Genomic DNA, 144,179 nt, shown 5'->3' on the forward strand with positions numbered 1-144,179 from the left:
GCCATCGTTCCTTTGAGGCAAAGAGGGATACAAGGTGTGAGGTGATTTCTATGGAACAAGACAAGAGCCAAAAGATTGTCTGGTACTTCAGAGAATGAAGCTATACTAAGTAAAACATTTAACTAGACCCTTAAGTCTTTCGAACTGCTTAATAGGAAATCATTCAAGACTAGATCATAAAACTGTAATGCTCCCACCACTGTAAATATTGCACCCCCCTTATTTATTATGAGACCAGGTGCATCAAGAATGTTTATTTGCTTATGTATTTAGTGATGGTTCTGTTAGTCAAACTACAACTCCAGAGTCATGATCACGTCGCCTTCCCATTACAGAAGTGTCAAATTAGCTTTAAGACAATTTACTTTCTTTAAATTTACAGCATTAAAAAAATACTCCAAATGAGTTCTGCTACAAATTTCTAACACTTGTGCACGTAACTTAATCCTTTGTTACAAAATACCCAGAAAATGTAAGAGCCACACACATTATTTCCTCCCAGAAATAGCTTGGATTCATAAATATATCATTACCGGTGGACATACAAGGCCACTAGGCAACTCAATTTGGTACAAAAGGAAAAAACATGAACTTTCATCTTGTGTAGACAAAATGAGGTATTAAAAATGTTTCCCCGGAAAATTCCAAAGCACTGTTAATTCATGAACACATTACAGTGAGCTATGAGCCCTGGATTGCAGGATCACATAACATTAACAGCCTTGAATACCAACCTTCCCCAGCAGATTCGATTCAATTTCAATGACCTGTTTCTCTAACGTCTCTCCAGAAGGGCGGATTTGCACCCCTTTACTTCGGGGATCTTACGGACTCTTCACTCGTCCATCTTCTGACTGTCCCACTTCTGCTTAACCAGAAGCTATGAAGTCGTACCTGAACGTGCTTAGCACGGAGCTCCACAGACACGAGATTCTCCGAAAACGCGCGGCCAACCTGCGACCACACGTCCATCTGAACTTAAAAGTGTGCCACATTTTTAACACGCTTTCTTTCAAGTGTAGTAATAATTTATATTCAAAGCAAAAGTGAATCTGCGACGGGCATCAGTACATGAACTGGCTTTTCACACTATTCTACGTAAGAAAGCACAAAGGAGTTGTCTTGACACGTTCTACTCCCACAGGAACACAAGGTATGGAAGAGCTCCAAACACTGCCCCGGACACACCGGCCAGCAGTAGCGGAGGTGCCCGCTGAGAGCAATGCCTGCGCTGGTGAAGTCCCTCAGGGCTGTCTGCCAGAGCCCGAAGCCGCTGGGCTAACGATGTTGTGCTGAAAACTGAAAATATATTTGAAGGGTAGCTGCCACCAAGTGAACCAGCTAAGATAATTCATTCTTTCTATTCCATTTCAGATTTTAATAAAGTAATGCAAATAGCTTAAAGAAAAACTCTTTAATTTTAAATTCTGATCTATGCATAAAATTCATTTCTTTTTATCACGGTTAAATTTAGTACAAACTATAAAAATGTTAACACTGAAGTTTCGACAGAAATCTGTTAAGATCCCTTAGAAAAATTACGTAAAGAAACAACAGCAAGTCATTTACTGGTATGAGATTAACACACAAAGAAAAAAAGTTCACACATTTAACTGAATTTACCAGTAAATAATTTTAGGCACAATATTTATCATAAAATTAAAAGTTTGAAAGTTGTGTGTGGCTCCGTTATCAATTACAATTTGCAGTGAAAATACTGAGCCAAATCTTTTTTCATCTACCAGGACAATCCTAATTTTAAAAAACTATTGGCTGAAATTTGCAAACCTTAAAAGGATACTGATTGTGAAGGAATAGATATATAACTTAGTTTAAATTAAAGTAGAAGATGGTAAAAACTAGACAGTTTAATTAATGTTCCAACTGCACAAGGAAAATATTAGGGGAAAAAAGAAAACATTCAAAGCCATAGTTACTACTCTAAAAAAATATTAGCTTATTCTTGTATTAAAAACATTAAATGAATCAAAGCCAGACAGTACTGAATTTTTACACAAACTTCTTTTGTATTTCAATGTTGTTTATTGAGGAGTGAATGAGAGACTACTGCCAGACATGCCAACGACACTTCACATTCAAGGGCTGGAAGCTGAAAAGCTTTCCAAATTGAGTCACTGCATAAGCCTTTTGGGAAAAAACTGAAAGTGACATCAAATATGACATCTTCATGCTTGTTTTTGTCTTCAGCTTTTTTTTTTTTTTCAATTTTTAGATCTACTAGTTTGTTGGGTAGAAGGCTTCTTTCTACCCTACAAAGAGACTCACACTCCAATTAATAAAATTAACACTAGGTGTATAGCAAATTGTTTTTAACAGACATCTACGCTGAGTGATCTTAACGCTGTTTTTTCTTAAATTTCCTTTGTCTAATGAGAGAACTTAATTTCACTTCCCTTTCACGTTCACACAGGTGGCTTACAGCAGTAGAAAAATACTCTTCAGTGCTACTGTAGGGCTTACGGGGAACCTCTTCTGTGGTACGAGAACCTGTTCAAACACCACTCTGAAACCCAGTGCTTCTCTTCCCGCTGGTGTGGCCTTGCAGAAGAAAACGGCCTACACAACACAACTCTACCGCTCTCTTTGCTCAAAAACAAAACAAAGAAACCTAAACAAAAGGGTAAACGTTTATTTGGAGTTAGTTTTCTGGTGGTGATATTAAGGCCCTTCAAGCAGAGTTCAGGAGCTCCTGTATGGCTGCCTGCTGCTCGGGACTGAGCTGTGCTATGCACTCGGTCCACAATCCTCCAGAAGTCTAGGAAAAAACAGTTTCAGAAATTTAGATTCAGTGAAACGGTCATTTAGAAGTATTGTACTAACCATCATTAGGTAGACTGTAATAATGCCAAATACTTTCTTTCAAGGTACAGTAGTTTCATGAGTATCCTTATAAAAGTAAGAAATCTGTTCATATCTTTAAAGTTCATTTACACTAAGTTTTCTTCATTTAGTCTGATCTGATAAACCTATACTTGGTAGAGGACATAGTCAAGTAAACAACAGGTAAGAGTTCGGGGAGCATAAATCATTTAAAAGACTTTGGTAGATGACATCTTACTTACTATTCAAATCTCATCTTTTTTTTCCTTCAGACAATGCAAAAAAAACCCTATATGAGTATGTGCTAAGAACCAACTGTAAGATTCAAAATGTCTCAAGTTTAGGACAAATGTTTTAGTGCTAATAAAAAAAGTGAGAACACACAGACCATATATTAAGTAATCTGAGCCTTGGAGATAAGAGAATATAAAAATGAAATGGGCGGGGCGCCTGGGTGGCTCAGTGGGTTAAAGCCTCTGCCTTTGGCTCAGGTCATGGTCTCAGGGTCCCGGAATCGAGGCCCACATTGGGCTCTCTGGTCATCGGGGAGCCTGCTTCACCCCTCTCTCTCTGCCTGCCTCTCTGCCTACTTGTGATCTCTGTCTGTCAAATAAATAAATAAAATCTTAAAAAAATGTTTAAAAAAATTAAAAAAAAAAAAAGAAAAAAAGAAAAATTGGGTACCTATTTCTTTCTAATATAGAAAAAAGGAAAACAAAACAAACCCCCAAACCAAAACCAAAACACCTCTCAAAAACTATTTTATTGCCCCTTCCACAATTTCAGCACAACAGCTTACCTGTACTTGACGAACTACATTAGCCAGACGTTTGGCACAAGGATCTTCATGTTTAATTGCCTCATGCATTTCTCCTTCTGCAATTATACTGAATATTTTGGGCAGATTGGTATTGTTTGGGCCAAGAACGATGGGGTGATTACTGACCAAAGAGAAGAAAGCCATTATAAATGAAAATTATAAGGAGAAATCACTCAAGCACTCATACTTTCCTACATCCTTCCTCCAACATAGAATTTTGTTACACAATTTTGTTCTAAGATGATTATACATTCACTAAAGTCATATTCAGTGGGAGGAAAACCAGCTGATTTTATTTATTAGCTCTCCAACGTCTTGCCATGTAAATCAGGAAAAATACTTGGCTCATTTCTTAGATTTGTTTTAAGGGGCAAGGAATAGAATGTTCAAAGTGCTTTATAAATAATTTGTGACTTAGTTAAGGGAAAAAAAGATCTATTACTAAGAATAACAGTTTCTTAGCACTATTTTTATTTATATATGGCAAAATGGTTTCCAAATAAATTTGAAGTTTAAAAGGATTTAGAGGCATTTCAAGAGTATGTTGGGAAATAAACTTTACACGAGTTTAATGGAAAGAAACATGATAGTGAATTTAACTAGAATTCTAGCCTTTCATTAAGAGACTTTCAGAATAGTCATTTCCAAGGGAGATGATCCAAGAGCATAACGAAGAACTGGTGGCTTCAGAGGCAGGAGCAGATAAGGAGTGTACAGTCTCCAGGATGCCTATCATATCCCCGGAATGCCAGTTCTCCATGGGAACACTCAAACACAGCATTTCTGTGAACAAGGACTTAAAAAGGCCTGAGGGAATATGCCCACTGGCCGATTTCTACAACTTCTAGGAAAGGAGAGGTTGTAGTCCTTAAAAGTTATTCATGAATAAAAGCAGTAATTAACAGTGACAGAGCCTATATCTGATTAATACTTGGAAGACAGGGGCGCCTGGGTGGCTCAGTGGGCTAAAGCCTCTGCCTTCGGTTCGGTCATGATCCCAGGGTCCTGGGATCGAGCCCCACATCGGGTTCTCGGCTCAGCAGGGAGCCTGCTTCTCCCTCTCTCTCTCCCTGCCTCTCTGCCTACTTGTGATCTCTCCGTCGAATAAATAAATAAAATCTTAAAAAAAAAAAAAAGAAAATTTGGAAGACCGACACCAAAGAACACACCTGGGATGAGATAGCTTCCATGGCCTCCAGGTTGTTGCAATTCTTAGATATACTCATGAACACAAAATAGCATCAATAATGCCAGAGCCTGGGGCCAGATCTTGATTACTGGTTCGGAATACTTTCCTTACACCACTGATTCTTGAATTCCCTCCCCCACCAAACACCAGAATTTTAGAGGGTCAAATAATGGCACTATCAACATTCTTCAATCTCATTCTACCAGTATGTGATATATGTCAATTACACCTTAGTAAAGCTGAAATTTAAAAAAAATCTAAAGCAGGGTGCCCAAGTGGCATCTGCCTCTGGCTCAGGTCACAATCCCAGGGTCCTGGGATTGAGTTCCGCATTGGGCTCCTTGCTCAGCAGGGAGCCCACTTCTCCCCCTGCTTGTGCTCTCTCTGTCAAATAAATATCTTAAAAAATAAAAACCTAAAGCCAAATAAACAAAAAACCCCAGATAAATGGGGAGGGTGACAATATTAAAAGGGAACCTTCTTATAACATTATATTCTACAATGCCTCAACTGCTGAATTTAATTCCATAAAGAGTAAGTCAAAATTAGATCTAACTGTAAGGCAGCATTAACTGTGATATGGCTTAACATGATTTATAAAGACAACATTATTAGAAACCTATACATCTGAGGGCTATGCACAGGAAACACTGTTTTATAAAAAGAGGAAGAAAATAAGGTCTAATTTGTCCTTTTTCTTACCTTTCAATCAAATCACACAAATAATTAAAAGTCTGAACAGCTTCTTCTTTATCTTCATGTAGTGGAAGCCAGGACAACCAGTGCGGCAGCACTTCTTCAACACTCACACAGTCAGGCTTGAACTTCATAATTTTCCCTACTGCTGAGATGCAGTTCTCTGTAGCATTGACATTTTCTTTGGTCTTAGAATCAGCAGACTGAATAACTCTTACCAGCAGTGGAAGTGCTTCTAAAATAGGCAATTGCAAGAAGGTCAGTTAAAACCTCACAGTTCATGCCAATATTTTTTTTTATCTATGGCCCCGTTATCGATTACAGTGAAGAATTAGTAAGGTGTAAGGCATGTTGTGTCATTTTGGCGGCAGAACCGGACCCAGTGAGGAAAGGCAGGCTGCCCCCAACCAGGAGCACAGCACTCACTCTACTGAAGGAGACCCTATGAGGTCAAGGTCAGGAGCCTCCAGATTTACAATCCCTACCACTTACTTCAGCTTTTAAAAGCCTCCAGCTATATTCCTGTGCTATCCCTACAGGGATCCCAATATGTCTGGAAAGTCCTGTGCTCGGGACGCCTGGGTGGCTCAGTGAGTTAAGAGTCTGACTTTGGTGGAGATCATAATTTCAGGGTCTTGGGATCAAGCCCCCTCATCGGGCTCTGTGCTAAGTGCAGAGTCTGCTTCTCCTTCTCCCTCTGCCCTCCGCCCCAACCCTGGCTCATGTGTGCTCTCAATCTCTCAAACTGATCTTAAAAAAAAAAAATTAAAAATAAAAAAGTCCTCTCCTACAGCTGGGGTGTAAACCCCAAACCCGAAATGAACTGTGCTCCGGAGGACGCGGTGGAGAGGCTCAGATTCCACTCAGACTTCATTTCCGTTTCTAGAACGAAGAGGTCAATTCGTATGCACCAAAGGTGACAAGTTTGAGAACGGGAAGGAAAACACAGCAAAAATAGTGATATAATGTTTGGGGGCGTGGAAGAGAACAAGGAAGTGATTAAGAGAGTGCCTGGAACCAAACAAATGTACCTGTACAAAAAGGACGGTAGTTATCTCCACCATACTGTGCCATGACTCCCAAGCCATATGCAGCTGCTTGCCTGACTTCCGGGCTGTTGTCACATACATATTGGAGCATCGGCCTTAAGAAATATTCTGCATATTTAAATGAGGCTGGACTACAGTGTTCTATGACATCATCAAAGATGCACAATCCCCATTGTCTGTCTGGCCATGGTCTATGCGGACACTATAAAAGAGAGAATCTTTTAAGCTTTGAATACCAGAGTACATAAAGGATGTAAAACAAAAACAAAAACAAAAACAAACCAAGACACTATTGACTATCAGCTTACATGGATATTCCTGATACAGGCAATGAAATACAACACAGTAATAATCACTTCTTGTGAATAACAATCTTCAACTTACAACAGAGATTTAATGAACTACAAGTTTAAAAGACTCTGTGAGATTTTTCTATTGAATCTCACAATCTCACATTAGCACATACCAGGAAGAACCAGCAGCAGCAGCAACTTATGTATATTTGCTTCATAAAAAAGATAATGATAATGCTGTCTTTGAGAAACAACAAGAGAGGGACGCCTGGGTGGCTCAAGTGGGTTAAGCATCTGCCTTCGGCTCAGGTCATGATCCCAGCGTCCTGGGATCGGGTCCCACATTGGGCTCTCTGCTCAGCGGGGAGCCGGCTTCCCCCTCTCCCTGCTGCTCCCCCTGCTTGTGCTCACTCACTCTCTCACTCTTGCCCTCTCTCTGACAAATGATAAATAAAATCTTTAAAACAAAAACAAAAAAACAACAACAAGAAAAGCTGTGAACAGGTTTTAACTTTATGTATCCACTCAACAGGCTAAGTCACATGTGCCTAAACTTTTTAAAAAATGTGCTGCATTTTTTATATACAAAGCAAAAGTAAAAGCCAAAGCAAGACAAACTTCTACGGATTGCTTTTCATGCATATTTAAAAAACTGAATACATAAGGCCATCATCCACAATGTATGATTGCTGGTTGTACGTAACAAGGATTTTAACTGAATCCTCTAGGGCCACCAAAATAAGTAATAATTTTGTTAATTTAGCAGGGCACACATAACCTCAAATAATGAAAAGTCATTTGTAGGTCCCTGGAATGCACTTTAATTTAACTGAACTATGGAGAACCTAATTAGCAAACCTTAGGCATGTATTAAATGAGAAAATATCAAGGGCAATGCAATAAACTTGACAAAATTAAAGATGTACTCTGGAAGCTCTCTATGATTTCTAAGATTCATTTTAACCTAAAAGTTTGTTTTCAAAAGCTGCTCTGAAAACATCCCAGGCAACTATCTAAAATAACTATCAGAGAGAGGCAACACTTACAATTAGGTTGACAATTAACGGAAGCAGCTGTTCAAACCACGGTAACACCTTTTCCTTGTAGCTACTGAATATTGAGTGCAAAATGTCTGACACTTTGGTCAGAATATAAACATCATTATCATCCTAAAAACAAAAACACATACAACATCCACATGCATTAAAAAGTTATCTCCACTATGATAGTTACATTTATTTTTCAAAATTTAAGATGTGTAGAAAACTCAATTTGTCATCATTTTCTTAAGGGCAGAGCAAGAGTCCGGAGCCTGCGCTTACACTGATGACTGGGGGTAGCGTCTCCTACTCGCCCAGAAGGAGAAGGTGTGGCCAAGTACTGTGCTTATTCTCAAGAGTTTTCTTGAAGTAAGTTTCGAAGTTCTGAGATAGAGTGTTTTTACTTCAGTACTCTTTTTCGTTTTCTGCAAGAATGTTTCTAACCTGGGAGCAGACTGGCAGAGACGTGGGTTCAGTTACTCACAAGCTGCGGCTGTCAGCATGTGAGCCCCTGCACAGCAAGGGGCTGACTGGTCTACCGGGATGGCTACGGGCCGCACTCTGGGCCCTGAACACACAGCGCAAATAGATTTCACAGCATCAAGTGATTGGATGAGGAGAGAACTGAGCAACAAGCTAAAGACAACTGACTTACGTCAACCACTGTGTTATCTGTGATAAAATCTGTATTCTGTGGTCCGAGAGAAAAACAACTGACGTCACAAAAAGATGAGCCTTTCCTAGATTGAGCCCCAGACCGTCAACGGCGTGTGGCTTAGATAGTCATTCAACACCCGATCTGAGCTCACTCTAATCTTTAAAGTGCCAAAAGCACCAAATAAGAAGCTGTTGAGGAGTACGTGGAGAAATACCCGGGGGCTTCCGAGCGTGGCCGTGCGTGAGGTACCGCCGCAAGAACTCCCCGCAGCGTCCCAAGCACAAGCAGCTAACTTCAATTACTCCTTCTCTAAATTCGCAAGTGCAACACGTGTCAGATTCTTCTGCTGAAGATTGCTGGTAACTACCGTCAGAACGACAAGTCAGATGAATCAGAAACTTAAGCATTTAAAATCGTCCAGATGCGAACGATCATATAAATCAGGCCCCGAAGGGAGGGATTTACCTCATCTTGCAGTGACTCCTCCACCTGCTCATCGTAGTCTTCATCTTGTCTTTTAACTAAAACACACCCAAATAAACGTCTTTGTAAATGTTGCCAAAATGGTCAAGGATCACATTCAGAAATAAAAGCGTGGAAAACTTACCTTGCCGCAGTTCTTGATTTTTAAAATGCTCTTCGAGTTTAGCTTTCAATATTCCTCCCAATTCTTCAAAATGTTCATTATTAAGGCATCCATCTCCCATGACTTCAATGCACTACAATGGAATTGGGTCAAGAAAGCAGGCCATGGGATTCAAGGGTTTTAGAGTCACTAGTTAAATTCCACTAAGAATCACACATGGAAAGGGGCGCCTGGGTGGCTCAGTTGTTAGGCATCTGCCTTCGGCTCAGGTCATGATCCCAGGGTGCTGGGATTGAAGCCCACATTGGGCCCCCTGCTCGGCGGGAAGCCTGCTTCTTCCTCTCCCACTCCTCCTGCTGTGTTCCCTCTCTCACTGTCTGTCAAATAAATAAAATCTTAAAAAAAAAAAAAAAAAGAAAAGAAAAAGAATCACAGGGGAGCATGAGAAAAATTCACTAAGCCAGTACCCTGGAAGACTAATGACTGACTGAGTAGATAATGCTTGGGGTGTGGGGGTGTGTGTGTGTTACAGTGACAGTACTTCAAAAAAAAGAACTTAAACAATGTTTTTACACGAAGCAGATCCTGAGCAGGTCTTAAACGCCAGGCATTACTGCTAGGTGCTGACGTCTCAAAGACGGAGTAGAGCACCCAGCCGCTAGGGAGCTCAATCAGCACTCACAGACTCTGCACAGACCCAGCTCGAGTAAAAGGGCAGGCGTGTGCTGGGAGGGCAGGCACTACAGCTTGGGCGGGGAGGGTATATGCAAAGGCCCAGCAGCGTGCATTCTTTGGAAAAAGAGAAGTAAATTCAAACTGCAGGAGGGTAAATGGGGACAAATAAAGACGACGAACAACTTTCAAAACGAAGTGTGAAGCAGGCCATGGAGCTGACCAAGAAATACAAGAAGGGAAGTGACAAGTAACGAGCAAGTTCATGTTTGAGAAAAGCAGAATGAACTGAGAGGGAGAGAAAGGACAGAGACTTCTGGAACAGACCCAGTAAGGCTATCTCCGCACAAAGACACAGGCAGTATGAACAGGAGAAGGACAGAGCAGAGAACAGGACCAAGTAGGTGTGGGCTGGAAGTGAGCCAAGATTCTGCAGCTGGATTATTAGGTAAATGAGGGGGGAAACTAACCAAGACTAGCCTGTAAGAGCGGCTACTCTGAAGAAAAACAAAAAACAAACACAAAACAAAAAGCGTTAAACTAAAAGAGGATGAAACATTTTCAGTAAATAAAATAATCTGTTATAGCACAAAAAGATTCAATTTTATTTATTTAGCTAGACTAATAAATGAACACACACCTTATATGTGTTTTTAAAAGAAAAATACTTACCTTTGCAAAAGAATGCATTATTTCTGAGAGGACATCTGAATCTGGTTCTGTGCCAATGGCCTTGATTAGAGCATCACACATAAAATGCCACATCTGTGTGAGATACTCAGGACCACGAACTCTCGCACATTCCAGGAGAAGAGGCATGGATTCTGCTGCTGCCACTCGAACACGTTTTGTTGTTAAGGAAACATAATCACTATTCTTAGATACACTTAGTGTAATCGCTATCCTCAAAAGATGGTTCTATCCCTTTGCTTATGTAAAGATTAAAGTGCTCACTAAGCACCAGGTAACCTGTTTATCCCAGACTGCTACCCAGGAGCTTGTGGTAAGCAGAACATGTGTACAAACCAGACATCTCCCTACCCGTATGACTTATCTCCCATCTTTTTCGTCACTACAATACAGTAGCAATGAGTCTCAAATGTGGAAGGATCTGGGATCCTTAGGGCCTATCTCGAGATGTTCCTATCCCAAAACTTTAGGCAATACAGGTTTCTAATAAATGCAACCAAAGCTATGATTCTCCCGGGAAAACTAATGAGGATCTCTTCCTCACCAATGTACAACCACACAAAATTCTCAGAGTCTCTAACCTATTAAGAAAGGTCTTAAGTTTCTTAACATCACCCAAAGATATTTGAGAAAAGTAACAATTATATATATAACCACAAACATTTGCTTATAAAATATCAATCCTTAAAACCTGTCAGAGGTTCATAGAAAAAGCTGTCAACTAGAAGTTAGAGCTAACATTTTCTTTTTCATGTTTTTGGCCCAAGCAAAAACCGAAGTTTATCTACAGTTAGTGCAAACAGTAACAGTGATGTAGGCTGCAGTTAACACAAAGTCTAATACTTGAACAAGCTACAACTGAATTAATACTAGAAATGTTTTGCGTTCAAAAATTGTAGGATATCATCGTGGAAATAAAACTTCAGTAGAGGGACCATCAGTTTGACAACCTGTTCAGTATATTCCACAAAGCCTTCCTTTAACTCTTTAGCGTAGCAAACCTGAAAACAAAATATCGGAAAAGAAATCAAGATCCATGTTAGTTTTTAGGTGTTAATACTTAATAAATAGCAGAATCCTAAGGACCACAGAATGCTGTATCCAGACTAGAAATGTATTCAGAGCTGCATGCAGCGGGTGCCTGGGTGGCTCAGTTCGTTAAGCATCCCACGCCCCATTTCAGCTCAGGTCAAGATCTCAGGGCCCTGAAATCAGGCCCGGTGTCAGGCTGTGTGTTCAGTGTGGAGTCCCACCGAGAGGCCCTCTTCCCCTCCCCCTGCTCACTCTCTCTCTCTCTCAAATAGATAAATGAACAATATCTTAAGAAAAAAAAAGCGGCATGCAGGACTGTGAAGGGTATTTGGAAAACACAAATATAAATGTAAAGAAGAACTGTAAAGTGGGAAAGGGCCATGGCGTGACTGCAGCATACACTGTCCTTCAAAAGTTCAAATACCACTCGTTTTAATTCTCGTGCATGGGAGAATTTTGCAAAAGTTTCACCACTATGAGAAACTTCAAACAAAATGTATCAATTAAGGAAAAATAACTTAAAAAAGATAAGGGGCGCCTGGGAGGCTCAGCTGGTTAAGCCCCAGCTTTCAGCTCAGGTCAAGATCTCAGGGTCCTGGGTCTGAGCCCCACATTGGGCTCCCTGCTCGGGAGGGAGTCTGCTTCTCCCTCTTCCGCTGCCCCTCCCCGTCTGTGAGGGGGTGAGTGCTCTCTCTTGATTAAAAAAATCCTGGGGGGGGGGGGAAGATATAGGGGTGACTGGGTGGCTCAGTCGGCTCAGAGTCTGACTCTTGATCTCAGGGTCCTGAGATAGAACCCTGTGTCGGCCTACGAGCTAAGTGTTGAGCTCGTTTAAGGTTCTCTCTCCCTCTCCCTTTGCCCCTCCTCCACGCTCATCCTCTCACTCTAAAATGTAATTGTGGCATATCATTTATTTGTATATCTGCCAACTGGCTTACGTTACTTTGTATTTCTTAAAATAATTATTTCAGGGCGCCTGGGCGGCTCATTCAGTTGAGCTTCCAGCTCCTGGTTTCAGCTCAGGTCACCCCCACTTCGGGAATCTGTGCTCAGCGGGGCGTCTGCTTGAGTAGTTTCTCTCTCAAATAATCAATCTTAAAAAAGAAATAATTTCGGCACTGAAACAGAAAAACAATGCTGTCTGCTTACTTATTTATTCAGAGACAGAGCACCTGTTATCGGGGATTGTGGGATGGAGGAGTGGGGTGGGGGAGAGAGAGAGAGAGAGAATCCCACGCAGGCTCCATGCCCAGAGCAGAGTCTGGTGCAGCTCCCTCTCACCACCCTCAGACCCTGTGCTGAGCTGAAACCAAGAGCTGGATGCCCAAATGACTAAGCCCCCCAGGTGCCCCAAACAGTGCTGTTTTAAAAATAGTTTCTTTACTTTCTTCCACAACATTAAAAGATTTGATAATTTTGTGTAGAGATGTGACATTTATAATTGCTCTCTGCTTGAGAGATACCACAAAAATCCAAGATGTTCATAAATTATGGACATAAATGTTTATAAAATATATTAAGTACTGATGAGCTAAGTTTAGGAAATACAAGTTTAATGAATTAGAAAACACAATAGTCCTTTATTAGTACAAGATAAAGTGTAAACAATTAGCTTTTATTTAGGCTTATTTAATTGCTTAATTTATTATCTAAAACCATAATTTTAAAATTCTTTTAAAAAATATATTGTTGGGGCACCTGGGTGGCTCAGTGGGTTGAAGCCTCTGCCTTCAACTTGGGTCATGATCCCAGGGTCCTGGAATCGAGCCCCGCATCAGGCTCTCTGCTCAGCGGGGAGCCTGCTTCCTCCTCTCTCTCTCTGCCTGCCTCTCTGCCTACTTGTGATCTCTGTCAAATAAATAAATAAAATCTTTAAAAAAAATTTATTGTCCCTATATTTTATAAATTTATAAAAATGTATTGTCCTATAACACAAGCTCATGAAGGGGAAAAAAACAACTCAAAGAGAACTTACACACAAGACCCCATAACTACCATAAGAGATAATCACTGCAAACTTTTTGATGTCCCTAGAATGTTTATGTATTTTTTTTTTTTAAACAAGTGAAACCATACAATTTTCAGTATCACGAGCACATTTCTGTTCATTCATTCAAAAAAATGTTCTTTGGCCATCTTATCTACTATACACTAAGCACAAAACAGACAAAAGTCCTTGACCCCACGTAGCTTTATCAGCTGTGTAATATTCTAGGGTACGTTATTATTATCTTGCTAGTAACAAGCATTCGAGCTGCTTGTGTTTTGCTGCTGTTGTTAGAAGCAGCACCGATAATGAAGTTTACCTACATGATTTCTTTTTTTAAAGATTTATTTATTTTAGAAAGAGAGAGAGGATGAGCAAGAGGAGGGGCAGAGGGAGAGAATACTCTGCCGGCTGAGCATAGAGCCCTATGTGGGGCTTGACCCCAGGGCCTTGAGATCATGACCTGAGCCCAAAGCAGGAGTAGGTGGCTTAGCGGACTGAGCCCCCCCAGGCACCGCACCTACAGGATTTCTTTATCCAAAAGTAAATGGGTCATAAGGTTTCTACATTTTAAAGAATATGTTCCTGCTCTTTAAAATAATTTCTTTAGCACCTATGAAAAGAACTCTGAAATGTGTACACAGGTGTTATGGGAGATTGTCAACTGAAGTTTGCTAAACAGTGGACGCCCTCACCAGCATCTGACAAGCAGTAGACTTTTCTTCCAATCCTGCAGTTTTAATACCAAAACTTTGCTGATCCCCAAGGTTCACAAACTCCCAACCATCATCATCACTCATATTCTCCATGTCTTGTGCTATTAACAGAAAGAAAACAAATTTACATTAAAAATAATCACAGAGAAGAATTTTACAACTCCTATGTCTTTGTGAAGACACGTACTGTCTAAAAGGGCTACTTCAGGCTTAATTGAAGCGGTCTTCATTAAAGGCCCCATAACCACTGGAAGGTACTGCTGAAATTCTTTTCCAAGAATTTTGCACATTCTGGCCCATGCTGAGATCATGTAAGAGATCTGGGGGGAAAAAATTAAAACTGATTTTAAAACAATGGGTAAAAAGCCATCACAAAGAAAGCCATTTCCCTATTTCATAGAAACAATGTTTTATTTTACACTCAGCCCTCTTTAAGAGGTAAGTCCATGTTCTAAGGTCATATACTTAAAACATTCAGAAACAACAAAATCATTGTGAACCTTTACCCTCGGATACAGACAGCATGTGAGGCAAGAAAGACCAGGACTGTGTCTTATTTTTTGTTACTTTCAAGAAGCAATATTTAGTTTTTCTCTAATAGCATCTGGACTACATAAATAAAACCCACTTAACTATACCAGGCTAAGGTACCTGGTATGGCACTGAGTTTTTGAAGGCAGGAACCTTTTTCTGACTGTATCTCTACTGCCTAGCATTCCATTTGTTAAACATTTATTTACACCCAAGAAACAAAGCATTCCTTTCTCACAGCTGTTTTAATTTTCTAAGTGGCTGGGCACATTGAAGACACCTCTTCTGCTGCTGTACTTACATAGTCTTAGTCACCTGCAAATTACCTACAGAGATTCCAGTTTTTAATTCATCATCCTGGTAACCCAGGGTGATTTTTTTACTCCCCAATACATCTACCCCATGTATGTTCACACAAATACTCCCCACTCCTATTCTAAAACAAAAGAAGACAAATTTTAAGTTTATGGAAACAATTATAGTGTGGCTGTATAGAGTCAAAATGTAATTCAGCAATTATTTATGTAGTCCCTGATAGGTACTGTGAATACTACCAGGATTACGACACACACTTGTGATTTACAGCATGTTGTCATAAGAACCCACTATCACGACTTATACCAGATGTGAAATATGAGCAGGGATTAGGCTGAGTGGGGGTGGGGGGTGAGTCCTAAGTGAAATGAATGTTTGTTCACAGGCAGAAAGAAAAAAGCAGAGCAGGTGCTAAGTTTGTTAGGTTTCTGTATTTCTTTTTTGACTGGGGAAGGAAGTCAGGTGGCACTGAGAGGACTGGGAGACAACCAAACAGAGATGTCTTATAAGTTGTTGGATAAATGAACCCTGAATTCAGAGAAAGACCTGGAAGTCACAGCATACAGAGGAAAACTGAAGCCACGGTGTAGAGGACACTGCTCAGGAGACAAAGGGCCTGGGACAGAACCCGAAGAGCACCAAAAATCAACTGAGAGTCAGAAGAGAGGGGGGCAGCTACGGCAGACTGAGCAAAAGGTGGCAGGAAAAGTAAAGGAAAGCCAGTGAAGAATGTCTCTGAAACCAGGGGTTATCTCAAGGACCGCATTACTCCCTTTTTTTTTTTACTCATTATTTTTTGAGTTCATTAACCCTGCACTAGCCACAACTCCTAAATGGATCAAGGCCAATGTGCGCAAGCTGCGTTACCTGAGGGTCATCATCTTCCATGTCACTGAAGTCTGTCTGGGTCTTCAGTAAGAGCTGCATCACATCTGATGCATCTTGCATGAACTAGTAGGAAACAGGAAAATCAACACCAGTGTTACTTGTGGCTCCCAGATCAGAGAGGTGCTTATTGCTACCCAGTTTTGTTTCTTGTGTAACAACAAAACTTTCCAAAAGAAAATCTATTACATTTCGCACATGGGTCACAACCCCTCAGACTAAAGTTACACGGAAAAATTCTCATCTATATATTGCAGACTTAGTGCTCTCTCTAGAATAATATGTTCTCCAGGGAAGGTCAGTGTGAACTGCAGTACAGAGGTATCTCCAATGACATCAAGTTTTGGTCAATAGTTTATGTATTTCCAGCAGTAAAAAGATAATCCAAATCCAGAAAGAAAATTTTGGATTGCTCCCTAGAACCATATGATTTTCATCTAACTCTGTGTAGTTCTGGCAATCTCCACTGTGTAAACAGGCAGTGTTTCAAAGACAGTTTTGAAAACCAGACAGAGTATGGAACATAAATTTTTGGTTAGGTTCTCAGTATCCCACAGAAAACAGTTTATAAGGTAAGTTAAAGCTGATGCTGGTTTTGAAAGACCCACCAGAGAGGTTCGAATGTTGATAGTTCTGAGAATTGGAACCTGAGGGGTCAGACTTCCTTTGGATCAGCTCTGACAACTCTGAGATGCCGGGCAGGGGGCGGGGGGGAAGGGGGGAGAAAAATAGACTGGGGCATGGTCCTTGGTAATTATTTTCTGAAGAGCTATATGCATATAGGGTTTCTCTCTTAGGACACCTGATGCTTTTGGATTAGTAAGAAAGCAAGTGGAATGTTTCCAAGTACATGCTGAAATTGGTGAAGCTACACATATGGATCTTGAACCCCACATGCCTCCTAGGAAACAGACTGTACATGGGCTAAGAAAAGGAGGAGGTTTCAAGAGCGTAACTGAATTAAGATTAAACCTTAATATTAACACTGATAAAATGAATTTATATACAAAGTAGCAGTGATAGGAGAGTAAGAAGATGGAAAAAAATCAAGCAATCAGAAAACTGTTTATCAGAAGGAAAAGCCCTTTAGAACCCTCAATGCCTCCACAGCCAAATTACATACAGTAAATTCAACCTTTGAAAAATTACTTACTTTTTCCTTCCCGACGGCCAGACCAATGAGGCTGATGCACTCAATAGTTTTTCCTCTGAGAAGTCTGAGTTCCTTCTGAACTGCGTTCTCGACAATATGCTTTAGTGACGGCATAAATAAATCATAGTAGGGGACAAATTTTTCCTCTGCGGTATCGGCAACTGATGCGATAGATGTCACAACTTGTTCCAACACTAACTTGGTTCCTTTCTGAATCAACTAGAAGGAAAACACACAAAACAAGTCATGGAAATGAGAAACTGGTGGAAACACCCGCTGCGAGCTCTCAAAAGCTTCTCTGCCAGCATGCTGAGACCACCGTCCAGCAGCCAGAGTGAAGACTGTAGGTTCCAGAGCAAACGGAAGGATCCCCATGGAACTACGGAGAGTAGCAGCTAGCAACATTCAACAAAGCGCTCGCTTCTCATGTCTGCTTTATCTCAGAGCAGCTCATGCTCTACCACAAATCTGATTCCTCTTCCAATTTTTGTATCCCCTGCTTAATGCCTATCTTTCTCTGTCCTTTTTCCTCATTTACTCCCACTACTAACTGTGTACTTGGTGCTGTCCTACCAGGTGTGGAGAGAATTCCCTTTTTCTTCCAATCTGACTCTCCCTAGAAGGTCCCTCTTAACAGTACCACGGGTGCCAGGGCTCCCTCACAAACAGTTTCGCCGTGTGGTGAGACTGGTGAGCGCACCCTCCTTCTGCATTGAAGACCTGTGGTGTTCTCGGACCTGGCCAGTAACGAGCAGTGGGTACTTGCAGCTGGGCTCATGCTGTGACCAGTAATACTATTTTATAATCCCTGTGGATTCATATGAATACCTGACCCAGTGAGTACTCCAGACTTTTTCCTTCCCCTTAGCAACTTTAGCCACTCTCCGCAGAGGTCTTCAACTCGGGGTACCACTTCCACTGCCCCATAAGAGGGTAACCTACTCCCTTCTGCATCTGCTCCACATTTCAGGTCCTGACCCTACCTCTGATCTCAAAGCAATGCCATTCTTTCTTGGCTACCCTCTCTTCGTACAACTTTTGCCCACATACCTTATCCTCTTCCCATCCCATTTTAGCAATTCCTTCTTTCAGTCTTTAAAAATCTGACATGTTGCCCATCTGGGGGAAGGGGATGCAACAGAAACTCTCTTTACTCTTCAACCCTCTACCCAAACCTACTTGTAAAGTCACGTTTGGTCCATCTACGCCTGACTAACCAACTCATCTGCTTTCAATTTGGGTCTGCTTCTTTGTCTTCAGATTAACTCATGTTCCTTTACCATGTTCTCAGTCTGTTGTCCTCTGACTCTGAATACCCATCCTGTCTCGAACCCCTTTTCTTTGCCTTCTGAGACACTGAATCTTGTCTTCCACCTTGTTCTCCTTGAGAACAGGGTTAGGCAAATTGCCACTGGTTCACAATGAATTAATGTACAAGAATTAAGATTCCAGGGGCATCTGGATGGCTCAACTGATTGAGCAACTGACTCCTGATTCCGGCTCAGACCGCGATCTCAGAGTACTGGGATCAAGTCCAGCGTTGGGCTCTGTGCTCAGCAGGGAGTCTGCTTGGGATTTTTCTCTCCTGCCCCTCCCCAATCTCAAATAAATAAATAAATCTTAAAAAACAAAAACAAAACAAAACAAAAAACCCCAAAGAACTGAGTTTCTAATGTTAGGCTACTTTTACAGCAACTTGACAGTAACTTTATGACTATTAAATATAATACCTAAAAAAAAGGCTTTTATTTGTCCTTTTTATTCCTGTCAGTTTTACAGCAATTTATTTTCATGGTATTTGACAACAAACCGAGCCTAAACCTTTGCCTTTCTCTTCTGCATCCTCTTTCTCACACAGCGCTATATTAAACAGCGTTCAATCGTTTTTAGGTTGCACCGCTTATTTAAGCTGTTAACTATAAACCTTCTATTTGGACAGCCGGGCCTTGTTTGACATCCAACATATTTAAAGCAAAAAGGAAAATTTTTCTAATCTCTCTACTTCTGTCATCCAGGTGAGAAGAATGGTCAACATTTTTCACTACTTCTTCATCTTTTTAAATTCAAACCAGCAGAAACTGTTACTGTTTCCTGAGAAACGACTTTTAGAGTCATCTTCCCCCAATTTCCTCCTGAGCTCTCGGAGCAATAATCTTCTGACAGTCTTGAGGTAAATCTTCTCCCTTTTTGTTTATGCCTCACAATGCCACCGTGCTAATTTCCGACAATCACTTTATCATGATTTCTTGCAGCAGTTAAGAACAAAATGGTTCTTCCAAATTTACATAAATCAGAATTCAAAATAACTGCCTTGTTTTCAAGGTAATTCAAATACTGATTTTACCTAACCCTTAGGCTCTATCTTCTTCCCCAATTCCAATATTGGCCTATTCTCTTGTCAAGACTGAATTATTCTACTTCAAATAGCTGAACTTCACTTTCTATTCTATATGGCCATGCTGAAAAGTTTCTCTTTCTCTAGGTCTTACCCATCAAATTCACCTATGTTAATCTCTAGATAAGGAGCTGAAAGATCTAGAAATTTACCTCTTGAAGTTTAAGTACCATGATGGAATGCAGATGTTTCACTAGATTGTCTAAATATGGGATAAGTAGTGACTTGGGACAGTCCTCAGTGAAGTTAATAAGCGCGGCAGCGGCATGGGCCTGTACTCGCTGGTTGCCTTGGTCTTCCATGGTCTGCAGCAGAGCTGCGATCACCTGCGAAATGCAAGTAGGTAAGCACCCATTTTGAAATGCCACATTTCAAAGCATACACAGAAAATGCCAACCCTCTTCTTAAAGTCTTGATTTGAGTGTTTGGGGCATTGTTACTTACCTTCTCATGAAACTTCTTCTGGAAACCAGGTGCAAAATCTGTAGCCATCTGTCCCACAGCATTACAGGCTGCGTACCTTACTCTTGGATGCTGGAATGGGTAACTTTGTGTAAGTAAAGGCAATGGGCTCCCATGAGAAACTACAGTATTAAGTATGAGTCAGATATTTACTGGTACTTACAGGATCCTGGAGAAAAAGCAAAACAAAATTTACTATCTCGTTTAAAATTCCTTCCATTTGCTGGTGGCATCCTTCACCAATGGCAGATAAGGCCATTAATCCTGCATGCCGGTATTTCCAGTCAGCTACAAAAAATAATCACACATGAAAGAAGAGCAATTAACCAGTACAAACATGTCACTCTGGTAGTTAGAAGTCTAACACCAAGTTCTCCTTATTTGGAAAAGACTATCAAAATATTTTTATAAATTAGAAAAATGAACACAGAAAAGTGCCTGACTGGGACTATTTCACTGGGGTGACAGTTCCGTCACACAAGCACTTCTATTCCAGAAGTAGTTAAAAGGCAATATGGAAGCAAAGAGCTTGTTAGTGTTTTCAGCAACTGCTGAAAATGAGGCTTTACCCCTAAGTTTTACCGTAAGCAACAAGTACCTGGATTGTGTGTCACATACGCTATTTACTGAATAAAGAGTCACTTTATCTCCATCCCCGGTCACATTTCCTTTTTTTTTTTTTTTCTTTAAAGTTTATCATTTTATTTATTTAAGCAATCTCCACACCCAACATGGGGCTTGAACTTAGGACCCCAAGATCAAAAGTCCCGTGCTCTACTGAACCGAGCGAGCCAGGTGCCTCAGTCACATTTCTTTAAAAAGAAAAAAAAGCCATCGAGGGAAGATGCTGCTTTTAAAGAATGTTTATTTAACAATATGATACATGAACATACATGAACTTCATTTGTATTCTATTGCTAATAGCTATGTGATTTTAGAATAACAGAAATTAGCTAGACAATATTTATTTTACTAAACCTTCCTATTACATTGTAATATATAATTTCCCTGACTCTCAATTCTAAATACTTGTATTTATATTATTGTTCCCTCTGAGGTGTTTCACATAACTTGTGGCAAAAAGCAAGAGATACATAAATACAGAAAGCTAGTATCTGTAAAGCAATGGTTTTCAAAGTGGGGCCCAAGAACCCTGGGATTCTCTGAATCAAAACTATTCTCCTGATAATACTCTCTCACTCTCATTCTGAGGGTCCAGTGGAGTACTCCAAGGATTACAAAATATGTAAGATCCCATGAGACCAAAGGAAGAAGCAGAAATAGGAACTATTTCTAAATATCCTAAGATATTTAGAAAATATTTACAAAAATGCATAAAACATTCTTCTCACTAACATGTTTTTGTTTTGAAAGAGTCATTCTTCATGAAAAATGTTATTTGTTAATGTGCAATGGGTTTAATACTGTTATCTTTAAGTACGCATTTTAAATGTTTGTTTTCATTTCTAATGGTATAAACATCGATATACCACATAAACAAAAGCACTCTGGGACCTTCAGTAATTTTTAAAAGCATAAAGGGGTCCTGAAGACAGAAGGTTTGAAAACTGCTGGCTTAAGGGTTAACTTAAGTTGTAGTAAAGTCTGGTATTTTATCAGACTTAACTGTTCACTTTGGGGAGCCCAAAACTCACATAAAGATGAACTCTGTTGTGACTGTTATGTACCCTCCCCCTTTTCTTTAATTCTGGATTTTTAGCTCACAACTGCATACATTTGAAAGATGGTTTGAGTTGGTCAAGAAAAAAGTTGTCAACTTTTCTACTAGAAAAAATTTCTGAGAAATTCCTAATCTTGCTGTTACATATTAAAACCTATTATTTATAACTTTATTAAATATTTATTTTTAGTGAGTTTCAATTACTCAACAGATCAGTAAGCCAAAATTTTTCAATTGAGGAGTAATCATCCTAGGAAACCAGTAAATAAGATGCTAATCTTTGCACAATGAATTTACTAATTTAAAGAAGAGAGGCAATAATCACTGAAGGTATCCACATTTGGTTCAGAGAAGAGAGAGATATGCCTACACATCTCCAACAGGCAGAGTCCCTGAAAGTATGTTCAGCAGAATGTGATGCTATGGTATAGGTATTTGGAAATGGCTTTTCTCCTTTAAATTTTCCTTTTTATTATTTAAAGCAAAGCCAGTAGAACAATCTTTAAAAATAAGTGGGGCACATGTGAAGTTACTAGGACATACATACTGTTTGCTGTTGCTGAAGCCCTCTTTGCACACGTGAAATACATCTCTGCATCATTTTTCCTCGTTTACAGATGAGGAAATTAAGGGGCAGAAGATTTGCTCAAAGCCATACAGTTAACAGTAACAAATCTTATTAAGAGTTCACTGCCATATATATAAAGCCTCTGGCATCCAGCTAGTAAGCTGTAGCAGAAATTTAAAAGCCAAATTCTTGAACTACAAGTCACAGTCACATCCACACTGATTTGAATAGTGTGAACCAACGATGAGACAGTGGCAGCTGGGGTGACCCTGTGCATCTGGGCTCCTTTCTTCATTTTAAAAATGGAAAAGCTAGATACTTCCTAACAGCTCTTATAACTTTAGCAATCTTTGATGCGGTCTCCATCCCTTTGAAGGGGCAAAGAAACTGTCAATAAATTTAGGAGGGAAAAAAAGGGGAAGATAATTATCCAAGACCCAGATACACAATCACATCGTTAAAAAGGAATAACGGTTTTGGGCCATGCCTTTTCAGGAGAAGAGTCTTATATAGGATAAGAAAGAATTAGGTAAAGTGCATAAGGCCTCCAGTTCTCAACGATTCACTTTGATTTGAAGGTAGTCTTTTGTTACAACTCCGTTTTACTACTTTAAGATGCTAAATCAATGGTCGGACCATCAAGTGTTTATCCTGTATGTAATGCACCCTATAGATATAAAGACACATACAAGTAAACCAGGATTTCTGTAGACGAGTGTATGCATTAGCATTATTTGTAATCAACAAAAACTATTAACATTTAGTGGAGTATTGTAGAAGGCTATGTGCTGTTAAGAAAATGAGGGGGAGCTGTTTACGTGGTGATACAATATACCCTGGGGTAAAAGCTTAAACTGAGTATGGTGTCCTTAAGGTATGTTCAAACTTTTTAAAAACTGCATGTATGCACAAAGTCAGACAAAGTGTCAGAGACCGATTAACAGTGGCCATCTCTAAATCTAAGCCGCATTTCTGTATTTGAATTTTTTTAAAAAGTTAAGCACCTTAACTCCGTAATTAAAAAGACAAAAAAAAGGGAGGGAGGGCACTTGGCTGGCTTGGTGGAGCACACTGGGTGCAGAGATTACCTAAAAATAACATCTTAAAAAAAAAAAAGACAAAAGTAGAACACCTATACAACAATTTTTGATACTGCTATAAATTACAGGTACAGAGGCTGACAAATGACCAAATATTTGCTATGAAAACAATAGCAGAAATACAGAAGTGGCTTCTCTTCCGATTATACGTTTTTAAAAACAAAAGGGAGTGGATAAAGGAAGATGATATGAATCAAATATGCTAATATTTCATACACAATAAATAACGATGTCTCATTTAAAAATTAAAACCTAGATTATTTCTGCCTAGGGAGCAAATCTATAGTTTTTCCTTGGAATTACGATTTCCTCCTATGCACTGAAGCCAATTCTAGGGAGGGAACTGAATGAACATTTGCCGTAGTGAGAAAAAGCATTCTTCCACAGAAGACTGAGTGGTTCCAAAGAGGACTAAGTAGGATTTTATCAGGACCATACGAAAGTTGGGCTGAGCGCAGGATAAAAAAGGCAAAGAAAGAAAGTCTCAGTGCCTGTCCAAATTTAGGATTTAGAAAGCCACACTGCACCCCTCGAGCATTTGAGGGAGACCCGGCTTACGATTCTGGAGCATCTGCATGATGTGTTCCTTGATCATCGGGAGCACCAGCTTCCCACCGAGTCCACACGCCATTCGGTCCAGGGCGCTTTCCCCAGCAACTGCATTGCTGCACACAGACCAGAGAAGGGATTCACCTCGCTCAACAGACACAAGAACTGTGCACTGTATACACGTACATCTAAACACATCATCACATTCAACTAAGGCTGAGAAAGACCAACTCAAGCCGTCTTCCAAATGTATGAAGTTGTGAGCTAAAAATCCAGAACTAAAGAAAAGGGGGAGGGCACATAACATCTTCGTGATTCATTCACCGTGGCGTAACAAGTCCTGTGTCTCAATTCTAACTTTCAAGACTCTGCTCTCTCTCCCCGTCTTCTGCACACACCCCTCACTGGCTAACACTCAAGCTTTGATGCTTTTGAGACTCAGAGGTATGAGCAGAGTGTTTAGAAGAGCCTTGTTATCTCCTCTCCTGGACATATTCCCTTCAAACTCCTCAACGGACAGAACCCGGGAAACTGAAAGCCATGCTGAGACTCTGGAGACTGTCTTCCTTGCTGTGAGCACATTTGCTTTCAAAGGGGTGCAAACTGCACTGCCACAAATTATGCACAGGGGAAACTCAATTCCAGTGTTTTCACTGAAAACTAAAGAAACCTGGCCGTAAGAGCTTTCTGCACTGCTCTGAAGGAGTGAGTCTGTCATGTGCATCGTCTCAAACTGTCAGGAGGAGCAGACAATAAAGAGGGAGCTGTAAATGTCTTGAGAATTACTCAAATTCATCTTGGAAATATATTTAAGACCTGTTTACTCACAGATAAGAAAATCTTATTCATCTAGACCAGAAAAAATCGCTTCATTAAGTCACATAAATTAAGTGCCATGTACAGGGAAAATGAAAGGCTAGGGAGCAGCACATTACAGTAACTGAACCAGAGAAAGGAAACCCAATCTGAGCCTGGTCTTCCCTTCAGTCCCATGAAATAATTTCCAGTGAAGGATTACTTTCATATATTTCAAAATGGCATTTAAACCAGAGTAGGCACTTCTAATCATGGGGCTAGCTGCAAAACACACTGTATATTCTGTAAGGCAAATGTCTTTAATTTCACCTAATACCTGTTACAGTAGCTTATACCAACTACCAGCCTTTCAGGGGAATATTTTCGACTTTTTTTTTTTTTTTTTTTTAAAGATTATTCATTTATTTATTTGAGAGAGAGAGAGATCACAAGTAGGCAGAGAGGCAGGCAGAGCGAGAGGGGGAAGCAGGTTCCTGGCTGAGCAGAGAGCCCGATGTGGGGCTCGATCCCAGGACCCTGAGATCATGACCTGAGCCGAAGGCAGAGGCTTGACCCACTGAGCCACCCAGGTGCCCCTCGGTTCTCTTTAAGAGAGGGAGGTAGTATGACGCACTGGAAAGAGTAAGAGAAATGGTATGAAACCCCAGTCTACAGACTGGCTAAACAAAACCCGGAGAGATCACTCAACCTCACCCCTCCATTTCTGAATCTACCTGAGATTGTACCTTTAGGGCCACTGAAAGAATCCATGAAGGTAACAGAGCTCTGAAGTGCTGCCGTCTCATTCGCATTTAAGAGGAGACCATCAACACCACTGGGCAGTGAATTAGATTCTGGCGGTCTCTGACATAGGAATCTTTATCCATGACGGCCTCTTAAATCTGAGTAAGTTAAAAAGTAGCTCCAGTGTCACTGTACCTTGGGGTACAACTCTTGCCACCATTGTCTCCTCTCTAGCCCAAGGTTAACTTGTGCGAAATTGGGAAATCAGGGCATTTTGCCAGGAACTGTGTGGAAACAACTATTTTAAGTGAGGTCTACGCATATAAAAGCATTTTTCACAATAAAGCTTCTTTACACATAGTTTAAGGTACTCTTACACTAAAAAAAATCTTGAAAATTTAGAGTAAGATGGGGTGGAAAAGATATCCACTTTATTAAAAATATTTACAGAATGTGACACAAAGCCGAAGTGTCAGATGCCTGGGTGGCTCAATCAGTTAAGCGTCATGATCCTTTGGCTCAGGTCGTGACTCTGGAATCCCAGAAGAGAGTCTTACATTGGGCTCCCCATTCAGTGGGGAGTCTGCTTCTTCCTCTGACCCTCCCCCATCTCATGCTTTCTCTCAAATAAAATCTCAATTAAAACAAAAACAAAAACAAACCCAAGAATCCCAGTTTCCAAACTTAAGTTTAACTTTACAGAATGCAGCAGAAAGAGACGGGCCCTAGAACCTCAAACTCTTGCTGCAACCTGTACTCACTCCAAGAGTGCCTCCAACAAAGTGTCCGTCATGCGCAATTTACCTGTCAAAGTCATCATCTTCCAGCTCATCTGCATTTGCCCAATCCTCATCCTCTTCGAGGTCAACCATCATCGCTAACATCTGAGGAACTAAAGCAAATCATCACTTCATACCCAAATACTGTGACTTTTTAATTTTATTAATATCACTGCTTACAAAAAATAATTTTAAATAAAAACCAAAGGATTTACTTTGTCTCTAAGACAGAAAAATTATTTGCCTGTGCCCTCAACATCTGGTTTGTTCATTTTTAACCTTTTTGCCACATTTGCTTTAGATCTTGTTCTGTTTAAGAAGTAACATTAAAAATAAAAGTCAAACTTCCCAGATACTATTATATTCTTTCCTTTAGTCACCAGAGGGTAGCACTGCCTACAATCTATGCCTCTCATTCCCAAGTGTTTTTACACTTGAACTACAGGTTTCTCTGTATACAAAATATAGGACTAGCTCAAGCTTTTAATTTTTACACAATAAATAATACCATATTACATGTATCCTTGGGCAATCTGCTTTCTTCTCAATACACATGGATTTCAACTTAATTCCTTCACAGTGTTCTATTACATAAACACACTATTCTACTGATTGGCATTTTAGTTGTTTCTAATTTTCTCCCTATTACAAAATTTGCTTTGATGAGATTACTATTCACACATCCTTGACAGGTTTGAGTTCAGGGCATGAAAATTGTTACAGGTATCTTCAATATTAATAAGAAAGACTAGCTGTTCAGGATAGTGGTTGCATAAACGTGCACTGCTCCAGAAGTCTGAAAGAAGACCTGTCTTATTTCATTACCATGTGTGAGATGCTCTGGAGCTGTAAGAATCCTCTGCTCCACACCTTTCATCAACAGTTGATAACTGTTGAACTTTGTGGCAACTTGGGACTCCACAACTGCACTGGTGTTTACTGATGCTGAGCAGCCCTCATTAGCTTGTTCCAATTCCTCCCTTATGAATTTCTGGTTCCTACCTGTTGCGTTGCCTGTTTGCTACAGACCTGAACTTGCTGAAGTGTGTGCAACTTATCCTTTGTTTTCACTTACGGTATATTCGGTCAAAAACTGTTTTAGTATTCGCAAATTTAGCAATGTTTGCATCTATGGTTTGTGAGTCACTCTTAAAAAACAAAACAACTTTCTCTACTCTCAAGCTTTACTTTTAAAAAGTATTTATCATTTAGGTATTTAATCAACCCCAAATTGGTTTTTATAGGGTATTTGAGGTTGGGATAGATTTTTGCCACAGAATGACCTTTGGTCAACTGTCTATCTTTTAAAGTCCGCCGTATTTCCAGGTGAATGGATCCACTCATAGATCCATCTGCTTCCTATGATCCATTTGTCTCCCTTTATCACCAACAATTTCTAAATATTCACAGGTGAGAAGGCAAGATCTCTACTTTGCTCCTCTAAATTGTCTTGGCTACTTCAGGACCTATATTATTTTACATGAATTTTAGGATCAACCTTATGACCAACTTCATTGGATTTTGACCAAAACTGTAATAGGTTCTACATTAGTTTGAGGAGAACTAATATTTAGTTCTCCTATCAGTCTTTCAACATGTTACCCAATTTCTCCCATAAAAGTCTTCCACATCTTTTGATTTATTTCCAGGTATCACAAGTCATGCCTACAACACTGGGATTTCAGAATATCTGCGGCACAGCCACCGTGCTGGGTCCATGCACATAGATACGTACAAAAAGACATTTCTCCACATTCATCTGATAGTAAAAGAACATTCATTATATTCTCAGCAAATCTGTGAGTTTACACAAGTCTCAGCAAGTTCATCCAACAATTTTTCTACTTTTAACACAAATTATTTAAAGACCTTTGACTTACTGGTCTGTGCAACAATGTTGGTATGTTTTCTTAACATAGCAGCTGCAGTCTCAGATAGGGTCACGATTACCTCAAGGGCAAGCTGGCGTTGCATATTATTGAGGCTGGTGTCTCCACACAACTACAGAGAAGATGTATTAGTAGGTGTTTAATAGTTTAGATTACTCACTAAGAAGAATAAACAGATCATTTACCGAAATACCAAATTTACCTTAAGACTTAGCTGTAAAGTAGCTTCTAAATGAGGACGCAAATACTTTGGAACAGTATCTGCGATCTCAACAAGGGATTTGAGGACTGAATCGTCATTCTGGTAGCACGAGTCATTCACCGCCTGGAAAAAATGAAAAGAGAAAAGGTCTATGTCCAAGAGTCGCTTTACAGATGTGATGCCTCACTGTCAAAACATTGGTTAAGACGCAGACAACAGAGTAATATTACTGAAGAGCATTTTCACTAAATAACAACTTAGTAATCTATAGAAGCAAATTCACAGCCACATGTATACCTTCCTTTTGACTAAAATTAACTAGAAACATACAAATATTTAAATCTAAGTCAGAATTATAGTAACTAGCACAATAAACTTAAGGCTGTCAAGGAATTCTTTTCATGACCAGAAGGAATCCCTTTCATCTGTCCCTCCAATATCCATATCCTCGTCTTTTTCAGACATGGAGTAAATACTAGACCTTATGTATGATACATTTAAAGTGTCCAGGGACACCTGAGTGGCTCAGTTGGTTAAGCGTCTCCCTTCAGTTCGGGTCATGATCCCAGAGTCCTGGGATCGAGTACCACATCCCAGTCCTTACTCAGCAGGAAGCTTGCTTGTCCCTCTCCCTCTCCCTGCTGTTCCCCCTGCCTGTGCTCTATCTCTGACAAATTAATAAAATTGGAAAAAAAAAAAAAGTGTCCAATATTACTCAGTTTATTTCTCTTTGACATCAAGCTAGCTCACTGTGGTATTTAAGAGTATATTTGTATGTACCATTGCCTATTTCAGAGTGACAACTCCTAGAAGTTTTGGCTAACATTTTAACTTACTCTAAATTCGGGAGAAGAAAAATCTGAGATTAGACTTAAGCAGTGAGTAACTCCCAAATTTTTTAGGTAGTAAACCACTAAAAAGACAGAATGGAAAAGTTCATGTTTGTCATTGACCCAAATTATCTTTTCAGTTTGACAGCACAGGGAGAAAAGTTTCTACTGGACCCAGCAAAATTACTCTGAAATACGCAGAATACACACAGGTCTTTTCAGTTTTAACTCCTCCAAATCCTCTCTAACCCAGTGGTTCTCAAGGGGGACACTATTTCTCCCAGTTTTCTTGGTTGTCACAATGACTGAGGAAGGGCAAAGTCTAGGGTTTCTAGATAGCCCACATCTGTGACACAAATGCTCCCGAAGAACTCACAAGACAATAAAAGTCAGATACTTCTAAAAATGAAAAACTCGTTTATAATGATCTGAACCTAAAACCTAACTCACAAATTATTTTTTGACTGCTTTTAATGTACCATGATTTCTCCCACCCAGAAGTGCAAATACTATATAAATCAAGAATGGATACATACTTTGTTCTGTCCAGATTTTTACCGTTTCTGGAAATCAAATCATCAATACTAACAGCATTCATGGTGTTTGCCTTGTCAACGATATCTGTCAGTCCACATGTTTAGCCACCATGTTTGTATATGTCAATTAAAAATCACCGAGTGTATGTCTTTTGTTGTAGCCATGCCCTACCATTTATAGATTGAAAAGCATGCCATTTTACAGTTTATTCCTTTCTTTTTATTTCTTCTTTGTGTTAACTTAGGGCAATATATTTGTATTTTTAAAACTTGTATGTGTACATAAGCATGTTACCTATGCATTTCAAAATAGAATATGCAGTTATTACAAAATACAGGTCTAACAAGCTGCTCTAACTTATACAATCTTCTTTTACTTTCTGATTAAGGCAGAAAAGTATCCCTAAAGTAATAACACCTTTGGGATCCAATACTGACAACCATAATCTGTTCACTTTATAGTACAAACCATTTCAAGTCCTGGGCTTAAGAGTAAGGACTACTGTCCAGTTTGGGTTTGGATCACGTTTCTGTCACTTTCCAACACTGTGATTTTGGGCAAGTTTCTTAACCTCTCCTCTTTAGCTTCTCCTTATGTCAAATGGGCATTATGTTTCATGGGTTATTTGGCTGATCCTATGGTAATAACTTATGTGGTTATATATTCAATAGCCATAAATTGCTTTTATCATTTACATTCTAGAAAAATTTGAAATCCTAAATATTTTAAAAGACCAAGAGTCTATGAAAGGCAAGAGATCAGAGTTCAGTGGGGACAGAGGCTTGCATGTTTTGTTCACTGCTGAATCCCCAGAGTCCAGTGCCAGCACACAGTAGGCAACAAAGATACTGAATAAATGAATACAACAGAGAACTCTGATGGGACCTTAAACTACAGAAAACCAGTAGGATACAACTATCACTTGTTTTATACTGTTTTCTTACCTGTAAGAATCCAGGTAACAAGTCTGCAAAATGTTTGAACAGGGCAACGTTATGCTCATTTGCGAGTATAAATGCAGCTGTCGCTCTAGCAGATAATGTCCTGATCTAAAATGAAGACAGTAAAATATGTCAAACGTGTGAAATTGCTGATGGATGCAGGTTCAAGATTTCTTACTCAAGATGAAATTTTTCTTCATCAGTAAAACTAGTATTTATATTTTGAAGTATTAAAACTAAAGATAATCACCAAATACATACATTTCCTCCGCAAGTTAAATGTTCTATTAAATTAGGTGTTAATATTAATGGAATTGAAATTATTTACCGATGCATGTTCCTGATCTTGCATACACTGAACTAACATCCGTTTGATAACATCTAAATAGTGTTGCTGTTGGTTCCCAAAAATTCCAGGAAAATTCCTAAAAAAGATCCAAATGACATTATATTTTAGTGAAGCATCAGCTAGAGCATCTAATGCTCTAATCTAACCTTAAACATCAGCCTGACCCAAGGGTGCATTAACTTAGAAGGCTGAACATCATCTGCCCATCCTCCAAGCAATCCTCTTTTGGGGTTGGGCAAACGGCAACAAACAGAGTGGAGAGGATTAGACTGACAGCAGGGGCAATCCAGGCGCGCTCACATGCTACTCGGCAGCCAATCCCAGCCCCATGCTTTATCCTTATCACTCTGCCTCCGTAGGAAGGTGACCTGGAGTACAGGACGGGACAAAAGCAAGTACAAGGTTTCAGATGGTAGCTGCAGTAACCATGCTGCCTGACAATCTGCTCCTAGACTCGGTCAGTAATCCAGGTAGTCCAAGTTCTGCTCTACTGCAACTGTGGTTAGCAATTACACTGAATACTTTCAATTAACTCTATACCCTGGATTACCAATATAGGTGAGATACATCTGAAAACTGAGGTAGAAAATAGTGGAGTATCTACCCTTATCCTTCTCTGATGTTCAAGGCAGATATCATTTTTAAAAATATACAATCTTGGAAAGTTATAAATCCAATTATATTTTTATCACAGAACTGTATAACATGGACATATTTTTCTTAGTGCAGATAATCAATTCTCAACTTCAACCATTTGTTTATAAGTATACAGAAGTTTATTAAAATACTGTATTAAGTTTGGTTATAGAAGATCCAGAAAACAATGGGGATTCACCAGCCTTTTCTTTCAAGATTTCATCATTCAAGTGGCTTTTTAAAAGATATATTTATCCTAGTATACTGTGTCAATCTCCAAATAAAGAAGAAAATATCTTTCATGGAATCATAGAAGACAAAGGATTTAAAAAAAAATGCAGAGAACCCTTGTGTACAAAAAAGGATTATAAAATGAAATTAACAGCTTTTTTTAAAATCAATTTTACTTCCAACATAAATACAAAGTTCACCTAAAGGCATTATTTAAGTCTAAAAAGTCAGACTAAAACAATCAATTAAAATGCATTTTGCATATTCATGACATTCAATTTTTCAGGACATTAAGATAAATGTATGTACCAGAAAATGTGAAGGGCAGCTTCCCGCAGTCCCATATTTTGAGAGCTCACTGAATCAAAAAGGAACTTCAAACCTTCAGGCCACTGATTATTGCCATCTTCATCTAAAAGTAAAGAAATCCAGGCACAAAGTGTGTAAGTCAAAACTTCCATTTTTGGAAGGGTCAAAATGAAGGGTCATTCTTTTCATTTTATAAGCCTCAAAGTATGTAGCAGTAGAAAATGTCACATGCTCTACATTTAAAAGAAAAAAATCCTAATACAATTAGGTTCTTTAACCATAAACAGGGCATTCTAATCTTGTAAAAAAAGCAACCGTGTTTTTGGGTTACATAAGAAGAGATATCAACAGTGGTTATTTCCAAGGAGTAGCATTTGGACATGACTATTTGATTGGTTAATTCTTATTTACACTGTTGCTATTAAAGAGTTTATTTTTTAAAAGAATTTATTTTTACAAGAGAGAGAGACAGGGTAAGTGTGTGAGTGGGGGTAGGTAGAAGGGAGAAGCAGATTCCCTCAGCAGGGAGCCCGATGTGGGACTCCATCCCAGAACCCTGGAATCATGACCTGAGCCGAAGGCAGATGCTTAACCAACTAAGTCACCCAGGTGCCCTTGTGGTTTTCTTTTAAGTTTTTATTTATTTATATACACTATTGCTATTAAAGAGTTTAAAAAGAAGGCAAAGTTAATATTTGGTATCAAGGTCTTGAAGCCAAAACACTGTAAATATTACCTTCAAACTGGAGAAGATCCCAGAGTGGAAATCCCAGGACCCAGAGCAGTACTCATGCTAACAAGGTGCTTATTTTTAAATCAGATTTTAAAATAAAGAATTTTTGTGGCACTTTGTAATAAAAATGAGTGACCACAAAAATCTGTACTAGTTAAAAGACTCATAAATTATACTGTCACAAAGAATTTTAAAAGTTGTAGAAATTACAGATGAGTTATGTATGCACTTTTCCTTTTTAAAAAATTTCCCTTTCCATATTTTCTGATTTTTTTTGAAATGACAAATGTGCTACTCAGCTGACATAAAAAAAAAAACAACAAAAAAACAGAACACCCTTAATCACTCCGTTTAACATAAAGATCATGCTTGGGGTCTGGGGGAATGAAATCACTATTTAAAAAAAAAAAAATCTATGGAGAGCATACTTCGAAACATTCTGGAAACCTTTCCATTATTAAGTGATTTTGAATTAGAAATGATATGTACACCTAACACAATTCTTATCTGCACACTTAAACTTGAAAACAGATTTTCTAGGCTACTTTAAAAATTCAAATTTAAAGGTTTCAGGGGGTTTTGAACTTATTTAAAATAATTTAACACATTTCCTATTTTTAAGAATTGGCTGATATCAGTCAGCTGACTTGAAAAACTGACTTGGCATTATTGGTAGTGGAGATTAAGAAATTAGCGTCATACCCTAATACCCAGCAACTGCACTACTATTTATCCAAAGGATACAAAAAAGTGGATTCAAAGTGGGCATGTGCACCTCAATGTTTGTAACAGCACTAGCAACAATCGCCAAATTATGGGAAGAGCCCAAATGTCATCTAATTTAAGAAACAAAACAGATGAACACAGGACAAAGAAAAGAAAAATAAAATCATAGAGGGAGGCAAATCACAGAGACTCTTAACCATAGACAATAAATAAACCAAGGGTTGCTGGAGGGGAGGTGGGCTGGGTATAGGCTAGATGGGTGATGGGTATTAAGGAGGGCACGTGTTGTGATGAGCACTGGGTGTTGTAATTAAGTGATGAATCACTGAATTCTACTCCTGAAATCAATACTACACTGTATGTTAGCTAAGTATTAAATTAAAAAAATATTAGTCATAATTTACTAATAAGCACAACCAACAATATTCTCCCTAGCCCTTATCTTCATGAGGCATCCTTTTCAACCTTTAAAAAGACTGCCTAAATGAATTGAGTTTAACATCCTATCTATGAATGGGGTGCTAGGCTGGTGCAGCTGGTTAAGCATCTCTTGGTTTCAGTTCAGGTCATGATCTCAAGGTCATGAAATCAAGCCCTGTTTTGGGCTCTGTGCTCAGCACAGAGTCTGCTTAAGATTCTCTCTCCCCTCTCCCTTTGCCCTTCCTCCCCCCACTCTGTGTCTCTAAAATAAATAAATCTTTTTAAAAAAATCCTATCTCTGAATCAGTCAGAAAAAAAAAAAAGCATATTCAATTACATTAATATTTTTAGTGTGACCAAAAAGGGTTTTGATTATTGGTAAAATGCATTTTTAGAGATTTTCCTTTTATTTCACTGTTTAAAAACATTTTGGGGGTATTTCATAAAGTACACAGTATAGTGGTATAATAGCCTATGTGCATAATTTACTAAAATACAAATATAATAGCAAAAACTCCTAGAGTCAACACATTTTTGCTTCTGTTGGCAAGTTTAATCTACAAAGTAGGTTGTAAGTTACACTGTGCTTTCAAAACTTTACAGATTAAGGAGGAAATAAAACTGACAATTTTTAAGCGAACTACAAAATTATTTCTCCACACAGATATTCTGAAGACCAACAGATATGTACTATGACTATACTTCATAAACATCTGTAATTTTTGGCTCTCAATGCAGAATCCATCATCACTCTCATTTCGAAGAGAATAAATGGTACTCAGGTACTTAAGAATCTTCCTTTAAGAAGATTCAACTGGAAAAAAAAAAAAAGGAAGCTATACTCATTTTCTTCTAGAACATAATAATGAATGTATCTGCATACACACCTATTAAATTCCTGGCCAGCTCAGCAGCAATATCACAAATTTTTTTCCTCATGCTGGACTGGGGTTCCATTTGAATAATCATCAGTAGTTCACTCTTGATGGCGGTCTGAACATCAGAAGGAAGAGCTGGATAGACTTCATCAAATGCAGAGGACAAAAGACGTCTTAGGAGAACAGCAGCCATTTGTCTAGCCTATAAATGGATAATGTGGTTAATAACTTGGGTGTCTTAGGAGAGAAAAAAATTTCCAACAAACTACATTCACTCTACCATTGATGTATTTTACTATTCTATTTTTACAATTCATTTCAAAAGCACTTAGATTTAAAAAAAAAATAGGTAAAATACACAAAACTCTAGTCATATTAGCCTACTGCGTTGAAAATGCTACCCACAATCTGATTTTTGTTCATAGCTAAGGAAAAATCCCTGAACACAGATTACAAATAGGAAAATTCTTAGCAATGATAAACGTGTCTTTAATTTCTACTTTTAATACATTCTTTTAGGAAAAAGAAATTAATATACCCTTAGGATGCTCCTTTCCTACTTCTCCATCTGGCTCTCATTCTAGTGTACCTAATCTGACTCCTAACCTGGCCTATCTCGCTGTATCACAGCCCTTTCATTAGCCTCTTAGAGAACATGCTATCAAATCCACTTATCTTTATGCTTCAGTCCAGCAAACAAACATTACAAGTTTCTAATGCCTAAAAGCGCTAATCAATCTCAATGTGTATATTCTTATCCCATTTAAAAATCTGTAAAATAGGGGTGCCTGGGTGGCTCAGTGGGTTAAAGCCTCTGCCTTTGGCTCAGGTCATGATCTCAGGGTCCTGGGATCGAGCCCCGCATTGGGCTCTCTGCTCGGCAGGAAGCCTGCTTCCCTTCCTCTCTCCGCCTGCCTCTCTACTTGTAATCTCTGTCTGTCAAATAAATAAATAAATAAATAAATAAATCTTTAAAAAAAAGAAAATCTGTAAAATATATTTAAGTTTGGCATTTTCTGTATAATATTCCTTTACACTATTCTAAGATAATTACCGTTTTAAAATTTTATCATATTAAATCAACAAGCCATTGAAACTATAAAACCCAATTTTTCATGTTTTGTTTCATTTCTGGATGGCAACTACTCATTATCACTATAATCAGTTTGGGACGGTGACCAACAAAAAGGAGTTAAGCTACACAAATAAAATGTGCCAATTTTTTTCTCAAGTCACTTTTCACTGAATCTTTTTATCTTATTACTTTTGGCAAAAAGCAAACTTTTAAAGAAATCTTTAATGCTCTAGAAAGGATTCAAAGTGGTTAAAATCCTTGTAAAAGCAGTTCAAGTTTATGCAGTTCTCACACTTACATTGACAACTATGAAGCCACAATCAAGATCCTGAGGCTAGTTCACAATCATCTAATTCCTAAATCAAATCAAGATTTAAAAAGGGTTCAATATATGTTTTTAAAAATAAAATTCGATAGTTTTTAGTAGTATTTATTCTTGGCTTTAAAATTTGTTTCATAGCGGGCGCCTGGGTGGCTCAGTTGGTTACATGCCTGCCTTCAGCTGATGTCAGATCTCAGGGTCCTGGGACCCAGCCCCACATTGGGCTCAGTGGGGAGTCCGCTTCACCCTCTCTCCCTCCCCCTCTTCCCTATCCACGCCCTCTCTCTGAGCGCGCTCTCTCTCAAATAAAATCCTAAAAAAAAAAAATCTGTTTCACAACTAACTTGATTCAATCTTTAACAATTAAAGTAGCCAACTGTTTTTAAAGATGTTACTTTACATTTGTTCTTTATATTTGAATTAAAGAATCTATTATAAAGGTGAAGAAGTGCCTTCTGTCAGCTATTTTTAGAAACTAGAGCACTTTATACTGTTTTCTAAGCATCACCAAAGAACATCAAACTGCCAGTTTAAACTAAGTGACCATAAGAAGTCAGGTGTAATACTATGGGGAAGTTTAGTATGACTTCCATTTCCCTCATGCTTTAATATTAGTAAATAAGCCTCACTATACAAATTAACTTTAAAAAAAAAAAATCATCTCTGTGCCCAATGTGGGGCTCTAACTCATGATCCCTAAGATCAAGAGTTATATGCTCCATGAACTGAGCCGGCCAGGCTTTCCTCACTTTACAAATTCTCAATTCCATGTTTCATAGGTGGGATTGGTTTTCTAGACTTGGTGGGGTATTTTGATACCTTTTCCAAAATAAAGAAAATATTCATTTAACATTGAATATATATAAGGGTATTACTTCTGGAAAGGAAAAAAAAAATCCACTGCTAAATGCATAGAAAAGCAGTAAGAAACAATAAATCTGAATTTGGTAGAGTAACAAGGTCATCTACTAAAAACCATGATTTAAAAAGGATTCAACAAAGTGTCTCTGCTCCTAAACATCTTTAGCACATATTCTTTACTACCTAGAGATGACTAGAAGCATATAAATTTTGAAGACAGACAATACATATTCTCTTAGAAACATCTGGCAACACATTAAAACACCAAATGAATTAATTTCCTCCTTTAGAATGAATTGTTTCATGGAAGAAAAATTTTTTTTCTACAGCTACAGAAATCACTTAAATTTAATATATTTTTATGTAATCATTTGAAAACCATTAACTTAAAGTATCCTGGACACATCAATTGACACAGAAAAAAGAAATTTCATTCTTAATATAGGGTACTCAAAGAAAACTCTTAACTGGAAAATAGGTTCTAGCAAATACTAAGTTCAAAGTTCTGGTAACACCTATGCAGTCAACAACAGTTCCCATTACCCACAGACCACCATCTAATACCCAACTAGTTTGTTAGAATGTCATACTCTCAAATACTAAGGTATACCTCCTCAGCAGCTGTTGTATTTCTGATGGCTTGTAAGAGGAATGTGATCTTTGACTGGCCTGGGATATTCTCATAGGTTTCCTACAGGGAAAAAAAAGTTTAAGGTTAGAGTATGTTAAAAAATGTCATAAGCACATGAGTGAAAAGAAGTGCAATGAAGAATGGGCAAGGTCCATGCACAAGAAACCATGTCATCTAGGTCTGTTGGTAAAATTCCCCCGTGAGACACAAAATACAATTCAGAGGAAAGAAAGGATGTCTAGAGAGTGACTTTCAAGCTCCCTTCTACCTTCAGCTCTTAAATTTTTCTAATGTATGTGCACACCTTCCAAACTTTTGCTTCTCTGATGAACAAAACTTAAGGCAAAAGAGGGCCAAAAAATTCTTCAATGTGACCTGAGCTACCATGTTATTAATTAAGGGCTCACTTAATATCCCTTTACATCATGGAAAACTACTTATCTTGTCATCATTTTCTAGATCAGATGATATAGAATGGTTCAAGTTACCACTACTTAACAACCATCAGAGATACATCTCAGATGAAGGAAGTCCAAGAAAGGGAAAGAAAGCTTTCAAATTCTTTACACTAATTTTTCTTTCAAGCAAAGATTATACTAAAACTTATATACATAAATAAATGAACATGGCCAGGAGACTTTATTATAATTTCTTTAATATTGTTTTAATAATTATCTAGAAGTCTAGGTTTTGTGAATTAAGGCACTTTGTTCCTCCTCCATGAATAATGTAAAATGAGAGCACACTGGTTAACAATAAAAAGTTGACACCAATCAAAAGATGATCATCAAACTGGATCAAAATATAAGATATGCATTTTCTATAAAAGTTGAAGAGAAGTATAGATTTATGTGCACGTATAAGAATTCTAACAATAGCAATCTTTTAGGGTGGAAAACACATCATTCTCTGAAGTATACTTGGAATCGTTTGCCCCAAGAAGACGCTTACCTTGCCTGCTCTCTGAGAACCACCACCCCATAACCCACCTGGTTTCTCTGGACAGAAGTGACAAGGAGAAGGGAGGGAACAAAGGATCTCCCTGAATCCACATCTACCTTATTATAACTTTTATTAAGTACTCTTTGGCATCTCTGAGATAGTGACAGATAAGGAAATAAAGGCTCAGAAGTGAAATGACCTGCCAAAGGTCACATACAATAAGCAGTAGAAAGAACTCTGGTTTTCTGAGGCCAGCTGTACTAATGCTCGCTCTTTCTGGGTTTCACTCCTGGGGGTCCATCTGACTCCACCAACCAACCAGTTCTATTTATGCAGTGTGCTACACAGTTTTCAAACTTCTCAAACATATCTCAATCCGAAGAATACATGCAGGGGAAAGATTTCAGTACCTTCTGATAACCTCAAGTTCTTTTCAAGTACATAGGCACATAAGAACGCAACATCGCTAAGAACTGTGACAACCATTTACAGCTAAAGAGATGGTCTGAATTTATGTATACACAAATGAGGTAATTTAAGTAGAGATATTCATAAGATGATTGCAAAAATGGCTATGCACCTTGAGGTTTCTCACCTAATCTTTACAAATTTAACTGAAAGACCAGTTATAGCCTTTCCATTTAAACACAGTCTCTCACAGTACAATAAAAATGCCTTTTTAGTCTTTGTACCTAGCCTAGCCCCCATGCACTACAGATGCTATAAATGTTTAACACTTTAATTTCCAGTGGTCTAAATCAAGTTTCAGGAAAAATGCTTTACTAGGATATCACTCTCAGAAAATCTTGCCCATCTGGGACGATTGATTCGACAGTTGTACTATGCTAATTTTAATAGACACTTATAAAAGATAAGTCAAATACTAAACTCTATTCCATAAAGAATTAGAAGTCAAAGGTGAAAGAGTTGAGTATGAGTGACATCTGACTCACTGAGTCAGGGTTCTCCCTTAGAGGGTTCTCCCCATTTGTTCCATTCCACTGTGGCAATCCAGATATAGTATTACATTTACACCATAACACTGGTCAAGGATAATAGTTTGGCAAAAAGAACACAGCCTTAAAATCAAGTTATAGCCAAAATAGGCTGAGTTTCACCAAAACAAGGATGGTATCTCTTTCTCCTTGTATTCCTAGCACCTATCACACTGGAGTGCAGCAAATACAAAGAACATATATAAAAAGACTATATAAAAATACAACTATTCTTTCTAAGAATATTCCTAGGCCAGGCAGGTTCAGTTAATGTTGCCAATGTCATGCCAAACAAAATTTCAATTCCATCTGATTTCACCATGCGCAATCAGACCACGTAAAGCAGATTTCACCTCCCCCTTTCCTGCCCACAAAGAAGAAATGTTAGTAAGTACTGATCTCACTCATTCCATAAATATTTATCGTGAGCCTGCATATTAAGAGGGGACAAGTTTCACCTAGTACAACAACTTTTACCTATAAACACCCTGGTTCCTCAATAATCAAGTACATTTTTCAATATGTTGTCTTCCTTCAATTAAAACCTCATTAATGAAGTTCTATATTAGAATCAATCAAAAACAAAGTCAATGGAGAAAATAAGAATGTAAAATCTATGCATATGATTAATAAAAAATACTTAAGCTTATGTCACATAAAAATGTCTCATCATGAATGCCATGGCCATTCAACTTTGTATTATCTGTCAACTACTTATTTAATTGTTTATTCATGTTATTGTGTTTTGAGACTTAGGGGCATTGAAATTTTCTTCAAGCATCAGAAACTTTTGTAAAGTTAAAGAAAAAAAAAAATCCTTGAAGATTTAACAGAAAATATAAAGCCCACCGAATGGTTTATACAATGGAAGTTTTAAAAACTTTTAAAAGTTTTGAAGAGAGGGGCGCCTGGGTGGCTCAGTGGGTTAAAGCCTCTGCCTTTGGCTCAGGTCGTGATCCCAGGGTCCTGGGATCAAGCCCCGCATTGGGCTCTCCGCTCAGCAAAGAGCCTGTTTCTCTTCCTCTCTCTCGGCCTGCCTCTCTGCCTACTTGTGATCTCTGTCTGTCAAATAAATAAAAAAATTAAATTAAAAAACAAAAAAAAGTTTTGAAGACCTTTAATGTTTTTAATATATTACAATAAAAGTCTTCTACTGTACTTGATTTCACATTTGAATATAAAACAAGTCACCTTACTCAACAGTTTGGTATTTGTGTCAACTAAGTATTTTTATTTTGACTGAGTAAATTACAAAGATATCTACTGACTGTTTGCCAATTCTTTAGTTAAAAACATTTCCTATATTTGCTATATCAGACTGTAATACTCAATTTAGTTTGATTACTTATAAACAGCTCATTTCATAAGGCAAAAAAAGGGGTATGAAAATATTATATGCAGATTTATTTTTCAAATGTTTTCCTTTCTTAAGAAGCTCTACTTACAATCCAGCTTTGTGTTATGTGAGACCAGGAAACTACCCCTTTAACATTTACCTTTTTTTGGGTGTCAAATAAATAATATTTTACTTTTTAATACCTAATTTACATATTGATATGTTTCCAGGATACACAAAGTAAAATAGAGTCTCAAGAAAGTAAAAATAGAGACTAATAGTATAGTTGACCCTTGAACAACATGGGTTTGAACTGCATGGTTCCACTTATACATGGACTTTTTTTTTTTTTTTTTTTTTTTTTTAAGATTTTATTTATTTATTTGCCAGAGACAGAGGGAGAGAGAGTGAGCAAGCACAGGCAGACAGAGAGGCAGGCAGAGGCAGAGGGAGAAGCAGGCTCCCCGCCAAGCAAGGAGCCCGATGTGGGACTCGATCCCAGGACGCTGGGATCATGACCTGAGCCGAAGGCAGCCGCTTAACCAACTGAGCCACCCAGGCGTCCCTACATGGACTTTTTTAAATGAATACAGTATAGTACTGAAATGTATCTTCTCTTATGATTTTCCTCATAATTGTCTTTTCTCTAGCTTAGCTTCTTATAAAAATGTAGTACATAGTTGTATAACATTCAAAATATGTGTTAATTGGCTGTTTATGTTACTGGTAAGGCTTCTAGTCAACAGCAGGCTATTGGTTAAGTTTCTGGGGAGTCGGGGGTATGTGAGCCAGTGTCCCTAACCTCTGAGTTGTTCAAGGGTCAACTGTACGTTTCAACTGTTCTTTATAAGAAAATGTGCTGAACGCTGCTAATATCCCCAAAGTGATGGAAGTGATAAAAGATTTACAACCGGCACCAACTGGAATTCAAGCTGAACCAGACACTGGTATTAAGTTCAACAGAAGAGAGATTCCCCACTAGGTTTGACAATAGAGACTTAAGCAACTGGAGGGAAGAGGGAGAATTAAACTCGCTTACTAATTACAATGCTGTTCTGCTTTGTAACACATGGCAATTTCCATTATGGGTTAGGATTAAGAACTTATTTTGGTGAAAAATTACCTCCAGAGTTAGCAGAATGCATTAAAATGGTTTTATAGGATCATCACATCCCTCTGATAGGAGTGCAAATTGATGCAACTAATCAATGCACATTACTTCCAAGGACAAACGCTACTTTTAAGTATTCCACAAGTAAACCAGCAAAGCCTGAAAAGATAGGTATGCATGTATTCCTATTTTTAAGATGACACTGGAAATCTAAAGTCCATTCATAGGAGGGTTGGCTGAATAATTCACCCACATGATGGAAAACTACGTAGCTGCTTTAACAGAATCTTGTATGTGGCAATGTGAAATATGTTGAGTGAAAAATCCAAGTTGCACAACAGTATGTGTATGATAGGCCCATTCATGTAAAAATGAATGCATACATTTGCACTACTGAGGATATTTTCAAGGACTACTCACAAGTCACTTAAAAGTAGTTATCTCTGGGGAATGGGATAAAAAACGATTCACACTGTTTAAATTTTTACCCTGAACACACATCACATGTATAATACATGAATCAAAAATCATTAGACTAACGTTAATAACTGTTTAAAGTGTTTTTCATACAGAACTGACCTTCCTGTGTATTTACTTCACATATTATAAAACCACTAAGCTTAGCCAGCATATCCTAATCAAAGTAAATATTAGCAATACTGTGATTCTAAAAAGACATCCATAAAATTCATGAGGACAAGAGGACTTGTCCCCCAATTTCATTAGCTACATGTAAAATTAATTTCTGCTCTGTAAAAATATCTAGCTGAACATCCTTCACTAAATCTTATAAAAATCTTTAATCTCCTGGAGGTAGAGAATTCTACATAAAATAAAATTTGAAGACAGGTTCTTATGATGCACTTAAAAGAATCTAGAAAGTTTCTGCCCTTCCCTTTTAGTGTCTCACGTATACATCGAGTTCTGGGCATTGACAGCCTCAGTTCAGTTCTTACACTGAACTAAGTGTGTCTTGCTGCTACTTGGTAAAGGAACTTGCAGATACATCTGAAAATACTGTCTCTTGAAATACTGTCTCTTGTATCCACAGCTCCCCAATTTGGAGGCCAGGAGCCAGAGGTAGTTTTAAAGAAAAAGAGAGAAAGAGAGAGATTCAGGTTAGATTAAATGAAATTAAAGACTTAAACATATGGTGGCACTGGCCCACTTAAAACAACGGAAGTCCCAGGACATCGCAGTTATGTTATGAGACCACAAATCTAGAGATCAAAGAAAATTTGTCTAAAGGAAGAATAAAGGTGGAAGGTGCTTAGAAAGAAACCCTAAAGGAAACTTTACAAAATTGGGGGGTGGGAGTGGGAAGGAGGGTAATCCAGCTTCCGATGCTGAGAACTAGACAAGAGAAAGAGGACTACATGGAAATAAGTGGAAAGGCAAGAGAAGACACACATTTCAAAAGGAGGGGATGGGGGAGGGAAAGACGGTACCGAAGAATGAGAAGACGGGAGAGAAATAGGGGTGATGGGTCAGGGAGCAGCCGGGGTTTGGGGCACCAGGAGGGCTAGGTTAGGCGGAGACCGAGGACCGAAGGACGGCGGAGCCTCCCACCGGGAGAAAGCGGGAAAGGGGCAAGGGGAAGCCTGGGGGCCCGCCCCACACCCCACGTCCCTCCCCGCCGCCCGGCTTCCCCATCTGGGCGGGGGCAGAGTGTCAGGAGTAGCCGCACGTGTGCGAGGGGTGACGGGGTGCTAACTGGCGCCCGGCGCCGCGGCGACAAGGGCCGGAAGGGCCCGGGGGCACGGCCGGGAGCCGCGGGCTGCCTCACACGTGGGCTGCGCGGCCGCCGCCCGGCCCGGCCTGCGCCGCCACGGCTGAGCGGCCGAGGCCCGGCGGGGCGGCGGCGGGGAAAGGGCGGCGCGCCGGGCCCGGCGCGGAGTCGGGGACCGCGAGCTCGGTTACCTCTGCCTGTTTCCGGACCACATTGTCGGGGCTGAGCAGGTTTCCCAGGAGCAGGTAGAACTGTTGCTGCTCCGCCGCGGCCGCCGCCATTGCGCTAGGCGTGTGAGAGAGAAGGAGGGAGGGGAGACAGGAGCCGTGAGGCGCGCTGGCGGGCCTGCGGGAGGGGTGGGGGCGGGCCCAGCGCGGGGACCTGCACCAGCGGCAGCGCGGGGCTGGGGGGGGCCGGGCGGGAAAGGGCCGGGCAAAGGGGAAAGGGGAGGATGGGGCGGGGCCTCGCGACCCCTCACCCCGCCGCGGCCCCCAGAGCCGGCCTCTCATTGGCTCTGGGCGCGGGAGGCGGGGCCGAGGCCGCCTCCTCCGGGGCCGCGCCGATTGGCCACGCACCCTGCAGTGCCGTCACTGGCGACTCGCGGCGGGCAGCCGGGCTCGTTGCGGACGAGGTGGGGCGGGGACTTTGCCGGCCAGCTGAGGCCTAGGGTGACGTCGGGAGGGTGGCGGGAGGGGCGGGCTGGCTGGCTGGGAGCGCCGCGCCGAGGGGCGTGAGGTCCGGCTGGGGAGGTGGGGCTAGCTCCAGAGCGCGGGAGATTTCGGCGCCGCGGGCTGCCCGGCCTCCTCCTCTGCCGCCCGCTAGACCCTCCCGGCGGCCCGAGGAGTGCCCCCCAGCTCCAGCCCCCTAGGTCCCTTGGACCCGAAACCCCCACCCCCCAGGGAGTGGGCCCCTTAGAAACCCACTTCCCACTTATATTCCACCCCCGGGATCCCAGACTCCTCCATCTGTCAGACCCTCCGACCTCCCCCAGGACTGTGACTCAGGCCGCCCCTCTCTCCCGCCGCGCTCACCAGTGACTCACACCTTCGGCTTGTCCGGGAGAGGAGTTACTCAGCCCTTAGGCTCTCCCGCCAGGCCTCTCCTCCCCTCCCCAGCCTAGGGTCGCCCTGAGTTGTCCACGTAGCACACATGCTTCCACCCCCTCCCCACCCAGGATCCGAGACTGTTCCCTGTAATCCCTTGTTTCGGGGTTCCGCTCTTTCAATGATTGGGAGAAGTGGAGAGAGAGAGAACCCCTTCCTAAAGCAACACTGGCTTGCAGGGTTGATCTAAATGTTTATTGGTTCCTACCGGTGCCGAGGGGCCCCGAGACCTGATTTCAATGGCATAGACAATACACCCAATCTTCCTTTACAGCTGGAGCTGCCCAAATCGGAGAAAGCAGTGTTCAAATCAAAGGGTACTTCTCTTGAGCCCCTACCGAGTCCAGTGTTTTGAGCTAAGGGTGGTAGTGGAGAAAATAATAATTTATCTTTGCCTCAAAAGGACACTGTTAGGGACGAGGTTCCACACTGGGTGAGATGGAGAGTACTAAACTTCTGGCAGACCATAGGGAATTTAATTTCCTGTAGACTGTCCTGAAGTTCTGCTCTCTGGAAGTCTACTTTAAAAATTTGCTTTTAAGTGAATGATTTTAAGCCTTAGCTGTATATTGGAATCTAGGCCAGTGGGTCCAGAATCTCTGGGCGGAGGCCCAGGATCGCTATTCAATTGGGATTGCCAGCCAAGATCTCTTAAAGGATTCTAACCCATTGGTGGAGAAAACTCCCTCAGAAAGTTTTAGCTGTGTCAGTGATGAGTTCTCTACAAGAGGTCTGCAGACCTATCTTTGTAGAATTGATGTTTCTTAGATGTGACCATTTGTTCTTATGACACATTATTTCTTTAAAGATAGACCATTATGTAAATTAATTTGTGTGTAGTTTTATTGTTGTTGTTATTGTTGTTGTTGTTTTGCTTGATATTTATTTATTTAGGTCAGCGGTGGTCATGTCTGGATTGTGAGGAGGTTTTTTCCTCACCCAAGATTATTAAGATTTTGGAAATTACTTGCCAAAACCATTTTGTGACTAGGTTACCAGTGAAGGAAGATGAGGCTTGCTTAGGGTATGGCCTGACCTCCAGTTACTTTTTAACATCCGTGGTATGTGTTTTTATTGGCAATGACCCTGTAGATTACATATATTTGTTTAATAATTATTAAATAATAGAAATTCCAATGTAAATCTACAGATACGTCAAGCTAGGAAGCTTGTTTATTGGTAAGGCAAAGCATAATCTTATTATTTCAGTTTACAAATAAAACAAATTAACAATTGCTACAATATGAAATGTCAGCCTAGCCTTATTTTAATATTGTAAGTATCCAATCAAAAGGGAAGGAGATTTTTTAGGGTAATGAATAAAGAGATCCCCAAGTGGGAGAAATTCCTGTAAACTGGAGGTGGAAATCAGCCATCCTGATAACTGAGACTAGTTCTGGTGTCTAGGAAGCCTCCAAAGTAGGAAATGCATTTTCAACATCAGGCCGGCCAGTTTGGAGAGCTCCTAATGCTCAGCCTTCTGGGAATTTATTGCACTTAGAAACCCATTTCCCATGGAGAGAGTCCTGTTTGTTTTATGAGCATTATCTCCCCATAAGAGAATAGCTCAGATACTGTATAATCGCAGCCCGCAGGAATATAGGTTTATTTCCTAAGGAGATTGGATGGTGGAAGGTAAAGAATCTTGAACTTGAGTAGAGTGAATTTGGGTATTTGGTCTCTTACTACTTATCGGAACTTGAGTGAGCACTTAATGTCTCTAGATCTCAATTTCTCATCTATAAAATGGAATAATAATGGCTGTTAAGATATGATATTAATCACAACAGTTCTGACATTAAATTATAATTGGAAATTAAATGGAGGAGTGGAAAACCTTAAGTTTTGCTCACTCTGATTAGCTGTCATTGCTTTGAGCCAGTTAGTTCTGAACAGCCAGCCCCTGACGACTTTCACTTCAGCTTATTAGACCTGACCTACCTCTATTAAATTCTGGAGGCATCTTTGCTCAGCACATTTATAACTGCTTATGAAAAAGGGTAAGGTTGGGAAAATGGAAGACTTGAAGTTTCTCTCAACTGTGACATGAAATCCAGATAATTTAGTTTAGTGTTTTTTAAGGTTTATTTATTTTAGAGATTGGGGAGGGGAAGTAGGGCAGAGGGAGAGAATTTTCAAGCAGACTCCCCGCTAAGTGCAGAGCCCCACAGGGGGCTTGGGGCTCGATCTCAGAAACCTGAGGTCATGACCTGAGCCAAAATCAAGAGTCTGTGCTTAACTGATTGAGACACCCACTGCTCTGGTAATTATGCATTTTTGATGTTCCTCAGAAGGTACTGCACAATCTGGTCATGACCTAGTTATCATAATGCAGGAGGCAAGACTCCTTAACGAGACAGCACTAGTATCTTTGTATCAGTATCAGTATCTTCGTCAGGTACTGTTCTTGGTTTTATGGGTTTTTGTATTGATGGGAATGACTGGAGAAGTTAGGCTTTTAAAAACCCTGTGAAAGCTTCTCTCAGCTGGAGTAGAATCTGGTCTTGTCTGTCATTTCTGGTTTATTGGATGCTGAGTGTAAATAAAATTAAGACTCTCCCAAATGAGCAATCTGTAAATTTTTAAAAGTTGCCCCAGGACCCCAAAAGAACCTCACCTACTTGTCCTGGTAGTTGTAAGCACGTGTGCTCTCCCTGTCATAACTTATTATGAGAGTCATTTTAAATAATATAATCGAGAATATTATAATCTATAACTGTATACACATGTGAGATGATGGTATTCTTTACAGGTGTTTGTATTAATAGTTAACATTTTACAATGAAAAAAAAGTTGGCTTTTTTTCTCATTTGTAAAAGGGGAATGACACTTCTTCATAGGGGTATTGTAAAAGTTAGGATAATATTTGTAAATGCTCATGGCATGGTGTCTGCATAGTACTCAGTAATTATCAGCTATTCTTAATTAGATGGATTTTAGGGTTAAATACGAAATAGACCTTAGACAAGTAATTACTGTTAAAGCGGCATGTGATATAGATGTATGCATCACACTTGTGTATGTAGAAAGTGTATTTGTATATTTTTTATTAGTCTCCTCCCAATTATGCAGAATAAAATTGTACGTTGATGGATTAAGGATAGTTAATAGGCATTGGGCTGATAAATAAGATTTCTAACTCTTTCTAATATTGATGCTCTTTGTTGCTTAGATAAGAGCCAGCAAAAGAGATGAGAACTGTTGAGAAAAGTTGTTTACTGAAAATAAAATGCTGAACTGTTTACATTTCTTCAGCTTCTTTTTATCAAGACTTTCAAGCCCCCAGTCTACTGCAGTCAGAGCATGCCAATCAGGGGCAAGTGAAACCTTCATATTCCTGAAGGGCACTGCACACAATAGTCAGCAAATTGTTGAATTGAACACAGGCAGGGGAAATTTGGATTCTTTTAGTTTCTTTTGCTCTCTCTCTGTTTCTCTCTCTCATAGCTTTATATATGAAATTCACTCAATGTCTGTAGGTGTTTGGATACGTTTTAGGGAGGTGTAGAGTTTGGAGGCTAGGATCACAGGTTCTAAGAGCCAGCCAAAATGAGACTTCAGATAATGACTTTACAACGTGCATGCTATAATCTTGCCCAAGTTAATTAAACTTTCTCAACCCCAGTTCCCTCTTTCATGAAATGGAGATAACGGAAGTACCTTCCACCATGGGTTAAAATACTTGGCATAGTGCCTAGTACAGAGTAGATGCTTAATAAATGTTAGCTGTCATTACTGATGCAGTTTGAAACCTCCAAGATTTGTAAATTTAATTCTGATTGCACATCCACTTGTTAGGTTATTATGTTTTTATACTCATATAAGCAGTCATGTTATAGCAATGCATAATAAACTGTGGTTAAGAAAAAAAAAATTAAGTTTGATGTGATCATCATAGAGGATTTTAAGGCCATTTTCAGTTTAAAATTCTATAGTTCTTTGTCCAAAGTGATAGCCAATAGCCATTGTGTTTATTGATCACTTGAGATGTAGCTAGTTTGAAATTAGGTGTGCTTTAAATATAAGGTATAGACTAAATTTAAGAGACTTAGTAGAAAATTAAGAATAACAATTTTGGTGCTCCTGGCTGGGTCAGTCGGTTTAGCGTCTGTCTCTTGATTTCAGCTCAGGTCACAATCTCAGGGTTGTGAGGTTGAACCTGAAGTCTGGCTCCATACTCCGAGGGGAGTTTGCTTAAGATTCTCTCTCTCTCTCACCCACTGCCATTCCTGCTCCTGCTCTCAGAGAGAGAGAACCCACCTGCACATGAATGGGTGGAGGGGCAGAGGGAAAGGGAGAAGCAGACTCCCCTCTGAGCAGGGAGCCCAAACTGGGGCTCAATCCCAGGACCCTGAGATCATGACCTGAGCCGAAGGCAGATGCTTCACCGACAGAGCTACCCAGGTGCCCTAAATAAATAAATCTTGAAAAAAAGAATAACAATAAAAGATCACATGCAGAAATGATAACATATTGGGTTAAATAACATGTTAATTATACTTATTAATAAGTGATTATTATTACCTACATTAACAATTTTTCCTGTTTTTACTTGTTAAAATAGGACTCTTAGAAACTTTAAAATTACATATGTGACTTGCATTTTTGGTTCACATGATATTTCTATTCAACAGTACTTTGCTAGAGAGTAAAATTACCAACTAGCTCTGCACAAGTGTCCTACATACTTTGTTAATTTAGATTTAGGAAGTGACTTGTCAACAAAGTGAAAATCAGTTACCTTATAGGGCGTTCTGTTGCTTCCAGTTTTCTGACTTGATTCTCAGGGATTTGGAGACATGGCACAGTACTTCCTGAGCAGTGTTCCTTGCTTAGGAATTTCCTTTCCCTGCTGTTGGACATTAAAGAGCTTTGTGAACCTCTAGAAAGTAAGACTTCAGATTTGATCTTCTAGAATAAACCCTTGTATAAGTCAAGTCAAGAACTAGTTAAGAACTGGGGGGGAGAAGAATACCTTTTTTTTTTTTAATGTTGATTATTTTCACTTAAATGTGGCGAATGGTTTAAAAACCATCATTCACTGTATTTTAACACCTGAAATAAAAATATACATAGCAGAAGAATTTAGTTGTAAGCTGTTTTCTGTAGAACGCACATAAGTTGAAAGTAAAAGGGTGGAAAAAGACATGCCAGGCAAACAGAATTCAAAAGAGAGCCAAAGTGGCTATCCTATACTGGACAAAATAGATTTTAAGATAAAATTAGCCGAGAAAAAGTAGGGTATATTATTATGAACAGAGTCAATCAGTCAGGAAGACATAACAGTTATAAACACATGTACCTACCAACAAAGCCCTAAATACATAAAGCAAAACTTGACAGAATTGAAGGAAGAAGTTCAACAAAATAGTTGGGAGACTACAATCCACTCTTAATAATGGATAGGACCCTCTAGGTAGAAGATGAACAAACAGAAGACATGAAAAACACTGTACACCATCTAGACCTAACAGACATCTGTAGGACACTCTATCCAACAGCAATGGGATATGTATTCTTCTCAAGTCCATATGGAATATTCTCCAGAAGAGATCACATATTGGGCCATAAAACAAGTCTTGGTAGCTTTAATAAAACCCAAATCATAGCAATGTTCTCAATCCTCAGTAAAATGAAATTAGAAACCAAGCACAAAAGGAAATCTGAGGAATTCACAAATAAGTGGGAATTAACCAGCATCCTTCTAAATAACAAATTGGCTGAAGAAGAAATAACAAGAGAAATTAGGAAATACTTTAAGACGAATGAAAACAAAACCCCAGGAGACCAAAACTTACACGGGATGCAGTGGACGCAGTGCTTTTGAGAAAACTCATAGTTGCAAACATCTTCAGTAAAAAAGAAAAGAGACTTCCTCATATCAGGGATGCAACATGGGGGGTTAAGGGGGTAGGAGAAGAATAAATGAAACAAGATGGGATTGGGAGGGAGACAAACCAGAAGTGACTCTTAATCTCACAAAACAAACTGAGGGTTGCTGGGGGGAGGGGGGTTGGGAGAGGGAGTTGGGGTTATGGACACTGGGGAGGGTATGTGCTATGGTGAGTGCTGTGAAGTGTGTAAACCTGGCGATTCACAGACCTGTACCCCTGGGGATAAAATTTATGTTTATAAAAAATAAAAGAATTGAAAAAAAAAAAAAGAAAGAAAAGAGAGCTCAAATCATTAATGTCGCTTAGTATCTATGAATCTGGAGGAAGGGCAAACTAAACGCAAGCAAGCAGAAGAGATAATAGAACCAAGAAAGGAAAAAAGTGAAATGAGAATTAAAAACCAAGAGGAAAAAAGTTGTTCCTTGGAAAAGATCAACCAAATTGACAAACCTCTAACTAGACCAAGAAAAAGAGACTCAAATTACTAAAATTAAAAATAAAAGGGGCTATTAATACCAAACTTTCAGGGATAAAAAAAAATTACAATGAAATGCTATGAACAATTGTATGCTAACAAATTAGACGACATGGATGAAATAGAAATCCGTAAAAAGTCACAACTACCAAAATGAATTTGAGAAGAAATAGAAGATCTGAATAGTGGTGTGCCTGGGTGGCTCAGATGGCTAGTGTCTAGCTCTCGATTTTGGCTCAGGTCATGATCTTAGGGTCCTGAGATGGAGTCTCCCATCAGGCTCTCCATTCAGCATGGAGTCTATTGGCCCTCTCCTTCCTCTCCTTCCCCTGCTTGCTATCTTAAAAAAGAATAAGGAAAATCTGAATAGACTCATAACAAGTAGAGAGATTGAATTAGTAATAAAATTTCCCATGAAATTCCAGGGCTAGATGGCCTTATTGGGGAATTCTACCAAATATTTAAAGAAGTATTAACACCAATCTTTCTAAGCTCTTCCAAAAACTAGAAGCAGAGTGAATATTTATTCTATGAGGCCAGTTTTAAATTGATACCAAAATCAAAGACATCACAAGGAAACTGCATACTAACATAAATATTGATGCAAAAATTTGCAACAAAATCCTAGCAAACTGAATTCAGCAATATATAAAAAGAACCATATATCATGACTAAGTGGTATTTATCCTAGGAATGCAAAGTTGGTATAGCAAAAGAAAATCAATCAATGTAATACACCATATTAATGGAAAAAAATATAAAGACCACATGATCATTGGAATTGATGCAGAAAAAGCCTTTGACAAAATCCAACACCCTTTCATGATAAAGATACTCAACAAGCTAGGAACAGAAGGAAACTTCCTCAAATTGCCATCTATGCAAAACCCACAGCTAATATCATACTTGCTGGGATAAAAAAATGAATGCTTTCTTCCTGAGACCAAGAACAAGACAAGAATGTCCATTCTCACTGTTTCAATTCAACATTATACTGGAGAGTCACAAATGGTGTGAACTTGTATAGAGAAAATCCTGATGAATCCACAAAAACGTTCTTAAAACAAATGAATTCAGCAAGGTTGCAGGACACAAGATGAATACACAGAAATCATGTATCATGTACTAGCAATGAATAATAAGAAAAAACTCTATGATAGCATCAAAAACAATAAAATACTCAACAAGTTTAACAAACATAAGACTTATACACCAAAAATTATAAAACATGGCTAAAGAAATTTCGAAAGATCTGAATAAATGGAAAGACAGTCTATGTGCATGATTTGGAAGACTTAATATTAAGATGGCAATACTCCCCACATTATTCTACAGATTTAAGCAATACCTATCAAAATTTCAACTGCTTTTTTTTCTTCGGAAAAAGTTGATCCTAAAATTCATATGAATTGCAAAAGACTACACATAGCCAAAATAATCTCAAACCAGACAAAATTGAAAGACTCATGCCTTGATTTTAAAGTTTATTATAAAGCTACTCTGTGATACTGGCATAATGATAGATGTAAAGATCAATGAACTTGAATGAGGACTTCAGAAATAAACCTTATATTTGTGGTCAATTGATTTTTGAGAAGGGTGCTATGATGGTTGACTTTAGGTTTCAGCTTGGGTAGGCTATGGTGCCCAGTTGTTTGGTCAAACACTAGATGTTTCTGTGAAAGTGTTTGTAGGTGAGATTAACATTTACAAGTCAGCTGACTCTAAGTAAAGTAGATTACCCTCCATAATGGGTGGGTCTCATCTAAACAGTGGAAGGCCTTCAGAGCAAAGGCGTTTCCAGAGGAAGAAACAATTTTGCCTCAGGACCTAGAAATGTCTTTTGGCTTGCTCTGTAAATTTTAGACTCCATACTGCAAAATCAACTCTTGCCTGAATTTCCATTTGCTGCCCTGCCCTAAGGATTTCAGACATGCCAGCCCCCATAATCACATGAGCTAGTTCCTTAAAATAGATCTCTTTATATATATATCCCATTGGTTCTTTTTCTCTGGAGAACCCCGACAAATGCAAGTCCCAAGGCCATTCATGTGAAGGAACAGTCTTTTCAACAAATGTTTCTGGTACATTTGGATATCCACGTGCAAAAGAATGAAGCTGAACTGGTACCTTGTACCATATGCAAATCTCAAAATGGGGCATAGACCTAAATATAGCAGATAAAACTGTGAAATTCTTAGAAGAAAGCATAAGGCCTTTGATTAGGCAATGGTTTCTTAGATATGGCACCAAAATTATAAAAGACAAAAAAAAGAGAAAAGATAACTTGGACTTCATCAAAATTAAAAACTTCTGTGCATCAAAGGAAACCATCAAGAGAGTGAAAAGACAACCCACAGAATGGGAGAGAATATTTGCTCAACCTGTATCTGACTTGTATCCAGAATATATAAAGAACTGTTAACACTCAATAACAAAAAGACACTCGATTGAAAAGTAAGCGAAATAGACATTTGAATAGACCTTTCCTCACCGAAGATACATAAATGCAAATGGCTAGTGAGTGCGTTAAAAGATGTCCAACATCATTAGTCATTAGGGAAATACAAATCAGAGCCAAGAAAAGGATATACCACTAGAATAACTATAATAAAACAATAGCAAGTATTGATGAAAATGTGGAGAAATTGGACCCCTCATACTGAAACCCTGGTACATTGCAGTAAATTTGTAATTTGGTGCCATCAAGTTGACAAACAGTTTGGCAATTCCTTAAAAGTTACACATAAAGTTACCATACAACCCAGCAAGTCTACTAAATAAGTGTGCAAGAGAAATGGAAACATATGTCTACACAAAAACATGTACATGAATGTTCATAGCAACATTATTCATAATAGCCGAGATGTGGAAACAATCCAAAATACCCATAAAATGATGAATAGATAGACAAAATGTGGTATATTTGGCAATAAAAAGAAACAAAGTACAGTTACATATTGTGACATGGATGAAACTTAAAAATATTATGCTAAGTGAAAGAAGCCAGACACAAGAAGTCACATAGTTTCTGGTTACATTTCTGTGAAATGTGCACAAGCAGCTAGTCCATAGACGTAGGAAGTAGATTTGTGGTTGCCAGGGGCCTGGAGGGGAGAGGAGGGAAGGTGGGGTGACTGTTCATGGTATGGAGTTTTTTTGGCGGGGCAATGAAAATGTTCTGGAATGCGGTAGTGACGATGGATGCAAAACTCTGTGAAACTACTAAACAATTGTACATTTAAAAAGTGTGAACTTTATGGGATGTGAATTATATCTCAATAAAGTTGTAATTTTAAGATTTTATTTATTTATTCAACACAGAGAGAGAGAGAGATCACAAGTAGGCAGAGAGGCAGGCAGAGAGAGGGGGGAGCAGGCTCCCTGCTGAGCAGAGAGCCCAATATGGGGCTCCATCCCAGGACCCTGAGATCATGACCTGAGCCAAAGGCAGAGGCTTAACCCACTGAGCCACCCAGATGCCCCCCAATAAAGGTGTAATTTAAAAAAAAAAATGTTTTTCCTGAGTGATCTGAAGGAGACTGATCCAGACCTCAATTACTATTTTGTTTTCTATTTTCACACTGCTTTTAATTCAATTCAGAATACATGGAGGACAGTATTTTTAACCTTCAAACCTGAGCATTCCTAAGCCATTGTTTTGGAGGAAAGGGACTAGGGAGATACTCATGTCTATATATTTCCCTCTCCATGCATTTGTTATTTATAGCAAGCATCTCACAGTTTGGATACTATGATGTGCACATTTTACCTCATGCATTATGATGGCATTCACAGTGGAATATCAATTGTGACATCAATGTACAGCTCAGATTTTCTTGTACTGGCAGGAGAGATATTTAGGTGTCTGTAGTTAATGAGGTAGAAACAAAAGGAGCCTCATAACACAGTTCATACTCTTTAATTCCATCCACATTTTGTGTTGTACTGTTTTATGACACACTTAACTGTGTCTGCATTTTTTTTAACATTTTACTTATTCACTTATTTAGCAAATATTTATTGGGCCCTTACTCTGCAGTGGGCACTCCTTGTGGGGATTCAGTGGTGAGCGGGACTGGGTTCCCGACTTCTTGGAGCTGATCTTTTAGAAGAAGCGAGACAAGAAAAAAGTCAACTGAGTAGATTAGATAACTCCTAAGATAACCAGTGAAAAGGAGAAAATGGGTCAGGAATGACTGGGTGGAGTTGGGTGCTCTGTTGGGGGAGCTCTTTGAGCAGAGACTTGAAAGATGAGACAAGTTGAAGAAATGGGAGAAATTGCCATTTTCAGCAGAGGACACAGCAAGTGCAAAAGCCCCCAGACAAAACGGAATCTGGTGTGTTCCAGGGAGGAAAGGAGGATGCAACCAGAGAGGAGAAAGCCATGAGGGGAGGGCTGGGAGGCAAATAGAGGCCAGACCGAGGGGGCATTGTGATCCTTCAGTAGTATGACTTACTCTAAGTCGAACGGTTTAAGTAAGGGATAGGACTGGTTTTAACAGATCATTTCACATGTAAACAGTTATAAAAGGTAATTTGGGTGCAATACTGAAATCAGTAGGAGGGAGTGAGGAGGCTGGGGGAGCCTCGGGTCACTGTGGCACTCCAGGCCAGAGAATAAGGTGTCGGACTACAGCAATTGCCAGTGTCCAGAGTGGGTGGGTTGAGCTAGTTCGCTCTCCGAAATAGAGCAGGGTGTAGGGTGCCGAGGCAGGTGGAGTTTTGTGGGACCTGACACTTTAAGCAATTCGAGGGCCCTCTGTAAGGAAACTGAAACACTGAACATGGGGGGGCTCTGTGTGAGCGAATGACCTGGAAGCTTAAGCTCTCCGAGCTCCAAGCTGAATCCTCTAGAGGATGTTAAGATAAAGAAGTTGAGGCTGCCTAGGATTTTGGTCTGAACAACGGCAATGCCTCTAACGCGAGGGTGTGTTGGGGTAAGTTCTGGCGAGAGGAAATTGATAGGCGAGTTTCATTCATGGCAAGTTTGAGATGCATAGGAAACATCCAAGTTGGGGAATGTCCAGCAAGCAGGTTGCTGGGGATGTCTGGAGCTCAGAAAGAGGGTGGCACTGGAAATACCCACTGAGGCATCACATTCATGGCATTTAAGGCTGTGGAAGTGGATGGCGTCTCCTGGGAAAGAGACAGCCTTCTCAGCCCTGAGACATCCCAACACTTAAGAGGCCAGGCAGTGGAGGTTTGTAATTCACACATAATATAAATATAATCCTGAGAGGGAACTGATGGTAGTACATTGAGCATGATTAGTCATCTTAAATTCTAATTCCCTTTTGATCTCTGGTTAGCAAGGGATTAATACCTAGGAGTCCACTAATGAATGTCAAGGTAGTTGAAAGAACAAGTAGGCACAGATGTTAAAGAAAAAGTCAATCCTATAACATTTTATTTGAAAGGATTATTTTTAATTTGTGTTTATTTCTTTTGTACTTCAGGAGTCATGGTATTTATTTGGTGCTAAAGAAATACTATTTTCTCTAAATTTTCTTCATCTGCTCAGCTCTCTTACCATTTAATCTACCTCTCTACCTCTCACTTAGAAACAATGCTGTAACAATATGGAATTAAAATAATTATTTAAAGACACTATTTCAAACTAATACTGAGATGTCAGATGCTGTCTTCCTCCCATCTCAATAGAAGTGTGTATCTAATTAGCTTTCTTTATGCTGATGTTTTTGCTCGATTATCAGAGAGATAATAGTTCCGCCCTTTTAAAAAATGTGGGAAGGGACTGGGGAAAAGCAGGAATGTGTTTTAAGTTCTCGGTGCCACATAAAATAAGCACGATGCTGAAACCCTGTTGTAAAAAGGCCTGTGCTACTTCAATTCAGATGTAAGTCCAGTATTTTCTTTTAAAACAGAACTGCATATAGAGAATCTTGATACAGCACAGCTTAAAACTGAAATATTGATTGGTTCTTGTGTAAACACCATCATTATAAAGGGATTCCATCATTTCTTATTCCGGTTGGATTGAAGCAGAATCAGCTGCAAGGACTTCTGTTCTTCTGGGGGCTCAGCCATTACACACTGACTGTTTAGTGGTTTTGAGCTTCAGATCAGGGCTAAATCCCTTCCAAGGAAAGAAAACTATTTAAAAACTAGAAGAAAATGACAAGACTTAAGCTGTTAACTTGAAAAGAAGCTTTAGAGGAAAGGCATCTAGAGTGTATTAAGTCAAGGTAAGGAGATAGAAAGTGAAATTGGTCCTATTTTTAACAGGGAAGTCAAGGGAGACCTTTTTGAAGAGTGGATATTTTAACAATCTGAAAAGGGGCTGCTTCATGGAAATTAGTTTTCTGAAAAAGCAAAGTTATTTCAAAGATGAATATTAAAAATGCTCCACCATTCTGTGTATCAGATTTGTTATTCATGATATCCTAGCCAAGGAGACTTGGCTCTCTTCTGTGTCTGAGTGCTAACCTTCTGTACATTATCTCATTCAATCGTCCTGTTTAACCAATGAAGCTTCAACCACTTTTCCATGAAAAAAAAAAAAGTACTGGGGTCGGGGGATCCTGATTCCAGTGGGAATTCCACCCCTAACCAGCTATGATCTTGAACTTGGCCCTGAAGTCTTCCCTAGGCCTCCACTTGCTCATCTGTGAATCGGGAGCATTGGACTTGATTCCAGGGGGTATCTTCCCAGCCACAGCATTTGAGGGTCATTAAGGCAATTATCACTCTGTGTTGAAATAGGGTGATGAGTACAGAAGCCACTTACGGTTGCTCATCCTGAAACGAATTTACTCTGGGTCTCTGAGATCTGGTGTCTTATATCACTGACTACTTTTCTCCAAGGTTTTTTTTTTTTTTTCCCTGTCAGTCATCTGCCACTTAATGTAACTGCCTACATAAAATGATGGCTGCCTCTACTTGTCAGCTGCTCTCATCATCTGGTTTGCTGCATGCTTTGGAAACGTGCATTAAAAGGCTATGAAATAGATCCAGAGGACAGGGCAGAGCATAGAATAGCCCACATGAGCTTTATGACAATTATTATTTGGTCACCCAGGTATTTTTAATTTGAGAGTGCGTAAGTATGTTCCAGTTGTGTAACTGTCCTAAGATGCTAACACAAAGCTGTGTCCCACTACTAGAGTTACAGATGTTTTCACACATATAAACAAGGGACAGAACAATGGAACAAAACTGATGAGAAAGGTCTAAATTAATTTCTGTGTAATAAAGGCATTGCTATTGACAAGTCCCCTACATCTAATAGTTTTCTTTGTAATTTTGGCTTTTTTTAAAAAAGAAAGATTTTACTTATTTTTTTATTTTAGAGAGAAGGCGTGCGTGAGTGGGGGCAGGGGCAGAGGGAGAAGGAGGGGGAGTCTCAGAGCCCAAAGCAGGGCTTGATTTCATGACCCTGAGATCATGACCCTGAGATCATGACCTGGGCTGAAACCAAGAGCCAGACACATAACTGACTGAGCCACCCTGGTGCCCCCAACTTTTTTATACCTAGATAGGGGATTAAACTCTAAGAGAAGCAGTTAAGTAAGATAAGCCATTAGGTTAGTTGTCTTTTTGCTACTTAGTGGTTGATTTAATTTTCCCACAATGGAAATGAATTATGTTTTCCTTCATTTACTTGACTAGTGATCTCTGAAAATTAAGATAAAATGTACTCAGCCTGTACAACCATAAGGTATTTAGATATTTTCAATATTTTTGGAGGCCTAAGGTAGGACCTCTAAAGATCTTAAACAGAATTTATTTGAGGCACTTGAGAAATTAAGAGTCAGCCCTTAAAAGTCAAACTTTTAAGGGTTTTCCTTCTATTGAAAAGTAAGATAGAAAATCCTGGTGGATTGGATTTTGGTTAGTTGGTGAATAAGTGGTGAAATGATCATGAATATCACAATTGTAGGAAAAAGTAGGACCTTTTTGTCATAAAGGAAATGATACAATTAGCAATGGCCAGAGACAGAACAAGGTCTGACAGTGATAGTCTTACCTGGGTACTGCAAGGGTCCTGATCAGGGAGAACAGCTGTGTCCATACATGGGTCCTGGAAAGGTTTCTCCCGGAACCACCTAAATGAAATAAAACCTAATTTCTTACTATTTTGGGGTGGTTACACACACAGTTAAGACTACGGTCTACATTCTTTTGGGCAACCCTAATCAAGTGATGCTTTCTTAAGTAGATGAAAGCAGTTGGCAGCTGATCTAGGAAGACACAGTATCAGGGAACAATGAGCAGTCATGTTATTCTCATTCTTTCATTCTTGGTTTCTGTCTGCTAAGTTCTCTGTCCTTTCCCTTCCTTGTTGATACTACCATGGGGACTCCGGAAGGTAAGAGAGCTAAAAGGGCCTTCTGGATCTCACACAGAGAGACCTCCCCACCCAGAACCACCCAAATCGGTCCCTTGGTATGGATTAAGTTCTTAAATTTTTTCATCTAAATTTGAGGTTTGGGAATTACTTACAGTAGTCAAAGCTGTTCTCGGCACTGTGGTTGCTCCAGTTGTGGGATGTCATTAATCCCACAGTTCTGGCCTCATGGCTCAGAGAGGTCACCATGGAGACATCTGACTGCAATTATGACCCGCTGCAGGCAAGCAGTGTCATGCTGTTGGCCTGTTTCAATTTGCCCACCACCCAAGCTTTAGAGTCCATCCAGGCATTCACATATTATAGGTTAACCAATTTGTTCCCAAAGCCACAGAAGGCGAAGGGAGCCTAACCTTTAAGAACATAAAACTCATGCTGTTGATTGGGTACACATGTTGTCATCAACTTCACTTTGAAACTACTGGAGTGGTTTCCTTATCTATGGATTTCAATTCTATTCTAGTAATCAACACCTAAAAGAGCAACTGATTTCTAAAATAGATAACGATAAATTTCTATGGAAACAAAAGAAATTCCCTATTAAATGCATTTTTGGCAGTTTGGTTTATAGTTCAAATTCTTATATGATATATTCACTTACCAAATTTGGCCTAGATTGTCCTGGTCCTCTGTGACCTAGTTTTGGTACATCTAGCATTCCATCATTCTGTTTAATAATTTTCATAGACAATTAATTAAAGCTAAACTTTAATTAAAATTCAACTTTTTGGTTTTTAAAATTGTTTCTTAGGACATGTTCAGACCCTTCTGGATGGGTCAAATTTTTTATTGGCAACATGTGACATCTAAGCACTTTCAAGTTCTCTGCAAATCCTGAAATCTCTTCAGCTCCATTCCTTGCTTCTTTTTCCTCATTTCCATCACATGTTCTGATGTTTTGGCTCATAGGCAGGGTTGATGGCAGTGAGGTGTCCTTATGGCTTTTTGCTCAAAGATCCTACCAAGAATCCAAAACCAGAACTTTCACAGCTTAAGAATCACTGATTGAGGGGCACCTGGGTGGCTCAGTGGGTTGAAGCCTCTGCTTTCAGCTCAGGTAATGGTCCCGGGGTCCTGGGATCGAGCCCTGCGTTGGGCTCTCTGCTCAGCCGGGAGCCTGCTTCCCTTCCCTTCTCTCTCTGCCTGCCTCTCTGCCTGCTTGTGATCTTTGTCTGTCAAATAAATAAATAAATAAATAATCTTTTAAAAAAAAGAATCACTGATTGAATTATAAGGTGGTTATAAGATGTATGAAGAACATATTAAAAGAAAAAATTCTAGCCCTTCCTCCAACCCCTATGATATTGACAGTTGTTTCATTTTTTGGAAGGTGCTGGCTGACCTTGGCTGCTGTGGCTGAACTTTGGGCATGACAAACCTACACCAAAGACTGGATTCAGGGGAATATCTATTGTTTTGTTCATCAGCAGGCACAGGTGCAAGAATAGTTGAGTAGGAAGTATCACAGTGGATAAAGGTAGGCTAGAGAATCAGGTTTGGGGAGAACTATGGTGGGTGTTTTGCATTATGGCCCCATTTGCCTTTTAGGCCACTCAATATCTAGCCACAGATGAGCCAGAAGAGTCTTGGGTAATCAAAAAGCTCTGTGACTTGTTTTTCTTCTCCTTTTTAAAATGTAAACTTTCTAATGATCATTTAGATATTTTGCCCTTCTTCAGTTAATAATAGTTCAGATCCTTCAAGCTGTTCATGTAGTCTTTATAAATTCCCTTTTATCCTGCTATTTGGGATGGTGGTGAGCAGACTGTGTCAGTGATGGATTATATAAATGGTCTTCTGTCTTAAAAAAAAGAAAAGAAAAGAAAAGAAAAGAAAAGAAAAGAAAAACTCCTCTCCTCAATTCTATCTTCAATTCTATCCTATCTTCAATTCTATCTTCAATGAACTCATATTGTTTTCAAGTTATCAACTGTGGTGCCTTCAGTTGCCCCAGAACTGGTCATATTTTTTTACTCTTAACTTTCAAATCTTACCTCTACCCACTCACAAGTGGGTACATCCTTATTTCCTTCCTATCATCATGAGCCTTATTTTTGGGACTGTTGAGCCTACTGACTTAAAAAAAAAAAACAAAACTTAAAAATATTTTTAAAATGTTCACATTTAAATGAAGCAACATGATAAATTATTATAGAGATGAAGGGAAAGGCCTGGATGCAGAAGGCTGGCTTTGCCCATCCATGGCTGTACCTTTCATGAACACGTTTGCACTGAGCCCCTGCTGAATTGCTTATCTTGAGATGCATGATTTCATGTTACATCATTCATTTAGGGAAACAGCTCAACTGTACTCTCAGCTGGGGTTGCAGATGGATCACCTCATAATGTAATTCAGACAAAAACTGGGTTTGTCTTCTCAGGCAATAATTTCAAAGTGTCCTAGAAAATGAAGGGCAATTATTTGCCCACTGGCCCCTTGTATGTCAGTTTGTGGCCTAATATAAACAGCGTGTTTTGCAGGACTCACCACCACTCAAAGGACCTTCCCAAAATGTATCTCTACACAAAAGTTCATCTCTGCAGGATGTGGAGACCTTTGGAAGCATTTTATCTTCAGCTTCCATTCTATGAAAATCTGACATGAGATATGAAAATTCTTTTAGACCAGAGATTCATAGAATTAGAAAGAACTAGAATAAATCAAATTCATTTGATGAGGACTCATATAGTTTATATAATGGAGGATTAGGTGTGAAGCAACCCAGAGATTAAGAATCTAGTATACAGTTAACCTTTCAAAGGAAATTTTTCTGGGCTCTTGGGTGGCTCACTAGGCTGAGCATCCAACTCTTGGTTTTGGCTCAGGTTGTGATCGCATGGGCTGTGGGATCGAACCCTACCTCAGGCTCCTTGCTCAGTGGGAAGTCTGCTTAAGATTCTCTCCCTCTGCCCCTCCCTCCACTGCACTCTCTTTCTCTCTCAAAATAAATAAATCTTAAAAATAAAAAAATAATTTATGGGAAAGGGATCTGAGTGGACGTTTCTCCAAAGAAGATATATAAGTAAATGTTAGCACATGAAAAGATGTTCAACATCATTAGTCATCAAAGAAATGCAAAGCAAAACCACAATGAGATACCACTTCACTCACTAAAATGGCTATAATAAAAAAAAGTCATAATAACAATGTTGGTGAGAATGTGGAGAAACTGGAACCCTTCTTCGCTGCTGGTAGGAATACAAAATGATGCAGCCGATATGGAAAACTGTCTGGCAGTTCCCGAAAAAGCTAAATAGAGAGTTACCATTTGACCCAGCATTTCTTCTTCTAGGTATACACCCAAGAGAAATAAAAGCATATGTCCTCACAAGAACTTGCACATGAATATTCATAGCAGCATTATTCATAAAAGCCAAAAGGTGGAAACAACCCAAATGTCTAACAACCAATGAATGGATAAGCAAAATATGGTTTATCCCTACAATGGAGTATTATTTGGCAGTAAATAGGAATAGAGTACGGATACCTGCCACAAGAATGAACTTTGAAAACATTATGCTAAGGAAAGAAGACAGTCACAGAAGACTACACATTATATGATTATATTTATACTTAATATTCAGAATTGTCTTTCAATTTCAGTTCTTTCAAAGAATATGTCTTTATGGATTGGCTGATCCATAAAGACAAAGTAGATTAACAGTTGCCTAGGGCTGGGGGAGATAGGGGTGCAGGGAATAATGGCTAAAGCATATGGGTTTTTTTGAGTTGATTAAAATGTTCTAAAATGGGTTCTGTTTATTGTTGCACAACTATGAACACACTAAAAACCATTGAATTGTTCTATTTATCTCTCTATGTATCTATCTATCATCTTTTTTTAAAAAGATTTTATTATTTATTTATTTATTTGACAGAGATCACAAGCAGGCAGAGAGGCAGGCAGAGAGAGAAGAAGGGAAGCAGGCTCCCCGCTGAGCAGAAAGCCTGACGTGGGGCCTGATCCCAGGACCCCGGGACCATGACCCGAGTCGAAGGCAGAGGCTCCAACCCACTAAGCCACCTAGGCACCCCTATCTATCATCTTTTAAGTAGGCTCCACACCCCGCATGGAGCCCAAAGTAGGGCTTGAACTCACAGCCCTGAGATCAAGACCTGAGCTGAGATCAAGAGCCAGAAGTTGGACACTTTACCAACTGAGCCACCCAGGAGCCCTCAGTGGTGTACTTTAAGTGGGTGAATTGTAGATTACGTAAATTATATCTCTAGGTTTCCTAGCTCAGTTTTTTATTATCCGGACCGCCAGAAATTCTTTTTTTATATTCAGCCTCACTGTTTTTGCTCACTGTCATCAAAACTCATTCCTTCTTGTTTTGCTTTTGGTAATGACAGAGAGAAGTAACAAAAAACAACAAAAAGCCACTTCCTTATCTTGAATCATAATTCTAATACACAAAGGTCATTATTAAATTATGTGTTTAGGGGAACCAACTTCAGGGTCTTTAACGTTTTCTCGTAGAATCCATTTTTATACCATTGACTGCCTTTGTGATCTTGTTGCTCTTGCTGCTTCTTAACCTCTGGGCCTCAGGGCCTTCATCTGTAAAGTGAGAACACTGGACTAGATTCCAAAGACGACTTCCAGCTTCGAAGCTGTGTGCGTGCCAGTATCCTTTGAGAAAGCACGGACATATAAGATAAAGATATTTTCCTGAGCCATTGTAGGCATAACTAATCAGCTATGAAAAGAACCCGGAAATGCATTGAAGTAGCTAGGTTTTGAAATAAGTGAACATAGGGTGAACTGCAAAAGTCTAAGAGGTAGGACACTTGGTTTCTGCTTTTGTGACTCATGGGGGAGGTTTTGGAGAAATGGCCTTTTAGGTATACTTTCTTTTATGTAAAGTGGGCATCATAAAATCTGCTACTTGCTCTAAGACATGTTCCCATTGAATGATGAAATGAGCAAATATTGCAATGCAAAGATTTTAACAATGGTTTATCCCCCGTTCCAAAAAACACCGTCGTCATTGGCAGGCTTCTTTCCTTCACAAAAACTTACATCATCTAATTTTTCTTCTGGACCCATTTCACTTTGGTCTTCTCATCTCCTCTTAAACTTAATGAATATGGCATAGTAAAACTTAAAGCAAACATGAAAGTGAAAGCTTAATGAAATGATAAATGTGAATAAAGCTAAGAACCTAAAAAAATTAATAAAATAGTTTCCTTTTGAATTTGGCCTTGCAAAAATCTATGTGAATTGTAAAAATTGTCAAGGATATCTCTAGTTGGCCCTTCCTCCACTCTATTGATTTCACTGTTAAACTGTCTTGTGTTTTTGGTGAGATCGCAAACACCAGAGGTCAAGGGACCGTGTCTGATGTCTCCTTTGTAACACCTCAGTGCCTATAACAATGCATGTATCTGGTATTTACTCAGTAACTCCTGATGTTAGTTGTTGCCTGGTAATGGAAGAGATTCAACTGGTGAATGTAAACATAAAAATGAAAATTTTGCAGTCCAAATAGATTTGTGTGTGTGTGTGTGAGTGGGCCTAATGACTCCTGAGGACCTTAAAGGCTACTTAAAACACCTTGGGTAATGGCAAATAGGATATTCATGAGGCCAATTACATAATAACAAGACTTAGAAAACAGAATGACAGACACGAGAGTTTACACAGCTAAATGAGGGCTGATCTTCAAAGTAGGGACACTATGCTTTTTCCAGTGATCGTACCCTTTTCAAAACAGTATGGAAATTTCCATGTTGGGAATTGTGTTCCATCAGACTGCCGTGTTTAGGAGAACCCACCTCATTGCTTACACTCACACAATGGGGCTAATTGTGTGTCTTTTTCCTTTCTTGTAAGCTTCTGAGTTATCAGAGAATAGGATGCTTTGGCCAGGTGACATTGGCACTCTGCCAATTGGTGTATAATTGGGGTTAGAGATGGGCCTGGCTGAGAGGGAGGAAGATGGACAACCACAGCACTGAGACTGATGTCATTCTGGGTGCTTTCAGGGGTGTTACTGCATCCTTGAAACAACCATGGAGATAGGTGGCATTTTGCTCAAGAATCGGGGTGCATTCAGGAATATGCGCACACGTCCTTGGTCCTGGACGAGCCCGGACAGGCTGTGCAAAGTAGGAAGCTGCTGGGGGTCACCTGGCACTTGGCTCAGTGTCGCCTGGGAGGCCCTCTGGGGACACAGCAACACCACCGCAGCTTCTCGCCAGAGCAACAAGCCATGCTAGTGAATGGCAGCGGTGGTTGCCAGCTTTGGCGGATGTCCCCAGCCCACTTTCAGTACCAGGACTAAACACGTTCGCCTGGATAGGGGCCAGGCTGCCCTGAGGCTGCTCTGCTCCTTTAGGAGCTGGGGACCCACTCCCTTGCCTTCTCGACCATTGCTAGTTTTCTCATGCTCTCCTACGTGGTCTCAGGTCCTCCAGATCTCTTGTTTAAGGATAAACTTTGGGCGTGGCTTTTCAGAGCTTTCCTTTTGGACTTAAAAAGGGGGGAGGGGGGACAAAAAAAAGGAAAAGGAAAAAAAACCAGGTTTGGGCTGTTTTAAAAATTGTTTTAAAACAATTGTACAGGGGTGCCTGGGTGGCTCAGTTGGTTAAGCGTTGGACTCTTGATTTCAGTTCAGATCATGATCTCAGTGTTGTGAGATCGAGTCCCAAATTAGGCTCCGTGCTGGGCTTGGAGCCGGCTTAAGATTCCCTCTATCTCTCTGCCTCTGCCCCTGCCCCTCTGCCCACCCCTCTCTAAAAACAAGCAATTGTATGTGTTTAGGTCATTTGGAAAAAGTTTGATGTAGAAAGGTAGAGATCACGTACCCATTTAAATGGATTATAAGACACTGTTACGGCCATTTTTAGACTTAGAAGACGATACTGAGGGTCTCTGGTGGAAATATAAAAATTTTAGTTATTTTTACATGTCTATTTTTTCAATGCACAGATATTCTTTCTATATGAATACAGCACTGTTTTAAAAATGATTCCAGTAATGTCATTTTTATTTTGATAAAATACACATAAAATTTACAGTTTTCATCATTTTTAAGTGTATACTTCTGTGACATGAAACCCATTTACATCCTTGTATAACCATCACCACCATTTATCTCCAGAACTCTTTTCATCTTTCCAAACTGAAACTTCATACCCATTAAACACTAAGTCCTTTTTAGCCCCTGGCCCTGGCCCCCAACAACCACAATTCTCTTTCCTGTCTCTAGGTACCTCATATAAATGGAATCAGAGAGTATTTGCCATTTTGTGACTAGCTTATCTCACTGGGCACGATGTCTTCAAGGTTTCTCTTTATTGTAGCATGTATCAGAATTCTCTTCCTTTTTATGGATGAATTCTATTCCGTTGTATGTTCACACCATGCTCTATTTATCCACTCATCCATCAATAGACACTTGGGTTTCTTCCACCTTTTGGCTGTTGTGAACAAGGCTGCTATGAACACAGGTGTAACTAATATGGTATTATTTATTTATTTTTAAAAGATTTATTTACAGAGAGAGTGTGTGGGGGAAGGGACAGAGGGAGAGAATGTTTTAAGCAGACTCCCCGCTGTGGGGTCCAATCTCATGACCCATGAGATCATGACCTGAACAGGAACCAAGAGTGGACGCCTAACCTACTGAGCCACCCAGGCACCCCTGCTACTATGGTTTTACATAATCAGTTTAGGAGACCAAAACTGTTTATTTTCCTCTGTAATTCTAGTACTGATCATCTTTTTACCTGAGGTGATAGAAAGAGGAGTATCATCCCCGCTGAGTCTGGAGAAGGAAAACAGGAAAAAGAGAAAAGACAAGCCACACACACACACACACACACACACAAGACAAGCCACAGACAAAATGTTAGTATTCAGAATTTGTAAAAATTCCTACAAATCTGTAAGGAAAAGATGCACCATAGAAAATAGGCAAAACTTGAGCAGATACTTCACAACAGAGAAAATCCAAATGGCCAATAAATGAACCAATGCTCAAGGGAAGAATGTCTCTGAGATGCAAGTTTCAGCTACAAAGAGACACAATTATGGCACCCACCAGAATGGCTAAAGTCTCTCTTTTAGTATGCAAAAAAAGCAACAACAACTCATCCCACAGCAGATGGGAGTAAAAAGTGGTACAACCCTTTGGAAAATAGTTGACCATTCTTTTGTAAAGGCAAAAATAAACATACCCCAGGACCCAGCATTTTCTTTCCTGGGTATATTCTTTAGAAAAACGCCTCCACATGTGCACCAGGGTATAACTGTGTTCACGACAGCATTGCTCATAACACCCCCAAACTAGAAACATCCCCCAAAAGCCAACTGCAATGAAACGGGCAGATAAATTGTGGCATATTCATCAGATGGAATATTGGGCTACAGCCACCCATGTTAGGGATGAAACCCACAAACACGATGTTTAGTGAAAAAGGCCAAGTTCAAAAGATTCCATATGATGGCCTCCAATGTGTCAAGTTTAAAGTAGGCAAAAAATACTGTATATTTTTAGGGAAGCATATAGAGATGGTAAATATATCACACAAAGCAAGAACTGACACTCACAGGATCAGTGTGGAGGGTTCTGGGTGGGCAGGAGTGTGTGGGGCAGGAAACTTCTGGAGTGAAGGGACTGTCCTATCTTTTGACTTCAGTGGTGGCTACTTCATTATATATATATTATATTTATGTATGTTATATTATATATATAATAATCATTTCCAAATTATTACAAATTTACAGGAAGATGCAAAGAGTGTAGAGAAGGTCCTGAAGACCCTTTACCAAATCTCTTCTAATAGTTACAACTTAATTATAGCACAAATTGATGTTGGCACAATTATTTATATAGTTCTGCAGCATTTTATCACATGTGTAGTTTCCAGTTTCCACCTCCGCCAACACCATCCAGAACTGATCTGTCCCCACAAAGATCTCCCTTGTTCTATCTCTTCCTAGTCACCACCCACATCCTGTCCCCCCCATCCATCCCCAGCAACCATGAGTCTATTTTCCTTCTCTACAATTTCATCATTCTGAGAGTGTCATATAGATGGAATTGCACCATATATGATTTTTTGAGATTTTTTTTTTCAATCAACATAATGCTCTTGGGATGCACCTCCATTGGTGTTCTTATTTATTAGGAGTTTGTTGCTTTTTGCTGATCAGTAGTATTTCACTTTATGGCTCTATCCCTGTTTGGTCAGCCAGTCACCTGTTCTAGGACATTTTGGTTGTTTCCAATTTTTTTGCTATTATGGAGAAACATGCTATAAACATTTGTGTACAAGTTTTTGTGGGGACATGTTTTTCCCTTCTCTGAGATAATGCTCAGGGGTGCAGTTGTTGGCTTGCATGGTGATTGTATGTTTAGTTTTATAAGGAACTACCAAAGTGTTTTCCCAAGTGGCTGTGCCATTTTGCATTCCCACAGCAATATGTGGGAATCCAGTTTCTCTGCATCCTTGCCAGCATTTGGTATTGCCGTTATTTTGAATTCAAGCTGTTTTGGTAGGGCGTGTGGTGATAGATCACAGTCCTAGTTTGCATTCTCTTAGTGGCTAGTGATGTTGAATATCACCGGGGCAGGGCAATGTTCTTTCTTCTGACTTGGGTCTTGGTTACTTTAGAACGGCATCTATCCTGGACACACAGCTCTGTCATGGCTTCATATTTCACAATGCAGTGATTAAGAAAAGAAGAAAGGAAGAGCACGGAGTTTAATATTTTGAGATATCAGTCCCCTACATCCATTTTTTAAAATGGGGCCACCATGAATAAGGCATGGAAGCAGCCTGGCTAGTAGCACCCAGGGTAGGGAGTGGGGAGTGCTTGCATGTGAAGCCCATGCTATTTTCGCTTGGCTATATCACGTTCTGCATGAAACAGGCTTCCAAAAAAACAAATCTCTTTCCAAAGGAGACTGACTTGGAGTAGTTCAAATGCAGGAAAAAAAAATATCTGTGACATAGAGGCATGGCATAGGAGTTTCATGCGCTGCAAAGGGGCGTGTTCATATCAGAATAACTTGAGCAAAAATGAGAAACCCAGCAACTCATTTCCAGGAAGTTGGGAAGGGTGTTGGAGAAGTGGCAATGTAAGAGTCTTTTAAAAGGCTCTCCCAGGGATGCCTGGGTGCCTCAGTCGGTTGGGCGTCTGCCCTTGGCTTGGGTCATGATCCCAGGGTCTTGGGATTGAGCCCCCACATTGGGCTCCCTGCTCAGCGGGGAGTTTGCTTCTCCCTCTCTCTTTGCCCCTCCCCCCACTCGTGCTCTAACTCTATCTCAAATAAATAAATAAAATCTTAAAATAAACAAATAAATAAATAAATCTTCCAGGTGCAACAGAGGGGAGGGATGGGGCAGGAAGGTGTTACTTGTCATTATAAGCACTTTGGTACAATGTCTTACTTTGATTAGAAAAGAAAAAGACAGAAAAGAAAGAAAACTTTTGCCCTAGTATCTCGTACCTATTTTCTAGAGCTGCCATCACAGAGTACCACTGACCATACAGACTGGACAGCTTGGATGACAGAAACATATTGTCTCATAGTTCTGGAAGCTAGAAATCCAAGATCAAAAAAGTAAAATTCCTATTTGTTAGAAAGCTGATGGAGCAAAAGAAAAGGAAAGAAAAGTTTCTGGAGTTAGTTTCTTAGTGATCAGGAAATTCAGGGATTCGGGTATATTAGTTCTTCATCCTGGTTTCTTGGCATTTGCAGAGTGTACCACAAATGGCCGTTCTTGCTCGTGCACATTATAACATCTTTCTCTCAACTTCTTCACCTGCCTACTGACTTTGATGTAGATACTATTTATTGAAACGAAACAGCCCTGTTACAAGCACTTTACGTGTGCTAACCCTCTGAACTCAAATAACAAAAAACCTAATGAAATAGGAGCCAATAGTCCCATTTTACAGATGAGGAGACAAAGGCATAGAGAAGGTGACTTAGTCCTCCTTTCAGAGGTAATTACCTGCAAGCTAAGCTGTGACACAGGCGGTCTTTTTTCAGAGCCTGTGTTCCTGGGCACTCAGCTGTAGTATTTCTTAGAAAATTAATACCATAACAGTTACAACAAGATTTCACCGAAACATCAGCAAAGTACTTTTTGCAGTTCTTTGGCATATGGTATGAGTCTTTTTTCCAGGGTTCTTGAGGTATACTTGGAATATAATGTTGTGTAAGCTTAAGGTGTGCGGTGCGATTTGATATACACATATATTGTGAGGTGATTACCTCAGGAAGGTTAGTTGACACATCTGTCAGCTCACATAGTTCACATTTTATTTCTTGTGATGAAAACATTTAAGGTTTGCTCTTGGCAACCTTCAAGTATGCCGTATGGCATCGTTGACTGTAGTCACCATGCTGTACAATATAACGCTAGAATTTACTCGTCTTGTAACTGGAAGTTCATATCTTTTGACCAACATCTCCCTGTTCCCTCCATGCCCCTGCCCTTGGCACCACCAGTGACCTTTCTGTGACTTCGACTGATGAAAATTCCACACGTAAGTGAGATCGTACAGTATTTTCTTTCTTGTATGAGTGTTATTTATCCTTCTTCCCCTTCTAATATCCCTGTTCTTCCTTTGACTTATTAGTTTGTGAGACACATATTTGGGAACCACAGAGTTAAAAAATTACAATGTTTGTCTAGAAATTGTGTAAACCAGTGAAGCTGGCCAGTTGTTTGCATTTTTTCTGTCACTAGATTGACACGTGGCCCAAAAGATAAAATTTTCTTGACTAGATACACAATTTTCTTAAAACATTTTTAAAAAGATTTTATTTAATGTATTTGTTTGAGAGAGAAAGCATGGGAGCAAGCACAAATCTGGGGCAGAGGCAGAGAGATGGGGAGAAGCCGACTCCCCGCTAAGCAGGGAGCCTGACGTGGGACTCGATCCCAGAACTCTGAGATCATGACCTAAGCTGAAGACAGATGCTTAACTGACTGAGCTACCCAGGTGTCCCTCTTCTTAAAATTGTCTTTAAATTAAAAAAAAAAAATATTTTTAAATAGGTTGCACACCCAGCTTAGAACCCAAACTCAGGGTTTGAACTCACAGCCGTGAGATCGAGACCTGAACTGAGATCAAGAGTTGGAGGTTTCACTAACTGAGCCACCCGGACGCCCCAAGAATATACAATTTTCAACAGTGCTGCAATATCTCACTTGATCGAGGCCCGGCCAGCTCTGGAGACACACAGTGATGCGAGCACAGAGTCGTCAGTATGATTTGCTTCAATCACTGAATTCTGACATAATCCTGAATTTGGGAAAAAAAAAAATATGCTGCCTCCAATTTTATCTTTGGAAACTGAAATCTTTTGCATGTCATGGCCAGACTACAGTAGTGTTGAAAGAAGATGTATTGAAAGTTAAACTGAGAACACCTTTTGGAGACGGAGCCTGTACAGTCTGGGACTTGATCCTTCCCTATTTACAAGCCAACAGTGAACCTGTTGCTGTTCGTGTCAATACACACAGATTGCTGGGGCTGAGAGGAACGCTTTCTACTCATGGCCGAGCAAGAGGCTCGAGTACGAGCACATTCGCTTTGGTTCTCCTGGCCTGTACGTCCTGAGGTCAGTGTGGTATGGCCCAGATGCATGCTTTACACACAGTGTGTTTCAGATGCAGCTGAGAAACACAGAGCTTGGGGAACCCGTCACTTTTTTTAAATTTAATTTTATTTATTTATTTGAGAGGGGAGTGAGAGAGGGTGTGCAAGTGGGGCGGGGAGGGCATAGTGAGAAGGAGGGAGAAAATCTCAAGCGGGACCCGGTGCTCGATCCTACGACCCGAGATCATGACCTGAGCCAAAATCAAGCGTTGGGTGCTTAACCGCAGGAGCCACTCAGGCGTCCTCCCCCTTTGGAATATTTTATTTATGAACCTGCCACTTTTAGAGCGAGCAGCAACCAAGCTTGCTCCTGTGTCCAGGGAGATAGGACCTCATCTGTCAGGTTTACCAGGTGAATAGATAATCCTGTCCCAGAGGAAGATCCGACATCGGTGAAAAAACTGTTGGTAAAGGCTGGATGTGTGCAAAGCATCATGGAGACTGGAAAAGCCGGGAGGAAACTCCTCTGGCGAAATCTGGGTGAATGGCGGGTGGCATTATGTAGTGTGTCACAATTTGCCCAACCAGTGTCTGTAAGAACGTGGAAGATGGGACCTGCTGCTAATAAACTTCTGGAGTTGGCTTAAGAGCTCATGAGGCATAATGTTGAAAGTATCAGTTTGTTGGACCTAAGGTAGAGGAAGACACAGATGGGGTCAAAATGCAAACTATTTAATTTGCCAGCAAAATTTAGGGACAATATGAAGGGTCCAAGAGTTGCTGGGCTGGAAAATAAACTTAGACAATAAAATAGACAATAGAAGAAAATAGACAATAAGAGATTCTCAAAATGCAATGAGGCCTGGGGTCAAGATCCAAATTAAGTGTGTGACTGTCCTACTCAAGATCATTGGAAGACTGAAGGTAGTGCCAGCCAGCTGGACTCCCTCAATACACCAAAGATCATTGCCTGACTTAGGATCCCAAAGAGAAAGAGACTTTCTCAAAAAGAATTGTAAATGTGACTTTTGCCCCCATTGAGTAGACTTGTATCAGAGTCACAGGAAATCCAAAAAATATTAAAGAGAATGTTGCCAGCAGAGGTATTGCCAGTTTAGTCTAAAGGGGACAGAGACAGACTGAGAAAGCTACTCTGCTGCAAAATGGGCCAATTTTGATGGAAAAGAGAAGTTGTTCCAGAAGACCAAGCCAAGACCCCAGGATGTAGAGCTAAGAGTCTCCAAGAGAAATGGACTGGATGCTTCAATACACACGGAGCAGCAATGGACCCCAATCAAGAAACATTCCCTCCTTCTGGTGCCTACATCTCAAAATTGCCATGGAACAGTGACGTCTATGCCTCTCCCAATCTCTCCTCTTGATTAGGAATATCTACTCTGGTTATCCTGCTTTGCTAATATTTCGGGTTTGGGGGAGGGGCAGAAAAGTTGTTTTTTTAATTGATGTAGTTATCCAGACTTAGAGAAGCTGCACCTGAGGTTAGGTACCCAGGGAGCCTCGTTTGGACCCGAAGCAGATGGTGAGATCTTACACTTTGAGGATGATGCCCCAGTTGGACGAGACATGTGGTTCCTGGGGTTGGGTGAGTACGTTTTGTGTGAGAGAGGGAAGTAAATAATGCATTCAGGTGAAAGATGATAGGAGCTCAGGGGGAAACAACGGGCATAATATTTTACTGGCTTTCCCATCAAGAAGTGGAGTTTATTATTCTGCTCTTGAATGTGGATTGGCCTTATCCTGGGCTTTGACTTATGGGATGCAGCATAAGTAAGGGCATATGGTTTTCTAGCCTAGGCCTGGAGGGTATTACAGCTTCAGCTCTTGTGTTTTTGGAATGTTGCCCAATGTGAAAAGTCCAAGTTTGCCTGCTGAAGATTTATGGCTCAGCCAAGACATAAGTGAGGACATTTCATCCCATCTGACCCAAATAGTGCCACTGAATAATTGTAGCCACATGAATGACCCTCGAAGAAAACCTGATTGGCTTAGCCTTTGAAATGACAAGCCTACAGAACCATGAATCACAGCAAAAGAGTTGTTTTAAGCCATTGCATTCTGGTGTGGCTTGTTATGGCCCCAAAGTAATTAATATTTAAGCTTCTGATGCAAATTCACCCTGAACATAAAACTCCTTCCAGAAGAGTCTTGTACTTGTACTTGGAAAACTGGAGTTGTGTCTACTTAATGCTGGGCATGTAGAGCCTGTTAACTCAGCAGCTCTGCTCTCAGGTATGCACAACAGAAATGTGTGTATATGTTCACCCAAAGACATGTAAAATAATGTATATTAGCAGCATCTTTGTACTCCCAAACTGGTAACATCCAAGTTCATGTCAATGGTAGCACGGATTAATCAGTCATGATATATTCACACAACAGAATGGTATACATACAGAAAATGAAAAAAATCACTTCTTTAAGCAAATACATGGATAAATGTCAATCACAATGCTAAGTAAAAAAAAGCCCAACCCAAAGCACATGGTATTATTAGCAGTTTAGGATATTGGAGACCTCTATGGTGACAGAGACAGCACTGGCTGGAGAGGGGCCCATGTAGGGGTTCTGGGGGGCCAGTCACGTTCTGTTTCTTGATATGGGTGGGGATTACAGATGTGCATTCATTTTGTGATAACTCATTAAGCTGCAAACTTATGATTTACTCACTTACCTGTATGTATAATTCAATAAAAACAGCTTCTTTTATAAAAACAAGGATCTCAGATTGGTAAAGGAATTGGAGAAAGGGAGAAACTATTTTTTTTCTTATGCAAAATCTAGGACTTCTTGATTCATACATTCCAATGTCTTCAGGGGAGAACCTGGTTTTGTTTTGTCAAATATTCTCTCTGTGACAGTTCTGGTCACCTCTTAATAAGTGTTTTCTCTTGGGGCACCTGGGTGGCTCAGTGGGATAAGTAAGCCTCTGCCTTCGGCTCAGGTCATGGTCTCAGGATCCTGGGATAGAGCCCTGTATTGGGCTCTCTGCTCAGCAGGGAGCCTGCTTTCCGCCCCCTCTCTGCCTGCCTCTCTGCCTACTTGTGATCTCTGTCAAATAAGTAAATAAAATCTTTAAAAAAAAAAAATAAGTGTTTTCTCTCTTGATCTAAATCCTGTTTTTATCTTGATACTGTATATCAAATCTGACTACCATCCTTTATATAAAATTTGACCTAGAGTAATCAACAGCAGTACACATCTTGTAAGGTTACTGGTCTACAAAGATGAAGCAAGAATCTTTGGCATTTGGGGGGAGGGTAAGGAGGGGAGGACTTGAGCCACCTCTAAGGGGGAAAAGATCAGGCTGGCCTCTGATTGTTCTATGTCCTCTATTTGTAAAATTTATATATGTTATGTATTTCAAGAGAAAAAACCATATTTTCCATGGAGGATGTATAAAATTGTCTTGTGGCCAGTACAGAAGTACTGTGAGGAAACAGCAAAGATGAGGTCTAGAAGCAGGCTGGGGCCCAATTATGAAACACTGGGGATATGCAAGGTTTTACAATTTATTTTTATACAATAATTAAAAAAAATCAACAATCATTCTGTGTTTTATGAAGAAAATGAGATATCTGTGTTTAAAATGGCACAGGAGGAGAGTTTTTCTCCAGTCTCTTCTCTAAAAATATCTGAAAACAAAAATAAACAGAGAAGAAAACTCCATATTTGCATAGACGAGGAGACAGCTGTAATGCCGAAGCAGAAGACAGGTAGGGTGGCCCGATTTAGGGCAGGTAAAACACGGGCTTAGGTGTCAAGAGACAGAGCACCTGGAGGGCAAAACTCCCAGAATGTTCTCAGTGCGAAACCAACCACAGCTAAATCAGCGTACACACTCTGATAGGGTTACTAGTCTACAAAGATGAAGCAAAGGAGAGCTAACAAAGGCAAACACACAGACCTGCCACATTTGCCAGGAGCAGTTTGCCCCTAAGGAGCTGTAGAGAGACTCTATCATGGGTAGCACAGGAGTTGGCAGTCTGGATTGCCTGTGGATAAGTAGACACCAAAAAACCCAAACCCAAAGCAAAACGAACGACAACAAAACAACAAACAAGCGAAACACCTCACCGGCACAAAAATCCTATGTCAGAGGAACCTAACTGTAAAGCCAATACTCTAGAAATTTCATCGCTCTTTTATGAAATTTCTGCAATTCGATGGTATAAAAACAACTGATTATCCAACAGTGACTAATACCAAGCATCAGTAATTTGTAGTTGGCAATCTATAACAAACCGTAACAAATTATAATTGTAATTATACAAGGATCCTGAAAGAAGAATGAGGAAAGAGGGAAGACAAATGGCAGATAAAAAAATACCCATCAGGAAAGGATTACCTCAGAGCAGTTGAAAATTGTGGCCAAACATGGGCACCATTATACAACTAAAAATCACAGCGAAGCAATGCTTCATTTGATGGTGTCTATTAAACAAGAGCTCAGAGAAGAAATATACAAAATTCGGGAAAAATATAGCAGGGCAACAGAAGGAGATGAAACATAAACTAACAGACTTCAGAGAAGAAGAGGAAAATAAATTTTTACTATTATAGAAATAAAAGCATCATTAAAGTAGCTCAAAGTAGCATATGGATAACACTGAGAAAAGCAAACAAAATGCAATATAAGTGAGCAAACTTAAGAAGGCTTAGAAAGAAATTGAGAGCAATGGAAGACCAAGGATAGCTAACATAATGCATAAGTGGTTATGTGAAAAAGAGAACTGAAATCAGGGACCCAGGAAATATTTAAAGATATGTTTAAGAAACATCTCCAGGGTACACCTGGGTGACTCAGTGGGTTGAGCCTCTGCCTTCAGCTCAAGCCATGATCTACAGTCCTGGGATTGAGCCCCGTGTTGGGCTCTCTGCTCAGTGGGGAGCCTGATTTCCGCCCCCCTCTCTGCCTGCCTCTCTGCCTACTTGTGATTTCTGTCTGTCAAATAAATAAATAAAATCTTAAAAAAAAAAAAAAAGAAATATCTCCAGGACTAAAAGAGGATTTGAATGTTTAGTTGTCACAGAAAAGAAACAAAACATTCCAGATATTTAATTATCTAAATAATTAAATGATAATTATTTATTATTTAGTAGTAATAGAAGACCTGAATCTGCGGTTTGAAAGGACCCATTTATCTAAGAAAAATTTGACATAGACTAATCAACAGCAGGACACGCTCTGGTAGGGTTACTGGTCGACAAAGATGAAGCAAGTTTCTTTGGCCTGTTTTGGGGGAGGGAGGGAGGACTTACACCACCTGTAAGGGGGAAAAGGTCAGACTGGCCTCTGTTCTACAGAGCCTTCCGTGTTAGAAAACAATGGAGCTTTGCTCACAAAAGCCCTAGAGAAAGAAAAGTGGTACTCAAGCATTTTTTAAAACCTAGTTACAGTTTTTAAACATACAAGAAACATATAAATCTTTTGAATAATCAAGAAAGTAAGAACTTTAGCTTCAATGAGCTTTTCTCCAAGAAACTACTCTAGAATGAACTTCAGCCCAGTGGAAGCTCAATGGAAAAATAACAGCATGAACGTGAACCCTACTCAGAGGATTACGAGTAGTCCAGATCTCATGTAATGATTGAGGAGTGAAAAATATAGACTATAAACTCTGACTATGAAGAAATAATGTAACTAACAAAATTTCGGATGGTAAGTAAGAGGGTAGGACGTGATCTCAGTACTGGAATTGCAACACTTGAAATCATTGAAATCTGGCATGTCAACACATATAAAATATATTTAAAGGATAAGGATAAACACTAAGAGAGATTTTCAGTTAGCAAATACAAGGCAATGGTGGTGATGTGGAAGAGAAAAGAAGTCTATTAATTTTATTATTGCTCATAATGGGAGTAAGTGACACCATCTAAAAATGAATGAGTAAACTGTATGGAATTATAGCGGTAAAGAATTCTATAATGATAATTGCCTCTACGATTAAGAAATGGGTGCTGGGAAGACAGCAAAAGGAGACACTTTTTACTGTACACTCTTTTATAGCTTTTGAATTTTGTCCTATGTTCATTTCTTAGCTACTATAAAAACAAAGAATAGAAGAATACAAAACAATGAAAAAAGCAAAATTACAGCTATAGGTGTGCCCATTAGAACAAAAACATGAAGTTTTCCAACTATTAACGAAACACATATACTAAAACTAAAGAAATTACAGCCTATAGAATGAGAATGTTTTCAAAGGCAGTGAAAACATTAGTAATATAACAAAATATTTGGACAGAACCAAAACCATACCTATGGTTCCTATTCAAAAATGTTGGTGGGTTAGCCTCACCTAATAACAACAATAAAAAGACTGATTGAATGGCTACACAAAACCCGACTACCGGCTATCTGAAGGAAACGTATCTAAAACAAAGTGAAACAGAAAATTGGGAAAATAAAGATGGACAATTGCATCAACCTATGAGACTGTATCTGGGTAATAAAAAGTGTGAGCTACTATTTTTTATCAAAGGTAAGAAAATAATATATATATAAATATATATATATATATGTAAACAATATAAATATATATATATATAGTGTGTGTGTGTGTATATATATATGAATATTATATGCATATCTACCTGCTTTACATTTTGGGTTTTTCTACCAGGTGCATATATTACCCATTGTAAAGAACAAGCAAATAACTTAGGTAAAATTTTAAAAATACTTATTCATTTATTGGGGGGACAGGTAGGGGGAGAGGAGGAGAGAGAATCTCAAGCAGACTCCACTCTGAGTGTAGCAACCAATGTGGGGCTCGATATGGAGCTCGATCCCACAACCCTGAGATCATGACCTGAGCTGAAACCAAGAGTCGGCTGCTTAACTGACTGAGCCATCTAGGTGCCCCTGCAAATGACTTAATTCGAAAAAGAAGATAATGTTGGTAGCAGTGGGGATTATGGATTTGAGGATACAGTTGAGGTTTGAGATAGGAAGAGCAGCTATACCTAGTTAGACCAGCTTAAATTTGAAGGGATTAAGGTAGAGGATAGTGGCAGTAGTAAGAATTGGACTTTGCCCTAATATACCATAAGATGTAACTTAAACATATAGTGTTGTCTTATTTTAAACCTTATTTTATATTGTGCTTTTGGATTAAGGTAAGAGACAATTTGACAGAAATCTTAAGAATCAGAAGATGCTTCTAAAAACAGTTTTCTTCTGCGTTTCCATTATTATAGCAGAAAACTTGAAAAACAAGCAGAAAAAGTTAAAGAAGAAAAATTCCTTAATTCTAATTCTGTAGGATAGTAAGGGTTACTATTTTGCATATGTCCCACCATTTGCTCTCCTCCTTACAAACACATACATGTTTTTTAGGAGGATCGTCGTATGCACAATGTTTCGGCTTAAAGAAAACTTTGTTATATTGTATAAATTTCTCAATATTATTATACAATACTCTTCTACCACATGACTTTTAATAACTACACATTATTAAAATTCTTTACTGTTGGACATTTGGATTGTAATTTTTTTCACTTCTAAATAACATTGCAGTGAATGTGTACGTACAGAGATATACTTACATCTCTGAGTTATTTCCTTATTATATGGTTCTGGAAATGGAATTGCTGGGAGAAAGGGTATGCATATTTAAAATTTTGATACTTACTGCCAAATTCCCTTCCAAAAAGTTTGTCCCAATGTTACAGCTCTAGCAAAACGCTGTACTTGTGAAAAGTAGAAAAATGCAAAGACCTCCTTCTGTTTGAAAGTTCCCTCACGTAGATTGGTAATGCTATTACCATTCGTTTTCATCTTTGTAAATTTACTTGGGTGACAAAAGATGCTTCATTATTCTTTTAATTTGGATTTCCTCAATCACGAGCGACCTCGGAATTTTTTGTATGTTTATTGGTCATTTGCAACTATTGCTTTGTTAGCTGTTCATTCTCTTTAGGCTAATTTGCTTCACTCCATTATATTGTAAAGAAATATATCTAAGTCCTGAATATCAATGAACTTTGCAAGCATCTCAAAGAAATAGCTAGATTCTGTTTAGTTATAATCTTAACTCTGGAAGGGCATAGTGTCCTAAGGAAAACTGCAGAAGTTTGCCGTTCATTCAATTTTTTTTTCCCTAAAGAGATTCTGAAAATAGCAAAGAACAGATGTGATGCCTTTCAGTTTCCATGGTCCTAATGGAGACTTCCTAAGTCCTCTAGGAAAAGGAGAGGGACTAAGGAGGGTGCTGTCTGTTCTGCACGCTGCTTGTATTATGAGGCTGGGGGCTAGGTTGTCTTGATAACTAAATCCAGTCACACTGCAAAAGCAAGAAGAACGATTAAGTGAAGACAGAACACTCTTTCATCCTCCCCCATAATGTGTTTCTTGAGTGAATGAAGGCGTGAGGACATTGCCTCTTTCAAGGGTACAGAAAAACTAGATTGTTGGCTTTCAGTTTAAAGATTTTATTTATTTATCAGAGAGAGAGAGAGGGAGAGAGAGTGAGCACAGGCAGACAGAATGGCAGGCAAAGGCAGAGGGAGAAGCAGGCTCCCCGCCAAGCAAGGAGCCCGATGTGGGACTCGATCCAAGGATGCCAGGATCATGACCCGAGCCGAAGGCAGCTGCCTAACCAACTGAGCCACCCATTTAATATGGGTAGAATTGCCCAGCCAGAAATGACTTTCAGAGAAGAATGTCAAAAGCAAGGAGCTTAGCAGTGGTTACTGAATGGGCTCATGTTTGTTGCCTCATTTATTCTTTTTTAAAAAATTATATCATTACATCTTATTGCAGTTGTTTAACCAATTCTTGATAGAGTTTGAATGAATGATAAAGAATATCATTTTCGCTGCAATTCTCGTAACAAAATATTTGAAATTGCTCACTATTATTCTCACTTTACTGATAACGGATGATGGCTCTGCAGTGTTAAGGGACTTAGCAGTCAAAGCTCATGTAATTAACGTGCGGCGGGACCAGGCTTAGAAAGGATGACTTCAAATCCAATGCCCTTATCTCAAAGCCACAGTCCTAATTTCCCCTAGGTCACTCTCTCGCTCCCTATTAATATGTTAAACTCAAATTCCTCAGCCTGTGACTGTTCTCCACCACCTAGGCTAACCCACACGCTCAGTTTTGACCTTCCCCGTACCCTAGTGGGTATTATGGTTGCTTCTCCAAAAGCTGCTCTTAACCTTTGAGTAGCCTCAGGGCATCTGGGGGATTATTAATTCAGCGCCATGCCTGACTGCTACAAAAATAAGTCAGTCCTCCCAACCAGGAAATGGGTTCACGAATAGACGAGTGGCCCAACTCTGGCCAAAGAGATGCAGAGAGTGTTACCTCTAGGAAAGCTCTCTGTTTCTAAGACCGTGACAGTAGCCCCTCACTGTCTCTTGTTGGATGGGAGCAAGGAGGTACGTGTTCTGTCTTTTCTCATAGGTATAGTATTTTGAGCCCCATCCATATTATTGTGTGTCCATAGTTCATTTCGTTTTATCCCTGACTAGTATCCACGGCACACAAGTGATGTAACTCATTTTTCCGTTTTTGTGTTGATGGGCATTTGGTAAGTTTCTATTTTGGGGCTATTAAGAATAAGGCCATTATGAATATTCTTGTATACATCCTTCTGTGGTTATAGTTTTCTTGGGAAAATTCACAGGAGTGAGACATTAAGCATTCTACTTGTTTTTACTTCCAGACTATTCAGGTTAAGAAAAAGTACTCTAACTATTTAGCTTAGAAACTTCACTAGATTATCCTGAACTTATTTTAAGTTTTTGTTTGTTTTAGTTTTTTTTTTCTTGGAGAGGAAAATTAATCATTATCAAAATATCAGAGGATATCATTACTATGTACCTAATATGCACTCTAGTCAACTTACATCATATGTTATTGCCTAATGCTATTATTTACTAGCTGTTTGACCCCGGACAAATTGCTTAACCTCCCTGGTCTTCAGTTTCCTCATTTAAGGATTAAAAATAGCACTTACTTCATAGGGCTTTTGTGAGAAGTAAATGACATACATAAAGTCCTAGTCACATTGCCTTAAAGGCACTCAAAAATATTAACTGTTATAATTATCATGATGTAGCATCTTATAGCAACCCATGAAATAAAAATTCAGACCCCATTTTTAGAGGCAATAAGCAGCTTGTCCTAGTTACAGAACCAGGAGGGGGTTTCACATTTGAGTCTACTTTGGGACCAGAGCCCTAGAACATTCCGTTACCCTATTTCCCTCAAGGTACATTTTTCATGGAGGATCTCATTGAAATCTTTACTGCAATCTTGTTAGATGACTTCTCTCAATATGAAAAGAACAAGAAACTGTAAAGGAAAGTATATAATGAAGTAGCAAAAAAAAAAGGGTCTGAGACAGAGTATCAAAGAAACTTGGAATACAATCTGGTTTGTTATGTTTTTTTTTTCCCCCCATATGTGAACTATAGATACGCAAAGTGCTTTTCAAGCTTTTTAGCTGCCATAAGAGCATTTGGCAAGTAAACATAGGATTTAGGAGGGTTTTCTGTTTTTGTTTTTGTTTGTTTCTACTTTTCTAAAATGTAACCATATATTCCAGTTCTTTTTCTGTTTTTTTTTTGTTTTTTTTTTATTTTATTTTATTTTATTTTATTTATTTATTTGTGTGAGAGAGAGAGCACAGGCAGACAGAGTGGCAGCAGAGGCAGAGGGAGAAGCAGGCTCCCGCCGAGCAAAGAGCCAGATGTGGGACTCAATCCGAGGACGCCAGGATCATGACCCGAGCTGAAGGCAACCACCTAGCCCACTGAGCCACCCAGGCATCCCTGTATTTGTTTTTGTTTTTCCTCTTCCCTCTTTAGAGCCTTTGTCTCCTATTATAATCAGGCAGTATTACAGATAGTACACTCAAATGGGTTTATGGGAAATTTTAATAAAGTAATTATTTATAAAAATGTGGGCAGAGTTATGAAAGTCAACAAAGGAAACTGAAGGGCTGTGAGAAGGAGAGAGTAGGAAACCAGCATGGCCCCTGTATTGGAAGAGGCTAGGGAAGGTCGCGGTTACTAGAACATGGAGTACATGCTCTATCTGTAGGAAGGGACTGCCCAACAGAATCGGCCTTTGATGGAGGGACCCAAGGCATTTCTGATAACCTACTGGGGTAGCAGGTAGGAAAAGAAATACCCTGACCTCTGTGTGCAGAGGTCTGATTGGTGAAGGGGATGGGAGTGGTGGGGACACACTCTGAATGTCACTATTTTTTTTTTGAAGGATTTTATTTATTTATTTGAGAGAGAGAGCAAGAGCATTTTATTTATTTATTTGAGAGAGAGAGAGAGAGAACATGCACAAGCAGGGGAAGGGGTAGAGGGAGAGGGAGAGAGAGAATCTCAAGCAGACTCCCTGCTGAGCTCAGAGCCTGATGCGGGGTTTGATCTTGACTGGAGTAGAAATCTAGAGTCAGATGCTTAACTGACTGAGCCACTCAGGTGTCCCTCTGAATGTTACTATTACAATTAGACATTTTCATTCACATCTTGCAGACATGGTCATAGACTTTGGGAGCTCCAGTACTTGCCCAGGCTCCTAGGGCTAGGAAGTGGAAGAGTTGAGCTTTAAACCTGGGTTCAGCTCAGTGGGTCCTCATCACCGAGGGAAGGTTTTAGAAAATACTGAAGTCTGTGTTCCATCCTCCGAGATCCTGATGTAATTGGTCTGGCTTGGGGCCCAGGTAGTGTATTAAAAGCTCCCCAGGCGATTCTAATGTGCAGTGGGTGTTGAAAAATACTGGTTTGGTTGAACTCCAATATGTTTTCACTGTAATATGAGCCGCTATGGGCACAGGGCTAATGACAAAGAAATCACCCAGCGGAGGCAACCCACTGTGTAATGCTAAGCAAACCATCACAGGACAGTGAGGCAAGTGCTGGAGGGAGTCTGGAGGAGTGAGGGGGCTGTCTCAGAGGAGATCAAGCCGGACAGGAGTTGTTAGTAGGATCGTCCCTAGTACCAGCCATTGCTTCAAGCACTTAATGGTTTTAGCTAATCGAATCCTTATCACTTTCCTAGGAATAGGTGCTGCTATTATTATTCATAATCAATTAATCATTAATTAAATTAACATTTTATTAACCCACCGTTATCTCAGTTTTGTAGTTAAGGACATTAAGACAAAGAGAGATGAAGGGTCTTGCTGAAGGTCCAGCAGAGGTAGAAGTGGGCTTTTGAACCCGAGCAGTTTGATGTGAGAGTCCAGGTGTGCTAACACTATGTAAATTAGCAACAAAAGCTGGGGGCAGGGAGAGGATTGGGAAGACCAAAGGCAGAGGAAGTGTATTTCAGGCAGAATCAACAGCCATGGGGGAAATGGGAGCTGTTAGTAGAATGAATTTAGGGGAATCTGGGCTGGTTGGAGCTTGGGGTATGTGTGGTGGACATGCACCCCAGACCCCATTTCTGGGATGGGGCTCCATCATGCTGTTATTCTAAAGGCAGTCCAGCAGCCATGAGAGAGTGACTTGGTCACACTGGCATTTCAGAGAGAGCCGGAGAAAGGATGAGACGGTAGCCCAGCAGGAAATGGAAGCAGGTGGGGGCTGTGAGGAAGGTGGAAGGAAAAACAGGCTTGGGGCTGGGTGTAGAGGTTAGGGAAAGGTTGAAATAATATTGCAGGAGAGATGTGGTTGAATTGTCTTTGTGGTATCCATCAGACATGCCACAAATTATTTACATTTCTAATAAAGCCCTGACATTTGATAATGAATTATTTAAATAATTAATACAACCTAGGCTACTCCAGAATGGTCTTGTAACTGTGGCACTCTTATTTGTTTGGGGGAGACAAACATGGGGTGGTAGGCATGGTTGGGAGTTGCGGTCAGAAAAAGGAAGAAGGCCAGGACAGATAGAAACATGTCAAAATCTGCAAAATATATTGTTCTCTTATTTAAAAAATTAGATTTATTTATGCACCCATGTCAACATTTTGTGAATGTTTCATTTATCACTGCCAGTGTGGGAGTCTTTAAAAAAAAGAGAAGACATTTAAATGTTAAAGTTCAATTTTAGGATGTGATTTGGTCATCCACATTTCTTTCATTTTTCCTTAGTCTCAAAGAGGGTGGGAAACAGAAGCTCTCCCCCTCGCCCTGGCAGCAATAGGAAGGTAGAAGACGAGGAGTTTGAGTTTGGGTGACCACCTGGGCTTTGAGAAACAGATCTCAGGATTCTTTCCTGGAGGAACATACTTGTTGGCACATTTAAAAATGGCCAAGGCCAGCAGCGGAGAGGGGTTGGGGTGGGGGGAATCCTGTGTTCCCCAGGGTGGGCTGCCAAGAGACCCTGGCTTCTGGGAGCCCAGAGGGAGCCCCAGCAATGAAGCCAAGGCCCCGGACCAGCCCCTCTTTTGGTTGTTTTCTGGAATCGGGATTCTTACATATTTTTCCGAAAGCTGGGAGACAGCCTCTCCCAACTAGGCTCGCCAGGCTCACTGAGGGAGTGGGCTGGATGGGACTCTAGGTGATCCACTTGACTTAGAAGAAGAGAGAAATGTGAAGTTTCTCATATTTGAGGGTTGAAGAGGGAGTGTCTCACTTGCCACAGAGAAGAGGAGGCAAACATTTTTTGTTTGCCTGAGACTGAAAGATGGGGTTGAGGGGTCACGGGTGAGGAATGGATGCAGGCTCAGGGGTTGAGATCTTAGCATAAAGAAATTTAAGATCTGGGAAAAAGGGGCCTGAAGGGAGCCAAAGGAAGGTGAGCACCCATTTGTAACATCGGTAGAAGGTGAAGTTGTGTCAGCTTTCAGGAGGCCCTGCAAACCCACATGCCTATTCCTGGGAAGATATGTCTCCCCTCCTCCCCACGTCTCTCTCTCAGGCACCAGGAGGATGTATGTACCGACCAACCATTTTGTGGTGCAAAGGGAATTAAGCTTATTTATTTCTCGTCTTCACAACCAACGAGATGAGAGGGAGTTTTGATGGATGCCCCCTCGCTGAATGAAATCAATAGATTAAAAGCTTAAATCTGTATTTTGGTTTGAACTTTCTCTCAGCCCACAGGATGTCTCAGTCCCTGGACCTCATCCCAGGGATGGGGAGGAAGGTTTTTTTTTTTTTTTCCTTTTAAAATAATTGATCGGATGTGGATTTAAGAACTGTGTGAACAGACCTCTTCACATAAAATGATGAAAGCACCATTGACCCCGGGTCTGAGGCTTCTGGAAAGCCTTTCCAGGAGGAGAGTGTGAAGATCCAAAGCTGCAGAAGCCACATGTGGGTTCTAAGAGGCCTACTTTACCCACCCAAAGGCTGGAAAACATTCTATCTTCTTGAGTCCAAAAAAGGTATCTGATTTCATCTGCTCAAGGCAAAATAATCTCATATGGCCATAAGTACACAAGATAACTTTCCTTTTGCTCCAACTACTTGTTACAGAATAGCTGAGCTATTTTTTCCATAGATAGAAAGGTAGAAAAAAGTAGTCTAAAAAGCACACGTTTCTTACTACCCAGAGCTCACATGGAATATTTTTGTTTAGTTTGTCTTTCTGTTTTTGCAAGAAATTGAAATAGAGCAGATCAACCCTAAGTGACGTTTGACCTCAGGTCACAGTCTTATTCCCGCCACCACTATCATTCAGTGAGCTCTTTATATTCTTTTCATATAGTTAAGTATCTACAACCAATACATACTACTGGTTTGTGAATGGGTTATTGCTTTCAATTTACATAAATGATGTTATTTGTCTCGATTTACATATGCATTTTTCCACTTAACGTTGTTTCTCAAACATATCCATGTTCACGTAGATAGATCTAGTTTATTCTTTTTAATAGCTCTCCAGTGAATGTACCTTATTTTATTCACCAATTTCCCTGTTACCTCAACGGTCTTGCCATTATAGACAATACTGCGATGAACATCTTTGTATGTGTTTCATTGTGCAAATGTGTGGTGGCTTCTCCATGATACATACTGGAAATAGATTTGCCAGCTTGTAGAGTACACACACTTTTTAAGAGCCTACCAAAGGCTCTCTATCAACTAACCCTCCTACCAGAGATAGCCTGGTCTGTTAGGAGCCCATTTCTCTCCCTGTACAAAAGTTAGGTAATCTGGAATCATCTAAACCCAAACTCCCTACAGCCTTTCCTGTGCTCAAAGCCCAAACTCTTAACAATGGCCAATGAAGCTCTATAGTCAAGTCCTTCCCCTTCTTTCCTACCTCATTCTCTCGCCTAACTGCTCATTCTGCTCTAGTTCTGCTAGTGTTCTTGCTATTTCTTGATGTTCCAAGCTCTTTCCTTTTTGTACTTGAGTTTTCATCAGACTAGAATGTTCTTCAGTCAGATTTTTCTCATGGGTTGCTTTGTGATTTCTCCCAGACCTCTGCTAAAATATTCTACTAGTGGAGATACTTTCTTGGATTACCCACTTCTCCTCCCAATGCCATTCTGTCCTTCACTACCTTTTTACTTCATTTTGTTTTTATTCATAGCACTTCTATGTGACATTACAATATATATTTTTGTTTGTTTATTGCCCCTGTCACTAAAATGTGACCTTTGTGAGGCCTTGTTTCTTTTGTGTCCTGCTGTAATTCCATAACCACAATAGTGTCAGAACAGTAAATGCTTCCTAAATGGTGAGTGAATAATCATAATTCTGGAGAGTCGAGGCTGGCGGGATGACTGGTGGGTAGTGAAGGGATGTTAAGCATCTTTTGCTCCCCCTCTCTTCCCCCACAATCTTGTTCTGGAACACATTTCTGTATATGACAGTGCAGACAGCATTCAGAAAGGACTGGAGAGAAGATATTGGAATACTAGAATCTGATACCTGCATGAACATTTTCTTTCTTTCTTTTTTTTGAGTTAGGTTTAAACCAGGACGTTGCCTGCCTAGCACAGTGAGTAGCTGCTGTGTTTCCATAAACTATCCTAAATTTGTGTGAGTCACGCTGGTCTCCGTTTTTATTTAAGTTATCCACCAAATGCTTTGACTAGGGGTGGCTGGGTGGCTTAGTCGGTTAAGCGTCTGCCTTGGGCTCAGGTCATGATCCTGGGGTCTTGGGATGGAACCCGGGGTCCTGGGATCACAGCTCTGCTCAGTGGGGAGCCTGCTTCTCCCTCTCTCTCTGGCCCCTCCCCTATTGTGTTCTCTCTCTCTCTCTCAGAGCAGTAAAATCTTAAAAAAAAAAAAAAAAGCTTCGACCAACGATGAAAGAGGCAAGAAAGATATATGTTAATAATTGCCGCATAACTAATAATCCCACAATGTAGTTATTTAACATGCACTTATTCTCTCACAAAAATCTGTGGATCAGGAATCTGGGGAGGCTTATTTAGCTCCTCTGCCTCAGGATCTCTTCCAGGCTGCGGGCAAAGTACTGGTCGGGGCTGTCTGTTGTTATCTCAAGGCTCAACTGGGGAAAGATCCCCTTTCAAGCTCACTCATGCGGTTGCTGGCAGGATTCAGTTCCTCGTGGGCTGTTGGCAGGAAGCATCAGTTTCATGCTAACTGTTGGTCAGAGGCTACCCTCAGCTCCTTGCCACTCGGGCGTCTCTAACACAGCAGCTTGCTTCACTGAAACAAACAAGCCAAGAAAGCAAGAAAGAAGTTAGGCAAGATGGTGGTCATAGGTGTTTATAATCCCATCTTGGAACTGATAGCTCACCACTTTTGCCATGTTCTCTTTGCCAGGAGCAAGTCACTGGTTACACAAGAAGGGACTGTACAAGGGAGTGAATACCATGTAGTGGGGACCTTGGGAGCCATTTTAGAAGCTGCTTCCCACAGCAGGATCGATCACAAAAGAAGGGAATGTATGGAAAGAGTGAATGGAAGTGGCTGAGGCAGTAATGTTCATTCCTTTCCCTAAAATCATCCATCAGAGGGCTGCCTCGGTGGCTCAGTCAGTTGGGCATCTGCCTTCTGCTCGGGTCATGGTCCTCGGATCCTGGGATTGAGCCCTGCATTGGACTCCCTTCTCAGCCGGGAGTCTGTTTCTCCCTTTCCCTCTGTCCCTCCCCTCCACTTCTGATCTCTTTCTCAAATAAATAAATGAAATCTTAAAAAGAAAAAAAGAAGCACATGCATTTAAAAATAAATAAATAAATAAAACCATCCATCAGATACTCTACTCCTATACCCTAGTAGATAAGAGAATAGTCTATAAGGAAGACAAAAGAAGCCAGAGGTATTCTTCCTGTATTTTTGCCTCCAGGAGAATGGAAAGGTGGAGAATGCATGCTCCTTTCTGTGCTGGAGCCTGCAGTATTTCTGGGGACTCGGTAATGGAAAGACCCAAAGCTTCCATATGCACTTAGGCCAACCCAAAGTGCAATGGTATTTGAGTGTGGCAAGTAGGTACCAAGGATTGTGACGTTCAAAGTGAAATGTGAGGCAGGTCATATTCTATAGTCACTTGCCCTTTGAATTGGACGCCACTATTAATCTGCCATGTTCAGTGTCCTACTAAACAATAGACTTTGAAAATGATGCACACACAGCCCTAAATTTGCTGAGCTATTCTCATACTCAGCCGAGCTCATTTCAGAGCATTCAGACTGTACCACAATTAGCTGCTGACACTATCCTAAAATAATATAAAGCCAGGCCAGTAATTATACACTGGAAGAAACTATGTATAGAAAAGCTCATTAACTTGTGGGGTGGTACAAGTTTCTGAAGTGGGAACATTTCAGACAGGATATAGTGCTCATGTTGGGATGGGTGCAAATCCAATCGCAAGTTCTTAGCTTAATATTTAACAACATCCTTCTCAAAAAGCATCCAACAGGTCTTCGGGATTTGTGGGTCCATCAAACGTGTCAGGTCTTTCTCAAGTTTCCCTGTAGGTGGCACTGTAAGAGTATTCGAGGGAACACCTACACTAAACTAGGGGCCTTAAAATTGGCCATTCGTGAGGGTCCCCATTGGGGTCACCATTGCTACCACCACGATCATTGTCACCTTTATTACAGCCATCATTAACATTGTTCATTTATGAATGAATTGCATCATTAATAGTTTCTGATCACATTTTTCTCTGTTCTGTAACCACAAAGTTTTACTCCAAGGGAGGCTAATCTCATAGGTGGCATGCATTCAGCTTTGGGATTCCCACCTCTGGGCCTTTGCTCCTGTGATGTCCCCTGGCCGGGATGTCCAGCCATGCTCCTCCCTGCCTTGTTTTGAAGGGTTGTCCTGCATGAGTCACCATCACCCGCTCAGCTTCTTGAGATACAGTTCAGGGAGGGCTTCTGTCAACCACACAATCTTGGCCTAAAGAAGTTTGTCCTACTTCCTTGCCACTTTGTCACCCTAATAAAGATTTTTCTTCTCCCTTCTAGTGTTGGAGTCTAAACTAAGTCTTAAGCAACTATCTCCTGGGCTTCTTTTTATTTATAACCAATGCCTATCCAGCTCTCCAGAGTGGAAGCTAGCTCCTGACCACATTTGTTTATTGCCTGACAACAAACACCTGCTCCTCCTTTTTGGGTAACTCTCTTGACATCTATTGTGAACTCCTAGAATTCAGAGACTTTGTCTTATTTTTTGTTGTATCCCCAAAGTTGGACAAAAGTTCTCAACAAATGTTTGTTGAATGAGTGAGTCAAGGAAGAATATTAAGTAAATACCCTATAATACCCTTTCTTAAAGGTAGGGATACAGAGAATAAGAGAAATTTCCAATCTCGCTCTCACTGAAAAGTTTTACCTTGACTTTGGGGATCTCTCTCTCGGGGGAAGAAGGGAGAAGCTATGAGAAAGCCCATCTTTTGAGCAAAGAGTGTTATGTTATTCTCTCCTGAGATGAGCATGTTGGATGTTACCCCTCAGAAAATTTCACCCTTTATTGACAGAGCCCTGAGTTTATGGCTTCCCCCTCTTCCCCTCCCACTGAATCTTGGAGGTCAATCATGATGGTGATGAATTTAAGTGACAGTCTCAATTACATTGCTACAGAACAGTTTAGGCCTGAATTCTGGCTGATGGGATCTGGGGGTATTCTTTTTGAAGAGTTTAGTCTTCACTACAATAAAGACAACCATGGAGGCAAAACACTCTTATTCTTGACTACATATTGTTGGGTGGTTGTATGACACCTGGAACATCTACAGCCATCTTGTGGCTCAAAAAGGAGACTTTGCTTTCATGCGTGTGACATGGAAAGCACCTTGCTTTTAATGACATGGTGGAACCATGGATTTACCTAGCTTTGAAACTACCTCTCTTCTGGACTTTCTGTAAAATAATAAATACCTTCTATAAACTTCTAGTAACTGGGTCTACTCTTCCTCACAGCCAAGAGTATCACAACTGACACACCTCACAATCTTCTGTGGTGTTTTCCTCATGGAATGTGCTGAATAGCTTCCCTTTACCCTTTTAGACCTACCTTCCACTTTTCTTGTCCTGCTCTCTGCTTTGAAAGGCTGACCTATATTGACTATTTCTGTCTTCTCATCTTACCAAGAAGGCTAATAGCCAGCACCTTTTTGAATTGGTAAATTATATGTCAACACATTACTTTCTCTAAGTCTTCTCATTGAGTGTCATGTGATCTGTGGTTGCCTTTTTAATTTGTCCAAGGCTGAGCCCAAATCTGGTTGCTTATAATTTGATTCCATGGGTCAGTCAGGGTCCCAACAAGACACAGGTGGCTCATTCAAATTCAGGTAATCCAGGGAAGTTTACTTACAAAAGTGTGGACAGAGTGGTGGGCCACTGTAAGCTTAGTGTTAGGGAACAAGCTCTGCTTGCCCAACTCAAGCAGGTTCAAATCCAAAATCCATTGGAATCCAAGTTCTTCCTAGAGTGTTGTTGGACCAAATGTCGCCCACACTTCCTCTCAGCCAAATTCTCCTCTTTCTTCTAGAAGGACTTCGAGTTATGCATATTTCTGGAAAGTTTCCTTGTTCTTCTCATTTCTCATTTACTCATTCTCAGTTACTCATTTCTGAGTAATATTGCCACCATAATATATATCCTATTTTATTGTTACTTTTATTGTGGTAAAATATAAAGTTTACCATTTTAATCATTCTGTGGGTACAGTTTGGTGGCATTAAATATTCATATGGTTGAGCAACCATCACCACCACCCATCTCCAGAACTACTTCATCCTCTCAGACTGAACCTCTCTATCATGAAACACTAAATTCTCATTTCCTCTCTCCCTCCAAGCCCCCAGGCTACTATTTTACTGCTGTCTATTTTACTTTCTGTCTACCCATTGTGTTTATGAATCTGACTATTCTAGGTTCCTTATACAAGTGGAATCATACAATATTTGTCCTTTTGTGTCTGACTTACTTTCCTGAGCATAATGTCCTCAGGTTCATCTATGTTGTAGCATGTGTCAGAGTTTCCTTCCCTTTAAGGGCTGAGTGATATCCCATTATATACGTGTACCATATTTTGCTTATCCATCATCCACTGGTTAACATTTCATTATGATTATTTTTAAAATAACCTTCCTTATTGAAGTAGAGCAAACATACAGAAAAGTGACCCAATATGGTAGATCTGGTAAAGCTTCATAAAGTGAACAAATTCATGTCATCACCACTCAGATTAAGAAACAGAACATGATCCAGGCACGTGGGTGACTCAGTCATCGCCTGAATCTTGATTTCGACTCAGGTCATGATCTGAGGGTTGTGAGATTGAGTCCTGCCTAAGGCTGCATGCTGATCGAGGAGCCTGTTTGAGATTCTCTCTCTTCCTCTCCCTCTGCCCCTCCCCTCCTCCCCACTCACATGCTCTGAAAAAACAAACAAACAAAAACCAGAACATTATCATCAGCCTAGAAGCCCCCTTTGAGCCCCTCTTAGTCACAACTGAAATGTAGCCACTGTCCTGACCTCTGTCACCTTGGATTAGTTTTGCCTGTTTTGAATTACTGGAAATACAGTGTGAGGTCTTTTATGTCTGACTTCCCATACTCTACATTTATGAGTATTTTCCATGTTGTGTGTGTAGCAGGAATGTGTTTGTTTTTATTACTTCATAGTACTTCATTGCCACATGCCATTATTTGCATACCATACAATTTTATTCATTTATTCTGTGGTTGGTGAACTTTTGGGTAGTTTGCACTTCTTTAGATTGACTATGTTTACAAACACTCTATCTACCTTGTTGTGCGCACATGTTTGTGTTTTGCTGAGTATATACGCATAAGCGAATATACGCATGGACACACATAGGAGTGGAATTGCAGGGCCATAGGGGAGGCATAGGTTCAGCCTTAATAAATACTGACAAAGGGTTTTCCAAATTGGTTGCACCATTTTATACTCTCATTAGCAGTGTATCAGAATTCTAATTTCTCCATATCTTCATTGACACTTGTAACTGACAATCTTTTAAATTTTTACTATTTGGGTGGGTAATACTTCATTGTGGTTTATTTTGCATTTCCTTGATGACTAACAGGTTTGAATACATTTTCATATTTTTAATGGCTATTTTAGATATGCTCCTTTGCTATATGTCTCTTAAAGTTAATTTTTTAGCCATTTATTTAGGAACAGGCACTTAAAAAAATGAAAAGACTTTACTTTTTAGAAGGGTTTTAGATTATAGGTCATTTGAGCAGTTAGAGTTCCCATCTCCTTGTGCCCTGTTGTTAACCCCTTATATTTGTATGGCACATCTATTATAATTAACAAACCAATGTTGATAAATTATTAAAGTCCATACTTCGTTCAGATTTCCTCAGTCTTTATCTAATGACTTTTTCCTGCTTTAGGATCACATTCAGGATACCACATTTCATTTTTTTGTTTTGTTTCTTTAGGTGCCTCTTGGCTGTGACCACGATTTTTCTTATTTTTCATGACCTTGACAGTTTTGAAGCATACTGGTATTTTGTAGGATACCCCTTTATTGGAATATGTCTAACATTTTTTTTCTCATGACTAGAGAAAGTCTAAGGAAGGAGATCACCAACATAAAGCACCGTTTTTCATCATGTCATATTAACGGACCCTACTAATCAACATTATTTATGACTATCAATGTTGACATTGACCATCTGGCTGGAGGAGTGTTTGTTAGGTTTTTCTTTTGCTAAGTTACTCTTCTTTCCTCTCCTTTTCCATACTGTACATTTTGGAAGCAAGTTAAGGAAAGGGGAGTCATGGAGTTAATTTTTAAATTTTGAATTAAATTTTTAAATTTTTAAAGTTAAATTTAAAATTTTTAAATTGCAGGAGACACTTTCTGTGGCATCTGCCCAGTTCATATGATTCCCCATTCCTTGGGAACTTCCCTCCCCTAAATCCTTAAGGGCAACCTTTCCCTCCCAACACCATTCCTTCAAACACCTCTCTTAAGCAGCCAGCTTTGGTCTATGAAACAAACCTATCTTTCGGCTGCAGGTGTTTGGAGAAAGTTGAGCCCACAGCGTCCCCTCCATAGGCGCTTGGCATTCTAGGGCAAGTCAATCTCTCTGCTTGCCCAAGCTCAATACATAGCTACTAAATTAATGACTATTTAATAATACCCCTCCTTTGACTATTGATTATGCAAATAGTCTAGCTTAAATGCTTCCAGCATTGTTGATCACCTATCAAGCATCTATACCTCCTTCCCTCCTTGACCACATAAACCTAATTTTATTTCTCATAGACTATTTCTTCTGTGTAACCCATATGCCCCAAGGGTGGAACCGTACCCCCAGCTCTGGGAGTAGGCTGAATTACTCCAAGAGCAATCCATTCTCCTGCCTGTGACAGGTTCAGGAACAGGAATGTGCCTCAGCTAAGGACAATAAAATATGTGGAAAATTTTTTAGGGCTTCCTGGGTGAGCTCTTTTTTGCTTTTTTGGGTATACCTTTGAAGGGTCCCTGTCTCCCACAGATGGGAACCATGGCATACAGCTCCATACTTACCAGCCCCCACAGGCAGCTGGAACACAGAGGAAGGCAGCCTAGAGAGCGTCAGGAAGATGGAGCATGAATGACATAAGATGCCTACCTTATGTCTAGACCAGGGCTACTCAAAAGGTAGGGTGAACCATTGTCACCTTTCTGTGCTGATATGAGCACAGAAACAGAGAGTGGTGTTGAGAAGCTTCTGTAGTGATTTGACATGGCCGAGACATGTAAGTGTGTGACCAGCGGACTTGTGTAGTTGGACAGGCTAGACACCAGTTTGAGTGCTGTCCAACAAAGGGATGAGTTGCAAGTTTAGTGCCAACTGTGTACACATCTCGTGTATTAGAACCACGGAGCAATGTGCATTGGATTGAAACAATCAACCCACTCTCCTTCACCACGGTTGGTGAAGCGCTGCTCTAGATGTAAAATGGCACGAGTCAGTCAATTTTTCTGTTTGGAACAATGTGGATTCTGTTTTCTTCAAAACACTTGCAAAAGCATTTGAACTGATACAGGGGGTGGATCCAGTAAAAAGACAAGAGCCACATAGGGATTTTCTGTAGAGTATACCTGCTGCTAAGTGTGTGTGTGTGCGTGTGTGTGTGTATGTGTGTGTGTGTGTTTACCTCACTCTGATTCTGGGTAACCATTTCCCAATTTTAGTGATTGCAAAAACCACAAGAAGAGGACAACTTCAGTTGCTTTCTGGTGCCTTTGCCAGCTGCTGGCATTTTTCAGCCCTCGCTCTTTGATTTGAATGTGATGCCATCACAAAACACCTGGAAGAGATTCTGGAAGAAAAATTACATTCGTCTCTCCAGGGGGAACCAAGAAGAGAAACCAAAGTTGACTTCGTGCCATTCTCTAATTATGTGTTTACCTTTGTTTTTCAAAATTTTTTGAATATTGGGAGAACATCAATATGGTTTTTATGACTTTTTTTTGGTCACAGCCTTTAAGGAATTAGAATTATAAGTTATAAAAACATTAATTATTAGTTACAAAAATAGAGCCTTGCCATTCTCTTTTATTTTCTAGTGAAGTGAACTAAGAGTTATAAGGAAATGATTATTGTGTGCATATAAATAGAATAAATGCATTTGTTAATAGATGCAAAACTTATTTTTGTGGCTATTCTCTTTGGATATTATTTTGATCCCAAAGGGATGTTTTTAGAGAATGAGATTTTTTTTTTTCTTGCTTGGAAAGAACTATTTTCCCTTGCCATCCCAAAGATGGCCTTTCAGCTAGTGATCTGAGAAAAATGGCTGTGTGAAATTAAAAAGTTTAAGTATTCTTGCGACTGTGATGAAGTAGGCACACTTTTTAACCTCAATGGAATGAGGCCACATGACAATTGATTTATAGTATTTGCTGCCACAGCCATTAAGGGCTCTGGAAGTAGTCCTGGTGTTGAAGGATGAGGCAGATGGGGTGTTCTGAAGAACAACTAGAGAGTTTATTTTGGCTTCAAAGCTGGTTACTATTATAAGAGATAGAAAACTGGGCAATAGCAAGCTGCTGCAGAAGGGATGGCCTCAACAGATGAGCCTGAAATATTATTTTAAGAACTTTTTTCCAAAGCCAAGTCATAATACCTCATTGCTTTGCATGAAGTAGAAAACACATTTTCTTTATAGGACTTGCTTTCCTTTAAAATGGAGAAAATCAATTACATAAAAACAGGTCTTACTGTAATGTGAAAGTGGTGAAGCTCTTAACTCAGTGCTACCGTAAAACATGGCACCATTGTCACAGACCATGTTGGTACAGCCATCGCTCTATACTAGTGTCATTCCGGGAGGAACATCAGGGGGAGGAGTCAAGATGGCGGAGAAGTAGCAGGCTGAGACTACTTCAGGTAGCAGGAGATCAGCTAGATAGCTTATCTAAAGATTGCAAACACCTACAAATCCAACGGGAGATCAAAGAGAAGAAGAACAGCAATTCTAGAAACAGAAGATCAACCACTTTCTGAAAGCATATTTTCCTGGGGTTGTTGCCACCTTTTTAGTATTTTACTTGCTCCTTCATATACTCTTATCTGGACAAAATGACAAGGCGGAAAAATTCACTACAAGTGTTATTCCATAACTGGTCCGCTGGTTCCATTTTGTAAAAAACTCAGCTGCCTGGGAGAGATAGCAATACCCACCAAATATCCCAGGGTTCCTCTAGTTCTCAGCCTTCTTGTACTCGATTAGGGGCTGTGGGTCTACATTAAGCCAATGGACCATGAGTCAAATGGATTTTTGTCACTCTTGACCCAAGGCAGTTAAAAACAAGCATAGGTCTCATAATCTTCTTCCCTTTGGTGGTGACCATGTCGACATAGAGGAGCCACAGATGGAAGCAGGGTCTTTATCAAGAACACCTATATCAGACATCTTATAAAATAGGAAAGAAACTCCTGCCTTGATAAAGCTTTGAAATTTTGGCATCTGTTGCTGTAGCACAGGCTAGTCTTACGCTGACTCCTGTCAGTCATCCGACGACCATGGTAGAATTGGAACTACCAACCCTGGAATTACACTGGTAGGTAATTCCAGAAGCAGGGAGATTGAATCTGCTCTAGTTGTGGGCACATGGTGGAGTTCCTGGGGGCTGTACTTTGACATTGCTTGTTGCCTCCAACTATGAGATCGTGTGAGCAGAATTGTTCTAAGAACTTTGATGCTATGAACAACAAAAAATTGATCTTAGCCCTAAATTTAATTCAGGCCAGGGATGAGTAACAGACACTTTCTCCCCTCGATCAATTTGCAGTCTGGTTGGAGATAGGACTCCCATCAAGAAACCAAAGTACAAGGTAGAGTGGTGAAGAATGTTTCATAAACTTCGGGAGATTATACGTTGTAGACTGTAACTTGGCTAGAGAAGACACATCACCCACATTAATCCAATTAACAAAACAACATGCAGCCATAAGTATTCATGCACGAGTTTGCATATTCTAGGTGTAGTACTGTGTGAATTTGGGGAGGGAAGAGATCATTAGGAGATTGAAGTTTTTTGAAGGATAATTTCTATTTTGATGTACAGAATGGTTAACATTGTACTTTTATCCCAGTTTGGTGGGCAGAGATCTTGCATTTCCAGCTTGGCAGTAACAGCCTTGGATTTTTCTGGAACTCTGATGTTGCCTCCCAGTGATGGTGGATCTTGTCGCATCTGTCATTGTAATTGACCCCGATGGCTTCTACCAGCTTAGCCAGAGCTCTTTCGTTTTCCAAGTTGACCTGTGGGAAGGTGACAGTGGTGCAGATTTCTCCAGGCACAAGGCACATCCTAGTCTGTCCTTCCCCCTTGTTAATGAACTAGAACAATTTACAGCACAATACAGGCAGGAGGACAGTTAGCTCAATGGGACTGACATGTATGCAATTACCTTTTGTTTTCCACAAGGCGGTGACAGATTGCTACCTGCTCAAAGGAGTGGTGGGGTCAGTGGGGACAGCCTTTGTCAGAGGCAGCTTTTCCTAGCCTGGGACAACAGCATCTGCTTCTCTTGCTTTGTCTTTGGGCTGCACTGTGGGCCAGCTGAAGCAGCCAAACAGCTGTTTGACCCCTCCAAGGCCTGGGTGAACTGCTTAACAGAAGTGGGGTGCTTTCAGACGGTTACAGAGGAGAGCTTCTGCCACTGACAAACCTGGTGACCAAGGTGGTCAGGCATCCCATTTCGCAGGCCCGCCCGGAAATGACAATTTGCTTTTGAACATTTTTAAACATTTTGCTAGCATTTAACGTTTTGGTCAAAATAATACAGGCACATGTGTAAAAATAATAGGCTTGTGTCAGGCCTGTTGTCACTCCCAGTCCCATGATAGGGGTTTTCCAGATTATTCTCATAGAAATAAATCTGACCACTCAAGGACTGTCTAAATTTGTACTTTCAGATTTCAGCATATAGAAATAAGACTATTTTGAGTTCTTTCCCCATTGTAGAGATTTTTTTTTTAATTTAAAAGACTGTATCAAATCAATTTTTTTCACTTTTCTGGGAAGAAATAATGCATTTTTCGAATAAAGATGTGTATTATCAGATCTTTTTGTCCCCTCTTGCATAAAGGCATGATACGCATGATACCATGAAATTTATCCTCAGGGTTCTGCAAATAATTATACTAAAAGACAGGTGGTTTTTGTCTGTCAGCTGTATTATTTTATTAATCTACTAATTTATGAACATTTAAATTCTGACATTTTATTAATCTACTAATAAAGAGATCGAATAGAGTAAAAATTGGGGTGCTACATTAATTTCATTTCTATGCGTGTTGTTAGAAAAACTTAGGCCTGATACACTTTTCAGAAGAAACTATTACTCAAGGATCATTTTAACTGTCCATTATATATCCTCTGACCCAAATTCTCTAGTTTTTATTACATTTTCTCCTGGGAAAGATAAACGAGGCACCCTGTGGTGGAACAGAAAACAGATTTGGCTTTGGGGAGTTGGGAAAGTTCTGGTCACATGCCAAGTGCTGAGCTGCAGGTTTTCAAAACTGTTTATTTTCAAGCCCACAGATGTTGAAAAAATACCACATCTGAGCTCATGTCCTTGTTTCTGACAGTGAACTAGGTCAGCTGCCCAAGTGGTGTGTAAGGAAGAGCTCACAGAAAGAGGTGATGTATACATCTCCTTTTCAGCCCAGACTCTTTGTAGCTGTGGAAGAGGCTCTGTGGGATTGAAAACTCGTCAGTACCATTCTTTGATCAGTCTCTCCGTCTGGTGATCTGACTTTGACGATTGTGGTCATAGTTATTGAAAGATTCGATTATTATTATTTTTTAACCTTGGAAATTCTCCCTTAATGCAGGACTGATACATTCATGGCAAGCTATAAAAGCAATTCTCATTCCCAAGGGGCATAGGCCTACATCCTTTTTAACGGCAAATCAGTATGGAATTCTAAATACCATTATTCGGACTCTAGGTCATATGGTGAAGTAGCAGAGGGTACATAATGTGGAAAGCAGCAGCAGTGAGGGCAGAGGGAGGGGCAGGGAGATTTCCAGAGCTGACAGATGCCAGGTAGAATAGTGTGGGAGGAGGGCTGGGGGGCAGCCACCGCCTCCCCAGAGGTAGAGAAAAAGCTTCCTAGGACTTCTTGTCCCCAAAAGGGAAAACATATCTCAGTAGGGGAACTGGATAATAACTGTTCTGTGTTGGATGATGTGATGTAAGTTGAATTTACCTAAGAAATGACTCCACTATGGAACCATTCCAATTTGTCACAGACCGTAATGGGGTGGTCACTGCCATCTGGATGTGCCCCAACCATCAGACACATGGGGAGGACCGCTTCCCTACTTTTCCTCGCCCTGGAGCAGAGGGGATCAGCAAGGTGGTAGTGGCAGATTCTGAAGGACATTCTGGGATTGAAGAATATTTGGGATTGATTGTGCAAAGGCAAGTCCTGAGCACACAGAGAAGACACTTCTGCAGACAAGCCTCTTGCTGCATCTACCAAGCAACATAAACTGCCCAGATAAGCTACAATTTGAGGCTCAATGTGTCACTTTGGAACTCCATTCTACAAAAATTTTACTCTTAGACAGAGCTCAAGAAACTACTAAAGACATATCAATGACTTGAACCAAATCATCAGAAACTTTAATTTTAAGGATTTATACTCAAAAGATAGATGTTAAGTAAGGGGAGATGTTTGCAACGAAAAAGATTGCATTAACCATAAAAGAATCTACAAACGCATCTAATACGTAGGGTAGCTTGGGCTGCAATGCCATGTCAAACATTTTAAATATTCTTCAAAGTGTTTTTGAATGCTAGCAGGATCCTGTTCATAAATTCTTATGGCCCAGATGAAGCACAGAGAATTCTCCACCTACAAACTACAGCTCAGAAGTATCTCCAAAGAAGATTGTCCAATGTCATAAAGTAAAATGAAAAAGAAAAAAGGTCAAAAATAGACTTAACTGTATTACGCTTTGCGTAATGGTTTAAAAATGGCCAACTGCTTTTGTTTCAGAAGTGGATTCCCACTGAGTACAGCAGGTCATTCTCCAAACTAAAAAAAAAAAAAAAAAAGAAAAGAAAAGAAAAAGAAAAGAAAGAAAAAAAAGGGAAAAACGATAAGATAAATTCTGCTTGACTTTTTCTTGTAAATTTTTGTGTGACTGAAAATTTTAAATTCTTTAATACTAGTAACCTGTTTTAGGTGTCCTGGTGGGTGTATAATCGGGATCTCTTTGTGCCTTTAATTTGCATTTCCTTAATAACTAACGATGTTGAGCATGATAATGAACTTACCAAAAAATCCATAGCTTTAGAACTCTATTTTTCTTTCTTCTGTATGTCTTTTCTGTGCAGCCCATGTATTTACATAATCAGAGTACATCTAGAATTTTGTGTTTTTAAACAAATCATTTTTAAGTTTTTTTATGGACCTCATACCTCTTTTGAAATGGCTTCATATCCCACCTAGTTTGTGTAGGGGGATTTACTCCACCATTTCCTCTCGTTGAACATTAGGCTCCTCCCTCATTTTCCCTCCAGTTCACTGTTGTCCATTCCCATAGAGGAAGAATACATGCGCGTTACCCCAGTCATGTTTCAATAGAATGGAAACTATCATTTGTGGAGCGGGTGTGCCGGCTAGGTGTGCTAGCTAGCTGCTCCAAATATGGTTTCTATTTTGTTCCCAGTACAATCCCCATAAGTAAGTGTTATCTCTATTTTACAGACAAGGTATCTAACTTTAGGCTATATCACTTGCCATCATCACGTGCCTAGTCAGTGATAGAGCAGGATCTCCAGCCCAGGTAATGGCTCCCATGCCGTAGAGATTTCCAGCCCCACCTCCTGGTTCTTCCCAGAGTCTCTCCTTCCCAGCACCTGACCTCCTTCCCTCTGGATCTCACTGTTTCAGATGGTGCGTGGTTCCAGTGCTCCATGCTAAATGTGTTTTACCCACCTATTTCTTTCCTTTCTTTCTTTTTTTTTCCCTACCAGAACTATATATTATGGAAATTGCCTAGTCGGGAAGAGTTTGCAAGTGAGTTTATATCACAGATTTCATTGAGATAACTCGTATCACCCATAATAGCGTCCTTCATTGGAAAGACTTGAAGTTCAGACAGTTCTTCTTCCTTTTTCTAGTGAAGTGAAAAGTCCTGCCAGTAAGATTTATTTTTATTGTGGTGATGGTGGGGGAGTGAAGAAATTTTATCTATATTCTATTTCTATTACTTGGATGTATCATTTCCCTCTATTGACAGAGCCAACGGTGCTGGTCAGGGATACAGTGAAACGTACTGTGGTTTCCAGTATTGTGTTTGTGGTCCATGTTGATACATCAGGTCCCATTAAAGTCTTCTTTGGTATCACTCAGCCACAGCAGCACACCAACATCAAATTCTCAATCTCATCTAGCGATAAACATGAATGTATGAGTCAGCTGAGACAACTGTTTCCCATTGCAGGTTGACTGGGGTGGCTCTACTTCATGGGGTTCTCATCCTTCCCATGGTATCAGCAGGCAGGCGAGAGCCTCTTGTTTCCTGGTGATGGAAGAATCAAGAACCAGCTTCAGTATGACCACATGCCAAGTCCCTGCTAACAGCTCTTTGGTCTGAGCAAGTCACATGGCCAAAGAGATCAGTGGGGGTGGGGAAGCTCACACAGTCTTGTGTAGATGTTAACTGTGAAGTTACGTGACAAGGTGCATGGCCACAGGGAAGAGTGAAGAGTTGGGATCAATAATTGAATCCTTTACTGTCTTGTATCTTGAACCTTTCAGATGAGATAGATACTTGGTATATATCGAAATCCATAGTTGCTTGCGCCAAGTTCTAGTAAAAATTGGGGTGTAGGCTCTTTCAGTTTTGTTTCTTCAGAATTAATTGAAGAAGTGCGTGTAAGAGGGTCACAGATTTTCCTCACACTGTCCTCAACTGTCAGAACAAATAAAGTTTCTTCACTTTCTTCCTTAGCTATCCTCCTCTTCCTCCCAAACATCGCCCAAAGAGAAGTGGGGGAAAACATTGTCTTAGCTAGTAAATGTAAGCAGTTTCTTCAGTGTGTGAGTCTTGTACAAAGGTTGCTTGGGTTCTTCTCTATTCTAGTCTCTCTCACCAGCCTGAGATGGTTTCTGCATGCATGGAGTGTAGGGTGACTTACAGAAACTTGTTAGGACCTGGTAGCTCTGGTTGCCACATTCAGATCTGTAATCTTGGTGGTTAATAATGTGTTCTGTTCTGGGGCGCCTGGGTGGTGCAGTCAGGTAACCCCCTGACTCTTGGTTTTGGCTCGGGTCATGATCTCAGGGTTGTGAGATCAAGCCCCGTGTTGGACTCTGCGCTGAGTCTGCTTGAGATTCTCTCTCTCCCTCTCTCACTGCCCCTCCCACTCATGCTCTCTCATGTGCTCTCTCTCTCCCTAATATAAACAAATAAATATTTTTTAAAAATGTGCTATCTGTTCTCACAGCTATCTAGAGACTAAGAACCTGCCCTTGGTTCTTGCTGGTGTTCTAGAAACCCCAAGTTTCTACATTAGTCTCCATCAGACTCATGGTCAGGAAGTCTACACCAGGCCTCTGCTGCTGATTGCTTCTCCCCTCACCACAGCAGGACCAGTGCTTCTTCTAGCTTAGCTAGCTGCATTCTGAGTCCCCAGTTAGGGGCCACGGTAACTTCTCAGTTCCACCTATGCCTTGCGAGGCATAAGCACCCAGGAAACACACAATACTAGGGGCTCTTCTGATGAACCGTCGGATTAGAATTCTGCAGAGAAAAAGTGCCAAGAGGAAGATTAGGAGAAACTCGTTCACATGACTAGGGAGGAGGAGGCCCACAGTCTGCCACCGGCAAGCTGGAGACCCAGGAAATCCAATCATGTAATTTAGTCTGAGTCCAGGGGTGCGTGGGGGGCTCAGGCAGTTAAGGGTCTGACTCTTGATTTCGGCTCAGGTCATGATTTTGGGGTCATGAGATTGAGCCCATGTTGGGCTCCCAGCTGAGGGTAGAGTCTGCTTTACGATTCTCTCTCTCCCTCTGCACCCCACCCCTGCCACTGGGCTCATGTGTGTTCCCTTTCTCTCTCTCTCTCAAAAAAAAAAAAAGAAGTCTGAGTCCCAAGGCCTGAGGACCAGGGGAGCCAATGTTTGTAAATCCAAGCCCAAGGGCAGAAGGTGAGATGAGGTGTCCCAGCCCAAGCAGTAAGGCAGAGAAAAAAATGGGGGTGGTGGTGTACAAATTCTTATTTCCTCCAACTTTTGCTGCATTTGGGCTCTCAGTGGATTGGATGATGCCTACCTACACCGGGGAGGGCAATTTACTGAGTCCACCAACTCAAATGTTACCCTTCTCTGGAAACACAGACACATCAGCAATGGTCTTAATCTGGCGGCCCTGGGGTGCAGTCAAGCTGACATAAAATGAGCCATCACAACCATGTTGTGCTTTCAGTTTACTTTGTTTTGTTCACATTCCAGGATAATGTAGGCCAACCTATAGGGGTGGCCCCTATCTAGGGTTTAGAATGAGGAAAAGGGACAACCCTCCCAGTTTCTGTCACCTCCAGGGGAGTCCCCCTGGGCCACAGGCACGCCTTAGTGAGTGGTGCCCCAGTTTGGGGAGGACCCCCATTCTCCCTATACTTTGGAGGGAGGTGTATCACAGCCCTGGCCATCAGTTCTAGGCAAAGACAACTGGAAATTCCACTTGGGCCTCAGTTATACACTTCTGGTCCAGTTCTCCCCCCACCGAGAGACTTGTTTGGGGGGGTCTTGTTAGGCATTTTTCCAAACCATTCATAAAATGGATACTGTGACTATTGGTTTGATGATCCAGGTTGAATTACATGAATGCTAACACTGGACCATTTTTAACTTCAGAACAACAACAGCACTTTTATATAGTTCAATTCATAAGTTAGCTGGTGGAACCCTGCCGGGAGAGGGAGGGTAAGTCTAAGACTCCCTTGTCATATCTCACCTTTAGAAGGTCTGGGAAATTGCAAAGATGTTTCTGCATAGGCCTGGAGGAAAATGGGCCCAGCCAGGGGCTGTCAGAATTGCTGATACACATTGGGCAGTACCTGGAGAGTTTTTGTACTGACTGGGGTGTCCACGTGCTGCACAGCCTTTCCCTACCCTGGGACTCCTGGATCTGTGAGTCTGAGCTCTCCAGCCTGTGGCCATTCAGGTGGGAAAGAGGGGAAGTGGCTCTAGCTTCCTCCTGGAAGTCTGGCTTCCTCTCTAGGCGGGGTGACATGCTTAGGGTTTCCATGTTCGGAGGTCACTGCAGACTGCACTGTGAAATGTGGCTTGGTGTGTGTGTGTGCATGTGTGTGCACGTGTGTGTGCGCACACGTATGCACCTGGGGGTGGACAGGGGTGGTAGGCGAGCTTGAAAAACAAATCCACACGCCCCGGTTCTCAGCGCCTGGTGGTTCACTCCAGGCTTTTGAGGACAGACGGGCCCCAGTGCAGACCCAGTTTCAAAGATAGCTCAGGGAGGTCAGGGTGGGAAGGTAGGTCAGGGCACATCTGTACACACAAAAGGAGCTGAAATAGTTCTTGTCCCTGCAGAGGGGTGACGCAGAGAGAGAGAGAAGCAGAGCAGACATCATAGCTGCCCCCCCCTCCCTTTTTCAAGTATTTTCTCAAGTCGTTTTCAGGCTTGGGAATTACGGTTTCTGAAGGCAATAGTGCAGGGACTCACAGCCGTGGGACAGCCACAGAGGTGTTTTGTTTGGTCTTAACTGTGTGCTTCCTCTGCAGCTCACCATGTGACCAAACAGGCAGCCAAACTTGGCTCAGGCCAGCTGGGGAAAGGCCGGTTGTGTTTTCTTTCTCTTTCAGGGAGAGACAGAGATAGAAGCTGTTTACAGGGTTGTCCCTTGAGGGCCTGTCTACCTCCCCCTCCCTCAACCCCCATCCCACCACCCGGCTACTCAGTTGCCCTAAAGCTATTCTTTACCCTTCCCTCAGGCCCTCTACCTCAGCAGGCTGACCCCTGCTGATAGCCTCCCCAAGAGTCCCTTGACTTCCAGCTTCCACTGTTGGGGGTGGGGTGGGGAAAGGGAGGGAGGGGAAGAGAGGAGGGGGCAGGGGAGGAGGAAGGGCAGGGGGAGGAGAGAGAAGAGTGGAGGAGATGGCCTATGGGGAGAGAGGGGAGTAGGGGAATAGGTAGGGAGGAAGGGAAGGTGGAGTAGAGGAAGAGTGGGGGGGGGGCGGGTGGGACAGGGAGGGTAGGACAGGAAAGAGGAGAGGGCGAGTGACAGCACTGGTTTCCCACCTGTCTCAGAAGGGCTGGGCTTGGCAGTGGCTGCCTCCTCTCCCGAGACCCCTGGGCTCTTGTCAGAAGGCCCCTCCTGCAGTTACCTTTCCTATTGGGTCCGAGAGAACTTGTTCCCGGGTCTCTTTCAAGCCCCAGGATGGTAGGGGTTTCCTGCCATTTTTAGCCCCAGGGCATTTGAATCTTAGCCATTTCCCCAGAAGTCTGCCCATAGCCTTGTGAATAAAGTCTCTTATTAAATCCTCTCCGGAGCTGCCATCTGCCTTCTGTGGGAACCTTGACTGTGTTCTCCAAGGACCTCCCCATCTCCTGATCAGCTGGGCAAATTTCAATGCTTATCTTCAGCACCTGAGTAAGGACACTTCTTTTTTTTTTTTTTTTTTTAAGGTTTTATTTATTTGACAGAGAAAGAGAGATTGGGTTCACAAGCAGGGGAAGTGACAGGCAGAGAAAGAGGGAGAAGCAGGCTCCCCACTGAGCGGGGAGCTGGACTCCTGGGGCTCGATCCCAGAACCCTGGGATCATGACCTGAGCAGAAGGCAGACACTTAACGACTGAGCCACTCTGGCGCCCAGACACTTCTGCATTTATAAATCTCTCTTCCCTGGGCTTTCCCTGTTCCTTCTCACAGGGCAGGGTGGGAAGGGCAGTCACCTCCTTGAAGTTCCTCCTGGGTCAATGTCATGACCTTGCCTGGTTGGTCTGTCCTGCTCAAGGCTGTCCAGTTCTAGGCCCTTCTCTTTTAGCCTTTATTATTTCCCTCTGTGATCTCAGGGACACCTAAGGCTTTAACTTAGAGAACCAGCCCTCACTGAGTACTTCTGAGTATCAGTGCTCTGTCGCATTATTCATTGAAATATTCAATGTTTATTCATGTGGCAGGATTAGTCAGAGACTGGGGATTTATTATCTTTTCGGCTCTTCCCAACAACATAGGTAGTATTGTCCCTGTTTAATAGATGAGATTCTGAGCTTTGGAGAAGGGAAATCTTGCGCCCAGGGCAGCCTCGGGATTGAAGTCCTTTCCTGCCTCCAAAGCCTGAGCTCCTTCCCCTAGTCTTGTAACAACTGAGTGTGCCACTTCTTTTATACCACTGAACTTGAGTTGAACTTAGCAGAACCTTTACATATTCTAAAAACAGCACAGTCTGACTTCAGGGGTTTGAACTGAAGTGGAACAAATTTTTTTGCTAACTCATTCATCAGAGACACTTGCCTTACTCTGACTTTGAGCCTCTGTTTGCTCTGTAATTCACTGTGATTCTAAAATTACCCCTGGCTCCCTAAGTGCTCTATTTTTGAGTCTGGTATCCTGACAATACGAGATTAATTTAAAGTCAGAGCAGTAGGATTTATTCGAGAGATTTCTGCTCATAATAGAAATTAGAAGTAGGAGGGACTGTTTGCGTCTTCTTCTGTCCTAAAAGAAGAAGATGCAGATAAGCCTTTTCCAGGGGGGTCAGGCCAGGGTCATCCTATATGGTGGCCTGGGAAGCTCACCCATCATTATTATGTAATTATTGCAGCCATGTTAAAGGAAAAAGGAGAGGTGCTTAGAGTACAGAGTCTCCTTGTGGACTAAGTGTGAGTTTTGGAACCCAGCTGGCCTGCTTTTAAGGCCTCACTTGGGGGGTGATCTTGGGCAAGGCCCATCACTTCTCAGAGCTTCTGCTTCCTGTGACATGGGGATGATGGAAATGAGTCAACAGGATGTGTGTCGTGCTCGGTGCTACGTGATTCAGGCCCTAAAACCTTGGCCAGCTCTTGGTAGAGACTGCAAATGTCACTTTGGAGGAGACCTAACTTACTACAGGGAATGGGGGCGGGGTTGGCCTCTCCCATCCCTTGCCCTGTGGAAAACAGAGAGCTGGATAGAACCTTTAATATCCTGCATAAAGCGTATTGGACCTTAGGGACCAAGATCCTAACCCCTTGTCCCCAAGAGTCAAAATTCAGCACACTCTTCCAGAAAGTTCAGGAGGACTCTAGCAGGGATAAGGTGATAAAGACCCGGAACTAAAATTACCAATAGGGTAGAAAGGAGTGTGACATGTGGGGGCTGGTGGGAGCTGCCTGCAGTCTTGAGTTAGTGAAGAGCACACGCAGGGTTCAGGTGTCTCTTGGTCTCTGAGGAGGCTGTCCTACGGTCTAAGTGTCCCGACTCAGCCCTCCTGAGGGCAGAGTTGGACCTTAGAGGAGGCAGCTCAGGGGAATAAGCTGAAAGAGGATGCTGCCTAGCTTGAGGTGAAGTACCTTTGACTGAGTTTCCTTGGGAAGAGATGGGAGCAGGGAGGCCTGGTGGGAAGCCCCTCCCCCACCAGTGCTCGGCAGAGTTCTCCGAAGGGGTGGGGTCAGGAGCGGGTAACACTCTGGTGGATGGAGGGGTGAGGATTGGACTTTCCTGCTGGGGAGGGGAACTGGACTGTGAGCATTATGTTTGGGTATACTAGTGGTGATGTCAGGGAGCAGTTGCAAATATAAAAGTCAGAATACAGAGCCTGACACATAGTAGGTTAAATGGTAGGTGGCAATGCGTAGTGTTGTGTTATCACTAAGACATCTTGATGAGGAAAGAATGAACTGCTTCAGGGGAGGAAATAAGGCAGCAGGGAGGGACACAGTTGCATTCTACTACTGCCCTTGCTAGGTATCTCTGGTGGCTGTCACCCTGGGCAGGGTGGAAATGGTCTGTAGCATTCTCTCTATACTTGGCCACTAATGGCTGTCATCTTGTTTCATTGCCCAGAAGCTCGATCTTGCCCAATTCCTCAAACTATAATATTTGGAGTCTTAGAATCTTGGAAGGGACCTAGAAGCCATCTACCAGTGGTTATCAAACATCTTAAAGCAGTAAAGTCTCTTTTCTTCTTGAATAGAATTTTACCTTCCTCTGTTCTCTTGCTCTCCCAAATAAATAAATAAATAAATAAATAAATAAAATCATTTAAAAAATAAAAAGGAGGTGCATGGGTGGCTCAGTCGGCTGAGCATCGGACTCAATTTTGGCTAAAGTCATGATCTCAGGGTCCTGGGAGCCTCGCCTTGGGCTCTGTGCTCACTGTGGAGACGGCTTGTCCCTCTCCCTCTGCACCTCCTGCCCCTGGCATGGGCCCTCTCTCTCAAATAAAATCTTACAATTTTTTTTCATAGGACACTGACATACAAAACAACTAAAGTAGAATTTTGCTAATAAAATGTCCCTTTAAGTTGAAATGTATTCTACTGACTTATGATAGCATCCATCAAAGAGAACAGTCAAGGGTATTTTGAAAAATCCCCAAACTTGTAACTGGGGCTCTGGAGTCTGGTTTCATTCTTCTACCAGACTTAGTTAGCATCCATAAAATTCAAGTCAAAGTGCAAATTGAACCTCAGAAGTACCCCATGATATTCACATGCCTCTGATGCAGCTCACTGTATTAGTCATGGATGGCCTGGGCAGGAAACAGCACGCATTTGCAGGGAGCTTAAACTTAACTTATTGAGAGCATTTACAAAAGCACAGGCAGGGCTAGGGAGCCACACAGGATGGGGTAGTCCCTCAGGGCTAGTAACAGTGGTGTGGTTACCCAGCAGACCAGCAGCAAGGAGAAGACTGGACAGAGAGCTGCCCTGAGAGAGAAGTGACCTCTGGGAGACCCCAAGGAAAGAGAAGAGAAGGAGGTAAATACCCAGTCTCACTGTCCTCTTTCTAATTGTCTCCTGGGTTGCAAGACCCCAACCAGAAGGTAGAGGGCAAAAGAGACTAATGGAATTCCTGCAAGCCAGTCCCCCAGGACAGAAAGCAGGATGGAGGAAGAATGGAGAGGGAAGCTAGAGGAGCCAATGGACACCATCCAGGACACTCCCACTCCTGTTTTTAAAGCTTCCAAGAATGAAGGCTCAGAGAGTTTAGATGACCTGCCCAGGGTCATGAAGTTAGGGGCAACAATGACACAAAGTCCTCTGATTCAAGTTGAGCAATCTTTCCACCACACTATTTCTTCCCATTAGTCCAAGGACAATTCTAGGTTTCAAAGTGCTAATATCACCCATTGAATTTTCGATGTAGAGTTCAAGGGGAGAGGCTTAGCTTAGTCCAGTAATTTCCTTTACTAGGATCAACTGTGATCCACTATTGCTACGGAGTTCCGTGCAAGTCTCAAGACAAACCACAGCTATTTAGGGAAAGAGCCCAGCATGGCGTGCTTTGGAACATCTGTCCCTCACTCAGGTCAGCCACTTTCTCAGAAAGGGCAGGAAGAATGTCAGGCAAACAACGCAAGGGGACACACAGAACATGGGTCTGAATGCTGGCCCAGAAATATCCAAGAGGACACGGGCCTTTGAAAGCTGAACATCTGCCCAGAGCTCTCAGATCCCTGGGACCTCTGTGCTATATTCAGTATGTCTCCCAAGGTTCTACCCTTGGCCTGCTTCTCATAAAACGTTTGGCTTTAGAAGAATCTCTTCTTAAAAAGAATGTTCTCATCAACGCGGCAGATAACAACTATCGTCCAGTACTCTTTGCTGTGGTTTGGGGCATTCACTCAGTGGCATGGATCCCTTACCCATGAACTCCAAGGAATTCACAGTTTGAAATAGGTCCTGCGTGGTTGGGGTGTTATAATCTCTTTGACTTAGGTGGATACTGTGGAGAAGTAAGCTTTGTTGTAAGGTGAATGCCATTTACTTATTGAGTGTTCAGGGTGTCGCGGTCAACTCACAAAGAAACCACACGAGCCAGAGCTTTTGGAAACCCTAAGCATCTTGGGTATTCCCTCACCATATGTAACCGTTATGTGGCTGCTCCCAGTGAACTCCACCCAACTTTCCCTGGATGCATTCCCATCTCAACTGCCAAAAGCACCCTCTCTCCTCCGTTGCCACCCGTCCCCGTGTTGTTGATTGCCTACAGTTTACTGACATGCTATTCACTCAGTCATGGTTGACCAGGAGATGTAGGAAAAACTGTGCATTTTCCTTCCATGGAATATTTAGGCACTTAGGCAATTCTTTTATTCTAGGCAATCCAAGGGTCATTCTGACCTTCTCTCCTCTTCTCTTCTGGGAAGGTAGCTTAGCTTTTTTTTTCATAGTTTTTCAGATTACACAACACCAATTCATGGCTTAGGTGAGGCCGATTCTTGTCTGTGCAGTTAACTCCACTCATCTGCAGCTGTGTATGCTTCTGGTAAGATGAGGACATCCAGCAACCTTGTTTTAACCTAGGACACTCTGTAACTTCCCTCATTGTTTAGGATTATAATGCATAAGTCATTTATATTTGAATGGATGTGACCACCAAACTATTCTCTGTAGAGAACAATCTGGCACTGTATAAGTAGGCTTTCTGTGATATAATCCGAGAGAATTCTGAAAGATATCCTTATATAAGACATTCCCATGAGCTATTCCACAGGTGAACCTCCAAGGGCAGCATAATTCTACTGCTACAGTCCTATCCACCAGGTAGCCTATAATAAAGTCAAACAGAGCCATGGCAAAACAAAAGGACAGCAATGTTTCATTGTCACAGTAGGACTATCAGCACACTCAGGGTCTTGTGCATACTGCTGTGTTGGCCTAGGTAGACTATTTGACCTTATTTATATATGTCAGGGAAGGAAAAAGGGTTATTAAGTCTGGGTCCCTGCTATAAAATACACATATACTCCCTCACTTGATTTAAACCCTTAATACTATTAACATGGGGTTCTTGCTGATTCATTAGTCACTTTTCATTGCCATCTATGACATTTAAAATCTTATGGGATTCTGATGAATGAATACAAATGACCCACTCTTTACTATAATTACATCCATATTTTAAGTCTTTTGTTTACTTTCCTTTGCTAACACTCTTATGTAAGGCGTATACTTTCTTTCTCATCTTTTCCAAATTAGCAAATGTTACATAAAACATTGTTAACAGAGGTTTGGCCTATGTATTTAGATTTAGAGAAGTTGTAATTTTATTAGTAGGTTTAAGTTTGAGGAATAGATGTTTAATTGGTATACATTAATAGTTTAGTAATATTTTTTCTGAAAAAGGAAGATTTCCTGGCTAGTGAGAGACCTCTTTAGCCCAGCTGACTTAAAAAAAAAAACGTCTATTTTAGATTCATTTTAGATTTACAGAAAAATTGTGAAAGTGGCACATAGAGTTCCCCATATATTCTACTCTCAATTTCCCCTACTATTAATATCTTAACATTAGTAGGCTATGTTTGTTACAGTTGGCAAACTGATATTGACACATTATGAACTAAAATCCATATTGCATTCTGATTTTTTTTTTTTTTTTAAACCTAATGGCTCTCTCTCTCTCTCTTTTTGCCGGTTCCATCCAGAACACCACATTGCATTTAGTCATTGTGTCTCCTTAGGCTTCACTTAGCTGTGATAGGTTTTCCTCATGATTGGTCTTGAGGATTACTTGTCAGACAGTTTATAGAATTGAAATTCTGATCTTGTCCTCACGATTACACTGGGGTTATAGGTTTTGAGGGGGAAAACATACATCAAGGGTACATATTATCAACATGATTTAGCAATGTTGCTTTTGGGGCACCTGGGTGACTCAGTCGTTGGGTGTCTGCCTTCAGCTCGGGTCATGATCCCAGAGTCCTGGGATCGAGCCCCGCATCAGGTTCCCCGCTTGGTGGGAAGCCTGCTTCTCCCTCGCTCACTCCCCCTGTTTGTGTTTCCTCTCTTCCTGTCTCTCTCTCTGTCAAATAAGTAAATAATTCTTTTTTATTTAAAAAAAAAAAAAAAAAGAAAGGAATATTGACATTGACCTTGACAACCTGGCTGGGGTAGTGTTTATTGGAAGTCTCTTTCATAAAGTTACTCTTCCCCCTTTCCCATGCTGTATTCTATAGAAGGAAATCACTGTGCACAGCCCATAATTAAGGAGTAGGAGTTATATTCCCATTTTATCTCCAAAAATTATTTGGAATTCTTCTGCACGGAGTTTTGTCTCTTGTCATTCATTCATTACTTATACAAGTAATATATAATATTTATATATTAAATACATACAAATATATTTATATTTATGTAAATTTAATTTATATTTATATAAATGTATATTTATTTATATATTACATTATTATATTATACATATATACATTACATGTATACATTATGTATACATTATACATGTATATTATATTACATTATATTTATATAAATGTAAATATATTTATATTTTCTCCTAGATATATTTAAATATTTATCCTAAATATTTATTTTAGATTTTGGGTTATACTCAAAACCCACTTTATTTATACTGCTGCTCAAATTATGCCAGGTTTGGGCATCAAGAGCTCTTTCTGTGGCTCCCACTTCCCTTTGATGTACTGCTAATATTGTGGGGTTTTTAAAAGCACTATCTTGCCTTTTGGCACTATAAGATGGTCCTGCTCTAGTCCTGGAATCAGTCCAAGAAGTGGTTTCTTTTATTGGGGAATGTTCATAGAAACCAAGAGCTGGGCACTGGGTGTGCTCATTGCCACTGAGGTGTCACTGCTTCTAGGTCCTCTCAGCTAACAGATTAAGAAAATAGAGGTGTGTGTACTAACCTGTGAATATGCACATTTCTATAAATATTGCTGTATATAGCCATCTGTTTCTATATTAAGCTAAACATGACTTGATGCTGACATCATGATACTACATGGATCAGTCTAGTCTCCTCCCCCTGCTTATCTCTAATATCCCAGTCCAACAGCAAGAAATCTGGCTCCCACCATCCATTTACTTCATTTTTCTATTCCTGTGCCCCATGTAAGATTTTTATTATTTATTTTTAATTTATTTGACACAGAGTGAGAGAGAGAGAGAGAGCAGCAGCAGGTGGAACAGCAGAGGGAAAGGGAGAATCAGGCTCTTTGCTGAGCAGGGCGCCCAATGCAGGACTCAACCCCAGGACCCTGGGATCATGACCTGAGCCAAAGGCAGATGCTTACCGGACTGAGCCACCCAGGTGTCTGTACCCCATGGATAGGGGTTCAGAACCGCTAACCCATATCCCCATGTAAAATAAGTTTTTCAACTAAAGTACAGTATTTGTATACAGTTCCTTCTGCCTTAGACTCGACTCCTTTCCAAATGTGGGTAAAGACCTTTTCCTTCCACCCATTTTCGGGAGGTGGTTTTATACATTTATGATACAGAATCTTTTGTCACACTCCCCATTCCTTCCTAGAGTACTCTGACCGCCATAGTAATGTTTGAAATTTGTGTAGGTTAAGGTTTACTCTGTGTTGTAAAGTTCTATAGAGTTTTGGTGAATACCAAAATATTTTTGGTGAACGTGAAGTATCATGAATCCATCATTACAGTATCCTGTGGAATAGTTTTATTTCCCTAAGGAATTCCCTATACTTCACCTCTTTAATTCTCCCAACTCCCTTCAAACCCTTGGAAACCACCATTCTGTTTACAATCTCTATAGTTTGGCTTTCCCAGGATTTCATATAAATGTAATTACATAGCCAATTCAGACTGGCTTCTTTCACTTAGCCCTATGCATTTAAGACACATTCACGTCAGTGTGGCTTGATAGCTTATTCTTTTTTATTGCTGTATTGTATGAATACATTGAAAGGACCAAAGGTAGTATATCCATCCAGTCATTTATTGAAGGACATTGGGCACCTCCTGTTTTGGGTGATAAATAAGGCTGCTTAAACATTCAAGTGCAGGTTTTTTTTTTTTTTTTTTTTTTTTTTTTTTTTTTTAATGGCCATAAACTTTCAAATCAGTTGGGTAAATACATAGATGTGTAATGACGGATCCATGGTAAGGCCATGTTTCTATGTGTGGCTTTCTAAGAAATTGCCAAACTGTATTCCAAAGTGGTTTACCATTTTATGTTCCCAGCAGCAATGAATGAGAGCTTCTGTTGCTCTGCAGACTCACCAGAAGCTGTGGTTGCCAGTGTTCTGGACTTCAGTCATTCTAATAGATGTGTAATGTCTGTGTTCCTTGTTTTTTGTTGTTGGTGGGTTTTTTGGGTGTATATGTAACAGAAGCTCTCTTAATTGGTCCTCCTTATAATGCTCTTGACGTCCACTTAAGAGACTCGAGAATTAACTGACATTCTCTACTTTTCTTTTAAAACACATGCCAAGAGTCTGTTCCCTGGTGAGGGACTCCCTTGCTCGTCTGTGCACTCAAGACCCCACCTGTAGAAATTTGTGCTCACCAATAGTCACTTTTGTTTCTGCACATGTTTATGCCAGACACATTTGTTATAATTATATAATATATCAATAAATTACATAAATTGATAAAATGTGAGGATGAAATGAAAGCATTGTCTTTCTTTTGATGAAAACTTAATGAATGCTTTGGGAAAGACTTCAAGGCAAGTGACTAAAAAATGCTGTTGAACTGGGTGTGGGTGAGGCAACTAATGATGAAAATTGGAAAATTGTAAACATCTGCACTCAGATTTTCTACCCAGATTTCTTTTTCTTTTTTTTTTCTTCCAAGTTTCCATTTAAATTCTAGTTAGTTAACATAGAGTGTCATATTGGGTTCAGGAGTAGAATTTAGTGATTCATCACTTACATACAACACCCAGTGCTCATGACAAGCAGTGCCCTCCTGAATCCCATCCCCCACTTAGCCCATCCCCCACCCACCTTCCTCTTCTTGTGGTTCTTAAAATTACTCAGACTAGAAAACAGAGAAAGATCAGAGATTTGGTTTAAAAAGCAAGGGAGGAGTGAAAAATCAAGGCACAGGCCCTAAACTCAAAGAAAAGGACTATGACCTGAACCTCAGGATTTGCAGGGTCAGATTTTACACTAAGCTTGTGTGTTGGAGAAGAGGAGATGCATCTAAATTTTACGTGTTACTCATGTGGAGAAATTATCTACCAATCAGACTCCTGTTCAGAAGAATGTAAACTATGAATGTATTTTAAAAGCATTATTTGCACTTAAAAAAAATTTCTGTGAGCAACTACTGGTCTCTATTGTATTGAAAAACAGGGCTGTCTGTTGGACTGCATTCATTCACAGGGGCCACTCACCCTCACTATCCCAACCAGACAAGCTTGTGATTACAAAGACAACATTTATTTCTATTTTAGAGTCATGCCTATGAATAGTGAAAAAATGCCCCTACGTCTCTAGACACATTGGAGTCTTCAACTGGACAGATTTCCTCAATAGTTCTGGTCTTTAAGTACTGACCTCTAAATTTTACATTATATTCCTATGTCCATTCCTATGTCCCACTTACAGATTCAAAAATTCATTTATGGGGCTCCTGGGTAGCTTAGTCGACTGAGAGTCCGACTTGATTTTGGCTCAGGTTATGATCTCAGGTTTGTGACATCAAGTCCCATGTGGGGCTCAGCACTCACCTCAGAATCTGCTTGGGATTCTCTCTCTCCTTCTGCCCCTCCCCCTGCTTGTACTCGCTAAATAAATGAAAGATAAATAAAATCTTTTAAAAATTTATTTACTGTAAAAACCCATGATCAACATCAACAGAAAGGAACGAACATGTGGGGTGTGGCCTTCTAGGCATTCCGTTGCTACCTGGGCTTTTCTGGCCTGGTGGTTGGTATGTTTTGCTTTGAGCAGACTGCTTCATGGTCTCCAACAATCACATAATCTGCTAAAGGCTGCTTTAATCTGATTTTGGCTTTCTGGATACCAAGATCACTTGGGTACCTTGGCTATTAGTCATTTTGCTAGGAAGCTACCAGGATTAACAGTAATAATCTAACTTGAGTTCTATCATGTTTGGATTTTTTTTTAAAAGATTTTATTTATTTATTTGAAGAGAGAGATCACAAGTAGGCAGAGAGGCATGCAAAGAGATGGGGGAAGCAGGCTTCCTGCTTCCAGGATCCCGAGATCACCACCTGCGCCGAAGGCAGAGGTCCAACTCACTGAGCCACCCAGGCGCCCCATGTTTGGATTTCTTTTTTTTTTTTTAAATTTTCTGCATGTTTAAAAATTTCCAAAGGGGGGATTTTGATTTTAGTAATCAGAAAATAAAATTAAAATAACTAACCTGTATAGATTTAGAAGTTGCTTTGCAAAGTGCTTTTAAATCTGCCATCTCTGGTGACCACAACCATCTGCTCTGTGATTTGTCGGCTTTTCTGGTCTCTTTGTGAATGAGCCCTCTTGCTTAACTCTAGACCCCATCAGAAATAGAGAAGATGGCCTAACTTGTGCTCTAACTGAAACCCATTGTTCTTATTCCTTATCACACTTTGTTGAAGAAAACGCCTTCTTGGAGAAGGCGTTTTGCAATGACTGGGAACATACCAACCACCCGCCCTAAGAGCCCAGGTAGCAAAGGAATGCCTAGAAGACCACACGCCACACGGTCATTCCCTTCTGATGTTGGTCATGGGCTGAATGTACCCATCCCCCACCGTGATCACATGCGCCCTGCCTGCTCTCTTGCAGGCACCTGCCTGGAGCGCTCCATAAAACTCTCAGTGTCCATCTTGCCGGCCAAGAGGTGGGTTATCAAGGCTTGAGCCTGTCCCCTCCCTTGGCTGCTGGCACCTGAAATAAATTTCTCCCTTTCTCTTGTCCAAACCCTCCTCTCTTGTGTTACTGGCTTCTCTTGCTAGGATTTCATCCAAATTTACTCATCAACACTGTTGGCAAACAGAGCCAGGAGCTAGGCTTCAGCTTTGTCCAGGACGCCCATCGGGTTCCCCAGGTTGGAGCTCACCTCTTCTTTTCCTGAGGTAGTGGCTGGGAGAGATGGTTCGGTAACATTTTCTCCCCATGTCCTGCTCCATGGTTCTTGGACGTCCTCAAGCCCAGACACCATCACCTCCACCCCAGTTATTTTACCCTCTTCTGCCATGGACTCTCCATCAGTTATGGGTCAGAAAGTCTTTTGACATTTAGATGAAAGCTGTGAGTCTTAGGGAAATCTCTTTTGGAGAGCTCATGATATTTTTCATTGTTTCAAGGCATTCTTGGAGCCTGTGGAGCCCATCCATTCACGCCTGCCCTTGCCTCGAACTCCTCTAATACTGAGATTTCATTGGCTGACCTATCCCCTCTGAAGCCACAACTGATGGTTGCAACCTTCCCTCCGTGACTACCACCCCACACGCTTATACACAGCCATCAAGACTCCCGGATTCTTGCTCCTGGCATTTCCATCAGTGTATCAGAACACACTGGTCTTAATATCCTTTCCCAAGTAGTTTAGACACAACTTAAAGAGTGTCCTGCACATCCATACGTTCCAATGTCTGGGGTGGGGGGGGTGTGTTTTCACCAGCACCAACAACAAGCAATTTTGACACCTGGTGAGTGTCTTACAATTCACCACAATCCTGACACTATCCAGAGAGGTCACTAGATCCCACAGGTGAAGGGTTCAGTCCTACCAGGCTTCCCTCCTCCCCCATGTCACATCCCAATTGCCAGCCTACATTATCACTTGTGGTTCCAACAACAGGCTCAGAGTGGAGGTTCCCAGACCCCTTCTTGGGTTTGGTTAATTTGTAAGAGTGGCGCACAGGACTCAGGAAGCCCTTTCACTCACTAGATTACTAATTTACTACAAAGGATATTGAAAACTATGAATCAACAGCCAGATCAGAGATACATAGGGTGAGATCCTAAACAAAGACACTTTTGTCCTGGGGTCCAGCAAAGAAGTTCTGGTTCCCCAACCTGGAAGCTCTTGGACCCCTTCATGTTGGGTTTTTATGAAGACTTATTACATAAGCATGATCAATTAACTCATTGGTCATTGATGATTGATCCAACCTCTCTCCCTGTCAGGAAATCAGGGTGGTGGGACTGAAAGTTCCAACCTCTTTTCAGGATTGGTTTTTCTTTCTCTCTCTCTCTCTTTTTACTAAGCTCTACACCCAACCTGGGGTTTGAACTCACAGTGCTCCACTGACTGAGCCAGCGAGGTGTTCCCAGGGTTGGTTTTTCTACCAGTCCTCATTCTTAGAGACTTCCCAAAAGTCAGGATACTGACATAAACCCAGTTGTAGTGGGAAGGGACTTGTTACAAATACCAATGTACACATTTCATCTTTATGGCTCTGGAGCTTCTCAGGAGCTGAGGACAGAAGATAAAATATTATAAAAAATAGGCTCTTATTGCTCAAGAAATTCAAGGATTTGGGGAACTGTGAATGAGGAACCAAAAAGACCAGGTACATATGAAAAATATATTTTGGTCACCTGAGTGATTTAATATATGTTTCTTATAAATCACAATAGCCCACCATTGTCTGATATTTCACCTACTTTTGCCCCTTTGCCCCCCCCCCCTTGTTTATCTGACCATCAGGAAACTCTAGTCCTGGACCTAAGCCACTGTTATCATCCTCTGTTATGCCTACACTTCCTTGTCCTGCTAGGGAAAGTCAGGCAGCTGATAGCATTTTGACACCTCAGAGGAATTGCCCCCAATCTCATCCACACCTTTAATGTACCCAGCCATGTGCCTATGAAACCCTAGTCAGGGTTTTCTCTTCTTTCCCACAATGATTTCAAAATGCCTTCTCTCAAGGCCTTTCACACCCTTGTGACTCATGGTCACAACCTCATCCTCCGTGGGCACCAAGCACTGTTCAAGGTGGCAACAACATACCTCCAGAAGACTTCCACTTCTTTCCATTTCCAAGACATTGAAGATAACAGAGAAACATCTCAGAACAGTGATTTTCAAAGTGAGATTCCACAGACCATCAATGTCAAGATCTCCCGGAATCTCATTAGACATGTCCTTCTCATGCCCTACCCCAGATCCCTTAAATCAGAAACACAGGAGGTGGGCCCCAGGACTCTGGATTTCCAGAAGCCCACCAGGTGATGCAGATGTATGCTAAATTACTGCAAGAACATGGTCTTAAAATAAGAGGCAGCTTCTGCTTCCTTCTTTAGTCTTATTTCTGGCTACATTGCCAGCTCCATTTTATTGGATCTTCTGACCTTGCAGAGCTATGGAACTAACCATTGCCCGATCTGACCAAGCTTTCTCTTGGCTCAGGAGAGCTGCCACCTCAGCTTGGAAGACCCAGCTGCTACTTATTCTCCATTACTCCCTGTCTCTCAACATGAGGAACTTCAGGGACTTCCCACATCCTAGAGCTAATCTAGATGTGTGTCTTTTTCCTATAGTTTTGCAGTGAAGGAAAGCTACATGACAACATGGTGTGCATTCCGAGTATCATTCTTACGCATTCATTTGGCTCTTGTTATGTGGATCAGTGATGAGCTTGGTTGGAAGTAGGAGAACTTCAAGTTAAGTGGGGGGAGGGAGGGAAGGCAAACTTTTCAGGTGACCTTGTAGCCCCTGTATTTCCAACTTACGATTTCAGAGAATAGCTCTCACAGATGCATTGGACTTTCCTGGGCTAGATGGCACACTTGTGTCATTCAAATTAATTCTAGGAGAAAGAGGTCTGAAGGAAGGAAGAAATTAATTTGAAATAAATTACTCTTTTTGGTAATTTGCTCTTTTTATGAAGCCAAGCAATCAGCTAGAGCTAAGAAAATTACTTCCATGTGAATAGTTTGCTTTGGAATGATGACTTTTCTTCTGTAGTGAATGCATTTCACCTGGCTGCACTGTGAAACCAGGTTCATCTCTTTACAATGGTCATTTGCTAGGAATTTTTAATTTGTTAATTTCCTTGTGGTTTCTACCCAACAAGTGTTCTGTTTTTTGTTGGTTTTTTGTTTTTTTGCTTTGTTTTGGTCTCTTGAAAATCTTTTGGTTCTGTGTAAATGGGAGACATACCTATGTTAGATACTGATGGAATTCTTTGGTATTTTCTGTGCAATTTTCAGGCTGCTGGTGAGGTAACCTGACACCTGGATACACCCATGCATCATATAGCCACTCTGACCCATTAATATGAGTTGAACTCACAGTTTTTCAGCTGTTCCAAACCACAATCACATGATCCTTCAATTTGGATATTATCCTGTAAGAATATTTCAGAATTTTCACGGTAATGCTACCTATAATCTTAGCAATCGAAGAACCATGGGATTTCATATTTCTGAGCTTCCTGAATACTTATTAGGTAGCATTTTCCAATTTTTTAAAAATGTTGTTTTTCCATCAAGATATGCTCCTGAATTTTTTAAGCATAATCTCATAATTTCCTTTTATTTAAGACTAAGCTGAGTAAATAAAGTGCAACGGGTTATACTTGTTCAGTTAAACTTATCATGTGTGTTTAGATTTTCTACATCCTAACTATTTATTGTCTGCTTAATCTATCAGTTATTGAAAGGTTTCTTAAATTTGCAATTCCTCATGGTAGTTCTTTTATTTTTGCTTCACCTATATTAAGGCAATGTCCTTCAAGGAGAGCCAGATGCAGAATGGGGGTTACATAGCCTGTGTATCCTTAATAATTCAGTTGGATACAAAGTGTATTTTACTTTTTGTTAATGTAGTTGTATTAGTTTTGGATTGCTGTTGCAACAAATCATTACAAATTTAGGGCTGAAAACAACATAATTTACTATCTTATAGTTCTGTATAGGACGAGTCTGACCTGGGTCTTCTGGCACTGAGATTGAAGTGTGAACAGGGCTGTATCCCTTTTTGGAGGCCCTAGCTGTGAATCTCTTCTCTTGCCTTTTCTGGCTTCCAAAGGCCACCTACATTCCGTGGCTCACGTCCCTCTTCCTCTGCCTTCAAAACTAGCAATGTTACATTTCTCTGTGGGGTCCTTTCAGAGTCACATTTTTCTCTGACTGCCCCTCTTCCACTTTTCAGGTCCCCTGTGATTATGTCAGGCCACTTGAATAATCCAAGATAATCCCTCTATTTACCAGGTAGGAGATTAGCAACCTTAATTCCATTTGCAACCTATTTTTCCTTGGCCATGTAACCTAATATATTCACAGGTCCCGGAGATCAAGACATGGATAGCTTTGGATGGGGGCTGTGGTCATCATTCCACTTACCACTAATAGCTGTGGCAGTTTCTTTTTAGTATGTGTATAGTAAATCTCTTTAGTTTTAATCGAGAGTCTTTGTGTTGTAAGTGTGTCTCTTGAAAATAGCATGTAACTGGATGGATTTCCTCCTCCTCTGCTTAAATAGCAGATTCATTGTCTCACAGCTCTGGAGGCTAGAGGTCCAAGATCAAGGCAGGACTGGTTCCTTCTAGGGGCTATGAGAGAATCTTTTCCATGCTTCTAGCCAGCTTCTGGTGGCTTCCAGCCAACCTTTGGCATTCCTTGGTTTGCAGAGACATCATCCTGATCTCTCCCTTCATCTCCACATCGTCTTCTCCCTGCCTGCACGTCTCTGTGTCCAAATTTCCCCTTTCTACAAGGACACCAGTCATTTTGAATCAGGGTCTACTGTAATGACCTCATTTTAGCCTAACAAATTCCATCTGCAAAGACTCTATTTCCAAATAAGGTTACATTCTGAGGTGTTGAGAGTTGGGACTTCAACATATGAAATTTGGCGAGATACAATTCAATCTGTAACCGTTCTCTTTCTTATTTTTGCATGCTTCAAAATCCATCATGACATTAGATTTACTTATTTGGTTACTCAGGATTTGGCTCTCCTTCTCCTTACTACTCTTTACTTCTGTGTTCAATTTTCTTTTTCTTCAAGTATACTTAATATTTTTAAAAAAAATTTTTAAATTTAAATTTTATTTTTTCAGTGAGTATACTTAATCTTGACTTGTTTGAAAATGTCTTTATTATGTCCTCACTCCCCCCCTTTTTCTTTAAAATGTCCTCACTCTTGGGTGACATTTTAGTTGGGTCTATAATTCCGGGTTGACACTTTACCTTCTTTCAGTAATTTAAAAATATCATTTCGGTGTCTTACAGTTTCTTTTGCTACCATTGTGAGTTCTGCAATCAATCTCATTGTGGTTTCCCTATAGATGATATTTCTTTTTTCTTGATGGTGGCTTTAAAGATCTCTCTATTGTTTGCTGCAGTTTTACTACACTATGTCTAGGTGTGGATTTATTTTTACTCATTCTGCTCAGGATCCATTGTTGTCCTGAGTCTGCAAAGATATGTCTTTTGTCATTTCCAGAGAAATGTCAGTGTTGATATCCAAGAATATTGCTTTTGCGCATTTTCTCTCTTTTGTTGCAAAGATTTCTTTTTTCCTACAAGTGTAATTTTTTTGAGATATAAAATACATGGAAAATGCACACATCATAAATGTATTTTGATGAGTATTCACAAGCTGAATACCCCAGCTTTACCAGCACCCTGATCAAGAAATTGAACAGGGGCGTCTGGGTGGCTCAGTTGGTTAAGGGACTAACTCTTGATTTTGGCTCAGGTCATGATCTCAGGGTCGTGAGATAGAGCCTCACTTCTGGCTCTGCATTGAGTGTGGAGTCTGCTCAGGATGCACTCCTCTGCCCCTCCCCCACCCTCTCTCTATCTCTCTCCAAAAAAAAAAAAAAGAAGAAAGGAAGGAGGCAATAAAATAATACTAGGATTTCAAAAGCCTCTATAGGGTCTTTACAGTCATTATCTACCTTTTCCATCAAGAATTAGCACCAACTTGACTTCTATCTGTATAGATTAGTCCCTCTTTTTGAGCTTTATAAAAATGGAACTATGTGGTATGTACACTTCTGTCTCTTTCATGCAACACTATGCTTATGAAATTCATCCATATTTTGTATGTGGTGGTCATTTATTCATTCTTGTCGTAATATTCTGTTGTATCAGTTCCAATTAGAATTTTTATTAAAAACATGTTGGGCCATCTTTCCCATCCTCCATGTCTTTTAACCTCTCTCTTCCATTTTCTATCTTTTAATTCTTAGTTTCCTCAGATTTCTCTTCATGTTCACTAAGTATTGACTCAACTATATTGCATTTGATGCTTAGCCCAACAACTGAATTTTGTATTTCCATGACAGACTTTTAAAAGAAAGATTTTATTTATTTATTTTAGAGAGAGAGAGTGTGTGCACGAGCATTTGCAAGTGAGCCTGAGTTGGGGGAGGAGCAGAAGAGGAGGGAGAGAAAATCTCAAGCAGACTCCTCACTGAGCATGGAGCCCAATGCAGGACTCGATCTCATAACCCTGGGATCATGACCTGAGCCTAAACCAAGATTCGGATGCCTAACCGACTGAGCCATCCAGGCGCCCCTCAATGAGTCTTTTTCATAATTTTAAAAGCTCTATTTGGCCCTTTAAAAAATATGTTTGCTCTGTTTTTTTCAGGGTGTTTATGTGTTTAATTTTTCTTCTGTGTGTTTTTTTTAAAGGTTTTATTTATTTATTTGACAGAGGGAGAGAAATCACAAGTAGGCAGGGAGGCAGGCAGAGAGAGAGGAGGAAGCAGGCTCCCCGCTGAGCAGAGAGCCCAATGCGGGGCTCGATCCCAGGACCCTGAGATCACGACCTGAGCCGAAGGCAGAGGCTTAACTCACTGAGCCACCCAGGCACCCCTCTTCTGTGTTTTTCAATCTTAAACATAATTATTTAAGTTCAGATGACTCTTAAATGAATCTTCAGAGGATATAATGTTGGTATTTGTTGCACATGCTTACTTTTGTTCTTGGTGCATATTTTCCTTATCAATAATTTTGAATTGAGAGCTGATTGTTCAGGGGTTTCTTACATTTGGGACTCTAGTGTAGTCTTGGAGGATTTGCTCTTCAGAATGGTTTCATGGATTTCTGCCTGGAGTCTCAGAGGTATTAAGGTCTGGGCTAGCTTTCATATTAATTTCTAGGCTTGGAGGTTTCTGAATTATAAAGATAACATATATTAGAGCATATAGTAATATCTATATTAGAATATGGAGTAAGGTCCAAGCTGTGGTTCTGAATTCTCAGATGAGATTCTTTTCCTGCTGAGTCCAATAGTGAGACAAACAACAACCTTTGCCCAATAAACGATTTGTGATTGAGGGAAGTTTACAGAATAATGTAGGCAGCACTGTGACTTACAGCTGGGTCACTGAGTCCATGACAGAAGTGACTTGGAATCCAAGAATGAGTCCTAAGACTGGGGTTTCAGTGAATCTTGTTGCAGAAATAGGGTAAGAGAGAATCTGGAAATTAAGTAAGGATTGTTAATGGGCTATCAGAGAGGCAGAACAATATAGGAGCTGGGACAATGAGCAGTGGAATGATCCTGGGGCTAATTTTCAGTACTCTGATCTTAGTCCTGGTATTACATTTATTTTATTTTATTTTATTTAAAGATTTTATTTATTTATTTGACAGACAGAGATCACAAGTAGGCAGAGAGGCAGGCAGAGAGAGGAGGAAGCAGGCTCCCCGCTAAGCAGAGAGCCCGATGTGGGGCTCGATCCCAGGACCCTGGGATCATGACCTGAGCTGAAGGCAGAGGCTCTAACCCACTGAGCCACCCAGGTGCCCCAAAGTTTTGGTATTACATTTAAACCATCATTTTGCTTAGCTTGAGGTCTTCTCTGGACTGAGGCAGGTTCTTAATGGCACAGTGGTGGCCAATCTCATTTACAAAATTCTGAATTATGGGAAGTTGTTTTTAATAGTGTCCTATTGTCTTGTCGGACTTTCCCCATCCTACCTGCTGGAGTCACTCTCCTTTTTTTTCCCATTTCAAAGCCTCTAGGACCAGGTTGCCAACCCTCACAAATGTCTATGGGGAGTGGATGATGAGGCAGCTAACGTAAGCTCATAAAAAGATAGAATGGTGACTGAAGAGAAGGAAGGTTGTTGCAGGGGCACATGGCTTCTCAGCTCCAGCTTATGGTTGTTAAATGGATATGCATGGTCTGGGCTGGAAATTTGGATTTTTTCAAAAAGAAAACATTAAAAAATGTCAGCAACTCATTCAATCATAAAAATGTGCTGTGCTAACCAAAAATACATCTGTGGGACATTGGTTTGCAACTGCTACTCTGAGCTGCCTTCCAGAATCTTCCAGCTGCCTGAATTCCCTCATTCCATGGCAGCCCCTATTCTCCCTCCAGAATTATTTATCCAATATTATGTTTTTTCAAATCATCTGCATTCTTAGTTTTCCACCAAATATCACATTCCTTGAATGACTATACATGAACAAATTCTCACAAGTGTGTGAATGATGGATAGTTCCTCCTGACGTATGTTGGACCAAATCCGAGTGTGAACCCCTGGGGGAGCACACGGAACAGTGTCTTGTGTGCATGACTGATACAGGAATGGGGGGGTATCAATGAGTGTGGGCTTTGCATCCAGATGTTCATGCCTTCTGGCTCTCCATTTAGAAGTAGAGAGATCCTGTCTAAGGGGTCTGCCCCTCTAGACCTTGATTTTCTTATCTGTACAGTCAGGGTAATAATACTTAGCCGTGTTGTTGTGAGGCTGTTTTCATTTCTGTTTTATACTCAATGCTTATTTTTGTTCAGATTATGGGAATTCTACAGTTGCGAATTAAGTCAAGTCCCTCCATGTGTAGATTTTGTAGATGTGGAAGATTGTGGTTCAGGGGATCTAACCAATGTCTCAGCGGGCCAAATTGGGAATTCATCTGCAATATTTATTTTTAATGATTATTTTTATGGTGCAATTGACTATAATATCCCATAGTTTATCTGTAAGGCTATATGAATTAATTATTAAAGCAAGACTGTGGCTCTAAAACCCATCAGATTAAAGTATTGGGAAAGGATGTGGGTAGTTCCAACCCTTTCATTGTATGTAACAGTTATGTAATCTGTCTATGTAATCTATTTTATGTAATCTCTTTAAGCCTCAGTTTGTCATCAGGAAGAAGCAGTATCTGCTTTGCCCATTGGAGTATTGTTCTGAGTGTTAATGGTACGACTTCCTTCCCAAACTGGGGGTGCAAACATGGTCTCATCTCTTTAAGGAATTAAAACTAACCCAGGATCATATGTTCTTGACTGGCAGAAAGGTCAGTATCTCCTTCTCGGGGCCATCCTTCCCCCAAACTGTTCAGGAACCTGAGGGTTATAGAGTCCCATGGTGGGGGCCGGGGGGAGTTAAGTGGTTGGATGTCAAAACCAAAATTTCATCAGTTCTCTATTGCCACTGCTCCTTCTTGTTGCACATAGTCCCTGTCAGAACCACGCCCTGCAGAGACTTTTTTTTCTCAGATTTATTTATTTGGGGGGGGCGGGGAAGGAGAGGGAGAGAGAATCTCAAGCAGACTTCACACCGTGTATGGAGCCCGATGCCATGAGATCATGACCTGAGCCGAAACTAAGGGTAGGATGTGCTTCACTGACTGAGCCACCCAGGTGCCCCAGAAACTTTCTACAGTCGAGGAAAGGATACTCCTCTGGGAAGGCACAGCCCTGTGAACTCTTCAGCCTCACTTGCATTCACATGGTGGCCCTGGTCGGTAAGGACACTTGGTTCTGCACCTCCTGAGAGAGGGATGCTGGTGTGATGCTGACTGAGGTCCGTGGCAGTTCCTGTGAATTGCTGAGGGAGGCTGGCCCCTGCCTTGCTCTGGTTCTCAGGGAAAAAGGTCTCACAGCTCGGCTGTTTCAACTCTTCTGGCTGCTGTTTCAGGGGACACCTGGAGAGCACTTGTATGATCTCCTCCTCGTCCCAGACAGCCACACACTTAGAATGCAGATGGTCTGAGATCTGCCTTTTTTGTGACCTCCAGTGCGATCTGCCCTTCACACACTCCTCCCCTTACTTTAGGGTCCACTGGTGACTGACTCCCCTAAAATTTAGTCAGGTGACTTCTGGAACATGCTATGACTAAGCAAAACAAAACAAAACAAAACAAATCAATGCAGGTTAATGGGAAAAAGACAGTCTCTTCAACAAATAGCATTGGGAAAGCTAGAGAACTGGACAGCTACACACAGGGCAATGAAACGGGACCACTTTCTTACACCATATGCAAAAGTAAACTTAGAATGGATTAAAGACCTAAATGTGAGACCTGAAACCATAAAATTCATAGAAGAAGTACAGACAGTAATCTCTTTGATATTAGCCATAGAAACATTTTTCTAGATATGTCACCTCTGGCAAGGGAAACAAGAGCAAAATTAAACTGTTGGGACGACATCAAAATAAAAAGCTTTTGCACAGCTTTGGAAACCATAGACAAAAAGATAACCCACTGAATGAGAGAAGAGATTTGCGACTGATATCTCCAATAAGGGATTAACATGCAAAATATATAAAGAACTTATACAACTCAACACCAGAAAGCCAAATAACCCAGTTTAAAAATGGGCAGAAGACATGAACATTTTGCCAAAGAAGACATCCAGATGGCCAATAGACACATGAAAAGACGCTCAATCATGCATTCTCGGAGAAATGCAAATTAAAACCATAAAGAGGTATCTCCTCATACCTGTCAGAATAGCTAAAATCAAAAACACAAGAAACAGCCAGGGTTGGCGAGGATGTGGAGAAAAAGGAACTCTTGTACAGCGTTGTTGGGAATGCAAACTGGTGCAGCCACTGTGGAAAACAGTATGAAGGGTCCTCAAAGAATTAAAAACAGAATTACCATATCATCCATTAATTCCACTACTGGGTATTTACTCAAAGAACATGAAAACACTAATTTGGAAAGGTATATGCACCCCTCTGTTTATTGCAGCATTATTTACAAGAGCCAAGATATGGAAGCAGCCGACATGTCCATCGACAGATGAATGGATGAAGATGTGGTGTAGACATGCGATGGAATATTAACCATAAAAGAATGAAATCCTGTCTACGCAACAAATGGGTGGACCTAGAGGGTATGATGCTAAATGAAATAGGTTGGTTAGAGAAAGACAAATACCCTATGATTTCACTCAGATGTGGAATTTAAGAAACAAAACAAATGAACAAAGAAACAAAAAGACAAACCAAAAACAGACTCTTTAACTGTGGAGAACAAACAGATGGTTACCAGATAGGGCGCGGTGTGAGGATGTGGGGGGTGGTTGGGGGTGTGGGGTGGGGTGGGGTGAGGCTGGAGGGGTGGGTTGGGGTGGGGGATGGGTGAAATAGGTGAAGAAGGTTAAGAGTACACTTACCACGATGAGCACTGAGCAGTGTGCAGAATTGTTGAATGACTATATTGTACACCTGAAACTAACATAATATTGTATATTAATTATACTGGAATTACAAAAAAAAAAACCCTCCCAAACAATGCAAGTTAGATTTTCCTCAAGACGCTTGATACCCGTGAGCGTCCCATTGCATTTTGAGCTTTTTCTTTAATATGCAGTTATGCTATAAAATCAAATTGATTGTGAAATAATCTGGTGGTTTGGTGGATTAAGGATTAAGTAGCATAAACTGACAGCCACATACTCTTTAGCAAAAGCCTCCAGAGGTCTGGACCTTTCAGGAAACTCAACAAGGCTTTTTCTCTAGGTGCATTAGCCGCAAGGGTCATTTGCATATGAACTTGAGGTGCTGACTCATCGTCCCAGTCTCTGGTAGCTGGAACTGGTTGCTGCAAGTCTCCGCTGGCCTCCCCGAGACCTCTGATTTAGACGAGCAGAAGCCAAGCTGTTGGGCCCCGCGTGAGGTCACAGACTGGAACTGCCTCACCCGCACCAGCTGCCCACCTGCTGGCCCTTCCCTCCGTGGCATTACGGCTTCTCCTCCGAGCTAGTGCCCCTCCTAGGATCCATGGAGCCACTGTCCCCGGGGTAGATGAGGTAGATGATTATAAACACGGAGCCTTATTTTTCTTTGTTTAGAGTTCCAGCAGGACTAGCCAGTTTTGTTTTGTTTTGTCTTGTTTTAAACTACCAGAAGTTCAGTTCAATCGAACCCAAGGATTCGGTGGAAAACCTCAGCCAACAAGATCAATAAATCATTAACGTGAGCAGCCCTTGGAGGCCCGTTGCCCAGGTTGCCCTGCCACGTGACAGAAGGCCCAGCGGCCTCTGAAGTGGAAGGAAAATTTGGTTCTGATTTTGCCAAGTGTGAATCCGTTTGTTCTCCCCGTGCTCAGGGAGGGAAGGGCTGAGCGTGATGCTGTACCACCACCTAGTGATAAACACACGTACATCACCTACAACCCAGCGCCGTGCTGCTCGCTCGCCGCTCAGGACGCCCCCCCGGATGAAACAAGGCCCCGTGCGCAAACCTCAGGGCCGCATATCACATTATTCCTCACTTGTGGCTTTTGCTGATTACTTCTGGGATTTCCGTGTCATGGCCGAGGTGTAGAAAGCATCAGGACACGATGGACACTTCGGCATGTCGTTGGCTTCCCTGGCCCAGGTCATTGTTAGGAAGTGTCCCCAGCTCATGATGCTGTGGCCCCTGGCTTCTCAGTGGCTCCCTGGAGGTGACACGATGCACCACGTGAGGGTCTAGTGTCCCACAGGATGCAAACTGACCAGTGAGAAACAGGAGATTGGAAGAAGCTAGTGGAGGAGTGGTTCTCCCCGTTTCCTCCCCGGTGGACTGTTGCTGGGACACGCAGTGTCCACATTGTCTCTGGAGATGTCTTCCAGGACAACCAGAGTTTTGTCGGCGCTGTGGCCAGCGCAGGACTATACCATGCGATTGTTGCTTTTTGTCTTCTCCATTCTTACTCCCTTTTGTTTCCTCTTCTTGGTCTCTGGGGACTACATTCTTCTCTGATGGGTTTTCATCTGAGTTTTTTGCCTCGGGCTCTGTTTTCTCGGGAACTTGAGCTAAGACAGTTACATGCCCATCTTGGAATGAGTTCCTGGGTTCAGGTATGTAGGTGCCCATTCAGGCAAGGGGAGTGAAGTGCTGTGATTGAAGTTTCCATTGGGTTCAGATGGTAAAGGGGATGGAGGTCCCCAGAGGAACGAGCAGAAGGATAGGAAGGAGAGTCCCGCGGATGGAAATACACCCCCATGGTGTTTGTGAAGCAGCCAAGCAATTTTTAAGTCATGAAAAACATGCCTTAGGCATGAGATCCTAGTTAATGTCACCACAGAGGGACCACCTGGCATCATGTGTCTTTGACGGGATGCCGTATGAGATGCATAGAAGCACCCAGGACATAGTCTCAACAAAAATCTTTGATTTAAATCCAAGCAAGCTTTTAGATGTAACTTTCAAGTTACAGGAAATATAGGAGAAAGAGGAGCAAGTTATACAAAGCACCAGAGACATGATGGCTGAAATGATGGAAATTAATTGTCTCACAGTAAGTACTAATCTGATTTCAGAATTTTTATATTTTTATTTTTATTATTTTTATTTTAGATTTTATTTATTTATTTGACAAGAGAGGCACAGTGAGAGAGGGAACACAAGCAGGAAGAATGGGAGAGGGAGAAGCAGCCTTCCTGATGCTGAGCAGAGAGCCCGATGCGGGGCTCGATCCCAGGACCCTGGGGTCATGACCTGAGCCAAAGGCAGACGCTTAACCACTAAGACATCCAGGCACCCCAGAATTTTGTTATACTTAAGCAATTTATAACAGAACCAATCTCAGTTATGCATTTTGATACAATATGTTGTAGGAAGAATATTCAACTTATGACACAGAGGAGGTGTGAAATGTGTTCTATGAATAAATTGAATACTTGTCTGCTGGATCTGAAGACAGATTGGGACATCTATCAATAACACTAGGCAAAAATTTCCCCCTGGCTTTGTAATCCGATAAAGTTTCTTTTTTTCTTTATTAAAGTCTTTTATTTGATTCTTTTTTTTTTAATCTTGTTAGTTAACATACAGTGAAGAATTGGTTTCCAGAGTAGAATTCAGTAATTTGTCACGTACATCCAACACCCAGTGCCCATTACAAGTGCCCTCTTGAATACCCATCCTCCATTTAGCCCATCCCCCACCCACCTTCCTCAAATAAAGTTTTTTAATTTATATCTCCAGGATGTGGTGGCTGTTGATTCTGACAGATTTTTTAAACATCAATATTTCATATAGAGTTTGACTTGAAGTCCTGAAATTATGTTTTATGATTATGTTTTCAAGTTTTTGAGAGCCATTAGGATTATGACAGTGTTAAAAATAGGTTGAAGCATAATTTAAACATGTGTTGAAGGGAGATTAAATTTACATGGAGAATATTCTCAAAGACCAAAGCATTTTTGGATCCTGGTGTATAAATCACTCAGATCTCGCTTCAACAGCCTTTTTTAAATTTTCCAACCACTGAAGAAGTAACTCATTACTTTCTTTGATATTATGCAATTACTGTGGAGTGGAACATAGTTCAACTAATAGACCCTCAAACACTTTGATGACAGGTATACATAAAGGTTATGACCCCAGAAGTCACATTTCAAGTCATCTTAATCAGTGTTTGAATAAAAACACCCAGACAATGAAGACCTCATTTGGTCTGCCTTTGCTTTGGAGTGCCTCGAAAGAAAACTTTTGTCACAGCTTTATTTACCTCATTAATCATACTTGGGTTAGGTTGACACAAAACACATCAATCATCTTCCTTCTCCAAATTCTTGTAGGATGGATGCTAAGCTCTACACGGTCTTGGTGTCTTTCAGAAACATTAAGTCCATTTCTCCAACTCTTGGATAAGTTGGGTAGGTTTCCTGTGGACCACTTTTCTATTACTCCCTGTAACCTCACACAGGTATAATTTCACTCACTTGCTTCAGAAACATTTAGTGGGCACCTGTGGAGCAGAACATTGTCTGAAATCTCAGCGAGCTCACAGTTCAATGGAAAGACAGACAGATGATATCCCAGTGACAGCCCAGTTTCAAGAGTATTCCACCGTGCAGAAAAGCCATATTGAGAAACAGTGTCTGGCTTCAAGGCTCAAAACCTCTCCAAGCCTCAGTTTTGCCATTTGTAACATGGGAATAATTACCCCCACATAGAACAGTGGCACGGATGAACCTGCAAATTGTGATCACCCACTGTTTCCGAATTTATCTTATGGTTTGATTCCATGAAAACAGTGAATCGATCATTGATCAACCCATATCTATCACTATCTTTCTGCTAATTTTAAATTCTTGGTGAAGTAATTGGATTAGCTCAATGAGTCAGGTGGCCACTCTTGGTTCCGTGATCTGTGGCTTTTTCTGCCAGAAGTCCAACACCTATGACTTGGGGGACTGAAAGCAAATCCAAACCCTATCTACTGCACTTTATATAAAGATTTTGTTGTGATTAGTAAAATGCAAATCACTCTAAATGTTGTATTGAGTTAATAGTTTATTTTTGCATGTGTTAATAGCTTGGCTATATCTGGCAGGGTTCTATGAACTTTATGATATTAATAAAATGTTTTTGAATTTGAAAAATCTAGGCACTCCTATTTTGGGAAAGAGGCATTTGCAGAAGTATTTTTAGTGCTCCCAGGTTACTACAAAAATAAGAAGACACAAGAGTTCTGGAGATTAGTCGCACAGCAGTGTGAATGTACTTAACATTACTGAACTCAAAGTTGGTGAAAATGGTGACTATTATTTTATGTGTATTCTACCACCATAAAAAAAAATCTAAGAAAAAAAATGAGAAAATACAGACACCAGATAGACTCACTGAAACAGTTCAAATTCCATAAAGCTTCTTATTTAATATCCACAGTCATTAATAAACAGGCATTAATAAATGCCATCAGTCTGAACAAAAGGTGTTTCTATCAGGCTAGATAATAAATATATTTAATTTATATCTGTAAATTAAAGAACATAAGAATAGGTACACACTCTTGTACATAGTATTAAACCCACAAAAAGGAAACCGCCAAGACATTTAAACTGTAGAGTTTGAGAAATTATCCATTATCATTGACAGAGCATCTCCATGAGGGACAATTTTTAGAATATTCATTCACTTTATTTATTTATTTTAAAAAGATTTTTATTTATTTATTTGTCAGAGAGAGAGAGTGAGCGAGCGCACAAGCAGGCAGAGTGGCAGGTAGAGGCGGAAAGAGAAGCAGGCTTCCCGCCAAGCAAGGAGCCTGATGCAGGACTGGATCCCAGGACCTTGGGATCATGACCTGAGCTGAAGGCAGTGGCTTAACCTATGGAGCCACCCAGGTGTCCCTAGAATATTCATTCATTTTATAATGAACAGTAGAGACCTAACAGTTGCCAGGTACCAGGCAAGAGTGGAATATGGCAGTAAATCAGATATCCAGGATCCCTGTCTCCATTGAGTTTATACTATAGCAAAGGAGCCCATTAGACCTGAGATGACCAGTTGGTGTAATAAGTGTTCTGGTAACTGTGGGAACACATCGAAGAGATTCTGGGGCTTCCTGGAGGAAGCGACTCATAAGCCCACTTATGAAGAATAAGTTAAGAGTTAGTTGGACAAAGATGTGGAGAAAAGAGTGATTCAGGCAGAGGTTAAATGGTGCTCAGAGTTCTGGAGATGAGAAGGAAGACAGTGAATTCAGAGAACTGAAGGAAACCAAAAAAAAACTAAATGTTTGGGAAGTGGGGTTTGACACTAGTCTGGGTGTTTTCAGGGTTGAGATCTGCTGAGAGGTTGACATGGAACAAAAGCAAAGGATTTAGGAGGTCGGTGACAGATTGATTGTCTGAGGAAGAATCATGACATGGAAGTTAGGGTTAGGGTTAACTGGAGAGGAAGAGAGGATCCCTGAAGCGAGGAATTAGAGAATTAACCAGTAACAAAGGATTTGTTGCAAAATGGGAAATGAAGGGCAGGTCCTGAAGACAAAAGCTGCAAAAATGGAAAATAGTGTAGTATATTGGTTAAAGAATGAAATCTGAAAGACAACAGACTGGTTTGAGTCCTGCTTTTTATCATAAATTTGACCTCATTTTCCTTATCTGCCCAAAAGGGTTATTATAATACTTATTTATAGAGTTGTTACAAAGTGAACATTTTTGAATGCTTATAGCCAACTTTACAAACCACTTTCCTGTAGGAGCCATCAGTGTATTTTTAAACACCTAAGTGCCATCACAGCTCTGTAAGGGAGGGCTCGGTCCTGGGCACAGAAGGAGAACGTTCCTGTAGATGGCTGGAAGGAAAGGAAGCTTCAAGTCTGCCTTTTTTTTTTACTATATTCACAGCATCCAGATAGTGCCTGCACAGAGTAGACGTTCAATAAATTTTGTTAAAGGAATTAATGACCAAATAACACATAAGTGGTTGAAATCAATATGGGTTTTTTTGGAGAACATTTTGGAAACACAGAGCTTAGAAATGTTGATACTCTTTGATCTCATTTATGGAATCCTAAATAAATACATCTAAGTAAAAAGCTAAAAGCACAAAGATGTTCATTGCATTGGTAATGATAATAGTGAAAAACTGGAAATAACTGAAATAGTAAGAGAGAATAGATAAGACAGCTTTGGCATATGTATTTTAAGTGATGCAAAAGGTACACAACAAGTTTATTTGTGATGTATATATACTATTTTGGAAAATGCTTAAGAAATGGTGCTAAGTGAAAAAGGCAGATTTAATTGTGATATTATCACACAATGGAAATACATGATATTCCCTGGGAATATAAAAAATCTGTGCATGGGAAAATGTTAGAAAATACACCAAAATATTGATGGTAGGACTATAGATAAGTTTTTCCTTTTCTCCTTTACTCTTCTCTCTTTCTTTTTTTTTAAATTCAAAATTATATAATTCTCTGTATGAAATTGTGCAAGTAGCTTCATGTAAATGAGAAAGAGGGTCCAGGTGGAAAGGTGTCTTCTGTTTTAGTGGCTGCAACATTTTAGGACCTAGATGTCAGGGGCAGTGGGAAGTATTGCTGAAGACGGGGGTGGGTGGGGGGAGAATAAAGGGAAAAGGAAATGAGGGTGGGAAAGGAAGAAGAAAAGTAGGGAAAACGGGTCCATAGGATTGTGGTAGGGACAGGGGGGTGCCATTGCCTTGTGAATCTGGTGACAAGTTCCATAACACAGCTAGAAGGGCAGTTACATGGAGAGGACAAGGCTGTCCTGGAAGATGTCGAGAATATTGTTAGTTGTGTTTCCCTCATGGTAGATGGAGTTGAGGTGTCAAGAGCTAGACAGTCATGACCATGTGGCCATACCCCACACAAATGTGACAGTCTTCCCTTCCATACAAACTCCCCAGTATCATCAGAATCAATCATTTCTGAACTCCTGAATTCTGAACTGAATTCCTATATATTCTGTGTCTTGTAAATGCAAAGATCACATGGAATAGGGGATGGGGAATTGAAATAGCATGGAGGAATTAAGGGATAATTTTAATTCAAGCCCTTTAAGTCACAGATGAGGACGTTTGAGAACAGGAGAAGTAAAAGACTATACAAGGTGATGTTGATTGATTGCAACAAATTTGGGTTGATTCTCCCCATACGGTCTTGACAAGCAGGTCCTTAGTCTGCTGTGTTCTAGGAGACAAACTGGCTGGCTTCTTAAGCCTCCTTGGAAAGTATCTCTTTCTAGGGGATCTCAGATTTGTACTTAACACCTTGGAGTGGTCAGAATGGAAGCTGAGTACAAGACCAATGCAGAAAAGGTGAAGAGCTTCTCCCTTTCTACCCTTCTAGGGAGTCAATGTTTTTTACTTAGATGATGATGATGATGATGATGATGGTGGTGGTGGTGGTGGTGGTGGCCAATCCTCACAGAGAATTTCCTAAGTGCCAGTGCTTATTTTAAATGTTTTTGTAGATTAACTTAATTCTCTTAACATTCTTATGAGGTAAGAACAAGTATTATCCTCACTTTTGCTGATGAGGACACTGAGGCACAGAGAAATGGAGAAGTGGCTAAAGACACTTTACTAAAAAGTGACAAAGTGAGATTTTGAGCCAGAGTCAGAGCAAAAGTCCATGCTCCTAACTACTCTTCTATTTAAGACACACACACACACACACACACACACACACACACAGAGAGAGAGAGAGAGAGAGAAAGGGGAGGGGGCAGGGGAAGAGGAGTGTGAGAGGGAGAAGGAATTGAAAAGGAAAAGAGAGATTGAAGCTTACTAGAGATGTGTACACTGGAAATCACATGTCTTCCTGCAGAAATTAGCTGGTCTAGAAAAAACTGCTCTTTGGTTAACCTTCTTGGCAAACATATTTTTGCAGAAAAATAACCTCAAGACTTTCTACTTACAATGGTTCCTTAATGCCCCAAACTCTCCGTAATATGTTATGATGGCATCAAGATTTAGGAACATTAATCCTTAAGCCTGGAACCTGCGACTCCTGGAAGTCTTGCCAAGAGCGTGGAATTGGTGGGTTTCCAATATCTTCCTGTTCTGTGTGTTGGAGTCCAGGCAGATGGAAGAGTGGGCGTGGGTAAAAGGCATGGTAAGAGAGGAGGAGGCTTTATATTTATTGGGTTTCTTTGCAAATTCTTATGATTTATAGCCAAAAGAGTTTATTTGAAAACTTCCTGATGAATAAACATTCCTGTTTATAGGATGATGTTTGATAAAATTTCCTTTGTTTTTAACTTTGTTGTATTTCTATTATAAATTTGATCTGGTCCCTGAAAAAGTAAGAGGCCTACATGACATTAAAAATAAAAGCTGAAAAAAATGGAAAGAAAATACATATTCAATTAACTATTTGTTTAGCCGAAGTGGTAATAAATGGTTTGACTGCTTTCAGAAAATAGCTGATTTTTGAACTAAGTAATTATGTCCATAATAAAGCTGTGATCTGATATTCTCTTCACCTTAACTGATTTTTTTGTCTTTTGACTGGATAGATTGACGCTTGGAATGTAGTCTAGCATTTTCAATCGGACAGTCTGGTGGGAAAACTGATGGAAAGTCTCAAACTATTAGTCTTTGGCTAGGATTACCTTCTCAAAAGTTTAAAACAGATAATGTCTCTTTCATCCTGTTTATCCCTTGATGCTGTGTTTATTCACCTAGAACTGTCAAGTTTTCTTCCCCATTTTTCATCAAAATTTGTTCAGGTGCTTCATCCTGAAAAAAAAAATGTAGCAAGTCAAATCCACCAATATATTAAAGGGATAATGTGTCATGACCAAGTGGGGTTTATCCCAGGAGTGTATTATTGGTTTCACATTTGAAGATCAATGTACCATGTTAACAGGATAAAAAGAATATGGGAAATTTGTGTACCTTCTACTCAATTTTGCTGTGAACCCAGAATTGCTCTTAAAAAATAAAATCTATTAAAAAAAAGGAATCATATCATCATCCCAATAGGTCAAGAAAAGGCATGTGATAAGATGCAGTATTTATTCATGATAAAAACTCTAAGAAACTAGGAATTGAAGCAAATTTTTCATCCTGGTAGAGGACATTATGAAAAATCTATAGTTAACGTAATACTTAACGGTGAAAAGGTGAATGCTTCCCCCCTCAGATGAGGAACATGGCAATGAGGTCCTCTCTCACCACTTTTATTCAACACTATATTGGAGGTTTTCTAGTGAGTAAAACAAGGCAAGGAAAAGAAATCCAAGGTCAACAGATGGAAAAGGAAGAGATAAAATTGTATTTTATTCGAACACTGAAAATAACAGAGTTGGCAAGGATTTGGAGCAACTGGAACTCATACGTTGCTGGTGGGATGCAAAATGATACCACCATTTGGAAAACAGGCCATTATACAAATACAACCACATAAACCATAATTTCATTCCTGGGAATTTAGCTAAGAAAAATGAAAGTAATTGTCTGCACAAATACTTATACATACATTTGAGCAGCTTTATTTGTTAAAGCCTAATTTCAGAAATAATCCAAATATCCATCAAAAGGTGAATGGGTCAACAGATTGTGGCATCTCCCTATAATGGAACAGTACTCGTCAATAAAGAGCAAAAAAAAAAGAAAATATTGATTCATGTAACAGCATGGAAAAATTTCGAGATCACTAGGTTGAAGGAAAAAGCTAGACAAGTATACATACTATATGATTTCATTTTTATAAGATTCTAGAATATGCCAACCAATCTATAATGATGGAAAACAGGGCAGTGGTTACCTGGAGATGAACAGGGGTGGAGAAGATGAGAGGTGGATTTCCAGTGGGGCACAAGGGAAGTTTTGTGGGTAATGAACAATTTTGGAGGTTATGAAATATTCATTATTTTGATTGGGGTGATGGTTTTTGGTGCATATGCTGAAACTCATAGACTTGCACAGTTTATTAAATATATGCAGGTTATGCTGTGTCGATTACATCCCAATAGAGCTGCTATGAAATTAGCAAGCATGAAGCAGAAGGTAGAGGAAGCTATTTGGAGGCCTTCCTTGATGCTCCTGGAATTTCATCAAGTAGACTGTTACCTGCATGACTATATCCAAGTTTGACCTTATTTTGGCATAGCAAAAGAGCTAATTATATCCAGGTTTCCTGTTTAGGAGGCTTCTGAACATGTAATGTATTTATTTCAAATGGACCAACTGTTTCTGTGTTACCTTGCTGTTCCCGGTCCTCAAGAAGGAACGGCTGTAACCATGGAGCTAAGTTCCTTGTTCCAAATACCAGGGAATCAGGTGTGAGGTAGCTTAAAGAGCTCTTATTTTTAATCTTATTTCTCCCCCAAATGAAATATATACCCTGTGTTGATGCTTCAGAACATTGAGAATGAACACAGATGGTAAATCAAATTTAGGGAGGAGGGATGTCTATGTAACTCCTAAAGGCCAACTTTGAAACACTAGATGGCTCCCCTAATGTATTTTAGGTTGCAGTTAAAAATAGGGCCCCTCATCAGAATTATTGTGAAAGATGACAATCATTTTTTCAAGGAATGGACAGTTGCATCTATGTGGGCTCTAGCTGGTGAAGAAAAGGAAAATGCAATGCAGACTGAATAAAGCACTTTTAGAGATTGTAACTTTCAGTTGTTTCTTCTGCTTTGGGGCTAATACACACCATGGGGGACCAGCCTAATGAGCTGCTTTATCGACAGATTCAGGAATACATTATACAAAATGGTCATGTATTATTTTGGAAAAGAAACAGTAAGTGGTTTTTAAAACTAATTTGAAAATATGTACTTGAAAGTTGGTGCTAGAGAGTTATGGAATATGACCCCCCAAATATGCCTGGAGGAGCTCAGGACACGCATCCCTAGAACATGCCACTGTGATATAGTGATTATTCTGAGCTGTAGGCTCTTAATACGCAGCAGAGAGAGGCTTCAGCTCCTCCAAACAGAGCTCAGTTGTTAAAAATGGACTCTCTGGAAGTTTCCCCAACCAAGGAAGATTGACTTTGTCATAGTAAAGCAGACTAGAGGTCCACCCCACACCCAGACAGACTTAGTCACAAACTACCGTACCTCCCATCTGTTCTTCTAAGGTCCCATTCGTCTTTCCTAAAAATCATTTCCTTTGCCTATTGAGATTGTATTTAAGCCTGAATTCTAAGCCACTTTGAGGAGTTAACTCATTTTCCCCCGTCTCTCTCCTATATTTATATGATGTTAAGTGCTAATAAACTTCTGTTTCTTTTTCTCTTGTTAATCTTTTATTACAAGGTCTCAAATAAGAACTTGGAAAGGTAGAGGGAGGATTTTCTTCCCTACAGTGTGATAATACTATTAACAGCAGTAAAAGCCTAAATGATCAACCTCAACTCAGGCTGAGCCCCTGAGAATGCTTCAGAAGCAGGAATGCAGTGCTGAATTTTCTGAGAGGCAGGACACGTGCATTGGCTGAAAGGTCAGAGAAATTGATGAAGAAAAAAATGCAGGCTCTGGAATTAGTCATTCTCAAAAACTCCTAGGTGTGGAGATTTACTTCATTTTTCTCTTCTGTAAAATGGATATTCAGTGAATGTTAGTTTGCCATCCCTGCTAATGAGTAGACTTCATTCTCTTTGTGTGTATCTAGTAGAAAAATCTATATCTATATTTGCATAGTACCTTATATTTTGGAAAATGTTTTTATATTTATTAGTGGTTTGCAAACTTTTTTTTCTTTTTTTTAAGGAATAGGTTTTGTTTCTTGAAATGAACCACTACACAGATACAGAAGATGTAAGAAAATATAAAGGTGGGTTTGCTCTGGTTGAATAAGGGGTGAAGTTTCAACCTTTGCAATGCCCCTACCCATTCCTACACCTTCTTTCCCTCTATATGGGGACTTCTCTATGCAGCAGAGTTGAAAACCTCTGCTATTCATTCTACTATTTGATCAGATACAAGAATTAAATGGACATTGATCTGTTGGAGAATCTTAGAAGCCAAAAGGTTGCATTTACATGAAGATCACGTATTTACTTCTTTAGGGGCATTTTCTTAAGAGAGAGGGTGGTCTGATTGCAGGGAAGGGGCTATGCTGATGGGCAAAGGGATATTTTCTCCAGCTTGATCTGTCTGTCCACTGATGAGATCACTTCTCTGGTTCCATTTCCCTGTCTCTAAAATGGTTATACCAATTAATAGCATCCTCCCTTCTGTTTTCAAGGATACTAAGAAAGGAATCCAAGTTCACTGAATGAATCATTATGCAAAGCCAGAGAGAAATAATGAACCAATTTGAAAATGGATATGGGTAAAGAACTTTCTTTTTATCTTTGACAAGCCAACATTTTCCATGATGCTAATTTCAATATAAAAGTTGGCTAATGACTAATAGCCAAAAGTCTTGGCTAGTGACTAATAAAATTGAGTTTTTCTACTTTTTGGATTGCAAAAAAAGGCAATTGCAGTGGAGCAGCCCACAGGGGATTCTTCTGAAGCCAATGAACCCTTGTTTTCCAAGTAAGGTAATATTCCCCCTCAAGCCCAGTGGGATGGTCTTCCTGGAAAATGGTCTCCGCTCAAGCTTCCTTAAAGCTCCACAGGGATGAGCAGATCTTGCAGAAGCTATGAAGCCTGCAGATTGCTATGCTATAAGAAGTAGGTCATTCCTATGACAGACCTTTGTTGATTTGGCCCCTGACACCTGCTCCATTAACTGGAAGATCTGATTCAGTCTTTCAGGCCTGCTTTGTTAGGTTTTGACTGGGCACCAAACCTAAGTGTGAGGTAGGCTACAGAGAAACCTTGTTTTCAAGCATCTGGTTGTCTGGGAAATGGATGAGTCAATCCTATGGGTCTCAACCTCCTTCCTTCTGTTGACTGCTTTTAATCATCAAGGAGAGGAAGGGAAGGAGCAGAGAAAAGTCTGTCTGGGTTGCCAGCTCTAGTAGAAGATTTGGTGCAAGAGGGAGGAACCTTTTGGTTGTAGGCAATTTTTGACTTAGGCAGTGATTTCATGTATCTGGATTTTTTTCTACACATTTCAAACTCTTGGAGGAAGAAAGGTAATCAGTGACTCATCCAGGACTATGAATCCCAGACTTTCAGATTGTTATGGATAAGGATAATTTCAAAAAAACCCTTTTGGGATCAACAGAGGCTTACTGGCCTCCTATTTAGCCAAATGAAACCTTTTAAAAAATGACTTTTGTCTTCTATCCATCATTTTATTAAAAAACTGACATTTAACTACCCTTGCCTCTCCCTGAGTGGAGGGAGGATTTAATCTACAGCAAAAGGCAATCTTTTACATTTAAAGTTCGGCTTTGTGAAAATACTCAAGACACGACCTTTGTTTTTCTTGCATTGCTGTATAATAATGAGAGCCTTGTCACAGACCAGCACTTGGGAACGCTAGTGCCAAAGAACCTCGGAATGCTAGGGCAGAATCTTTAGAAGTCTATTTCATGTAGAATCAATGAAAATTTTCAAGGGCTTTGAAGTGGCTAACTGAAGTTAAGACATTAGGACTTCCAAGTGTTTGGTGGGGTTCTTGGTACTGGGATATCAGAGATAAGAGGGAGGCAGGGGGGGTAACTTCCCTCCCCAATCATCGCCTTAGTGCTGACATAAAATGGTGTTTTGTCTGTGATTCTGCTTGGGGTCACTCAGATGACACCTTGGTTAACCCCAGGGGCAGCTCGTGAATGGCTAAAACCTAACAAAAGAATATTCTTTATAAGCCCATTCCCTCAATCTACAATTTGCCCTGTTAATAACATCTTGCATTGACATAGTCTATGGTCTGAAAGTTGGTGGCCGCTGAAATTCATATGTTAAAACCTCATGTTCAAGGTGGTAGTAGCAGGACATGGAGCCTTTAGGAGGTGATTGGTCATGAGGGGCCGGATGAAACGAGTGCCCTTATGAAAGAGGCTCCAGAGAGATCCCTTCCCCCGCCTTTCCCCTTCAGCCATGTGAAGAGACAACCAGAAGTCCACAACCAGGAGAGGGCCCTCCCCTGACCATGGTGGCATGTTTGTCTTAGACTTTCAGCCTCCAGAGCTGTGAGCAATGAATTTCTGTTGTTTAGAAACCAGCCAGTCTGGGGTATTTTGTTAAGCTGGAACTGACTGAGGCAGTGTGGTCCATTTAGTACATCTGATGAACCAGTATTTACACGTTATCATTAACTAAAGTCTATCATTTACATTCGAGATCCGTTTTGTGTTGTAGGGCTCTCAGGGTTTCAACCACTGGGCAATGAGACGTATCCACCATTATAACATCAAATAGACGAATAGTCTCCCTGCTCTGAAAAATCCCCCATGACCTACCTACACACCTCTCACTTCCTCTCCCCTGAACTGATTTTTTTTTTTACTATCTTTATAGTTTTGCCTTTTCCAGAATGTCATGCAGTTGGAATCAGAGTTTATAGACGTTCAGAATGATTTCTTTCATTTAGCCATATGCATTTAAGTTCCCTTCATGTTTTTCTGGGTTTGGTATCTCCTTCCTTCCTACTTTAAATTATTTTTAATTGTGGTAAAATACGAATAACCTAAAGGTTACCATTTTACCATTTTAGCCATTTTTAAGTGTATGGTTTAGTGGTATTAAGTACATTCCCACCGCTGTGCAACCATTGCCACCACCCACCTCCACTTTC

The 144,179-nt window shown here is 40.5% G+C and overlaps 1 protein-coding gene across 1 annotated transcript; it reads right to left on the reverse strand.

Moving 5' to 3' along the window:
• Positions 1 to 2,023: 2,023 nt before the first annotated feature.
• IPO5 (importin 5) lies at positions 2,024 to 59,939 on the reverse strand. Its single transcript, XM_032864128.1, has 29 exons — positions 59,848 to 59,939; positions 59,372 to 59,450; positions 49,754 to 49,864; positions 44,101 to 44,194; positions 37,776 to 37,856; positions 34,917 to 35,109; positions 32,151 to 32,253; positions 30,954 to 31,050; positions 30,629 to 30,733; positions 28,318 to 28,440; positions 28,107 to 28,227; positions 26,252 to 26,339; positions 23,918 to 24,024; positions 20,174 to 20,298; positions 19,993 to 20,082; positions 19,701 to 19,874; positions 17,154 to 17,372; positions 15,983 to 16,066; positions 14,457 to 14,589; positions 14,249 to 14,370; positions 11,439 to 11,535; positions 10,517 to 10,689; positions 9,194 to 9,305; positions 9,052 to 9,107; positions 7,935 to 8,057; positions 6,578 to 6,797; positions 5,553 to 5,781; positions 3,641 to 3,782; positions 2,024 to 2,776 (listed from the first exon to the last, which is right to left on the reverse strand). Exons 1-29 carry the CDS (start codon positions 59,897 to 59,899, stop codon positions 2,690 to 2,692), a joined length of 3,540 nt encoding a protein of 1,179 aa, XP_032720019.1. The 5' UTR covers positions 59,900 to 59,939; the 3' UTR covers positions 2,024 to 2,689.
• Positions 59,940 to 144,179: the final 84,240 nt, after the last annotated feature.

The sequence above is a fragment of the Lontra canadensis genome, unplaced genomic scaffold (genome assembly GCF_010015895.1).
Source record: "Lontra canadensis isolate GAN:19392208 unplaced genomic scaffold, GSC_riverotter_1.0 scaffold26, whole genome shotgun sequence".
NCBI classification, from domain to species: Eukaryota; Metazoa; Chordata; class Mammalia; order Carnivora; family Mustelidae; genus Lontra; species Lontra canadensis.

Coding starts and splice junctions, on each gene's coding strand:
- IPO5 (XM_032864128.1), bottom strand. CDS start 59,899: ATGACATCCCACAACTGGAGCAACCACAGTGCCGAGAACAGCTTTGAC. Junction 30,734..30,953: donor AAGATCAGGAACATGCATCG/GTAAATAATTTC, acceptor TCTTCATTTTAG/ATCAGGACATTATCTGCTAG. Junction 19,875..19,992: donor AGAAGAAGTTTCATGAGAAG/GTAAGTAACAAT, acceptor TGCATTTCGCAG/GTGATCGCAGCTCTGCTGCA.